We start from the raw sequence: 126188 nt of genomic DNA, 5'->3' as shown, positions 1-126188 counted from the left end.
AGCAAGAAGACACCGGGGTCGCGACAGGCTGTTGCTCTGACTTCTTCGTCTTGGGCTGAGCAACAGGTTCTTACGCCTCAGATGGCCCCTTCTCGGCTCCAGAGAGTATGACCCACCTCCCGACAGCCTCTGCGGCCTGGGGTAGGCTGCTTCCGGGCCTCCCGACAGCCTCTGCGGTTTCTGCGGAGAACGTATCCTGACAGAGCCGCAAGCGAAGCTCTGGGAAAGCAGTCAGCCCGCCTCAAGGAAAAAGATCACAGATTTTACAGCTCAGGCAAGGGAAACCTAAGTAAATGAAATACCGGATTGTGGCCACAGGGTTAGTGTTTCAAACCACCTGCACCATAATTTTATTTAGTTCTGTATTGGTTTCAGCCTCTTCTTTCAGGTCAAAGACCAGATTTGGTGGAGAAAAAGAGAGGACAACGTTATAGATCTATAATCCTAAAGATAATATTTCCTTTCCCACTTACCACTCTTTCTCCAAATCCTTTAAAATCTTTCACTTGTAGTTTTAATATTCAGTAAACAGTTGTCTATTAGAAACATTGCACTATAGTAATTGATTATTCTGTATATTTTGTTATTTTTTGAGAGAACTTCATCAAAACTTAATTTAGCTGTAAAGGCCCAAAGACTTTAAACTCCTTACTGAAAAAAAACCTCAAAACAAAAATTGGGTTTTGCTGTTCATATCCGTATTATGTTTGTATATCCTTACAAAAATTTATCTTACAAAGTGTTCTATGATATTTTGGTTAGAAACTAGGAATCTCTTATCCCAAACAAATGCACAAAATACTTTTTTTTTCCCAATTGTCATTATTGTTTTCCACATTTTAACCTGGGGAATATCTCATAATTTCAAATATAATACATTTTCTGTTGTCATTAGGAAATAGTACCTAAAATAGGATTATGTCCCAGGATAGACATCTTGTGTAATCATATAAATACTGATTTTTATAACAAAAATTCAGTGAAGTACTAAAAAATTAGACTAGTTATTAGGTAGTTATTTGTAACAGCTGAAATGTTGACCTAAGATCTCATCATCAATGTTATGCCTCACATGAATAAGGCTAGCATGACTGATAGATAATAAGAGTCAAAGACTGAGCTGTTTTAGGGCCAGAGGGCAATTAGGTAACCTCTTGGGTCAGGAAACTGTTCAAGAAAGAAATACAGCACTGATAAAATATTATTTAGCATTTGTTGAAAAGGAAATCCATCCAAAATTCTTAAACCTTAATTTATCTTTATTACTAAAAATTATTTACTTTCTGGTGATTTACTATCTAAACACACAAGCTTATATTATCTACATGATATATATTTTTATTTACATACCTGTATATGTAGATCTCTTTATTATAAAAGATTACTTACGTTTTATAGTTTATAAATCATATAGTTTTCCTAATATATGTAAATATATGTATATGTTCTCTAACATATATAAAATGTATTTAATCCTACTCTTCCATGGACATTGGTAGTATCCACTTTGACACAGACATTGAGAGTATCCACTTGAGAACAGAGTAATTTAATAATTATTGCTTATTTTTAATTTTTATTTACTTTCAATATCTTTGTCTAAGATTATTTCTCCCCTCTTAAGAAAATTTTAATACTTCCCCATATAAAAACATGTAAACTTGACAAGCTTGAGTGGAAATTAGACTGAACTATGTTTACTATAGTAAGCAGTGATTTTTTTTTTTTTCCACCTCCCTTTTCTCTGGTTTGGAACTCAAATTAACATTATCGTTGCTTTAATTGCATCATGCCAGTATAAAAAAATGAAAGAAGTACTTTGACATTCATAATTTCTTATTTAAATGGCATATATTTCCAACTGGAATTACCTATCTGGTTTTCTATCATCTCTGCCTTTCCTGAAGGCTTGAGCCTAGTCTCAGATGCTCAAATCAATCCTGACCCTTGGGGGCAGGGTGGGATGAAGGGTGGGAGTGGAATTTAAGTGCTGATAGTTAGGCCTGTACTTTAGTGGCTTAACAACAAGTTAAATCTTATATTGACCTTTTCCCTTGTTCTAGTAACTGGACTTCAACCTTCCTTCTATCACATTTCTGGCAACCAAATTTCTCTTCTTGATCATTTTCTTTATACCCAGTTCCTCAGTCTAACAAGGCTTTCACTCCAGGCTTTAAAAGCTTTTTCCTGTACCCCAGCTTCATTACCAGTTGGTAAACTGACCTGCCTACATATTTAGGCCTGCATATTTAGGTCTCTAATTTTCTTTGCTTCTAGATTTCCCACTGCCCTGCTCCTCCCCTGATCTTGTTGTTCTATGCCAGTGATGCAGGCCACTTCCCTTGACTGCCAGCTGCTTTCTGACCCATGCATCCCTCTGTGTATCATGTTCTGCCAACTGAACATCCTCCTATCACCCCCAGTTAAGTTTATCCTGACCCTCCACATGTCCTATCGTAGTCAGGAGATGTGACATAAAGAATTAAAATTTATACATGTAAGGCAGCCTTATTTTGACACATGAGAAGCATGAGATTAGGAACAAAAATTTTTTTGAAAATAACCACTATGACACTATGATCTCTATGTACAGACTCAGAAAGTCTTGATGGAATGATAGATTACTGTGCTAATATGGCCAGCTATCAAAGAATCTTGCATGAATTTGCTACTCATGTATTAGTAAATCTGCTGAATTGAATGCAAACAAATGAAAAGAGATCTGTGATGATTCTTGGAACTCATATAGGTACCTGGAAAAGAAGGAGTTTGGAAAGTTTAAGAATATGGTTACTAATAAAAGTGAGGGTAGTTCTTTATTCACCGTAAACTGAATAATGAAGATCACAACACTGAGGCAAGTTTTATATTCTAGCACAGGGTTTGGCAAACTTCTCCAGAGGCCAGATAATGAATACTTTGGGCTCTATTTCATCTACCCAGTTCTGCCACTGTGGCTTGAAAGCCAAGAAGTAAATAAATGGGTGTGGCTTGAAAGACAATAAGTAGATAAGTGGGTATGGCTGTGTTCCAATAAAGCTTCATTTATGGACACTGAAATAAAGATTTCATATAATTTTCACATGTCACAAAATATTATTCTTCTTTTGATATATTTTCAGCCATATTTTGAATATAAAAACTATTCTTAGCTCATGGGCTATATAAAAATAGGTGGTGGGACAAATGTGGCCCACTGGTTGGGTTGTAATTTGCCAACCTCTGTTCTAGTTTAATGCATATCTTCCCAGGCTTCCAACTGACTAGAAATGTGTGTGTATGTTGTGTATGGGGGAACGGGGGCAGAGGAGAAACAAAAATGTTTTTGCATTTTTGAGAATAACTCATCTTTGCCTAAAAACATGCCTTTTACATTTTTTAAAATATCAAAATTTTGCTTGACTGTTTAGCAGTTAAATTCTCCATTAGGGATGTAGAGAATTTTTTTAAACACTTTTGATTTTTATCAAATAATCAAAATGGAAATGGGAAGTAGCCAGCAGATTATCTGTAAACCTAAACAAAACAAACAAAGCAAAAGCTTACAAAAGACAAGAAACTCTTGCAAAATGACGTAAGATCCTGAAGAAGCTATTTCTACCATCTAACTCCTGTTTGATTCCCAAATGGTTAACTTTTGATTATAAAGTAACATACCTCCAAGTAACAACTCTAAAGGACACAAGGGGGTGGTAGAAGTGAAACACTGCTCTCATTTATTTAATAGTCACCTTGTAAATAATCACCAATGCATCAGATCTCTATTGCTAAAAATAGCAGTTATGGGGCTGGAAGGTTTTCATTATAAGGACAAGTAAACTTTGGAATGGACGCATAGCAAAGAATTATTTTCTATTATACAGAAGACTTATCTCCTATTTATTTACAAAAAAATAGGCTCAACTTGTCTGATAGGTTCTGGGACTTCATGTGAAATTACAGAGACGGAAAAAAAAATTTAATGGGGGAGGGAGGAGTGCCGGAAAACAGATCCAAGTACTTGATACTTTGTTTTTTTCCAGTGCCCCTCCCATATGTCACTTTCATCTCTCTCCCTTTCAGATTCATTCCATACCCTTTTCATTATATGTTGATCTTCGTGTCCCTCTTCTCTCATCTCCCCAGTTCCTCCTCCCTCATTCGTTTTTTAGCTCTTAGAAATCTCACTTTCTTTTTGCTCTTCCTCTGTGGTATCTACTAAAACCTTAGAGAAGTGATGTATTTTCTGAAACTTCTGTGGGTTTCTAAGTGACGCTGAGCATGCTCAGTCGCTAGGGCAGGTTTTGTCGCCAGCAGCTGCCCTGATTCGACCTCTCCAAAAATAGACATTTAACTCTCTGAACTGTTTAAGGATGTAATTCGTTTTGCTCTCTCTTCATTTTCAAGGTTCAAAGGAAAGCAGCGAGGATTCCAGGGGTCCCGTCGCCCCTACAGCCAATGAGGGGCCTGAGAGGGAGGAGCTTGGGGCTGCTTGGTGCAGCTTGAGCTTCTGAGGGAATCATCCCCAGTAGACGCAGTGGAGTCTGTGCTGTGCTGCATGTCACAGAACAAAATCTTAAAAAATAAAAACAAAAAACAGAAGAGGAGAAACGCTGCAGAGTATGGAACGCTGTAGAACTTTCTGAAACATTTGCTTGGGATTCCCGGGGAGCATGATCTTTTAAAACCAATTCTTTCTGAAGCCGGTTTGGGTAACTGGGAAAATGATACATATGCTAAATGCAGCAGCTGATCGAGTGAAATGGACCAGATCGAGGACTGCTAAAAGGGCTGCCTGCGTGGTGGCTGCAGCCTATGCTCTGAAAACCCTCTGTCCCATCATTGGCAAGCGTTTAAAGCAATCTGGCCACTGGAAGAAAAAAGAAGCTTACCCGGCTGCAGAGAACAGAGAAATACTGCATTGCACCGAGGCCACTTGTAAAAAACCTTCGCCTGGAGTGAATGCAGATTTTTTCAAACAGCTACTAGAACTTCGGAAAATTCTCTTCCCAAAACTTGTGACCACTGAGACAGGATGGCTCTGCCTCCACTCAGTAGCTCTAATCTCAAGAACCTTTCTGTCTATCTATGTAGCTGGTTTGGATGGAAAAATCGTGAAAAGCATTGTGGAAAAGAAGCCTCGGACTTTCATCATCAAATTAATCAAGTGGCTTATGATAGCCATTCCTGCCACCTTTGTCAACAGTGCAATAAGGTACCTAGAGGGCAAATTGGCCTTGGCCTTCAGAACTCGCCTAGTCGACCATGCCTATGAAACCTATTTTACAAATCAGACTTATTATAAGGTGATCAATATGGATGGGAGGCTGGCAAACCCTGACCAGTCTCTTACTGAGGATATTATGATGTTCTCTCAGTCTGTGGCTCACTTGTATTCCAATCTGACCAAACCTATTTTAGATGTAATCCTGACTTCCTATACACTCATCAAGACTGCTACATCCAGAGGAGCAAGCCCAATTGGGCCCACCCTTTTAGCAGGCCTTGTGGTATATGCCACTGCTAAAGTGTTAAAAGCCTGCTCTCCCAAATTTGGTAAATTGGTGGCTGAAGAAGCTCATAGGAAAGGCTATTTGCGGTATGTGCACTCCAGAATTATAGCCAATGTTGAAGAAATTGCCTTCTACAGAGGACATAAGGTAAGAAAGAAATTAAGGTGACGGGTGAAATGTGAGACTGTTCAAGCTGCCACTGCAGTGCTAGATACCATCTGTTGTACTGTTGATGGACCCACTTCTTTAGGGTTTTAGATTCTTATGACATTCAAACCTGTATTAAAATATATGCTTCATTACCCTTTTTAATCACAAGCTGTTAAAGAATTATATGTAGAGTGCAAACTTTTCTAAAGTTTCATGAAAATAACATTTTCAGCATTCTAAAAAAGTCTACTTAGTCTCAGTTTTCCAAATATGCTCAGAATTATCTCTAAAGCATTTTCTTAAAACTGAAATCCTAAGTAGATGGTCCTAGAACATTGAAGAAAATATATGTTTGGAAACTAAGTAAACATACTTCCACTGAGATGGAAAATTTAGGATGGCATTGTTTGTTTGTTTGTTTTTCAAGAGAAAAAAAAGTGCTTTCATATGAAAGACAGGTGTGACAATTTTGCATGCCTGGTCCATGATGGAGTTCCTCAGTTCTAAGAAGTGCAGGAGAGTGGCTTACAAATGGCATTTCCATTACTCTTAATGTTCAGTACCATATTTTGACACAAATAAAAAAAGGTAGTGAAATAAAATTTTGTCTAGCTTAGAGGGAAAAGCTAAGATTAGAGATGAAGAGGAAAAAAGGAGTTCCAGAATGTTATTTTTAAATATTAAAGATTTTCAACATTAAACAGGTCCCTTAAATAGTTAACCTGATTACATAAACTTGCAGTACATTAAAGACTTTTTAAGGTGATGCATCTGAAATCGTAATACAAATGACTTGGCAAATGAAATAGTAAGTTATTCTAAAGTTGAAATGGTATTATAATTATGAAGCAGAATTATTTAATTTTGAAACATCATCAATAACAACAAAAAAAGAAATTTTATAGTAGTACCAATCTGAAGAAGAAAATTTAAAGCAAATTTAGGACTTCTATTCCCACTTGAAAATTGGCTTAATATGTTGTAGTAATCATATTTATGTCATTCTTGAATCACTGAGCTCAGTGATATAAATTATAGCATGTGGTAGGCTTCTTGCATTTAAGACAAAACCTAGTAAATTGAGTTAGTTCAAAAGTGGAGTCTAATTACACATATACATGTCATGTGTTTATTTTCAGATATTTTTGCTGTAATCAAAAAGGATAAGGTTCTGTTTATTCATGTCTTACGGAATATCATTTAATTTTAACATCTTATACATATAAATTTGAAAACATAAGTATAAATCACTTGTATATATGTATATTTAACATTATATTTACTGAATATCAGACATTTAAAAAATAATACAGGTGTGATTACAACTAAATAATGACTAATTCTGACATTAATCTGTATTTACTGATTGTTAGAATCACAGATAATAGTATACTAAGTAAAACAAAATAATATGTAATTATCTTTAAAGAAAGTTCTCAAGCATACGTTATTTATTTTTATAGTTCATACTAGGTTAATTCTTATCTCTTTTTCTCTCCATAGGTAGAAATGAAGCAACTCCAGAAAAGTTACAAAGCTTTAGCAAATCAGATGAACCTCATTTTATCCAAACGTTTGTGGTACATCATGATAGAGCAGTTCTTGATGAAGTATGTTTGGAGCAGCAGTGGACTAATTATGGTGGCTCTACCTATTATCACTGCAACTGGCTTTGCAGATGGTGGTAATGGCATTTATGCTTAATATTAAATATATGTTTCTGATTATTTCTCTTTAAGGTGTCACTGCTGGAGTTATGTCAGTGAATTGTGTAGCCATCATTCTATAGTCCTTAATGGTCAGAAACAATGGCAGACTTTGCAACATCCAGTAATAAGACCAGCAGTATGAAAGAAGTGACTCAAAAGACCTTTCCAGTTCTGTGATATTTCAGAAATCTCTGATGTAGTGTTTTTGGGAGTTGATCGTGAGCAATTTTAATTATACTGCCTAATATAGAATGATTCTCTAGTTTACAGTTCAACTCAACACAAATTAATACCTTCAAAAAGAGTATAATAGAAAGTCTCCCCATGTGTTGTAAATTTCAGTTCTGCACATAGCATGCATTTAGTCTATAAATATTCTATAACTAGATCTGCCCTGATTTGTGATTTGAATAGTTGGTTGACTACATTAGACAACTAATAATACTGTTTCAGGGAGAGCTTCATGCCATGGAACAAGGTCTCCTCTACTTGTAGGTAATATAGAAAACCTCCTATTTGGTGGTATTGTGAGGATAGGGGTTGTAAAGTTGCAGGTGTCTAATTCTATCCTATCACTGCCCCAGTGGTTTTTTTTATCAACATTTTTCATCCTTTGGAACAACTAAGAAAGATAAAGACAAGGAGGACAATATTAAAATGTTATGTAATACTTGAGATGGGAGTTTGGGTCTTAATTGGCAGGACAGAGGGGGATTAATTAAAGAAGCAGCATTTTCCTCTATTTTTCCGAAGTAAAATATTCCCCCTCCTCTTTAAAAACCACTTGACCAAAATTGGTCTTAGTGTTGAAGGAGCTAGACAAAAACATGGGCTTTGTGGTGAGACAGAGCTTTGCTCAACTCTGCTTTCCCTCTTTCTGTCTGTGTCCTTTTAGTCATGTTAATTAAACTGTCTAAACCTCAGTTTCCTCATCTGTAAAATGAGAATCAGAAAGGCTACTTCAGAGTGGGGTGGTGAGGATTTAGTAGAATAATGTATCAAGAGCATGTATCAAGAACATTGACATGGTGACAATTATTGCCTAGAAAACAAAAGGCAACACTAAGAAAAATGTAACAGAATTCACACTATTTTACAGTTATTTTTGGTGTAGAATTAAGTATTAATAGTTATTTGTTTGAAGTCATCCAATAAAAAGTAAAAAATTACCATATGCTTTAATATTTAAAACAGTGCTTTAATGCTTTACCAATTCTCACAAAAACACCTGTCAAATTTGAGTCATTCTTAACCTAAAATTGTTCATTTTGGCAAAGTAGGATTTGTCAATCCCTTGTGGTAAGTGCTATACATATACCAAATGTACTCTGCAACTCAACTGTCTACTAGTGTATTTAGACCACTAGGAAAACTGAATTTTATCTGTTTATTTAATGTTTTCAAAATTCGTTTTAATCATTTTAAAAAGCTTCTATTGAAAAAGGCATTGTTAGTATTTTTAGATTTAATCCTTTCATAATGAAATAAAATAAATTGCTTTTTCAAAAGGGTATTAGAGAAAAAAAAGACAAAAATGTATGGTCTTAAGATTAGTTTTACTAAGAAATTTAACAAAATTGTCAGATATTCATAGTGAATATCTATCCATCAGTTTATGGATATTTTAAAAGTTTCATGTATAATGTATATTAGAAACTACCCCAATGACAAAATTATGGTGTTGTTCTGTTAGTCTTTGGAAGAACTGGTCTTATTAGAAAACCCTGGAGTATTCAACATAGAACAGAGAAAATGCAGCTATTAATGGTGACAAATTAACCCCACAGAGACCAGTAAGAAGTAAACAATGTATGCAAACAATCTAACAATCTTCTGTAGGTGATGTAATAAGATATTTAAAAATAAATCCTACAAATCTTGAAAATACAATAGTAAATTAAAGAAACAGCATTAAAATTTTAGATTGAAATTGTGCTAATAATCACATTGATGCAAGTGAAACAAAATAATTCTTAAAGCTTCTTTTCAAAAGAAAATTTTATAAAAAGAAAAGCAATATAAGAATTGCATAGAAGAATAAAATGAATTCATATGATAATATTAAGAGAGTATGCTTCAATATCTTCTGTAATTTCTAAGGTTACTGTGATGATGATGACATACCACATGAAAACATTAAGTTATCATTTTACTCAGACAAAATAATTGATTTTTTTTTTAGATAATGATATTATCTTTGAGGCTTTAGGTCTTGGAATTAAATACTATCTATCCTAATCTAGTCTTCAATCTTAATTTATACTTACGCCCTGAGTTGTCTCTTACATTAGAGATAAATTAAGCACATGATAGTACATATTTTAATGCAAAAATAGATGGAAAGAAATGGATGAGTAAGAGAGGGATGGCAAAGAGAAAAGGGAGAAAAAGCAGAAAAGAGGAAAGAAAGAGAAGAGTAAAGGAAGAAACAGGCCACTGTTCAAATCTTGACTCTGCTAGTTAGTAGTTATCCATCCTTAAGAAAGTTACAGAAACTTTATATGCCTCAGTTTTCCTTTCTTAACTATAGGAATATATATTCCTATATATACTATAGGAATGTATATATTTTACAGAATTTTACAGAATTGTTATGAAATTATAAATAATGTATTTAATGTGCCTTGAAACAGTCCATGGCAAATAGTAAGAATTTAGGTGGAAGCAACGGTTAATATTTATTACATTCTTACTATGTGGGCTCTGGTATCAGATTGCCTGGGTTCAAATGCTGGCTCTTTTGCTTACTGGGCTGTGACTTTGGACAAATCATTTAACCTTTTTGTACTTCAGTTTCCCCATTTCCAAGATGGGGGAAATTATAGCAGGGTTGTTATGAAGATTAAGGAAGATCCCATGTGTAGAATTTAGAGCAATGCCTGCATCATAGGAAATGCTCAATAGATGTTTGCTGGCCTGATTATTGTTAAAAGAGCAAGGCATTTGAAAGTGATTAGGAAGTTGGAGGTAAAGATGCAAATAGGAGGAATAGCCTACATAAATTGTTTGAATATTTGTTTGAATATTTATATTCAAGTTCACATTACAAAACTGCATATGGTATCATGTCATTTTCATGTCAGAAGAGGAGCTTACAGGTGATCTAGTCTGGAGCCCCAGGTCTGCCTAAGGTCACACAAATGGTTAGTGGAAGCACTAAGGATAGAAGACATTATGTAATTCCTTGTGCATTGCTTTTTTTCCCTTCACTATGCTGCCTCTATGTTAGCTGTATTGGAACTTATTCTATAAGGGACTTAACTTATTTGAGACCAAGTAATCATGGGACCAAATGGTTGAAAAAGGTATTGAAATGGTTAATTTTGTATCATCTCTATTATCTTTATAGAGGACATTACCCCTTTATTTGCTTCATATTAAGAGAAAGACTGAAATTATGTGAAGAAAATAGTTACTTGGGAGCTATAATCTCAGTTGTTTAATGTTATAGGCCACTTCCACTTTTCTTCTCTTTATATCAAGAGCAGTTCTGGGCAAGGCCAGGGAAAGCTACTTATAGGTCTCTCCCGCCAGACCTTATTACAGACACCTAACGAGTAGGGAAGAGAGCAGCTAAGCCACTGGCACTGCCAGTGTTGGTAATCTGCTAGTGTGAGGTGGCACATCAGAAGTAGCAACTGAGAGATACTGTTCTTAGGAATAGAACTATATTCTACCCATCACCCTAGTAACATGGGTGATGTTTGTATTCTCAAAATGTACCTGCAACAAGATTAGATCCATAGCTCCTGCTGCATTAGTATGTCTCATATTCCAATGTCAAATTATTCAAATAAAATGTTATATTATAGGTCAGTTTAGATATGATTACTCTCCTGTCGACCAATAACAGTAATTATCAATATATATCAAAGACATACTTTTAGCTGTAAGTAGCTATGCATATATGTAGTTATGATTTTTAAAGTATAACACATATGTGAACAAGACACAATCATTAGTGCACCACTCAACCAATTGTCAGCAAGTTAAGACATATACATAATTACAACTCAGAAGAAATAGAACCTTACCTTCATCCCAGAAGCCTCCATACCCCTTCCCAGTCCTATCCTCATCATTAGCCCCCCACCCCAACTCCACTTACTCCTGCCCTTGCCATGCCACAGCAAAGATAATTATTTTACTGACCATTCATTAATATTTGCTGGTTTTTGAATCTTCTATAAATAGTATCGTATAGTACGCATGAGCATTCTAGTCGCTCCACATCTTTGTCAATGTTTGACGTCAGTCTTTTTCGTTTAGGCATTTTTCATCTTAGGCATATGGTGAGTGTATAGTGGTACTTTACTGTGGTCTTAGTTTTCATTTCTTTGATGGCTAATGAGATTAAGCACTTTTTATTCATTTATTGGCCATTTGGATAGCTGTTCTTATGAAGTGCTGATAATTTTTTTGATTAATTTTAAATTAGCTTATCTTTTTTTTCTAATTGATTTGTGAGAGCTGTTATGTATTCTGTAATAAGTCTTTTGTCAGACACACACACAAAAAATCTCAAATATCTTTTCCCACTTGATTCTTCCTTTTTCAGTCTCTTAACAGTGTCCAAGAGAAGTTATCATTTTAATATAGTTCAATTTATCAGTCATTTTCTTTGTGGTTAATGGTTTTATGTCCTGTTTAAGAAACATTTGTCTAACCCAAGGTCATAAAGATACTCTCCAATTTTATCTTTTAGAAATTTATTGGTTTTTCATTTCACATTGATATCATCAATCTATTTAGAGTTGATATTTATATATGGTATGAAGTAGAGTAAGGCTATAGTTTTTGCTGAGATTTGTCAAGATGACAAAGGTAACATGTAAATGAAATTAAATAAACTCAGATTATAAAAGCAAAGGATAAAAGTACAAAAGAATAGCCTACTTTTTTTAACTTTTAAAAATTAATAGACTTAAACCTGAGTTATAAAATTCTTTCTCATCTTTTCAGTGAAATAGCAACGGATGTGACTATGTTTCAATACATACTTATTATTAGCAGTGATGAAAACTAGCAGTTAAATGAGCAGATATGTTAACTATTAAATCCTTAAATGTGGAACTTTTGAAAAAATATTTTAAATATTTGGTGAGGAAAATGAAATGTGTTTACCTAGGATACAAAATAGGCGAGTGCTTTAGGTCATGAATTTATATCTCTGACACTAAGGAATCTTGCCTTGTCATAGAAGTTATTTGCTAATGTGTGCATGACAAAATACTCTTGCACTGTTCTCAAACTACCTGCCAAAGAAAAACCAGTAGAATAAGTCAAATGAAGTCTTTCCAGAGCTATTTGTAATTTTGTTACAAATTCATAATTTTAAAAGCATGGAGAAAGCCCAGTAGATAATAATCTGCCAAAGCAACATAGAAGTTACCATGCCATACAGAACACCAGTCCATCTGTGCTAGTGTTATTTCTTTTTTTAAATTTTATTTTATTTATTTATTTTTATACAGCAGGTTCTTATTAGTTATCTGTTTTCTACATATTAGTGTATATATGTCAATCCCAATCTCCGAATTCATCCCACCACAACCCCTGGGCTTTCCCCCCATGGTGCCCATAAGTTTGTTCTCTACACCTGTGTCTCTATTTCTTCCTTGCAAACCGGTTCGTCTGTACCATTTTTCTAGATTCCACATACATACATTAATAGACGATATTTGTTTTTCTCCTTTTGACTTGCTTCACTGTGTATGACAGTCTCTAGGTTCATCCATGTCTCTACAAATGACCCATTTTCGTTCCTTCTGTGGCTGAGTAACATTCCATTGTATATGTGTACCACATCTTCTTTATTCATTCATCTATCAATGGGCATTTAGGTTGCTTCCATGACCTGGCTATTGTAAAGAGTGCTGCAATGAACACTGGGGTGCATGTGTCTTTTTGAATTATGTTTTTTTCTGGGTATATGCCCAGCAGTGGGATTGCTGGATCATATGGTAGTTCTAGTTTTAGTTTTTTAAGGAACCTCCATACTGTTCTCCATAGTGGCTGTATCAATTTACGTTCCCACCAACAGTGCAAGCCGGTTCCCTTTTCTCAACACCCACTCCAGCATTTATTGTTTGGATTTTTTGATGATGGCCATTCTAACCAGTGTGAGGTTGATACCTCATTGTAGTTTTGATTTGCATTTCTCTAATAATTAGTGATGTTGAGCAGCTTTTCATGTGCCTCTTGGCCATCTGTATGTCTTCTTTAGAGAAATGTCTGTTTAGGTCTTCTGCCCACTTTTTGATTGTGTTGTTTCTCTTTTTAATATTGAGCTGCATGAGCTGTTTATATATTTTGGAGATTAATCCTTTGTCCATTGATTTGTTTGCAAATATATTCTCCCATTCTGAGGGTTGTCTTTTTGTCTTGTTTATAGTTTCCTTTTCTTTGCAAAAGCTTTTAAGTTTCAGTAGGTCTCACTTGTTTATTTTTGGGTTTTTTCCATTACTCTACGTGGTGGGTCAAAAAAGATCTTGCTGTGATTTATGTCAAAGAGTGTTCTTCCTATGTTTTCCTCTAAGAGTTTTCTAGCGTCTGGCTTTACATTTAGGTCTTTAATCCATTTTGACTTTATTTCTGTGTATGGTGTTAGGAAGTGTTCTAGTTTCATTCTTTTACATGTAGCTGTCCAGTTTTCCCAGCACCACTTATTAAAGAGACAGTCTTTTCTCCATTGTATATCCTTGCCTCCTTTGTCATAGATTAGTTGACCATATGTGCGTGGGTTTATCTCTGGGCTTTCTATCCTTTTCAATTGATCTATATTTCTGTTTTTGTGCCAGTACCATACTGTCTTGATTACTGTAGCTTTGTAGTATAGTCTGAAGTCAGGGAGCCTGATTCCTCCAGCTCTGTTTTTCTTTCTCAAGATTGCTTTCACTATTGGGGATCTTTTGTGTTTCCATACAAATTGTGAAATTTTTTGTTCTAGTTCTGTGAAAAATGCCACTGGTAATTTGATAGGGATTGCATTGAATCTGTAGGTTGCTTTGGGTACTATAGTCCTTTTCACAATATTGAGTCTTCCAGCCCAAGAACATGGTATATCTCTCCATCTGTTTGTGTCATCTTTTTTTTTTAAACACCTTTATTAGAGTATAATTGCTTTACAATGGTGTGTTAGTTTCTGCTTTATAACACAGTGAATCAGCTGTACATATACATATGTCCCCATATCTCCTCCCTCTTATGTCTACTTCCCACCCTCCCTATCCCACCCCTGTAGGTGGTCACAAAGCACCGAACTGATCTCCCTGTGCTATGCGGCTGCTTCCCACTAGCTATTTTACATTTGGTAGTGTATATATGTCCACTTTGATTTGTTTCATCAGTGTTTTATAGTTTTCTGAGTACAGATCTTTACCTCCTTAGGTAGGTTTATTCCCAGGTATTTTATTCTTTTTGTTGCAATGGTGAATGGGATTGTTTCCTTAATTTCTCTTTCTGATCTTTCATTGTTAGTGTGTAAGAATGCAAGAGATTTCTGTGTGTTAATTTTGTATCCTGAAACTTTACCAAATTTATTGATTAGCTCTAGTAGTTTTCTGGTGGCATCTTTAGGATTCTCTATGTATAGTATCATGTCATCTGCAAACAGTGACAGTTTTACTTCTTCTCTTCCAATTTGTATTTCTTTTATTTCTTTTTCTTCTCTGATTGCTGTGGCTAGGACTTCCCAAACTATGTTGAATAATAGTGGACATCCTTGTCTTTTTCCAGATCTTAGTGGAAATGCTTTCAGTTTTTCACCATTGAGAATGATGTTTGCTCTGGGTTTGTCATATACGGCCTTTGTTATGTTGAGGTAGGTTCCCTCTCAGCCCACTTTCTGCAGAGTTTTTATCATAAATGGGTGTTGAATTATGTCAAAAGCATTTTCTGCATCTATTGAAATGATCATATGGTGTTTATTCTTCAGTTTGTTAATATGGTGTATCACATTGATTGATTTGTGTATATTTAAGAATCCTTGCATTCCTGGGATAAATCCCACTTGATCATGGTGTATGATCCTTTTAATGTGTTTTTATATTCTGTTTGATAGTATGTTGTTGAGGATATTTGCATCTATATTCATCAGTGATATTGGTCTGTAATTTTCTTTTATTGTAGTGTCTTTGTCTGGTTTTGGTATCAGGGTGATGGTGGCCTCATAGAGTGAGTTTGGGAGTGTTCCTTCCTCTGCAATTTTTGGAAGAGTTTGAGAAGCATGGGTGTTAGCTCTTCTCTAAATGTTTGATAGAATTCACATTTGAAGCCATCTGGTCCTGGACTTTTGTTTGTTGGAAGATTTGTAATCATAGTTTCAATTTCATTACTTGTGATTGATCTGTTCATATTTTCTTTTCCTTCCTGGTTCAGTCTTGGAAGGTTATACCTTTCTAGGAGTTTGTCCATTTCTTCCAGGTTGTCCATTTTATTGGCATAGAGTTGCTTGTAGTAGTCTCTTAGGATGCTTTGTATTTCTGCAGTGTCCATTGTAACTTCTCCTTTTTCATTTCTAATTTTATTGATTTGAGTCCTCTCCCTCTTTTTCTTGATGAGTCTGGCTAAAGATTTATCAAGTGTGTTTATCTTCTCAAAGAACCAGCTTTTAGTTTTATTGATCTTTGCTATTGTTTTCTTTGTTTCTATTTCATTTATTTCTGATCTGATCTTTATGATTTCTTTCCTTCTACTAACTTTGGGTTTTGTTTGTTCTTTCTCTAGTACCTTAGGTGTAAAGTTAGATTGTTTATTTGAGATTGTTCTTGTTTCCTGAGGTAGTCTTGTATTGCTATAAACTTCCCTCTTAGGACTGCTTTTGCTGCATCCCATAGGTTTTAGATCATTGTATTTCTGTTGTAATTTGTCTCTAGGTAGTTTTTGATTTCCTCTTTGATTTCTTCAGTGATCTCTTTGTCATTTAGTAACATATGGTTTGGCCTCCTTGTGTTTGTGTTTTTTACGTTTGTTTCCCTGTAATTCATTTCTAATCTCATAGCATTGTGGTCAGAAAAGATGCTTGATATGATTTTGAATTTCTTAGATTTACCAAGGCTTGATTTGTGACCCAAAGTGTGATCTATCCTTGAGAATGTTCTGTGTGCACTTGAGAAGAAAGTGTAATCTGCTGTTTTTGGATGGAATGTCCTATAAATATCAATTAAAGCTATCTGGTCTATTGTGTCATTTAAAGCTTCTGTTTCCTTATTTATTTTCATTTTGGATGATCTGTCCTTTGGTGTAAGTAAGGTGTTAAAGTCCCCCACTATTATTGTGTTACTGTTGATTTCCTCTGTTATAGTCATTAGCATTTGCCTTATGTATTGAAGTGCTCCTGTTTTGGGTGCATATATATTTATAATTGTTTTATCTTCTTCTTGGATTGATCCCTTGATCATTATGCAGTGTCCTTCCTTGTCTCTTGTAACACTATTTTAAAGTCTATTTTATCTGATATGAGCATAGGTACTCCAACTTTCTTTTGATTACTATTTGCATGGACTATCTTTTTCCATCCCCTCACTTTCCATCTGTATGTGTCCCTAGGTCTGAAGTCGGTCTCTTGTAGACAGCATATATATGGGTCTTGTTTTTGTATCCATTCAGCCATTCTATGTCTTTTGGTTAGGGCATTTAATCCATTCATGTTTAAGGTAATTATCAATATGTATGTTCCTATTACCATTTTCTTATTTATTTTGGGTGTGTTTTTGTAGGTCCTTTTCTTCTCTTGTGTTTTCTGCTTAGAGAAGTTTCTTTAGCATTTGTTGTAGAGCTGGTTTGGTGGTGCTGAATTCTCTTAGCTTTTGCGTGTCTGTAAAGCTTTTGCTTTCTCTGTCAAATCTGAATGAGATCCTTGCCAGGTAGAGTAGTCTTGGTTGTAGGTTCTTCCCTTTCATTACTTTAAATACATCATGCTACTCCCTTCTGGCTTGTAGAGTTTCTGCTGAGAAATCAGCTGTTAACCTTATGGGAGTTCCCTTGTATGTTAGTTGTCATTTTTCCCTTGTAGCTTTTAATAATTTTTCTTTGTCTTTAATTTTTTTCAATTTGGTGACTATGTGTTCAGCGTTTTTCTCCTTGGGGTTTTCCTGACTGAGACTGTCTATGCTTCCTGGACTCGGGTGGCTATTTCCTTTTCCATGTTACGGAAGTTTTCAACTATAATCTCTTCAAATATTTTCTTGGGTCCTTTCTCTCTCTCTTCTCCTTCTGGGACCCCTATAATGCAAATGTTGTTGCGTTTAATGTTGTCCCAGAGGTCTCTTAGGCTGTCTTCATTTCTTTCCATTCTTTTTTCTTTTTTCTGTTCCGTGGCAGTTAATTCCAGCATTCTGTCTTCCAGGTCACTTATCCATTCTTCTGCCTCAGTTATTCTGCTATTGATTCCTTCTAGTGTATTTTTCATTTCAGTTATTGTACTATTCATCTCTGTTTGTTTGTTCTTTAGTTCTTCTAGGTGTTTGTTCTTTAATTCTTCTAGGTCTTTGTTAAACATTTCTTGTATCTTCTCGATCTTTGCCTCCATTCTTTTCTGAGGTCCTGGATCATCTTCACTGTCATTATTCTGAATTCTTTTTCTGGTAGGTTGCCTATCTCCACTTCATTTAGTTGTTTTTCTGGGGTTTTATCTTGTTCCTTCATCTGGTACATAGTCCTCTGCCTTTTCATTTTGTCTGTCTTTCTGTGAATGTGGTTTTTGTTTCGCAAGCTGCAGTATTGTAGTTCTTCTTGCTTATGATCAGTGTTATTTCTTCTTAACAGAGGCTATCAGTGAAAGCTATTATTCAAACCCCTTTTAACCCAAATTCATAAAATCCCATAATTATTTTAGATCATCAGCCAGATTCTCTGAGCCAAAACTATTCTTAGCACTTTAACTGATACCGCAATCACTATTTTGGTAGCTTGCTGAGAATCCTTTGTTAATTTTTTGTGGCTATCTAAATTTTTCACACATTTAAATGTGTTTAAGAATATCTACATTCTGTTCCCAGCCTATTTAGCCATTCAGGTCTTTCTCTCATCACTTATACTAACACTCAAAGCCTTTCTTTTTTCATTCTTCAAGGAAACAGACTAACTTCAAGGGAACTAAAGATAGTTCTCTGGAGCAGTACTTAACTCTTGAGCTAGGAGGTCCCCATGAACTCATGGTTTTTCTGATACTTGAGTAAAATCAGTGCTTAACACCAACCCATACTGTAACTTGACCAGTTTATTATTCAATTGGCATTGCTTGAAATTTCCCTTCTTTGAGACATTGCTTATGCTGTACTTGTGATCTTTTAAAATTGTATGCAGTCTTCAAGGCCTCACTCTCAGTCTACTCCTCCATGAAGCATTTCTTGTCTCTTGCAGCAAGAAATTATTTTTGCATCCTTCAAATGTGTCATATTAACTCTCCTCATAGGCTGCCCTGCATTGTTATTTGGGAACTTGTCTTCTTTCTCCTATCAAACTGTAAGCTTCCTAAGGAAAGAATCTGAAAATTACATTTAATCCTTGCATATCCGGTAACACCTTGCCTAATTTCTTGTAAATCTAGCTGTTCAGTAAATATCTGCTGAGTGAATTTTACCTTATATTATGCATGGATCCCTTTCAAACTCAGCTGAGCTGTCTATGAGCAAGTAAAGGTGAAAGTATCTGGTAGATATAGCAGGGCACATGTTAAATATTTGCATGTCATGGAGAAAAAAAAAAAAATCCTTTTCACTGAGATAAATCCAAGCAAAATAAATAGCAAAGTGGGCCCATGGCTATTTATATTATTCTAATTTCTTCATTAATTTGCAGCTTTCAATTTAGAATTTTGGTGATAGTCCATAGAAATACCGGATAGAGAATCAAATTGATGCCAAGATTAAAGTAATGACCTGGAGAGAATAATTTTGAAGAATAATACTAAATGGAGTAGATATACAATAATAACAATAACACTTAGAGAAAATAATAACACCTAACATTTAAGAACAATTATTATAAACCATGGATTAGGCTAACACTTTGTTTGTATTTCCCCTTTAAATCTCACAACAACCCTCTGAGATAGAATTGTTTGAGATAGTACTATTATTTCCCTCATTTACACATGAGAAAGTAGCATGGAGAAGATTAGTGGCTTGCTCTACTAACCTTACTACTTGCCAATAAGTAGTAGAGTCTGGACTCTAACCTAGTCTGACTTCTGGCTCTTAACCATAATTCTGCATTGACAGCAATTTAGGATATTTATCTATCTATCCATCCATCCATTCAATACACATTATGGAGTACTGTGTTCTAGACACTCTGGTGAGTACTAGGAATAATGAATAAAATACAGTCTTGCCCCTTAAAGAACTTATAGTCCACTGGAAAAGCCAGACAAGGGTTTCCAGGGAAACCTGTACTAAAGAGCTAACTCTTTAAGAAAGAGCTTGGCAAAAAAGAAAGTATATTAAGGTCAGAAAATATTATATATGCAAATACCAGAGAATAAGCAGAATATTGCATAGTTGGGGTGTTGCTAAACTGTAGGGTGAAAATTGAAACAGGTAGACAGAGCTAGTATGAGGGTCAGCTACTTTACATTTCTATTAAAGAAATCACACTAGAAATATTTGCTTAGATTCTAGTTAATGGTATTTTATTGACTGAATCAGTAGTATTTTATTACCTAGCTCTAATAAGGGCAGGACGTTGACTTTGGTAAGGGTTGAAAGAATGCTAAATGAAAATAGTCTTAATTCCTATAGATTTAATTCTTCTAACTCTCCTTCTAGAAAAATAATAAGACAAAGGAAAATTTAAATAAAATCTGGTACAAACACTATTTTTTAAATAATTCATTAATTCCTAGGAAATTGCTGATACTAATGAAAAGTTTTCATACGGTTGTTTTAGTCACAGTCTCATAGTACAAAACAAAACACTTAGTTACTTAAAAAATTCGACAGTTTTGTAATTTGCTTTTAGATTTAGAGGATGATCGAAAGCAAGCTATGGTTAGTGAGCGGACAGAAGCGTTTACCACTGCTCGAAATTTATTGGCCTCTGGAGCTGATGCTATTGAAAGGATTATGTCTTCATACAAAGAGGTACTTGCATTTCTTGTTATCAATTTGATTAAAATAAGATATATGAAAATCACGCAGAAATGTAAATTACCACATATGTTTATTATTTTGGAAACATCTTTTCTCTACCAAAATTTGCTAAGAGTATAATCAAGATAAAGGACAACAACTCCCAAGTCTATTGCTGCTAATACCTTTCAATTTTTATACTCTCAATTGTCAACTCCTTTTTCTGTCTATAGTACGACATATTTGCTCTTAAATTTTACTAAAAGGCCCTTTGGTATGGATTTTGGAGCCAGAGTGCCTAAATTTAAATTCTTGCTCCAGTATTTACAAATTATATGAACTTGACCTGTTTGTGTCTGTTTCTTGATCTGTAAAATGGGGATAATGATAGTGATGACTTTGTTGAGTTGTTGTGATCATAAGCACTTTAATAAGTGTTAGCCAATAATATTACTTATATACCTTGCAAACTTTTATTATACTTCAGGACAAGTCAAGCCTTACCAACCACGTATAAAAAACCATCTTGTGATTCCACTTTCTTTCTGACTTCCCTGCAGAGTCTGGGTCTTCCTTCTCTGTGTTCATAGTACATCTGGTGCTTTACCACATTATAATTGTCTATCTTTTGCATAAGACCCTGAGTGGAAAGCAGGAACTATCTTATTCATCTTTACATTCCTAATATCTATTTTAATGCTTGGAACATTGTATATGGTCAGTAAATATTTGCTGAGAGAATGGTAATAAGACCTACAGATAGCACAGGGTTAATATTAAAAATCACTTTATTCAATTCAGATATTAAATAATATTCCCATGGACAGTCATTCTCACTATTAATTACTCTTGTGGCTTTTGCATCAATATAAATTGCCAGAGCATCATTATAAATTTAGCTACCTATTAAATTATCCTTGAATAAATTATATTAAATAGTTGCAAAGTTTGTGATTTGCTGACAAAACTTTTCAATCTCATTTAACAACTGATTTATTGAATTGGTTTTTTTTTTAAAAAAGGTAAAACCAGTTGTTTAGGTCCACAAAGCAAGACAACTCAATTAAAACTTTTTTTCAAATAGTAATTTTGATAATCTGGAGACACAGTTTTGGGGATAGCTTTTTCAGCTAATAAATTACTTATTATTAAAATTAAATGAGAAATCAAAATTTTATATATCTCACATTCAAACACTTTGCTATCTAAGTCACAGAGAGGATATCAGTTCTTTTTTCTAGATTGTCTCCAACACAAGAAATGATTGCATTTTGTTTTATTTTGCCTGTATGTGCATTGAATCATAGAACTTTCACTTCTAAAGAATCTTATTACTCCTGTGAAAGCACATGAAAGCATCACGGATTCTCCACTAGCTCTAGAGGGAACAAGGTTTCTTTTTAGACAAACCCCCTTGTCTTATATCCCAAAGTAATTTGTCCACAGTCACATTCTCATTTTTTTTTTTTTGACACTCTTTGCCCATTCATCCCTGCATCCTGGTCTACTAACTCAATGCCTCCTGCCTTTCTTTAATTGACCTCCACATTTGTTTCGGATTTTTTTAATGCAACTATATTTACTTAGGTTTCTTTTGGATCCATATTTTGTTAATCCTTAGTTCTGTTTTCCTCTACTTGGGAACTCAAGAGATTCTTCTAGATAACATTTTAGAAATTATCCTATATAATAGCTATAACATTAATATATAGAAATGAAATACTAATCTAATTATAGACCTCTCACACAGTAGAGACATGTGGTAGAAGGCTTTTAACAATAATACCTGCTCATTCACTGTTTAAGTTTTGCACACACAAAAATCTTACACAATGTTGGTAATGTATTAGTCCATAGTTTATTGTTTAAGAGACATTTATTAGTGACATACCTTGCTTATTGATACCAATTTCCTACTAAACAGTTCTGTAAGAGAATGGTTTTTGTTGCTTCCTTTTCACTGAGAAAGATGGTCTTGACAGGACATGAGTCATCTTTCAGATGAGTCACCTTGATAACAAGGTGTTCTTTTAATAGAAAAGCAGCAGAGATTCAACCTAAATTGGACAACTGGCAGAATAGGAGCAAGATACCACTCTATTGAGCCTTTTGAACTAAAGCAGAGATTTATGTCATCTTATAATCTCATCTAGAAAAAAAATCATATTTAATATTTTTCTTTGGGCATATAAATCATGTTTGGCTTGAAAAGAAACTGAATTTTGTGGGATTTGGACTGAAAAGGATTTAAAGCTTTTCACTGAGCTCATGCCCAATATTGGTATCCACCTGCAGGGGTATTTTCTCTGGCCAAACTTAGGAATTGTGACAATCAGTTTGACTCAGAAATGTCATTTCATAATAAGAAAAATATGCATTTTTCTTCTATTTAAAATCTTCTATTTTTAATTGAAAAAAGATATCAAAATAAAGAATCATTATTTCACTGAATGGATTTAAGCTTTTCACAAAACTTCTAATTTCTGGAAATCAAATTTTCATGCAAACAGGGGCCAAATCAGAAAATTGTTTGAAAGATTTTTAAGTCTCACTAATATTCTGAAGTCTTTACATTTCACTTTGAACCCTGACTTGAATGAATAATTTTTATGTGTTTTTTTAATTCCAATCAAACTTAAGCTGTTGACTTGCTATGCTGCTTTCTTGGTAAGTTTTTTAGTGTTACTGGTTTTAGTTATCAGATGTACTATCTACTTTTCAGGTATAATAAAATAGGATCTTTAACATTAAATCAAGAAGCTTATATGATTGCATATTTGTTTAAAAGTCTGTCTCGAGTATACTATTTTTTCTCCCTATGTTGGTTTTAGATAACTGAATTAGCAGGCTATACTGCTCGAGTATACAACATGTTTTGGGTCTTTGATGAAGTAAAAAGAGGCATTTATAAGAGAACTGCTGTCTTGCAAGAGTCTGAAAACCATAGCAAGAGTGGAGCTAACGTAGAATTACCCCTCAGTGAGACACTGGAAATCAAAGGTATTAAACTCATATGTTTTTGTATTTTTTCTATATTTAAATGTTTATCAACAGAACCAAAGTTTTTTAGAAGATAGCTTTGAACAGATGTAAGGAACCAACATTTAGTTATTTAAACAGTTATTCCTAAAGTCAGTGCTGCATTTTGAGGAGTAGTGACTAATATTACCATAAAAAATATTATGCTACTTTTATTTAGGACAAAATGTCTAGAATTATTTTTAGAAACTGCACATATGGCAGAATGAATTGTTTGCATTTAAAATTCAAATAACAGAATTAGAGCTAATGTCATATTGTTCTCCATCATTCTATCATTTGGTTTGGTTATTATAGTTTTAAAAATTATAGTTCTATGTCTTAATTTCCTTTTTGCAACTGTGTTTTTTTTCTATAGGAAAGTTTAATTTAGAGAAATAAGTAGTTATAAACAGTGTGGCTGGGTTATACCAGATAGAGTTTAGCTTTGCTCTCATTATGATATTAACATCATATTATAGTAAAATAATATTTCTGAGATTTTCCAAATAGATATGTCAAAATGTGCAAATCAACATTAGACTTTGCTTTAGATATAGATATCTATATTTACATTTATTTCTATGATTCATTAATGTGAATTATCTTTATAGTGAATTTATCTGTTATGCTACATTATACTTTAAGTTATTTAATTAGCAATAACACATGATAGCTTTTGAAACTTAAACTCTTCCTTAACTTATAGGAAAAGTTATTGATGTGGATCATGGAATTATTTGTGAAAATGTTCCCATAATTACACCAACGGGAGAAGTGGTGGCTTCAAAGCTAAACTTCAAAGTAAGATGATATTCAAGAATCTTCTGATTGTTGCCAACACAATAATACAAAACAACTCAGAATTCATGTACCTTATATTAAATACTTGGAGGAGCATATGGAAAGGAGGGGAAATCAAGAAAGGTATGCATAGAGGCTCAATTACAGATGCAGTTACTTCCTCAGAAAGCAGAGAGAAAGAAAAATTTGATTTCTACTGCTTTATGGCCTGGTTGAAAATCAAAATTAGAGTACAGTGAGAGCCTATACAAAGTAACTTTTGGGAACAATAGGAAATTTCTTCAGAAATTAATATCTGGAAATACATTTTATTTTTTTTCCTTATAGGAGTTACTCAAAAAATACAAGCCTATATTGTTATATATTTACTAAAATATGAGAGAAGAGGTCATCAGCAAGTTTACATTCTCTAAATTTAATTTATATTTTCAATAATCACATCTTCTATTAGGAAAAAATGATCAGAAGATTCATGAATTGGAATTTAGCTTTTAATTCCGTTGAGAATAATAGTTATTTGTTATTTAATACTCTGTCTTGATTACAAAAACTAAGGTAAAAAAATAGCTAATAAATCTGAGACCCTGATTTAAAGTATTGTAAAATTCAAACACACATTTTGGAATTCAAGTACAAAATAATTTGCTGACAAGTGTAGTGATCTGTGCTTAGTTCAAACAATGACATGATTGGACTTGATAACAGAATTAGAAACATGACCGTATATGTGCATTTAATGATTTTAATATGGACCTTAGTCTAGGTTTAATTATTAAAGATGTATTTGAAAGTGCATAAGCCTGCTGGAAGAGGATGAGAAGTACTGAACAGGGAGAAATTCTGTGTTAATAAACGTAAGAGAAATTGTGTTTTAACTACAATTTGGTTGGGATCTATTTTTCCATTTATGGACCTATAAAGTAGCAATAAGGTGCTAATGATGCATCATAATCTTAAGTAGATTTAAAATAAAGCCTTTGAAGAGGCCTACATGGGATATTTAACTATTTGCTAATACTTTAGCAATTTATAATGTATGACTTTGTATAGAGGTTTTTCATCAGGTTAGGTTTCATAATGTCAATTCTTGTTGCTCCATTTATTAAATAGAGGGAGAGTCTTGAATTCTGCCACCTACTAACTAAATACATTATTTTGGACACATAACACTCTTTCTGTGAAAAAATTCAGAGCTCAGTATATTTTTATATAAAATGAATTTTAAAATACTCAATCTAGTGAAAGTGTCATAAATTTTGAGGTTCTACAAAGGTATATGTTAATATAGTATACTTTTATGATAATTATTTATTTCTGAGTCACACAGGGAGTTTTATTTAAAGTCTCAGGTCCCCAAAGTATAATAGAAAATTTTGTTTCCTCTGCATGGATTGATAAATAAACAGGTTTCTAGAGGAAAACATTCTTGTTCTTATGTTAACCTTTTGGAATTAAAAAACCATTTGGAGAAGAAAATTTCAGTAAATGTGGGAATTCTTTTGCCTCACACTCACTGTTTACTAAACATCAGAAAACTTATGCTAAAAAATAATATGAATGTAGAAAAGTCTTCTATTACGACTCAAAATGTGTTAAATTTCTGAGAATTCCTAGTAGAGAATGACCCTATTAAATATTTTGTTTATATACCTTTTGCCATGGCACATACCTTTAAAAAATCATTTGAAAAGTGTTTATGCTTCTACAGAATTACACTTTCTTAATCCTCTCTCTACTGAAAGAGCAGAGCAAATCACAAAACCCTTTCTGGGTTCTTCCCAGGATTTTTTTTAAATTTTACTGTATCAAAATGGCATTTCAGTTTGCCTACAATTAGGGAGAAAAAAATATCTGTGATCAGATTTTATAGACTCAAGCTTGCTCCTGTCTTATGTCCTTGTGGTAGCTATCTTTATTGCCTGGAATGCTCTTCCACCAGATCTTACTTGTTGCTTCTTGTCACCAGGCTAAAGCAAAATGGTATCTCCTCAAAGAGGACTTTCCTGACCACCTAATCAAAAGAAGCCCCTTTCCCCTGCCAACCTCACAATGCCACCATCTTTCCCTAACACATCTTCCTTTTTTGCTATCATAATAGCATTTATGACTAGTTAATTTTTTGTTCATGTGTTTATTGCTGTCTTTGCCATTGAAATGTAAGCTCCACAAGAACAGGGACTTTGTCTTGAGCAGCACTGTATCTTCTGTGCCTAGAAGAATGTCAAGCACATTTAGATATTCAATCAATGTTTGCTGAGGAAATGACTAATTACTCAGAATATAAATCTGAACCATTTTTGCTTTACATTTATTTATTACATACATTCTTAGTTCTTGTATCTAACCTTCATATCAACCTTTTTTTCCTTCCCTTCCTCCTTTCCTCTCCCTACCACCTTCTTTCAGCAAAAAGATTTTAGCTTATGTTATACACAGCAAATGAGTAATGGATATACATGGATATGGTTCCTTATAGTGACATAATACAAGTAATGTAATGCTCTTTCACCTTTGAGTTTTCAACATAATGTATTCTACATCATGGACCTTAGATATTTGTATCTATACTGTACAAAGCTACATATACAGACATACTGTAAATTTCTGCCTCTTGTATTTTCATACTATATTCATTTTTTAGTCACTGATTATAAAATATCATTTGTTCTTAGAAGTAAATCAGATTTTTAAATAATGTTCCTTTTTCTTGACCCTTACAATACCTTTTAAATAGCACATTGCCAACTTCCTGATCCTATTAGGTGGAATAAGAAGTCATAAAATATAACTGTTTAAATTTAAATGATAAATAAGCTGAAAGATTCTAAGAGAATCATCCAATCAACAATTGATAAATAACTTATTTCATCCCTAGACATAAAACTAAATTACAGTCTTCTTGCTTGTCTCTGTCTTAATTTCATAAACGTATTTTCTCCATCTGTGAATAAACCAAAATTAGAATCATTTTATGTCTCTCATTATGGGATTTTGTGATTTCTGTAACATTTCAGACTACTGAATTAAACAACCCAGCTGACTCGTAGAACTCCAACTTACAAATACAACAAAGTTGTATCTTAATTGAAGTAAATTTAATCAAATATTAATATAAATAAAATAAATTTAATCTATTTTAATTTAAATTAATATTTTACAATTTCTTATTTCCACGTGGTTATGTTCCTACGTATTTGTGTAGTATGTGATGACAAGACCTCAATGAAAATTTTGGGAAGTCAGTGCTCATTCGAAGAAGATCCATTTCTTTGGAATTGGATTATTTTATGATGCTTTTAGCGTCAGAGCATAGTCAAAAGCCAAATTTGATGGTCTCAATCCCGATATATTTTTCTTTGATTCCTTGCCCATCCTAGGTTATCATGTGTTTGAAAGTTTAAAAAAAAATCCCTTTTAAATGCTGCCAAATGAAACCATTTTTACATATTGTAATTTCTAATTTTATTTCTTACCTTAGGTAGAAGAAGGAATGCATCTTTTGATAACTGGTCCCAATGGTTGTGGGAAAAGTTCTCTCTTCAGAATTTTAAGTGGGCTCTGGCCTGTGTATGAAGGAATCCTATATAAACCACCTCCACAACATATGTTCTATATTCCACAAAGGTAGGTAAAGTTTTTTAAATCACAATGAACAATTTCCTTTTGCTTTTGAATTATCTTGATTCCTTAAACTCTTCTGTAGGTAATCTTTAAGCATGTTTTTATTGAGAGATACAATTAAGGAAATGAAAATTATCCTAAAAAGTTTTCTTACTGCTTTGATTATAATAGTTTCCAGGATAATAACAATTCTTTTCATTTTCACATCATTGTAATGAACACTCAAAGACTATAGATGTTAGTCTCAAGGAGTAACAGGCTAGTCCAAAGAGTAAGTATATTGCCTTAGATGTCAGATTATCTCTTCTCACAAAAAAATTAATAGTTCTTGGATAGTATACTAGTCTTTCCATCAAGCTGCATACATTCATATGTTCTAAAATTGTTCAATTATATTTTAAGAGCCTCTGTGAAATAATCTTTATCACAATTCTGTTATATAATTAATTAATGATTTGAAACTACCTTAATTAAAAATATTTTACTCTAATAATGAGTGTAAAAGTAAGCATAGAAATATTTAAAAGGAACATTTTTCTTCTGAAGTTTTTAACTATCTTCCTTCATAACAATTTACAGATGTCTAAACAGAAAGTTATACTTGAAAATTTGGAATATTTATTGTGGGTGACAGAAAATTAAATTTAAAGAAAATTAAAATTAAATTCATCTGACCCAGTAATTTTTCCATCTGTCATCACCCTGGGTTAGGTCGACATCACAAAAGTACTCCTACTGTGTTAGAGGACTATTCTGTGCAACCTAATAGAGCACCTATGCTGAAATTATATTACAAGAGCAAATATAAAAGTTACATCAAGTATGATGCTATCACATCTCTCTTCCTCTTTTTCCTTTGTCAGAAATTGTTTGTACAGTCCTGCCCACTGGACTAATTTTTAGATCATATATTGTAGTTATGCAGATGAGGCTTTGTGTGGCTTTTTCTTTAAAGTAAGATCTATCAGAGTAGTAGGAAGCTATCTGAAGTGTAGAAGGATGAAGAACTGTATTGGCAGTAAAAAAATATTGGATGTGAGCAGTGCTATGAATACTTATATTTAACACAAAATAGATAACATCTGTGACAGCAGAATCATTGTCTCTTTGTCTGTGCTTTAGAATCCTTTTGGGAAATGTTCTGGATCTGAAAACTAAATATTACTGCCAAAGTTTAAGTTTCAGACATTAATGCATTAAGTAGACCGATTTTAATTTCTTATTTAGGTTTTAAAGCATAAAATCATGAGGAAAATATTCTGTTACATCATAGAATCTACTCTTTTAATGCAAATAAAATTATATACATAAATTTTTTTATTTTTTGCTATTTTAGATTTCATTTATAATATAGATACAGTTCTTGAATATAGCTATACACTGAGCAATGAAAGACATTTCTCAGACATAAGAAAGTGCATAATCAGCAAAGTTATCCTTCAGAAATGAAGGAGAAATATTTTCCCAGACAAAAGCTGAGGGAATTCATGTTCATTAGAGCTGCCTTACAAGAAATTCTGAAAGGAGTTCTTCAAATTGAAATGAAAGGCTGCTAATTAGTAACAGGAAAACATATGAAAATGTACAACCCTGGTAAATGTAAATATATAGTCAAATTCATAATACTCTAATACTGTATTATGGTGGTGTGTTAACCATCTAACTCTTAGTATAAAGGTTAAAGGATGAGAGTATTAAAATAACTATAACTAGTACAATTTATTAATGAATACACAATATAAAAATTATGACATTAAAAACATAAAAGGGGGAGAGTAAAACTTGCAAGATGTTTTATATACGCCTCATAGGAACTAGAAAGCAAAAACCTAGAGTAGATTCACAATAGATAAAGAGAAGGAAATCAGAGCATACCACTACAGAAAATCACCAATTCACAAAGGAAGGCTACACGAGAGGAAGAAAGGAACAAGAGACAAAACAACCAGAAAACAGTAAGTTGGAATTAGTAAATCCTTACCTGTCAATAACTAGTCTAAATGTAAATATATTGACTTCTCCAACCAAAAGACATAGAATGGCTGGATGGATGAAAAAACAAGACCCAACTATATGCTGGCTATAAGAAGACACTCACTTCAGCTTTAAAGACACACATAGATTGAAAGTGAAGGGATGGAAAAAGTTATTCCATCTAAATGGAAACCAAAAGAGAGCAGGGATAGCTATACTTATATCAGAAAAATTAGATTTTAAGCCAAAATTGCTAAAAAGAGACAAAGAAGGTCATTATATAATGAAAATGGGGTCAATTCATCAAGAAGATATAACAGTTGTAATATATGTACACTCAACATCAGAGCATCTTAATATATTAAGCAAATACTAACAGATCTGAAGGGAGACAGACAGCAATAAATTAATAGTTAGGGACTTCAGTACCCCACTTTCAACAGTGGGTAGATCATCCAGACAGAAAATCAACAGGGAAATATTGGACTTGAACCAATATTTAGACCAAATGGACTTAGTAGACATATACAGACATTCCATCCAATGGCAGCAGAATACACTTCTTCTCAATCATGCATGGAACATTCTCTAGGAATATTATATGATAGGACACAAAATAAGTCTTAGCAAATTTAAGAAGATTGAAATCATACCAAGTATTTTTCCCATTATAACAACATGAAACTTGCAATCAATAACAGGAGGAAAGCTGAAAATTTTACGAATAGGTGGAAATTAAACAACACACTCTTGAGCAACCAGTGGATCAAAGAAGAAATCAAAAAAGAAATTAAAATATCTTGAAAGAAATGAAAATGGAAACACAATATATGAAAACCTATGTGATGTGGAAACAGCAGTTCTCAGAGGGATATTTATAGCAATAAGTTAAGAAGAAAAGAGATCTCAAGTAAACCTAACTTTACATCTCAAAGGAACTAGAAAAAGAAGAAAAAATAAAGTCCAAAGATTGCAGAAGGAAGGAAATAATAAAGAGAAGAGCAGAAATAAATGAAATAGAAACCAGAAAACCAATAGAAAAGATCGATAAAACTAAGAACTGATTATTTGTAAAGATAATATTGATGAGCCTTTAGCCTATCCCTGGGATGCAAAGATGGTTGAACATTGCAAATCAATAAATATGATACACCACATTAATAGAATGAAAAACAATTATCATATGATCATCTCAATAGATGCAGAAAAAGAATTGATGAAATGCAATATCCTTTCATAATATTAACTCTCAACAAACTGGATCTAGAAGGAACATACTTCAACATAATAATGGCCACATTTGACAAACTCAGAGTTAATATCACATTCAATGGTGAAAGAATGAAAGCTTTCCCTCTAAGATCAGGAACAAGACAAGGGTGCCCATCTGACCATTCTCATTCAACAAAGTACTGGAAATCTTAGATAGAGCAATCAGGCAAGACAAAGAAATAAATGCATTCAAACCAGAAGGGAAGAAGTAAAGTTGTCTTTGCAGATAATATGATCTTTCATGTAGAAAATCCTAAAGACTTCACCAAAAACATTTAGAACAAATCAATGAATTCAGTAAAGTTGAAGGATACAAAATCAACATACAGAAATCAATTGTGTTTCTATACACTAACAACAAACTATCTGAAAAGAAATAAGGAAAAACTATTCCATTTACAATAGCATCAAAAACAATAAAGTACTTAGGAATAAATTTAACCAAGGAAGTGAAAGATCTATACACTGAAAACTATAAGACTTTGAGGAAAGAAACTAAAGAAGACACAAACAATTGGAAGGATATCCCATACTCATGGATTGAAATAATTAATATTATTAAAATGTCCATACTGCACTAAGCCATCTATAGATTCAATGCAATTCCTATCAAAATTCCAATGGCATTTTCCACAGAAATAGAAAAAACGATCCTAAAATTTTTGTGGAAGTACAAAAGACCCTGAATAGTCAAAGCAATCATGAGAAAGAAGAACATGGTTGGAGGCATCACACTTCCTGTTTTCAAACTCTGTTACAAAGCTATAGTCATCAAAATAGTATGGTACTAGTATAAAAATAGACATAAACCAATGGAAGAGAATAGAGAGCCCAGAAATAAATGCCTGCATATGGTCAATTAATATCTGCCAAGAGAGTCAAGACTACTCAAGTATAATCTCTTCAATAAATGGTATTGGCAAAATTGGATAACCACATGCAGAAAAATGAAATTGGACTTCTTCTGTCTTACACCACTCACAAAACTGAACTTGAAATGGATTAAAGACTTAAATGTAAGACCAGAAACCATAAAACTCTTAAGGCATAGGAAAAACTCCTTGACATTGGTCTGGGCAATGATTTTTTGGATATGACACCAAAAGCACAAACAATAAAAGCAAAAATCAGCAGGTGGAACTACATCAAACTAAAAATCTTCTACACAGTGAAGGAAACCATCAACAAAATGAAAAGCCAACCAATGGAATGGGAGGAAATATTTGCAAGTCTTATATCTGATAAGAGGTCAATATCCACAATATATAAGGAGCTCATACAACTCAATAGGAAAACAAACAAACAAGCAAACAGTACAGTTTAAAAATGGGCAGAGGATCTTAATAGACATTTTTCCAAAGAAGATATACAGATTGTCCAACAGGTACATGAAGAGGTGCTCAACGTCACTAATCATCAGGGAAATGCAAGTCAAAACCACAATGAGGTATCACCTCACACCTGTCAGAGTGGTTAATCTCAAAAGATAAGAAATAACAGGTGTTGGCAAGGATGTAGAGAAAAGGGAACCCCTATGAACTCCTGGTGAGAATGTAAGTTGGTGGAGCCACTATGGAAAGCAGTATGGAGTTTCCTCAAAAAATTAAAAATAGAACTACTGTATGATCTAACCTCCCATGTTCATTGAGGCATGATTCACAATAGCCAAAATATGAAAACAACCTAAATGTCTGTCAACAGATGAATAGAAAGAGATGTGGAATGTATGTATACACAATGGAATATTCTTAAGCCATGAAAAAGGAAATCCTGACATTTGTGACAACATAAGTGAAATAAGTCTGACAGAGAAAGATAAATACTGTATTGATATCACCTATATGTGGAATCTAAAAAAGCTGAACTTGTAGAAACAGAGTAGAATGGTGGTTACCAGGAGCTGGAGAGTGGGGGGAATGGGGAGATGTTGGTCCAGAGTACAAACTTACAGTTAGAAGTTGAATAAGTTCAGGGAATTTAATACACACCATTGTGATTAGAGTTAATAACACATTATATACTGGTAGTTGTTAAGAGAGTAGACCAATGTTCTCACCACAAAAAAAAGTGGTAATTATGTGAGTAATATAAGTGTCAGGTAACAATACGGTGATAATTATTTTGCTATATGTAAGTATATCAAATCAACATGTTTATAACTTGAACTTACACCATGTTATATGTCAATTTTATCTCAGTAAACCTGGAAAAAATATCACTGAGCTGTACACTTAAGAATGGTTAATATGGTAAATTTTATTTTACATGTATTTTACCACAGTTTTTAAAAGTGGGAAAAAAAAGAAAAAAGAAGTGCAAAAATTCTAGTCTTTGCCCTCAGGAGACCTAACTATGTTATTTTGCAACAAACATAAATCACTAGGAAACTTTTTCTTAATTATGAAGTTTACTGTTGCCTAGGCAAAAGGTCAACTACACCTTAGTTAAGAAAAATAAGAATGAAAGTCTATTTTTTAAGGCTTAATTTTTTTAATAATTAATGTTAAAAGTCATTTTATCTTGATTATAAAGCTTCTAGAAACATGAAAATTTGTATTTGTTTAAAATCCTATAGGACCAATATCTTGCAAAAGAGCATAAAATTTATTTAAATGTATATGTAAACTAGGAAAGCCTAAATATAGTATTTACATCTAGTATTCTAAAAGCTATTGATTTTTTCAAAAAAGTTTAAAAATAATCTTATGTGTCTTTATGATTTAAAAGAAAGCTGCTACATAGATGGGAGGGGAGTTTGGGGGAGAATGGATACATGTATATGCATGGCTGAGTCGCTTTGCTGTGCACCTGAAACTATCACAACATTGTTGATTGGCTATACTCCAATATAAAATAAAAAGTTTAAAAAAAAAAAAAAGAAAGCTGCTACAACCTATTTCAAAATATTTGTCAGTAGATAATCTTAAACTTTTCTTTTTAGGATATTCTTATTAATGAATATTATCTAGTATCTTATTGCATTAATTTATAGCAATAGAATATAGGTTAAGTACTAGTTTGGCAGAAAAAAACCTGTAAATTAAATATAGAATTGAGTCTTATGTACCTACAGAATCAACTTCATAAGTCACAAACAGACCTTTATAATAATCCCCCTGTTTTCACTTTTCGTGACTGAAAGACTTCTTGGTAGAGGATCAATCTCTTTATGCAATGATCAAATGTAAATTAATTGTTATTTTTATGGGGAAAAAAGGAGTGGGTTTTGTTAAAGTGGATTTCTAATAATGTCATGTAGTGTACAGAAAAAAAAGTAAACCGAGGGAAAAAATGTTCTGATTAAGTATATTGGGACTGCTGATTTTTTTAATAATTTAAATAATAATGAAATTTTTAATAATAATGAAATTTTCAGAGAATTTGAAGAGCCGCTATGGGTCAGTTTCAAGTTGGGAAACCTGAATTCCTGAGAAATTGTGAAATCACCTCAATATTTCCCCAGTTAATATCTTCTGATACTTCAGCAATGTTAATAATGAGAACCAGATAAAATAAAATCTGGGCCTTGGTTCAAGAATACAAATAAAAAGTTATTTGGGATGGTAGATGGTAAAATTCTTAGTTTTGCTCAGATAGTTCTTAAACTATTTTGGCAATCTTAGGCTGTTTGAGACTGAATTTCCTGAGCAATGTGACTATACTCTTTAAACTGATAGTTGAAACTCATTGTTCCCTACTGTATTAGCCATCTGACCCTCAGGAAAATTCTTACACTTGAATACAGATCCTGAATTTCTTTTGTCAGTTCTTGGTGCACTTTGTCTTAACCACTTAAAGGTTGATTTATGATCTCCTGCTCTAGCTTTCACTAATCCACAAATGTATGGCTCATTAGTCATTTAGTAATTCCCTAGTACATCTCTGTCTTCAGCCATTAAAGACTCTGAAGCCCAATCATTTTTTCTTTTTTGGCTGCGTCTGGTCTTAGTTGTGGCGCGCGGGCTCTTTGCTGCTGTGCGCGGGCTACAGAGAGCATGAGCTCAGTAGTTGCAGCTTGCGGGCTTAGTTGTCCCGCGGCATGTGGGATTTTAATTCCCCGAACAGGGATCAAACTGGCGTCCCCTGCATTGCAAGATGGATTCTTAACCACTGGACCACCAGGGAATCCCTGAACCCCAATCTTTAATTTGTTTAGTTCACTTGCTAACAAAATACTATTGTATGCTAACACTTACCAAAATGGGAAATTGAAACATTTGGTGGGGCTTGGGGAAACAGAGCATGAAGGAGAGGAAGGGAAGTAGGGAAGAAGGAAAGAAAGAAGAAGGGGATGGAGGATGGAAGGGAGGGCAGGAAGCAAGACAGAAGATAATAGTTGTTTACTGACAAAAGGCAGCAAAATCTTGGGTTCCTTTGTGCTACTTTAAAAAAAAACTCTCCAGGGTATCAGTTGTATACATCACATATTTCTCCCCAGCAACGGTCTCCAGTTTGGCAACAGCCCACCATGTAATTCTGTTCCCAAAGCTCCTGCTGTCACTACCCTTTCTTGGTAGAAATATCTAGGGACAGAAATTTTAACCATGATCTTCTTACTACTGTAAACTTTATGCCCAAATACTTACACTAAGGCCAACAGATCTAAAATAGATTCAGACTTCCCACAAATTTGCATGAAAAGATAATTTGTACACATTTCTGCCCATACTTGACTTTGAAGTTTGAGAAGTAAAAGGTTAAGAAAGTGAAAGGATTATAAGGATTGAATTAAATTTGACTAAACATTTTTTAAAACAAAGAAAAAAATAAAAGAAAAAAATGGGGGTAGAATAGTAGGGATATTGTATTTCATATCTTGTGAAAATTACTGTACTTTATTCTTTGTCAATGCTCTACTCTTTTTTTTTTAAATCAGTGTTTATTAATGCCCTGCTAGAAGATGCTTTAGAGGATAGTGAATAAATAAAGACACAGTCACTCTCAATGTGTGTTTGTGTCTAATTTGGTTATAAACAAAAACATGCAACTATGTCCTATAAAACCCAGAATAAATGCCTCAAGAAAGATAAGAAATGCTATAGAAATATTCAAAATGAGAAAAAATATTGTAGAACAGCATGTCACTTGACCTGGGTTTTGAAAGTTAGAATTTTAACAATTGTCATAAATTGGATGTTTCTCAAATGTCTAAGTAGAGCAGAAATGCCACCGATTCAAGTAAGCATGAGTCTTCTGTTTTTGTTTTTTGGATACTTCCTTCTAAGCAGGGCTGTTCTATCCACCCTCCTTCTAATACACCAAGCTGAGAAGGGCAATTATTTATTATTAATATTATGTCATTGGTACATACTGAAGGTAATAGCATCCATCCCCTAGGTCCTTAATCATTGCTAAGATGTTCTTTCAGCTGAAGTTCTTTGAATTACTTTTTAAAGTTCTGTAGTGCTTTGGGGGTCTGCCCTTTCCCTAGTATCCACCTAAGAAGCTCGTCTCCTCTTTTTGAATAAATGACATAGTCTTAACAGGTTAAATTTTAGTCTGTTAGTGCTTCTTGAAAAACATAGCAAAAGAAGACAGTAACTTGTTTCTACAACACTCATTTTTTTTTGGGTCAGAAGATATTCTGAAATTATAAATAACATATTATTTATCAGCTCAGTATTTATTTACTAACTGCTTCATTCACAAGGTAGTATATTCAACTATCATGTTACTGAATCTTCTAGACTAAATGTAAATGCTGCTTAATAGATAAAGTAGTTATGAATCACAGTTTTAAATAAAATACAACATTAAAATCCTAAATTTGGTTGTACACAGGAATAATAGCATGACTAATTAGATTGTACAGAGAATTAAATATAGATAATATTACTTCTATCTTTTAACATATGAACAGTACCTATTGATTACTCTCTGCATGTCATGCTAAATAGATTATTTTAAATGATTAAATTTGAGTTCAAAGGGATTATAAACTTTAATACTTAGAGTTGCACACCAGTTTAAAGCCAGGGTCAGAGTTCACCAAATCTTTGGGTACAAATCCTCTGTATTCACTGCCTCTTATTGCAGGTTAATAAAATAATCTTATTAAAAATATATACCTCAGGCAGAAAAAAAAAGCCCTACTGTTTGACCTTAAAATATTTTCTCAGACAGTCTTAATTAATCTTAATTAATAAAATAAAAGATTCTCTAACACTGTCCCAAATTTATGGGGAATAACAAACTATCATTCTTTTATAGTTTGCATTCACTTCCAAAAATTTCTATATTCTTCAACTGTTTCTCTTAGAAGAGCTTATGACATGAAATCTCATCTTTTAGAAGTGCCAACACGTAATCCATTGTTTTCTTTGATGGCATTTCCACACATCCCTTTAATGATATAGGTTATGTGTTTCTTAAATAAGGTGAATTAATATTGATTTTTATTTTGACAATCTTATGACCTCTTGAGATAATTGGTGGATCCTAGGGCATCTTGAGCAAGGGCTGAGCATCTCTGGTCTATTACTACTAACACAAGCAATTACTATGTATTAGTCACTGCTTACATATATTACATGTTTCTGATTTATCTGTATGACAACCCATAAAGTTGGTGTTAGTATCCCTATTTTATAGATGAGAAAACTTAGAGAGGTTGAAGTCATTCCACTGATAAATTTTGGAGCCAGCATTTGAACTTTGGTGTGTCTGAGTCTAAAGTCACTTTGTCTTGCTTACTGCTAGCAGCAGGGTACATGTTTCTGAAAAATTACTACTCTCCTGCCTGCCCTTGAAAGTGAGTATCACCAGTTAAGGTTGTTTGCTTGGTATGCTGAATCTGTACTAATATCAAGCTATTGTTTGGAAGCAGAGATCCTTATAATGCTTGGGGTACAGGGCAATCCAAGCCAATTTTAGCATAAAGTTTTGCACAGTTACTTGGCTGTCATTCATTTATGTTAATGTGAAAGAAGCTATATTCTTGTGTAAAAGTGAAATTCATTTAAATTAAACTATGTTCAAATCACTTTCAAATTAGAATATGTTCTCTGTTCTTTCCTATTCTTCTAAAATCCATTTCGCTATAAAATATAAAATAATCTCTCAAAAATATACCCGTAGTTTTAAATCAGACTTCTTGAAGAAAAGTAAAATAAGCAAATCTTAATTTTCATGATGCATTATGGCATAAAAAATTATTATTTACCCTTTAAGTTGTCAAAAGAAGAGATTATCTTTCGCAACAAAGACTGTGTTTTGCGTTAGGAAGTTCAGCAGAATGGACAGAATACTTAAATAACACTAGTAACAGCAGCATTGCCACAACTGTACTGCCTGCTAAGACATGCCTGTGTCAAATAAGTTCTGTAGATATTTTAAAATATGAACTTTCTTTTGAATTGTTTCTTTATGAATGCCTTCCAAATCCAGGATTTCCTCTTTGGAGGGATAAGAGAACTTTGTTATATAACAGCATTGTTTAATCCACACATTTAAAACTAGATAATGCCTATTAAGGAACCAGAAAGCACATGAGACCAGAAAGGAGGTTAGAAGACCTAATTTGCCTCCTTTCTCCATGGAAGAGAGGGTGCCCTCATAGTCAGTAAAGAATTTTTGGTGTGATCCTTACTTTTCTTCTTTTTGCCTAAGATCTCAGATTAAAAAATGAGGGTGTGATCTGGAAAAGGACATACATAAGAATATGGGGTCGTGCTACTTTAGATATCTTGATGACTGTTTTCTATTGAGTCTCTAGCTTTCGGACTTTTTGATTCTTTTGATGAATCTCTAGGTGCCAAAACAAGATAGGGAGAGCCTCTGAAGGACAAGGAGTATATTTACTTAAGTAAGATGCAGGCTAGCCTGAGTGGAATGTTGGTCTGAAAGGGCACTGTAGTAAAGGAAAAATGTAATATGGCTTAATCCAGGCATACTCATGGAGCCCCATACCTAAAAGGTTATACATACACTGATCTTGTTGCCCCCAAATTAGACAAATCTGAACTTGAGGAGAGGGAGTTGTCACTGGAACAGATTTTGCCCTTTTTGAGTCACTGTTGAATAAATCTTTATAGAATATAAGCTAGAAAGGGCATGTCTCTGTATAGCACTCTGTACAGCACTGGGGGGTATTCTACTAAGTCTGTAGTATACCTATTGGCATATTGTAACTGTGCAATGAATGTCTGATGAATGATTTAATAAATGAGTGAATGAACATCTCCACTGATTTGGTTTCTACTGCCAAATTGGTCTGGCTTCTTATACTAATTAGGAAGCAAACTATTTTCTTGCTTGCACTAGATATGTCACAAAATCTTCTTTGTGATGGCAATAAATATTTGTCACTTAACATATCTTTTTTAAAAGAAACTATTTGAGCCATGAATAAGGCTCAGTAGTATTGCTATAGCTAATTCACTTCTATTCCTTTGCTTTCTGACTATTAGGTTCAAATCAAGTAAACTTTGCATAAATATCTTTGGGCAATTGGCTCAGAATGACCAACTATACATTTTAGTACCTCCTGTGTATTAATTGGTACAGTTCAGTTTTTAAAAATCTCTAAAAGATCTATAAATATAAAAACGATTTCCTGTAGCTTTTTATTTTTTGCTTTAATTTTTATTTATCGCTTGGAAAAATGTTAAGGATGCATTTTTTTCATATTTAACTCTTTTATAGGCTAATTGATAAAAATGATAATGGAAAAAATCTTCCTTTGCATATAAAAGTTTTCATTATTTTATGAGTCAATTATTAGGTTAAACCAAATAGAATTGCAATTTTTGTAGGTCAAAAGGTCAAATATCAGGAATTTCATACAGTAATCTACTATAATGATAAATACAACAAAGTTGACTTTTAAAAAGTTTGCATTCTTCCCAGTTTGGGAGTACTTTGATTATTACACTAACAGTATTTTTATTACTACTTGGAAATAAACACAGTCCCTGCTCTTAAAAGGCTGTGCACATATCTCCTTTGGTACCTAGAAATATCCTATCTTAGAAATGTAATTTCAGTAATGGTAAGGATATCTTTTCAGTTGGGAATTTCTTCTTTTTTGCTACATATTTATTTTAAGACTATTATGAATGACTTACACATTGAGGACTCAAATCTAGTTGTTGCTGTTCATGAAAAAATTCTGATGACATGATTGGTTCCAGAATGTACATTTACATAAATTATGAATAGCTAGATTTTATGGCTTTCAGATTGCTAACTTATTACTATGGTAACACAGCAATACTTAGCTGTACCTTATTCTTTTTTTTTTTTTAAAACATCTTTATTGAAGTATAATTGCTTTACAATGGTGTGTTAGTTTCTGCTTTAAAACAAAGTGAATCAGTTATACATATACATATGTTCCCATATCTCTTCCCTCTTGCATCTCCCTCCCTCCCACCCTCCCTATCCCACACCTCTAGGTGGTCACAAAGCACCGAGCTGATCTCCCTGCTATGCGGCTGCTTCCCACTAGCTATCTATTTTACATTTGGTAGTGTATATATGTCCATGACACTCTCTCACCCTGTCACATCTCACCCCTTCCCCTCCCCATATCCTCAAGTCCATTCTTTAGTAGGTCTGTGTCTTTCTTCCCATCTTGCCACTAGGTTCTTCATGACCTTTTTTTTTTTTTCCTTAGATTCCATATATGTGTTAGCATACTGTATTTGTTTTTCGCTTTCTGACTTACTTCACTCTGTATGACAGACTCTAACTCCATCCACCTCATTACAGATACCTCCATTTCATTTCTTTTTATGGCTGAATAATATTCCATTGTATATATGTGCCACATCTTCTTTATCCATTCATCCAATGATGGACACTTTGGTTGCTTCCATTTCCTGGCTATTGTAAATAGAGCTGCAATGAACATTTTGGTACATGACTCTGTTTGAATTATGGTTTTCTCAGTGTATATGCCCAGTAGTGGGATTGCTGGGTTGTATGGTAGTTCTATTTGTAGTTTTTTAAGGAACCTCCATACTGTACTCCATAGTGGCTGTATCAATTTACATTCCCACCCACAGTGCAAGAGGGTTCCCTTTTCTCCACACCCTCTCCAGCATTTATTGTTTCTAGATTTTTTGATGATGGCCATTCTGACTGGTGTGAGATGATACCTCATTGTAGTTTTGATTTGCATTTCTCTAATGATTAAGGATGTTGAGCATTCTTTCATGTGTCTGTTGGCCATCTGTATATCTTCGTTGGAGAAATTTCTATTTAGGTCTTCTGCCCATTTTTGGATAGGGTTGTTTGTTTTTTTGTTATTGAGCTGCATGAGCTGCTTGTAAATCTTGGGGATTAATCCTTTTCAGTTGCTTCATTTGCAAATATTTTCTCCCATTCTGAGGGTTCTCTTTTGGTCTTGTTTATGGTTTCCTTTGCTGTGCAAAAGCTTTTAAGTTTCATTAGGTTCCATTTGTTTATTTGTGTTTTTATTTCCATTTTTCTAGGAGCTGGGTAAAAAAGGATCTTGCTGCGATTTATGTCATATAGTGTTCTGCCTATGTTTTCCTCTAAGAGTTTGATAGTGTCTGGCTTTACTCTTAGGTCTTTAATCCATTTTGAGTTTATTTTTGTGTATGCTGTCAGGCAGTGTTCTAATTTCATACTTCTACATGTACCTGTCCAATTTTCCCAGCACCACTTATTGAAGAGACTGTCTTTTCTCCACTGTATATGCTTGCCTCCTTTATCAAAGATAAGGTGACCATATGTGCATGGGTTTATCTCTGTGCTTTCTATCCTGTTCCATTGATCTATATTTCTGTTTTTGTGCCAGTACCAAACTGTCTTGATTACTGTAGCTTGTAATATAGTCTGAAGTCAGGGAGCCTGATTCCTCCAGCTCCATTTTTTGTTCTCAAGATTGCTTTGGCTATTCGGGGTCTTTTGTGTCTCCATACAAATTGTGAAATTTTTTGTTCTAGTTCTGTGAAAAATGCCTGTGGTAGTTTGATAGGGATTGCATTGAATCTGTAGGTTGCTTTGGGTAGTAGAGTCATTTTCACAATGTTGATTCTTCCAATCCAAGAACATGGTATATCTCTCCATCTATTTGTATCATCTTTAATTTCTTTCATCAGTGTCTTATAATTTTCTGCATACAGGTCTTTTGTCTCCTTAGGTAGGTTTATTCCTAGATATTTTATTCTTTTTGTTGCAATGGTAAACGGGAGTGTTTTCTTAATTTCACTTTCAGATTTTTCATCATTAGTATATAGGAATGCAAGAGATTTCTGTGCATTAATTTTGTATCCTGCTACTTTATCAAATTCATTGATTAGCTCTAGTAGTTTTCTGGTGGCAGTTTTAGGATTCTCTATGTATAGTATCATGTCATCTGCAAAGAGTGACAGCTTTACTTCTTCTTTTCCGATTTGGATTCCTTTTATTTCTTTGTCTTCTCTGATTGTTGTGGCTAACACTTCCAAAACTATGTTGAATAATAGTGGTGAGAGTGGGCAACCTTGTCTTGTTCCTGATCTTAGAGGAAATGGTTTCAGTTTTTCACCATTGAGGACAATGTTGGCTGTGGGTTTGTCATATATGGCCTTTATTATGTTGAGGAAAGTTCCTTCTATGCCTACTTTCTACAGGGCTTTTATCATAAATGGGTGTTGAATTTTGTCAAAAGCTTTCTCTGCATCTATTGAGATGATCATATGGTTTTTCTCCTTCAATTTGTTAATATGATGTATCACGTTGATTGATTTGCGTATATTGAAGAATCCTTGCATTCCTGGAATAAACCCCACTTGATCATGGCGTATAATCCTTTTAATGTGCTGTTGGATTCTGATTGCTAGTAATTTGTTGAGGATTTTTGCATCTATGTTCATCAGTGATATTGGCCTGTAGTTTTCTTTCTTTGTGATATCTTTGTCTGGTTTTGGTTTCAGGGTGATGGTGGCCTCGTAGAATGAGTTGGGGAGTGTTCCTCCCTCTGCAATATTTTGGAAGAGTTTGAGAAGGATAGGTGTTAGCTCTTCTCTAAATGTTTGATAGAATTCGCCAGTGAAGCCATCTGGTCCTGGGCTTTTGTTTGTTGGAAGATTTTTAATCACAGTTTCAATTTCAGTGCTTGTGATTGTTCTGTTCATATTTTCTATTTCTTCCTGGTTCAGTCTCGGTAGGTTGTGCATTTCTACGAATCTGTCCATTTCTTCCAAGTTTTCCATTTTATTAGCATAGAGTTGCTTGTAGTAATCTCTCATGATCGTTTGTATTTCTGCAGTGTCAGTAGTTACTTCTCCTTTTTCATTTCTAACTCTATTGATTTGAGTCTTCTCCCTTTTTCTCTTGATGAGTGTGGCTAATGGTTTATCAATTTTGTTTACCTTCTCGAAGAACCAGCTTTTAGTTTCATTGATTTTTGCTATTGTTTCCTTCATTTCTTTTTCATTTATTTCTGATCTGATCTTTATGATTTCTTTCCTTCTGCTAGCTTTGGGGTTTTTTTGCTCTTCTTTCTCTAATTGCTTTAGGTGCAAGGTTAGGTTGTTTATTCGAGATGTTTCCTGTTTCTTGATGTAGGCTTGTATTGCTATAAACTTCCCTCTTAGAACTGCTTTTGCTGCATCCCATAGGTTTTGGGTCATCGTGTCTCCATTGTCATTTGTTTCTAGGTACTTTTTGATTTCTCCTTTGATTTCTTCAGTGATCACTTCGTTTTTAAGTAGTGTATTGTGTAGCCTCCATGTGTTTGTATTTTTTACAGATCTTTTCCTGTAATTGATATCTAGTCTCATAGCATTGTGGTCAGAAAAGATACTTGATACGATTTCAATTTTCTTAAATTTACCAAGGCTTGATTTGTGACCCAAGATATGATCTATCCTGGAGAATGTTCCATGAGCACTTGAGAAAAATGTGTATTCTGTTGTTTTTGGGTGGAATGTCCTATAAATATCAATTAAGTCCATCTTCTTTAATGTATCGTTTAAAGCTTGTGTTTCCTTATTTATTTTCATTTTGGATGATCTGTCCATTGGTGAAAGTGGGATGTTAAAGTCCCCTACTATGATTGTGTTCCTTTCGATTTCCCCTTTTATGGCTGTTAGTATTTGCCTTATGTATTGAGGTGCTCCTATGTTGGGTGCATAAATATTTACAATTGTTATACCTTCCTCTTGGATCGATCCCTTGATCATTATATAGTGTCCTTCTTTGTCTCTTGTAATATTCTTTATTTTAAAGTCTATTTTGTCTTATATGAGAATTGCTACTCCAGCTTTCTTTTGATTTCCATTTGCATGGAATATCTTTTTCCATCCCCTCACTTTCAGTCTGTATGTGTCTCTAGGTCTGAAGTGGGTCTCTTGTAGACAGCATATATATGGGTCTTGTTTTTGTATCCATTCAGCCAGTCTGTGTCTTTTGGTGGGAGCATTTAATCCATTTACATTCAAGGTAATTATTGATATGTATGTTCCTATTCCCATTTTCTTAAATGTTTTGTGTTTGTTATTGTAGGTGTTTTCCTTCTCTTGTGTTTCTTGCCTAAAGTAGTTCCTTTAGCGTTTGTTGTAAAGCTGGTTTGGTGGTGCTGAACTCTCTCAGCTTTTGCTTGTCTGTAAAGGTTTTAATTTCTCCATCAAATCTGAATGAGATCCTTGCTGGGTAGAGTAACCTTGGTTGTAGGTTTTTCTCCTTCATGACTTTAAGTATATCCTGCCACTCCCTTCTGGCTTGCAGAGTTTCTGCTGAAAGATCAGCTATTAACCTTATGGGGATTCCCTTGTGTGTTATTTGTTGTTTTACGCTTGCTGCTTTTAATATGTTTTCTTTATATTTAATTTTCGATAGTTTGATTAATATGTGTCTTGGCGTGTTTCTCCTTGGATTTATCCTGTATGGGTCTCTCTTTCCTTCCAGGACTTGATTAACTATTTCCTTTCACATATTAGGGAAGTTTTCAACTATAATCTCTTCAAATATTTTCTCAGTCCCTTTCTTTTTCTCTTCTTCTTCTGGGACCCCTATAATTCGAATGTTGGTGTGTTTAATGTTGTCCCGGAGGTCTCTGAGACTGTCCTCAGTTCTTTTCATTCTTTTTTCTTTATTCTGCTCTGCAGTAGTTATTTCCACTATTTTATCTTCCAGGTCACTTATCCGTTCTTCTGCCTCACTTATTCTGCTATTGATCCCGTCTAGAGTATTTTTGATTACATTTATTGTGTTTTTCATCGTTGCTTGGTTCCTCTTTAGTTCTTCTACATCCTTGTTAAATGTTTCTTGCATTTTGTCTATTCTATTTCCAAGATTTTGGATCATCTTTACTATCATTATTCTGAATTCTTTTTCAGGTAGACTGCCTATTTCCTCTTCATTTGTTAGGTCTGGTGTGTTTTGACCCTGCTCCTTCACCTGCTGTGTGCTTTTTTGTCGTCTCATTTTGCTTATCTTACTGTGTTTGTGGTCTCCTTTTCACAGGCTGCAGGTTCGTAGTTCCCGTTATTTTGGTATCTGTCCCCAGTGGCTAAGGTTGGTTCAGTGGGTTGTGTACACTTCCTAGTGGAGGGGACTAGTGCCTGTGTTCTGGTGGATGAGGTTGGATCTTGTCTTTCTGGTGGGCACGTCCACGTCTGGTGGTGTGTTTTGGGGTGTCTGTGGCCTTATTATGATTTTAGGCAGCCTCTCTGCTAATGGATGGGGCTGTGTTCCTGTCTTGCTAGTTGTTTGGCATGTGGTGTCCAGCACTGTAGCTTGCTGGTCGTTGAGTGAAGCTGGGTCTTGATGTTGAGATGGAGATCTCTGAGAGATTTTCGCCGTTTCGTATTACGTGGAGCTGGGAGGTCTCTTGTGGACCAGTGTCCTGAAGTTGGCTCTCCCACCTCAGAGGCACAGCCCTGATGCCTGGCTGGAGCACCAAGAGCCTTTCATCCACACAGCTCAGAATATAAGGGAGAAAAAAATAGAAAGAAGGAAGAGGATAAAATAAAATAAAATAAAGCTATTGTAATAAAAAATAAGAAAAAAAATTATTAAGAGTAAATGTATTCAGAAAAAAATTGTTTTTAATTTTTAAAAAAAGATTTATTAATTTTTTATAATAAAAAATAAAAAAATTATTAAGAAAGAAATTTATTAAGAAAAAAATTTTTTTAATTTTTTAAAATAAAAAATATTTAAAAACTTACTAAAAATTATTTGTAATTTCTAAAAATAGAAAATAAGGAAAAATTATTAAGAAAACATTTATTAGGAAAAAAAATGTTTTTAAGTAAAAACAAACAAACAAACAAGAACAACGGATGGACCTAACCCTAGGACTAATGGTGAAAGCAAAGCTATACAGACAAAATCTCACCCAGAAGCATACACATATACACTCACAAAAAAAGGAAAAGGGGAAAAATTAATATATCCTGCTCCCAAAGTCCACCTCTTGAATTTGGGATGATTCGTTGTCTATTCTGGTATTCAACAGATGCAGGCACATCAAGTTGTTTGTGGAGCTTTAATCCGCTGCTTCTGAGGCTGCTGCGAGAGATTTCCCTTTCTCTTCTTTGTTCATACAGCTCCCGGGGTTCAGGTTTGGATTTGGACCCGCCTCTGCATGTAGGTCGCCTGAGGGCATCCGTTCCCCGCCCAGACAGAACGGGGTTAAAGGAGCAGCTGTTTCGGGGGCTCTGGCTCATTCAGGCCGGGGGCAGTGAGGGGTACGGATGCGGGACGAGCCTGCGGCGGCAGAGGCCGGCGTGACGTTGCCGCAGCCTGAGGCGCGCCGTGCGTTCTCCCGGGGAAGTTGTCCCTGGATCACGGGACCCTGGGAGTGGCGGGCTGCACTGGCTCCCGGGAGGGGAGGTGTGGAGAGTGACCTGTGCTCGCACACAGGCTTCTTGGTGGCGGCAGCAGCAGCCTTAGTGTCTCCTGCCCGTCTCTGGGGTACGTGCTGATAACCGTGGCTCGCGCCTGTCTCTGGGGTCCGCACTGTTAGCCGCGGCTCATGCCCATCTCTGGAGTTCGTTTAGGCGGTGCTCAGAATCCCCTCTCCTTGCGCGCCGTGAAACAAAGAGGCAAGAAAAAGTCTCTTGCCTCTTGGCGGCAGCAGACTTTTTCTCGGGCTCCGTCCCGGCTAGCTATGGTGTGCTAACCCCTTCAGGCTGTGTTCATGCCGCCAGCCCCAGTCCTCTCCCTGAGATCCGACGAAAGCCGGAGCCTCGGCTCCCAGCCCCCGCCCACCCTGACGGGTGAGCAGACAAGCCTCTCGGGCTGGTGAGTGCTGCTCGGCGCCAAGCCTCTGTGCGGGAATCTCTCCATTTTTCCTTCTGCGCCCCTGTTGCTGTGGGATCTGCGCTGATAGCCGCGGCTCGCGCCCGCCTCTGGGGTCCGTGCTGATAGCCGTGGCTTACGCCCGTCTCTGGAGTTCGTTAAGGCGGCGCTCTGAATCCCCTCTCCTTGTGCACCGCAAAACAAAGAGGCAAGAAAAAGTCTCTTGCCTCTTCAGCGGCTGCAGACTTTTCCCGGACTCTCTCCTGGCTAGCACCGAAGCCCGAGCCTCAGCTCCCAGCCCCCGCCCGCCCCGGCGGCTGAGCAGACAAGCCTCTTGGGCTGGCGAGTGCTACTCAGCACTGATCCTCCGCGCGGGAATCTCTTCGCTTTGCCCTCCGCACCCCTGTGGCTGCGCTCTCCTCCGTGGCTCCGAAGCTTCCCCCCCTCTGCCACCCGCAGTCTCTGCCCACGAAGTGGCTTCCTAGTGTGTGGAAACCTTTCCTCCTTCACAGCTCCCTCCCACTGGTGCATGTCCCGTCCCTATTCTTTTGTCTCTGTTATTTCTTTTTTCTTTTGCCCTACCCAAGTACATGGGGATTTTCTTGCCTTTTGGGAGGTCTGACGTCTTCTGCCAGTGTTCAGTGGGTGTTCTGTAGGAGCAGTTCCACGTGTAGATGTATTTCTACTGTATCTGTGGGAAGGAAGGTGATCTCCACGTCTTACTCTTCCGCCATCTTGCCCCTACTCTCCTGTACCTTATTCTTAAACCTAACACATCTCATGCCTTAAATACATGAGTATTGCTATAAAATTTTTATCAATATTGTTCACAATTAAATTCTAGATGACTATGAAATATTTAGCATTTTGGGTGATCATTCCACAGACTTCAAGTATAGGGCTAACATTTCTCAATGCTTTCTTCTTCCTACTTTGTCTCTATTAAAGAGAAAAATAGAGAATAGTATAAACCCTAATAAATGTCAATACATTTTGCCAAGAATCATATATTGTCAGATATTTAATATAGAAAAGTAGGCAGTATAATACAAATTATAGAAGTACCCTGAGACATTGTAATATAACTGTAAAAAGCCATAATCCCTGGGAGTGGATTTGATCTCTAATAATTTTACTTTAATTTTACTATTATAATTAACAGTTTTAAATATAGATGCATTCAAACTAATTTCAGATTAAAAAGGAAATTTTGATAATTGCTTAAATAATGATAATCTAAATTATAGTATGATACCTATAGCTTTATTCCAATATCTTTTCCACAACAAATAGAGGTAATTCTGGATTTTACTTAGAGAAAGTAAATTTAAACTAGATAGTGTTTCTTTTTGATATCTACTAATTGTAAGCAATCTATTTCTTTTGTTGTTTGGACTACAAACAACAAAAGAATGGGCCAGAGCAAGTGACATGATCATGGGCCAGAGCAAGTGACATGGTAATTGATCTACCTGAATTATTTAGAAGATAATCTGAATAGGCCTATATATCTAGAAAGGAAAGTTTAGTAAAGAGTACTTTAAGTGCTTATCAATTATGTATGACTGTGGTAGCACTAGAGAAACTTGAGCTAACTTAAAATGTTAAATTCCAGGCCTATGAGCAGGAAAAAGGATCACATGCAAACTAATAGTATAAACATTGGATATAGGGTCCTCCATTTTTTTGTGCTTTCAAATAGATTCAACATCAACCCAAATTTCCTTGATATAGCCTTTCCAGAGAATTCAGTTGTAACTTTATAGTAGTATTTTTAAATAATTATATTAATAAAATCTATTATTAGAGTATCCTTAGTTGCTATGTACCTTAATAAACACATATAGAATGTGTTATTTTTACCATTTCACATGATCATAAAACAATTGAGAAAAAAATGGAACTTTAATAAAGCAATATTTTTTGGGTCCTTAATGAATATATACTTTTATGAAATATTTGTGTATAATTTCATCAATATTCCCTTCACATAAATTTTCAAAATAGCAATTTTCATATTCTATTAAATCATTTTGAGTAACAGTAAATCAAATAACAAATTATGTAGACATTTAATTTAAATCTCATCCTGATTGAATTTTTTAAAACTTAGTAGCTAAGAGTGTCTTCTTTTTTTTTTTAACATTTTTTAAAAAATTTTTATTTATTTATTTATTTACTTATGGCTGTGTTGGGTCTTCGTTTCTGTGCGAGGGCTTTCTCTAGTTGCGGCAAGTGGGGGCCACTCTTCATCGCAGTGTGCAGGCCCCCCATTATCGCGGCCTCTCTTGTTGCGGAGCACAGGCTCCAGACGCGCAGGCTCAGTAATTGTGGCTCACGGGCCTAGTTGCTCTGCGGCATGTGGGATCTTCCCAGACCAGGGCTCGAACCCGTGTCCCCTGCATTGGCAGGCAGATTCTCAACCACTGCGCCACCAGGGAAGCCCAGAGTGTCTTAAAAGCTTTTAAGTTCTGTTTTTACTTTTTTTTAATTTTGAGAAAGCATATTCAACTTATTATTAGGCTTATAAACACAATAAGAAATTAAGCATTGCAAAACAAAATTATAATTAAGAGTTTTTATGAGATAAATTTTCATATCTGTTCATCAAAGAGAATTGACAGATTTCAGAAGTCATAAAGAAGGCATAAATAATATTAAATGAATCTTTTAAAGAAGTTACAAAGTTTTTAAAATAAATTTTATTTGTTTATTTATTTACTTACTTACTTACTTAGTTACTTATTTATTTATTTTTGGCCGCATTGGGTCTTCACTGCCGTGTGTGGGCTTTCTCTAGTTGTGGCAAGTGGGGCTACTCTTTGTTGCGGTACACAGGCTTCTCGGTGTGGTGGCTTCTCTTGTTGCGGAGCACGGGCTCTAGGTGCACAGGCTTCAGTAGTTGTGTCACGCGGGCTTCAGTAGTTGTGACTCGCGGGCTCTAGAGCACAGGCTCAGTAGTTGTGGCACATGGGCTTAGTTGCTCCGCGGCATGTGGGATCTTCCCGGACCAGGGCTGGAACCCCTGTCCCCTTCATTGGCAGGCGGATTCTAAACCACTGCACCACCAGGGAAGTCCCGAAGTTACAAAGTTTTTTTAATTAATTTTTATTGGAGTATAGTTGCTTTACAGTGTTGTGTTAGTTTCTACTGTACAGCAAAATGAATCAGCTATACATATACACATATCCCCTCTTTTTTGGATTCCCTTCCCATTTAGGTCATCACAGTGGATTAAATAGAGTTCCCTGTGCTATACAGTATGTTCTCATTAGTTGTATATTTTATACATAGTATCAATAGTGTATATGTGTCAATCCCAATCTCCCAATTAGAAGTTACAAAGTTTTGCTTCTTCAAATTCCTTTTACAAAGAAAACATTTGGCAGCCTAATGCATATTGATACCTTTGAGGTCCCATAAATTGCTACAGTGAACTAAGTGGTGCTCCAGTTACTAAATGAAATATTTCTGGGTAAACGAGATACTTAAGTGTTTAACAGAATATACTCTCTAAAATCTAGGTAATTATGTATTTATTATTTATTAATCATGTTGAGAATAATAAAAATTTACTATGGGAATAAAACCACATGTCTTTTAGCTGGCTAAATAGAAATTCTTTTGTATCTGCTTTTTTCTTTTTCTTTTTAAATTGAAGTATAGTTGAGCTACAATGTTATGTTAATTTCTGGTGTATAGCAAAGTGATTCAGTTACATATATATTCTTTTTCATATTCTTTTTTTAATTGACCTATAGTTGATTTACAATGTTAATTACTGCTGTACAGCAAAGTGATTCAGATATATATATGTATATATACATATACACACACATACACACACACACACACACATTCATACATATCTATACATTCTTTTTATATTCTTTCCCATTATGGTTTTTCATAAGATATTGAATATAGTTCTCTGTGCTATACAGTAGGACCTTGTTGTTTATCCATTCTATATGTAAAAGCTTACATCTGCTAATCCCAACCTCCCACTCCATCCCTCCCCTAAACCCCTCCCCCTTGGCAACCACCAGTCTGTTATCTATGTCTGTGAGTCTGTTTCCATTTCATAGAGGGGTTCATTTGTGTCATATTTTAGATTCCACATATAAGTGACATCATATGGTATTTGTCTTTCTCTTTCTGACTTACTTCACTTAGTATGATAATCTCTAGTTGCATCCATGTTGCTGCAAATGGCATTATTTCATTATTTTTTTATGACTGAGTAGTATTCCATGGAATAAATACACCACATCTTTATCCATTCATCTGTCAATGGACATTTAGGGTGTTTCCAAGTCTTGGCTATTGTGAATAGTGCTGCTATGAACATAGGGGTTCATGTATCTTTTTTTTTTTTGATTTTTTGAATTTTATTTTATTTTTTTATACAGCAGTTTCTTATTAGTTATCCATTTTATACATATTAATTTATATATGTCAATCTCAATCTCCCAGTTCATCACACCACCACCACCACCACGCCCCCCTGCGCCACTTTCCCCTGTTGGTGTCCATACGTTTGTCCTCCACATCTGTCTCTATTTCTGCCCTGCAAACCGGTTCATCTGTAGCATTTTTCTAGATTCCACATATATGCATTAATATATGATATTTGTTTTTCTCTTTCTGATTTACTTCACTCTGTATGACAGTCTCTAGATCCATCCACGTCTCTACAAATGACCCAATTTCGTTCCTTTTTATGGCTGAGTAATATTCCATTGTATATATGTACCACATCTTCTTTATCCATTCATCTGATGATGGACACTTAGGTTGCTTCCATGACCTGGCTATTGTAAACAGTGCTGCAATGAATATTGGGGTGCATGTGTCTTTTTGAATTATGGTTTTCTCTGGGTATGTGCCCAGTAGTGGGATTGCTGGGTCATATGGTAATTCTATTTTTAGTTTTTTAAGGAACCTCCATACTGTTTTCCACAGTGGCTGCACCAAATTACATTCTCACCAACCGTGTAGGAGGGTTCCCTTTTCTCCACATCCTCTTCAGCACTTGTTATTTGTAGACTTTTTAACGATGGCCATTCTGATTGGTGTGAGGGGGTACCCCATTGTAGTTTTGATTTGCATTTCTCTAATAATTAGTGACTTTGAGCATCTTTTCATGTGCCTATTGGCCATCTGTATGTCTTCTTTGGAGAAATGTCTATTTACGTCTTCTGGCCATTTTTGGATAGGGTTTGTTTGGTTTTGTATTTGAGTTCAATGAACTGTTTGTATATTTTGGAAATTAAGCCTTTGTCAGTCACATCATTTGCAAATATTTTCTGCCATTCTGTTTGTTGTCTTTTCGTTTTGTTTATTGTTTCCTTTGCTATGCAAAAGCTTGTAAGTTTGATTAGGTCCCATTTGTTTATTTTTGTTTTAATTTTTATTGCCTTGGGAGACTGACCTAAGAAAACATTGGTACAATTTATATCAGAGAATGTTTTGCCTATGTTCTGTTTTAGGAGTTTTATGGTGTCATGTCTTATGTTTAAGTCTTTAAACCATTTTGAGTTTATTTTTGTGTACAGTGAGAGGATGTGTCCTAACTTCATTTATTTACATGTGGCTCTCCAACTTTCCCAGTACGACTTGCTGAAAGACTGTCCTTTTCCCATTGTATATTCTTGCCTCCTTCATCGAAGATAAACTGACTGTAGGTGTGTGGCACATTCTTTTCCCGTATAGGTTATTACAAGATGTTGAATATAGTTCCCTGTACTGTACGGTAGGACCTTACTGTTTATCTATTTTATATATAGTAGCTTGTATCTGCTAATCCCAAACTCCTAATTTATCCCTCACTTTCCCCTTCCCCCTTTGGTAACCATAAGTTTGTTTCCAAATGAACTTATTTACAAAACACAAACAGACACACAGTCATAGAAAACAAACTTATGCTCTTTTTTAAGATATTGCCCTTTCACATAGGTAGATAACGTAAACCTAAGTTAAAATGAACTTTTTTGTCTCCATAATGGTTTATTGAATGCCTACTATGTGCCTGTAGTACTGTACTAAGTGCTCTACATTGCTTTATGAAAACCTACTGCTTCATTTAATCCTCATAACAAATGCAATAAAGTGAGTTACTTTACAAATGACGTAACTATAGCTCAGAATTTGGGTCACATTGCTAGTAAATGGTGAGATTGGGATTCCAGTCCAGAACCATCTCTCCAAAGCCCATTATCACAACCATGACTCTATACTGTCTTCCCCAAAATGTAGATATAAAATATAATTTCATCAAATATTTCCAGTTAATCAAGTCTTATGATGGAATCCTGTAGAAACACCATTGAAATGAACGTTCAGATGTATTTTAATTATTGCAGTCTCAGTTATGTATTGTGTCATGGCTGTTCTGTGGATTGAATTATATTTGGGGTTTATGCTAAGGATATCTAAACTTCTGATTTACATTAAGTTGGAACTGGCATCACTTTGTAAGTTAGCTAAAGTACTGACTCCCAATATTTCCTTGTATTTCTTCTTAGTAGTCTCAGAATACCGACTAAAAAATTGTTCACTGGTCCTGATGGTCAGTATCTATTTTATGCTACTGTTATTATTACCAGATATTAATTTAAGATAATACCACATTATATAAATGCTTAAAATGATGGAAATAAACAAATAACTTTGTGTCCTAATTCTGTTTTTAAAAAATATATGGTTAGACTGGAGAGGGAAGGAAATCAGAGAGCAGGAGAAGACATACGGAACATGGTAGAAGAAAAGTGCCTAGAAATGGTGCAGCCACTTGGGAAAACAATTGGTCAGTTCCTCAAAAAGTTAAACAGAGTTACCATATGCCCCACTACTAGGTGTATGCCCACTATTCATAATAACCAAATAGTGGAAACAACTGAAATATCCAGATTAACAAAATATGGTGTATCCATACAATGGAATTTAATTCAGATATTAAAAGGAATGAAATACTGCTACATGCTACAACATAGGTGAACCTGAAGATATTATGCTGACAGAAAGAAGACCACATATTGTGTGATTCCATACATATGAAAATATGTGAAATTTCCAGAATAGGCAAATCCACAGATACAGAAAGTAGATTAGTGATTGCCAGGGCTTGGGAGGAGGGAAGAACTAGGAGTGCCTGCTCTTAGGTATGGAGTTTCTTTTGGGGGTGAAGAAAATGTTCTGGAATTAGATACTGGTGATATTTACATGAGCTTGTAAATATACTGAAAATCATTGAATTTTACACTTTAAAAGGGTGAATTTTATAATGTGAATTATATCTCAATTTTAAAAATATGACTAGAGATTCCTTATGTTTGCAAAGACTCCATTGCAAACCTTATTACATGAATGCATATATGTATAATTGAAATATAAATATTTTGATTTTCAAATGTTAGTTAAATCTGTTATAAAATAAATTTTTGTGCTATCTATCCTTCAACTAAATCATTTGCATGTTATGGGAAAATAGATAGAGAATTAATCTACAAACACAGTTTGTATTTAAAACCTTTAATTGTCTCTCTCTCTACACACACACACCTTTTTTTTTTTAAGTAAGTTGCTGTAAATAAATCTTCACCCCTAACTTCTTTAGGGTGTACAGTTGACCCTTGGGCAATGCAGAGGTTAGAGGCACTGACCCCAGCACAGTTGAAAATCATGTATAATTTATAGTTGGCCCTTTATTTCTATGGTTCCACATCTGCAAATTCAACCAACCACAGACTGTGAAGTACTGTAATATTTCCTATTAAAAAAACCCCATGTATAAGTGGACCCATGCAGTTCAAACCCATGTTACTCAATGAGGAACAGTATTTTCAAAGAGCAAGAATAGTCTCTAACATAGACATAGTATGATGATCAAATTCATGAAAATTAACATTGATATAATATTATCTGAACATACTTTTGTTGGTTCTCAAACCGGCCCTTGTACACAGAGGGCAAGAAGAGACAGAAGAAAGAGGCAGACCACTCCAGATTGGTGGATGGCAGGTTTAATAAGCAAGGGAATTTACATTTGAGGCTTGTCGTGGGCAGCCTCAAGATGAGCCTCTCCACTTCTATCCACCAGAATCTTAAAAGTTTATATAGAGGCTTTAATGGGGTTCCCTCATGTATACCATCCATATGGTCTCAACACCACATTGCTCCCTCAAGTCTGTGTCCTTGAAAATAGTTGGCAGCTGTGGGAACTGTGGGTTGAGCATACATTCCAAGGTCAGGGAAGGGGGTTGGAGCGTCAGATTGCCTGGGTCCAGCTCACAGGTCAACTGGCAGTGAAGTCCTCTTGATTACCTCCTCCAACAACTTTCCACATTCAAATTTTTCCAATTGTCATAATACTATTCTTTATAATAACTTGTTTTTCTCAGTCCATCATCATACATTGTATTTTAGTTGCCATGTTGCTCTAGTTTCTTTTAATGTGAAAGAATTCCTTAGCCTTTCTTTGTTTTTTATGATATTGATATTTGTAATGAGTGCAGGACTGTTGTTGTTGTATGTTCATAAAGTCCCACAATTTGGGTTTATCTGATAGCTTTCTAATGATACAATACAGTTTACGCATTTTTTTGCAATAATACTACCTGCATTAGTTTCCGAGATCTACTGAAACCAAAAACTTGCTGGTCTGAAACAACAGAAATTTATTTTCTCACAGATCTAGAGACCAGGAATCCAAAATCAAGGTGTTGGCAGGGTCACCCTCCTTCTGGAAGCTCAAGGGGAGAATTTTTTCTTACCTCTTCCAGCTTCCAGTGGTGCCCGGCGTTCCTTGGCTTGTGACAGCATAACTCCAATCTCTGCCTCTGTCTTCACATGACTTTCCTCCCTGTGTTTTTCCTCTTCTTTAAAGGTATTTATTGGATTTAAGACCCATCTGGTTAATCCAGGATAATCTTATCTCAAGATCCTTAACTTAATTACATCTGCAAACACCTTTTTTTTTTTTTTCTAAATAAGGTCACATTCACAAATAATAGGGGTTAGGACTTGGACATATCTTTGAGGTCCACAATTCAACCCTCTATACTTCCTAAGTGCTGTTGTGACCTTCTCAAAGGATAGTATCAGGATGCAGCAAATGTACACAGAACAAGGAAATAGATTTTTGTTCAAAAAATTATGAATTCATGCTGATACTCTAATTCAAATTAAACATTACAGTATATTTTTCTCCCCTTCCCACATTTCATATTTGTATCTTCCTTCTTCCACAGTGAGAACCTTACCTCCTAACGTTATTAAAATGTTTACTTACTTGGTCAATCCTACAACATAGTTTCAGAATTGCTACACCTATAGCAACAAGAAACATGAACAATTAGTTTTAAGGTTTCTTTGTGGTTCTTTTGGTTTTCAACTGAAATTATGTAACCAAATTTGAAAGTTACTTGGATCAGTCCCTCCTCCCTGTTTTATGTGGTTATGTTATTCATTTGATATACTTTTCAGTTAATTTGTTTCTGTTTGTATTCAATTTTAGGGTTTCTTCCTTCGTTTTACTGGTTAAATTTTTAAAAAAATAATAACACTTTAACATGATTATAAGAGTAAAAACTATATAGAAAGTATTCTTAAAGAGGTCTTTCCCTCTCTTATCTATTCTGCCTTGTTCCTCCCATCTCCTATAGGTAACTGATTTCATTAGTTTCTGGTTTACTGTTTCCTTTTGTAAATATAAGCAGACAGATGTATATTTTCTTATTTTGCTTTCACTTTACATAGAAGTGGTATACTACATATTAGTGGTTCTATCAAATGGGGATGGTTTTGTCCCCTAAAGGGACAAAATAATATTTGGAGACTTTTTTTTTTTTTGTCACTGCTGCAGTGGATGCTAGTAGTATCTGGAGCATAGAGATCAAGTGTTCTGCTAAACATCCTGTAATACACAGGATATACCTCAGTGACAAAGAATTATCTGATTTAATATCTCCATAATACCACTGTTGAGAAACCCAGCTATATATGTACTTTGCACTTTGCTTTTCAACTTAACAATATATTATGTAAATCACTCTATATCAATTCATAGAGATCTTCCACATCCTGTTTTATAGCTGCACAGTGCGGGTTCTATAGTTTATTCAGTCAGTCTCCTTTGTATGCGCATTTAGGTTCTCAATATTTTGCAGTTACAAAGAATGCTGTAATGGATAACTTTACACATTTTTTTGTTGATGGTGGTGTATTTTTGGAAGTATATCTTTAAAATAAATTCCTAGAAGTGGGTCAAAGACCAGATGATATATTGGTTTGTGGAATCCTCTCCAAAGGGTTGTACCATTTTGCATTTTCACATTGTATGAAAGTACCTTGTGTCTCCATAGACTTGCCAATTGAGTGAGTTGTCAAGCTTTTAAACTTCTACCAATGTGCTAAGTAAGAAACTCAGTATAGTTTTAACTTGCATTTCTCTTATTGTGAATGATATTTTTTAAGTTTTGTTTGTTCACATTGCTGGGTCAAAACCTCAAATTTTATGTTTAACCCAAATAGTTTTAGATGAAATACAGAAGCAACAATTATAAAATACAACAGAACAAGTATGTATTTCTGTGCTGAAAACATCCAAGTGTTTCTTATAGGAACTTTTCTTGTGGCTATGTCTCTATATGTTTTTACATGAATATAACAGCGTTTTATCCTGCCACGCCTGAGAAATACTCATCACCAGGTAATAAATATAATCCTAGGAATATGATATTTAAAGTCTGCTCTGGAGTTTTCAGACCACCAGGATGTCACACTGAGTAAACAAAACTGATTTTGTACTAAGATTCTTGTGTTCTTGGTGTTTTACAGGCCATACATGTCTCTTGGAAGTCTTCGGGATCAAGTCATTTATCCAGATTCAGTGGATGACATGCATGATAAAGGCTATACAGACCACGATCTAGATTGTATCCTACATAATGTTCACCTCTACCATATAGTTCAAAGAGAAGGAGGTAAAGTCTATAATTTGTGTTTTTTTCATGTATTTAAATTAATTTTTAACAAATAAACTTGGGTTTAATTTGAATGTATGCTGTTGTTGGAACATAAGCACGCAAGTAAAGATGACGTTTACAGCTTTTGTTGCTTTTCCATTATTAACATGCTCTTTTCTGCTTATGTTATATTTCATGCAGCACACTAAGCTTTTTACTAAATCTGCTGCTAGCATTTGAAAACAGTTTTTTTATTTTTGGTCATATTTTAATGTACATGTGTCCCTGAGGCCATAGTCAATCTAAATGTATGTAAAGTTCATGACAGAAATATTCTCCTGTCAAGCTCTCAGCTTACATTAAATGTAATAATTTGAGAAGTAGGTATCACAGAACTTATTTATTTTCAGACCCACAGTCTTACCAATACATTTTTTTCTCTAAAGCAACAAATAGAGAATTAGATAAAATATAGAAACTTCTGTACTGTAGTATTTCAACATAAAACATACTTTTGAAAAAGTAGGAAAAACAGTTATACATATTAGCTCAAAAGAGAATTACTTTCAAAAAAACAAAATTACTTTCAAATAACTTGATAAAAATATAATTTGATAGCCTAGAAAAACTAATGAAATAGCAAGCTAGAATTCTAGGTTAAATTTTGCATGGGTTTTTATGTTTTATTTTTTAGCCCATTAACATTATCAAAAGAAGCAGGGTAGTACAGTAATTAGGAATGTAAGCTTCAAAGTCAGAGTTCTGGAATCAAGTCTTAAATAGCTGGGGGACCTTCAAGATGGCAGAGGAGTAAGACGTGGAGGTCACCTTCTTCCCCACAAATACATCAAAAATACATCTACATGTGGAACACCTCCTACAGAACACCTACTGAATGCTGGCAGAAGACCTCAGACTTCCCGAAAGGCAAGAAACTCCCCACATACCTGGCCGTGTGGCTGACAGGGTCTCAGTGCACCAGTTGGGTGTCACGCCTGAGCCTCTGAGGTGGGAGAGCCGAGTTCAGGACATTGGACCACCAGAGACCTCCCGGCCCCACTTAATATCAGTCAGTGAAAGCACTCCCAGAAATCTCTATATAAACGCTAAGACCCAGCTCTACTCAAGGACCAGAAAGCTCCAGTGCTGGACACCGCATGCCAAATAACTAGCAAGACAGGAACACCACCCCACCCATTAGCAGAGAGGCTGCCTAAAATCATAAGTTCACAGGCACCCCAAAGCACACCACTGGACGCAGTCCTGCCCACCAGAAAGACAAGATGCAGCCTCATCACCAGAACACAGGCCTAGTCCCCTCCACCAGGAAGCCTACACAACCCACTGAACCAACCTTACCCACTGGGGGCAGACAACAAAAAACAATGGGAACTATGAACCTGCAGCCTGTGAAAAGGAGACCACAAACACAGTAAGTTAAGCAAAATGAGAAGACAGAGAAATATGCAGCAGATGAAGGAGCAAGGTAAAAAACCCACCAGAACAAACAAATGAAGAGGAAAAAGGGAGTCTACCTAAAAAAGAATTCAGAGTAATGATAGTAAAGATGATCCAAAATCTTGGAAATAGAATGGAGAAAATACAAGAAACGTTTAACAAAGACCTAGAAGAACTAAAGAGCGAACAAACAATGGCAAACAACACAATAAATGAAATTTAAAGTTCTCTAGAAGGAATCAATAGCAGAATAACTGAGGCAGAAGAATGGATAAGTGACTTGGAATATAAAATAGTGTAAATAACTACTGCAGAGCAGAATAAAGACAAAAGAATGAAAAGAATTAAGGACAGTCTCAGAGACCTCTGGGACAACATTAAATGCACCAACATTCAAATTATATGTGTCCCAGAAGAAGAAGAGAAAAAGAGACAGAAAACATTTGAAGAGATTATAGTTGAAAACTTCCCTAATATGGGAAAGGAAATTGTCAATCAAGTCCAGGAAGTGCAGAGAGTCCCACACAGGATAAATCCAAGGAGAAACACACCAAGACACATATTAATCAAACTATCAAAAATTAAATACAAAGAAAAAATATTAAAAGCAGCAAGGGAAAAGCAACAAATAACATACAAGGGAATCCCCATAAGGTTAACAGCTGATCTTTCAGCAGAAGCTCTACAAGCCAGAAGGAAGTGGCATGACATATTTAAAGTGATGAAAGGGAAAAACCTACAACCAAGATTACTTTACCCAGCATGGATCTCATTCAGATTCAACGGAGGAATTAAAAGCTTTACAGGCAAGCAAAAGCTAAGAGAATTCAGCACCACCAAACCAGCTATACAACAAATGCTAAAGGAAATTCTCTAGGCAGGAAACACAAGAGAAGGAAAAGACCTACAATAACAAACCCAAAACAATTAAGAAAATGGTAACAGGAACATACATATCGATAACTACCTTAAATGTAAATGGATTAAATGCTCCAACCAAAAGACATAGACTGGTTGAATGGAAACAAAAACAAAACCCGTATATATGCTGTGTACAAGAGACCCACTTGAGACCTAGGGACACATACAGACTGAAACTGAGGGGACGGAAAGAGATATCCCATGCAAATGGAAACCAAAAGAAAGCTGGAGTAGCAATTCTCGTAACAGACAAAAAAGACTTTAAAATAAAGACAAGAGAGAAAGAAGGACACCTCATAATGATCAAGGGATCAATCCAAGAAGAATATAACGATTGTAAATATTAATGCACCCAACATAGGAGTACCTCAATATATAAGGCAAATGCTAACAGCTATAAAAGGGGAAATTGACAGTAACACAATAATAGTAGGGGACTTTGATACCCCACTTTCACCTATGGACAGATCATCCAAAATGAAAATAAATAAGGAAACATAAGCTTTAAATGACACATTAAACAAGATGGACTTAATTGATATTTATAGGACATTCCATCCAAAACAACAGAATACACTTTCTTCTCAAGTGCTCATGGAACATTCTCCAGGATACATCATATCTTGGGTCACAAATCAAGCCTTGGTAAATTTAAGAAAATTGAAATCATAGCAAATATTTTTCTGACCACAACACTATGAGACTAGACATCAATTACAGGAAAAAAACTGTCAAAAATACAAACATATGGAGGCTAAACAATGCACTACTAAATAACCAAGAGGTCACTGAAGAAATCAAAGAGGAAATCAAAAAATACCTAGAAACAAATGACAATGAATACACGATGGCCCAAAAGCTATGGGCTGCAGCAAAAGCAGTTCTAAGAGGGAAGTTTATAGCAATACAATCCTACCTCAAGAAACAAGAAACATCTCAAATATACAACCTAACCTTACACCTAAAGCAATTAGAGAAAGAAGAACAAAAAACCCCCAAGTTAGCAGGAGGAAAGAAATCATACACATCAGATCAGAAATAACTGAGAAAGAAATGAAAGAAACAGTATCAAAGATCAATAAAACTAAAAGCTGGTTCTTGGAGAAGATAAACAAAACTGATAAACCATTAGCCAGACTCATCAAGAAAAAGAGGGATAAGACTCAAATTAACAGAATTGGAAATGAAAAAAGAGAAGTAACAACTGACACTGCAGAAATACAATGGATCATGAGAGATTACTACAAGCAACTATATGCCAATAAAATGGACAACCTGGAAGAAATGGACAAATTCTTAGAAAAGCACAACCTTCCAAGACTGAACCAAAAAGAAATACAAAATATAAACAGACCAATCACAAGCAATGAAATTGAAATTTTGATTAAATATCTTCCAACACATATGGACACCACAGGGAGAAAGTGGTGGGTGGGGATGGTGTGTGAATTGGGAGATTGGGATTGACATACATACATTAATATGTATAAAATAGATAAATGATAAGAACCTGCTATATAAAAAAATAAATAAAATTAAATTTAAAAAAAAATCTTCCAACAAACAAAAGTCCAGGACCAGATGGCTTCACAGGTGAATTCTATCAAACACTTACAAAAGAGCTAACACCGATCCTTAAACTTTTCTAAGATATAGCAGAGGGAGGAACACTTCCAACTCATTCTATGAGGCCACCATCACCCTGATACCAAAACCAGACAAACATGTCACAAAAAAAGAAAACTACAGGCCAATATCACTGATGAACATAGATGCAAATTCTCAGCAAGATACTAGCAAACAGAATCCAACAGCACATTAAAAGGATCATACACCATGATCAAGTGGGGTTTATTCCAGGAATGCAAGGATTCTTCAATATATGCAAATCAATCAACGTGATACACCATATTAACAAATTGAAGGAGAAAAACTATATGATTATCTCAATAGATGAAAAAAAAGCTTTTGACAAAATTCAACACCCATTTATGATAAAAACCCTCCAAAAAGTAGACATAGAGGGAATTTACATCAACATAATAAAGTACATATATGACAAACCCACAGCAAACATCATTCCCAATGGTGAAAAACTGAAACCATTTGCACTAAGATCAGGAACAAGACAAGGTTGCCCACTCTCACCACTATTATTCAGAATAGTTTTAGAAGTTTTAGCCACAGCAATCAGAGAAGAAAAAGAAATAAAAGGAATCCAAATCGGAAAAGAAGAAGTAAAACTGTCACTGTTTGCAGATGACATGATACTATACATAGAGAATCCTAAAGATGCTACCAGAAAACCACTAGGACTTATCAATGAATTTGGTAAAGTAGCAGGATACAAAATTAATGCACAGAAATCTCTTGCATTCCTATATACTAATGATGAAAAATCTGAAAGAGAAATTAAGGAAACACTCCCATTTACCACTGCAACAAATAGAATAAAATACCTAGGAATAAACCTACCTAAGGAGACAAAAGACCTGTATGCAAAAAACTATAAGACACTGAGGAAAGAAATTAAAGATGATACAAACAGGTGGAGAGATACACCATGTTCTTGGTTTGGAAGAATCAACATTGTGAAAATGACTATACTACCCAAAGCAATCTACAGATTCAATGCAGTCCCTATCAAATTACCAATGGCATTTTTTACAGAACTAGAACAAAAAAATTCACAATTTTATGGAAACACAAAGGACCCCAAATAGCCAAAGCAATCATGAGAAAGAAAAATGGAGCTGGGGGAATCAGGCTCCCTGATTTTAGACTATACTACAAATCTACAATAATCAAGACAGTATGGTGCTGGCAGAAAAATAGAAATATAGATTAATGGAACAGGATAGAAAGCCCAGAGATAAACCCACACTCATATGGTCACCTTATCTTTGATAAAGGAGGCAAGAATATCCAATGGAGAAAAGACAGCCTCTTCAATAAGTGGTGCTGGGAATACTGGACAGTTACATGTAAAAGAATGAAATTAGAACACTCCCTAACACCATACACAAAAATAAACTCAAAATGGATTAAAGACCTAAATGTAAGACCCGACACTATGAAACTCTTAGAGGTAAACATAGGCAGAACTCTCTATGACATAAATCACAGCAAGATTTTTTTGACCCACCTCCTAGAGAAATGGAAATAAAAACAAAAATAAATAAATGGGACCTAATGAAACTTAAAAGCTTTTGCACAGCAAAGGAAACCATAAACATGACGAAAAGACAACCCTCAGAATGGGAGAAAATATTTGCAAATGAAGCAACTGACAAAGGATTAATCTCCAAAATATACAAGCAGCTCATGCAGTCAATATCAAAAATAAACAACCCAATCCAAAAATGGGCAGAATACCCAAATAGACATTTCTCTAAAGAAGACATACAGTTTGCCAACAAACACATGAATAGATGCTCAACATCACTAATCATTAGATAAATGCAAATCAAAACTCCAATAAGATATCACCTCACACTCGTCAGAATGGCAATCATCAAAAAATCTATAAACAGTAAATGCTGGAGAGGGTGTGGAGAAAAGGGAACCCTCTTGCACTGTTGGTGGGAATGTAACTTGATACAGCCACTATGGAGAACAGTATGTAGGTTCCTTAAAAAACTAAAAATAGAGCTACCATATGACCCAGCAACCCCACTACTGGGCATATACCCTGAGAAAACCATAATTCAGAAAGAGTCATGTACCACAACGTTCATAGCATCACTATTTATGATAGCCAGGACATGGAAGCAACCTAATTGTCCATCAACAGATGAATGGATAAAGAAGATGTGACACATATATACAATGGAATATTACTCAGCCATAAAAAGAAACGAAATTGAGTTATTTGTAGTGAGGTGGATAGACCTACAAACTGTCATACATAGTGAAGTAAGTCAGAAAGAGAAAAACAAATACCATATGCTAACACATATATAAATTGGTTCTGAAGTACCTAGGGGCCAGACAGGAATAAAGACGCAGACGTAGAGAATGGACTTGAGGACACGGGGAGGGGGAAGGGTAAGCTGGGATGAAGTTAGAGAGTGGTATGGACATATATACACTAACAGATGTAAAATAGATAGCTAGTGAGAAGTAGCCACATAGCCCAGTGAGATCAGCTCACTGCTTTGTGTCCATCTAGAGGGGTGGGATAGGGAGGCTGGGAGGGAGACACAAGAAGGAGGAGATATGGAGATATATGTATACGTATAGCTGATTCACTTTCTTAAACAGCAGAAACTAACACATTGTAAAGCAATTATACTCTAATAAAGATGTTGAAAAAAAAAATCTTAAATAGCTCTGTTCTCTGTATCTTCACCTGTAAAGTGGGGATAAATATCTACCTTATAAAGATTCTGTGAAGATTAAGTTAGACTGTATGTAAAGTATTTAAAACAGTGGCACATAGTAAATGTGCAAGAATCAGTTGCTAAAGGTAATAGAACTAGTTGATATTGATACCATGATATTTTGTCTTTGTGTGATGGTACTTGATATTTTATATAGAAAGTTCACATGTATTATTTTATTGATCCTTACAATAAGCAAATGAGTTAGGCAAAAGAGGCATTATTCTATTTATTTTATTGTGTTTATAATATCATAATTCATAAGTGCTATAAATATGGAAAGCAGGTTTTCTTTTTGTTTCATATGGTGAACTTTTCCCCAGTTTTAAAACACTGTAGCTGAATAATAGCTGCCTGTTAATTTTGGGTAAGTTTGAAATCGAACAATCTGAATAGAAATTTATAATAAACATGAGATATTCTATCCTTTTAGAAGTCAAAAGAAATTCTGGAACTGTTTTTCAGAATTTTCCTTAATAATGTAATAGTAATTGTTATGGTTTATTGAGTACTTACTCTGCAGAATATAACATATTAAGCAATTTACAGTGTCATCCTGTTTAATATTTGTGACTGCCTGATGATGTGGGTTTTACCAACTCCCTTTTACAGATGAAATTCAGAAGTTTAGTAGTTTCCCCAGGGCCCTCAGCAAGTCGTGGGACAGGGATTCAAACACAGATGGGACTTGAAAGTCAATATTCTATATTAGGCTATGCCACTGCTCTATGCTATCTTAGCTTCTTAGATGCTAATAAGACTTGCTATATCCTTACACATAAAAAAAAAATGCTAAGGAAACCCACTTTACTTGCCTAGTCCTTAAAACATGAAACGTGTTTTAAAGCAAAGCAGGAAAGCATTTAAATTTGCAAGGACATCACTTACTCTGGAAGAAGCCTGCTGAAGTTCTAGTAAGATTAGCTAATACTTTGCTTAGGGATATTCTTGGCTTTAGTAAAAGATGGATTTTAAAACTATGTTTTATTCCATCAAAGAGATTACAAAATAGAAAGGAGTAGAAGTGTTAATGAATAGACGTGAACTAAAGCAGTTTGTTCATCTTTAGGAAGCAGGAAAACTGTTCACTTCTTAGCTAATTTATTCTCACTATTTCAACATCAGAGATGATATTATGACTCAGAGTTTTGATTTATATGTTCTCTGATCATGAAATATTGCCTACTAATACTTTTGGGTTTAGTGGGACAAAGGACATGATTTATTTAAATACATAATATTAAAGCTTCCTTTGACCCAAATACTTTTGTCTTGTGCATTCTCAGTTGAGGGGGGAAATTTTTTTAAGCCCAGAATTTTTCTCCACTGTGTAGCAACCTGAACCTATTTGTCAAATCCTCACTTATGTTTCATAAATGCTATAAAGTTAAGTCATAGAGAAAATTTTATTTCAACAGTTTTCACTAGAAGCAAGAACTTTGAACCACATGGCATTTAGAGATTTTTTCCTAATATAAAATTATGTTTTTAAATAGATAGAAAATTCCTGGAAGTTTGCCCAAGAATGAACACTGGTCCCTACTGGGGAGTATCATTGGGAAACAGGGAAAATCTTATTTTCAATCCAGGGCACAAGAAACAATGAAACTCTACTTCTTATTTCCTTTCCCTTTGACCAAGTTTATTTAGAAATTTTAATAAAGATGAAAATTCAGCTGAGGAAGAATAAAGAAAGCAAAGAGCCTGGATTTTTTTCCAAATGGAAAAATTAAGCCTTGAATACTTTGGGATTTGGAAATGTCGTGTGTGTGTGTGTGGTGTGTATGTGAAATTTTGACAGTCATTTTCCTCTTTGAAAATCAGGCTTTGCCTGGTCTGCTCCATTTTATGATATTCCCACTTCAGAAAAATACTTGATATGGCTGTCTTCCTAATAGGCCGCATGGTTTTGTTTCTAAGTAACGTTTTTTTCTTATTACAAAATTAAGAAAAGCCATAAAAATAATTTTAAAATAATAAAATTTTCAAATATTATAAAAATGTATAGCTTAGAAAGTAAAAGTCTCATAATTCTGTTCCCAGAGAGGTTGTGTATTTATTTACAGAAATGCAATCATAATTTATATATGTATATGTGTTCTTGCTTCTAGTGAAAATTGTAGAAAGAAAATTTTCTCTATGACTTAATTGTATAGCATTTATGAAACATAAGTGAGGATTTGAAAAATAGATTCAGATTGCTATACAGTAGAGAAGTGTTCTGGGCTTAAAAAATTTTCCCCCTGCCAACTGAGAAGGCAAAAGAGAAAAGTATTTGAGTCAAAGGAAACTTTAATTTTACATATTTAAATAAATCATGTCCTTTGTTCCACTAAGCTCAAAAGTTTTAGCAGGCAATCGAAAAATCTGCAATCAAAAATCTGCATATAACTTATAGTAGGCTGTCTCTAACCAAGGTTCCTCCATATCTGCCGTTCTGCATTTGCGGATTAAACCAACTGCAAATTGTATAGTACTGTAGTATTTACTACTGAAAAAAATACATGTTTAAGTATTTCACAGTTCAGTCTGTGTTGTTCAAGGGTCAACTGTATACAAACACACACAAAATTCTGCAATTTGGTTTTCCATGTAAAAAATATTCTAGGTACGTTTCTATATCAGTATGTATTGACCTAACCTATTTTTTTAAAAAATAGAAGGCTTGCGTTTTGAATAAATAGCCAACAGAAAGTCCTGCATATAAATAGACCTGCATATAAATCCTAACTCTAATATATAGCTGTGTAAAATTTGATATATCAATTTCTCCATGAATTTCAGCTTATGGACCTATAAAATAAAACTAATAATAGCTACCTAATAAGGTTGTGAAATATATAATGAGAAAACTCATATAAAGTGCCAGGCAGATGGAAACCATTTAAGTTAGCTCCTGTCATACCCTTTGTAGACTTTGCAATAAGCCTATGCAAATCTGTTGATCTTTTCTCCCACCACTCTCCAAATTAAGTCTATCAACTCTTTGGAGATATTCAGAAACAAACACATTTTCAGAGTGTCAGTATTTGGAATTCTTAGAAGACATTTTGTCAATGTAAGTAATTATTACTGGTAAAAAATATCAAATCTAAAATAAAATGCTTAAAAATAAGGCTCTCTAGCTTATCCAAGCATTTCTGAGAAATATCAGGTTCTTTGTGTTAATAACTTAAACTTGCTAGGAATCACTTGTCTGGATAAAAACTGTAAAATATGCTCTCTTTAGTTAAAAGATGCCTTATAAAATATATACTTATATATATTTTAAAGGATGGGATGCTGTTATGGACTGGAAAGATGTCCTGTCAGGAGGGGAAAAGCAAAGAATGGGCATGGCTCGCATGTTTTATCATAGGTAAGTATATTATACTCAAGTAATGACTATTCCATTGTTGTAACCAAAAAATGTTTGGCTAGGATTACGTGCCCTCATCTTTAGCCTGAAAATATTTTTCTGAAAAACTAGTGCTTAGAATTTACAGTTTTTTAATTTCCTAAGTTATTTTTTTAATGTGACAGAAATCTCCAAGTATTTTTAAAATTTTTTTTATGTTGAGTAATGTTAGATGACAAAATTAAATTTTTATATGTCCTAAGTTTGAAAGTAGGATTATTACTAATTTTAAAATGTGAAGAATACATAACCACTGTTATACTGTTGTGAACACAGGAGGTAGACATTCAGTAATACTTCTCAATTAAATTATTAAATTCAAACTAAATTAACTTTCTAACCACTCAGTAGCCTATAAAACTTAGTAGTGCTCTCCTCCTTGAAAATCAGAGGCATATCCAATGGAAAAAGGAACCAGCCAGCCTAAGTCTTAATGGAGTCAGAAATAAAGAGATGCAGGAAAAAATTTCTCTTGATAAAACTTTTCTATTTGCAACCAGCTTCATAGCCTTTTGAATTCAAGGTACCAAACATAAGACATTGGAAAGAAATATTAAAGCTATTCTGATTTGTTTCTCTTTTTTGTCCTATTCTTCTGTGAAAAATAAATTCCCTTTTTTTTTACGTTAAGCCTCTGGCAATGAGAACCTGAGTTGTTACTCACTTTTAATACTTATATCTTGGGCAAAAAAGCCCAAGAGTTATGTGCATGAATGCCTGAACAGACCATAAGCTGGGGCATATGCCATACTCTTGAAGAAGCTGCAGTGGAAGCAATAATACCTTCATAGGGAACTTTTAAAAGCTGATAAAGACCACACACAAAAAAATTATCAAGTAAGCCTCATTAAACACTTAGCAACAAGTTGGCTACCAATTTTTTAAAAATCTTTTATTATGGAAAAACCATTAAAAGTTCATCTAAGAGAGAAAATTGTAAGATGAACCCCATATTCTTATCACACTGATTTAATACAGCACTTGATTTATCTATTTTTTATTTATGAAGCATTTTAAAGCAAATCCAAAATCCTGGAATTTTTTCATTAAATACTTTGGCATCAATCTCTGAAATATTAGGATATTTTCTTACATAATATATCATAATCATAACTAAAAATTTGATAATAATCATTTAAAATCATGTAATACCTGGTTCATATTCATTTTCCCTGATTGTCTCAAAAATATCTTTTTATGCTTGGTTTGTTCAAACCAAGATCCAAACAAATTTTATATACTGAATTTTGTTGTTATATATCTCTTAATTATTTTTTAATTTAAAGAGTCTCTTCTTCTCCCTGCCTCTGTCCCCTTCCCCCATCTTTTATGCCATTGACTTGTTAAAGAAACTGGGTCAGTTGTCCTGTAAGAATGTTGTCCTTTCTAGATTGATCTGATTGCTTCCTCATGAGATCCCTTTACCTCTTTCCTCAGTCTCCTATTTGTCTTGTAAACTGGAAATTAGAGCTAAAAGCTTGATTATATTTAGGTTCAGCCTTTTTGGTGAGAATATAACACAAAATATTTATCATTAAAAAAATAATTTAAACAACTTTATTACATATAATTATATGTTTATATTATAAAAGTAGAAAATTAGATAAGTAAAAATAAGAAAAAATCTGTTGTCTCACTACCTGTAACATAAAATTTTGGTATAATTTTTTTCTCTATTTTGGTATACAAAAGTTGGTTGTTATTTTTTAATGTAACTACTTTCATAAAGTATATTGCAGTTTATATATCCCTCTTCTTTTTTTTTGGCCACACCACACGGCTTGAAGGATCTTAGTTCCCTGACCAAGGATCAAATCCAGGCCCGTGGCAGTGAAAGCACAGAGTCCTAACCACTGGACTGCCAGGGAATTCCCTATATCCCTCTTTTTATTTTGTATGCTATTATGTGTACTATTATGTAATAGCTAGCCAGGGTTTATTTATTAGTATTATCATTAGTGTTATTATTATTATAAATTTATGTACCACATACATAAATGTATTTAAGTATACAATTCTATGACTTTTGACAAATGTATATACATTATGTAACCAATATCCCAATTAACATAAAGAATGTTTCCATCACCATAGAAAGTCTCTCATGCCCCTTTCCAGTCAAATCTCGCCATAGACAATTTCTGTTCTGATTTCTATCCTGATAAATTACTTCTCCTGTTCTACAATTTCATATAAATTAAATCATACAAATATGTATTATTTTTGTGTTATACCTGGATTTTATTAATGAAAAAATATTGTGTAATAACATGGTATTTGTAATAATGACACGGTTAGTTCAAGAATATGGCAAGCTAAAGAAGTATGAACCAAAATTTGTGAACTCAGAATTTTTAGTGAAGTGCATTTTGGAATGACCTTTTTGAGATGATTTGGTGAGATTCAAGAGTAAACTTTACAGTGTGACGTTTATGACCAGCTGTTACCCACTATTACCCTGAATCTGTTTGAGCCTCGTCCATAAATACTCAGTAATATGATCCCTAGCATAATTGGTGAAATGTAATATGATGTAATGTAAGGTATGATCATAAATTTCTCACTATGTCAGTGTGTTAATAAGATAAGCTCTGTAAGAAAAAACAACAGGCATTAATAAAAGATGCTAACCTAAAGAGATTTTAAGTACATATAACTTAAACTAAATACTTGAAACTTTTGTATCTAAAATATTTTGGATATAATGTGATACTGAATGAAAATAAAGTTATAACAGTGGAAAGAATTTAGTGCTTCACAGAAAGATGAGGGAAGATGAGCAAGTTGAAAAGCAGAATTTATTGGAAAAAAAATAAAATGAAATAGAAATGCTAAATCCAGTGAAGGACCTGCACTGTTGGTGGGAATGTAAGTTGGTGCAGCCACTGTGGAAAACAGTATGGAGGTTCCTCAGAAAACTAAAAATAGAATTACCATATGATTCAGCAATCCCACTCCTGGGCATATATCTGGACAAAACTATAATTCAAAAAGATACATGAGCCCCTATGTTCATAGCAGCACTATTCACAATAGCCAAGACATGGAAACAACCTAAATGTCCATCAACAGATGAATGGATTAAGAAGATGTGGTACATATATACAATGGACTACTACTCAGCCATAAAAAAGAATGAAATAATGCCATTCACAGCGACATGGATGCAACTAGAGATTACCATACTAAGGGAAGTAAGTCAGAAAGAGAAAGACAAATACCATATGATGTCATTTATATGTGAAATCTAAAATATCACACAAATGAACTCCTCTATGAAATGGAAACAGACTCATAGACAGAAAGAACAGACTGGTAGTTGCCAAGGGGGAGGGGCTTGGGGGAGGGATGGAGTGGGAAGTTGGGGTTAGCAGATGTAAGCTTTATATATAGAATGGATAAACAACAAGTTCCTACTATATAGTACAGAGAACTATATTCAATATCCTGTGATAAACCATAATGAAAAAGAATATCAAAAAAGAATGTATAGGGACTTCCCTGGCAGTCCAGTGGTTAAGACTCCACGCTTCCAATGCAGGGGGTGCAGGTTCAATCCCTGGTCAAGGAACTAAGATCCCACATGCTACGCAGCATGGCTGAGGAGGGGAAAAAAAAAGTGTGTGTGTGTGTGTGTGTGTGTGTATATATATATCTGAATCACTTTGCTGTACAGCAATGATCAACATAACATTGAAAATCAACTATACTTCAACAAAAAGTAAAAATAGGGCTTCCCTGGTGGCACAGTGGTTAAGAATCCACCTGCCAATGCAGGGGACACAGGTTCGAGCCCTGGTGTGGGAAGATCCCACATGCTGTGGAGCAACTAAGCCCGTGCACTACAACTACTGAGCCTGCCCTCTAGAGCCTGCAAGCCACAACTACTGAATCCTGCATGCCTAGAGCCTGTGCTCCACAACGAAAGAAGCCACTGCAATGAGAAGCCCGCACACCGCAACGAAGAGTAGCCCCAGGTCGCCACAACTAGAGAAAGCCCACACACAGCAACAAACACCCAATGCACCCAAAAATACATAAATAAAATAAATAAATTTTTTTAAAAAGTAAAATTTTTTAAAAATCGAGTGAAGGAAACGTATAATAATGAGAAAGTGCCTCCCCTCATTCTCAAAGGATTAATAACAAGATTTGAGTTGTAATGTGGAGCACTTGCGCTAACTAAAATGGAGAACTTTGGCAAGGAGTATTAAGTATCAAAATTGTATACTCTTTTTGAGAGGATTTTAATTTTTTTGAAAGGATTACTATTTTTATTATTTTTATTTTGGGGGGGTACTTTTTTTTTAACAACTTTATTGGAGTATAATTCTTTACAATGTTGTGCTAGTTTCTGCTGTATAACAAAGTGAATCAGTTATATGTATACATATATCCCCGTATCCCCTCTCTCTTGCATCTCCTTCCCACCCTCCCTATCCCACCCCTCTAGGTGGACACAAAGCACCGAGCAGATCTCCCTGTGCTATGTGGCTGCTTCCCACTAGCTAGCTATTTTACAGTTGGTAGTGTATATATGTCCATATCACTCTCTCACTTCGTCCCAGCTTACCCTTCCCCTTGCCTGTGTCCTCAAGTCCATTCTCTACATCTGCATCTTTATTCCTGTCCTGCCCTTAGGTATGTCAGAACCTTTTTTTTTTTTTTTAGACTCCATATATATGTGTTAGCATACAGTACTTGTTTTTCTCTTTGTGACTTACTTCACTCTGTATGACAGACTCTAGGTCCATCCACCTTGCTACAAATAACTCAATTTCATTTCCTTTTATGGCTGAGTAATATTCCATTGTATATATGTGGTACATCTTCTTTAACCATTCATCTGTCAATGGGCACTTAGATTGCTTCCATGTCATGGCTATTGTAAATAGTGCTGCAATGAATATTGTGGTACATAACTCTTTTTGAATTATGGTTTTCTCAGGGTATATGCCCAGTAGTGGTATTGCAGGGTCTTATGGTAGTACTATTTTTAGTTTTTTAAGGAACTCCATACTGTTCTCCATAGTGGCTGTATCAATTTACATTCCCACCAAAAGTGCAAGAGGGGTCCCTTTTCTCCATACCCTCTCCAGCACTTATTGTTTGTAGATTTTTTGATGATGGCTGTTCTGACCGTCGTAAGGTGATACATCATTGAAATTTTGATTTTGCATTTCCCTAATGATTAGTGATGGTGAGCATTCTTTCATGTGTTTGTTAGCAATCTGTATATCTTCTTTGGAGAAATGTCTATTTAGGTCTTCTGCCTATTTTTGGATGGGGTTGTTTGTTGTTTTGATATTGAGCTGCATTAGCTGCTTGTATATTTTGGAGATTAATCCTTTGTCAGTTGCTTCGTTTGCAAATATTTTCTCCCATTCTGAGGGTTGTCTTTTTGTCATGTTTATGCTTTCCTTCGCTATGCAAAAGCTTTTAAGTTTACTTAGGTCCCATTTGTTTATTTTTGTTTTTATTTCCATTTCTCTAGGAGGTGGGTCAAAAAGGATCTTGCTGTGATTTATGTCCTAGAGTGTTCTGCCTATGTTTTCCTCTCAGAGTTTTACAGTGTCTGGCCTTACATTTAGGTCTTTAATCCATTTTGAATTTATTTTTGTGTATGGTGTTAGGGAGTGTTCTAATTTCATTCTTTTACATTTGATTTTCCAGTTTTCCCAGCACCACTTATTGAAGAGGCTGTCTTTTCTCCATTTTATATTCTTGCCTCTTTTCTCAAAGATAAGGTGACCATATGTGCGTGTGTTTATCTCTGGGCTTTCTATCCTGTTCCATAGATCTATAGTTCTATTTTTGTGCCAGTACCATACTGTTTTGATTACTGTAGCTTTGTAGTATAGTCTGAAGTCAGAGAGCCTGATTCCTTCAGCTCCGTTTTTCTTTCTCAAGATTGCTTTGGCTATTTGGGGTCTTTTGTGTTTCCATACAAATTGTGAAACTTTTTGTTCTAGTTCTGTGAAAAATGCCATTGGTAGTTCGATAGGGATTGCATTGAATCCGTAGATTGCTTTGGGTAGTAGAGTCATTTTCACAATGTTGATTCCTCCAATCCAAGAACATGGTATATCTCTCCATCTGTTTGTATCATCTTTGATTTCTTTCATCAGTGTCTTATAGTTTTCTGCATACAGGTCTTTTGTCTCCTTAGGTAGGTTTATTCCTAGGTATTTTATTCTTTTTGTTGCAATGGTAAATGGGACTGTTTCCTTAATTTCTCTTTCAGATTTTTCATCATTAGTGTATAGGAATGCAAGAGATTTCTGTGCATTAATTTGTATCCTGCTATTTTACCAAATTCACTGATTACTCCTAGTTTTCTGGTGTCATCTTTAGGATTCTCTATGTATAGTATCATGTCATCTGCAAACAGTGACAGTTTTACTTCTTCTTTACCAATTTGAATTCTTTTTATTTCTTTTTCTTCTCTGATTGCTGTAGCTAATACTTCCAAAACTATGTTGAATAATAATGGTGAGAGTGGGCATATTTTCTTGTTCCTGATCTTAGTGGAAATGGTTTCAGTTTTTCACCATTGGGAATGATGTTTGCTGTGGGTTTGTCATATATCGCCTTTATTATGTTGAGGTAAGTTCCCTGTATGCCTACGTTCTGAAGGGTTTTTATCATAAATGGGTATTGAATTTTGTCGAAAGCTTTTTCTGCATCTATTGGGAAGATCATATGATTTTTCTCCTTCAGTTTGTTAATATGTTTTATCACATTGATTGATTTGTGTATATTGAAGAATCCTTGCATTCCTGCGATAACCCCCCCTTGATCGTGGTGTGTGATCCTTTTAATGTGCTGTTGGATTCTGTTTGCTAGTATTTTGTTGAAGATTTTAGCATCTATGTTCATCAGTGATGTTGGCCTATAGTTTTCTTTTTTTGTGACATCTTTGTCTGGTATCGATATTAGGGTGATGGTGGCCTCGTTGAATGAGTTTGAGAGTGTTCCTCCCTCTGCTATATTTTGGCAGAGTTTGAGGAGGATAGGTGTTAGCTCTTCTCTAAATGTTTGATAGAATTCGCCTGTGAAGCCATCTGGTCCCAGCCTTTTGTTTGTTGAAAAATTTTTAATCACAGTTTCATTTTCAGTGCTTGTGATTGGTCTGTTTATATTTTCTATTTCTTCCTGGTTCAGTCTCAGAAGATTGTGATTTCCTAAGAACTTGCCCATTTCTTCCAGGTTGTCCATTTTATTGGCATATAGTTGCTTGTAGTAATCGCTCATGATCTTTTTTATTTCTGCAGTGTCAGTTGTTACTTCTCTGTTTCATTTCCAATTCTGTTGATTTGAGTCTTATCCCTCTTTTTCTTCATGAGTCTGGCTAATGGTTTATCAATTTTCTTTATCTTCTCCAAGAACCAACTTTTAGTTTTATTGATCTTTGCTACTGTTTCCTTCATTTCTTTTTCATTTATTTCTGATCTGATGTGTATGATTTCTTTCCTCCTGCTAACTTTTGGGTTTATTTCTTCTTCTTTCTCTAATTGCTTTAGGTGTAAGATTAGGTTGTATATTTGAGATGTTTCTTGTTTCTTGAGGTAGGATTGTATTGCTATAAACTTCCCTCTTAGAACTGCTTTTGCTGCAGCCCATAGCTTTTGGGCCATTGTGTATTCATTGTCATTTGTTTCTAGGTATTTTTTGATTTCCTCTTTGATTTCTTCAGTGACCTCTTGGTTATTTAGTAGTGCATTGTTTAGCCTCCATATGTTTGTATTTTTGACAGTTTTTTTCCTGTAATTGATGTCTAGTCTCATAGTGTTGTGGTCAGAAAAATATTTGCTATGATTTCAATTTTCTTAAATTTACCAAGGCTTGATTTGTGACCCAAGATATGATGTATCCTGGAGAATGTTCCATGAGCACTTGAGAAGAAAGTGTATTCTGTTGTTTTGGATGGAATGTCCTATAAATATCAATTAAGTCCATCTTGTTTAATGTGTCATTTAAAGCTTATGTTTCCTTATTTATTTTCATTTTGGATGATCTGTCCATAGGTGAAAGTGGGGTATCAAAGTCCCCTACTATTATTGTGTTACTGTCAATTTCCCCTTTTATAGCTATTAGCATTTGCCTTATATATTGAGGTACTCCTATGTTGGGTGCATTAATATTTACAATCGTTATATTCTTCTTGGATTGATCCCTTGATCATTATGAGGTGTCCTTCTTTCTCTCTTGTCTTTATTTTAAAGTCTTTTTTGTCTGTTACGAGAATTGCTACTCCAGCTTTCTTTTGGTTTCCATTTGCATGGAATATCTCTTTCCGTCCCCTCAGTTTCAGTCTGTATGTGTCCCTAGGTCTCAAGTGGGTCTCTTGTACACAGCATATATACGGGTTTTGTTTTTGTTTCCATTCAACCAGTCTATGTCTTTTGGTTGGAGCATTTAATCCATTTACATTTAAGGTAGTTATCGATATGTATGTTCCTGTTACCATTTTCTTAATTGTTTTGGGTTTGTTATTGTAGGTCTTTTCCTTCTCTTGTGTTTCCTGCCTAGAGAATTTCCTTTAGCATTTGTTGTATAGCTGGTTTGGTGGTGCTGAATTCTCTTAGCTTTTGCTTGCCTGTAAAGCTTTTAATTCCTCTGTCGAACCTGAATGAGATCCATGCTGGGTAAAGTAATCTTGGTTGTAGGTTTTTCCCTTTCATCACTTTAAATATGTCCTGCCACTCCCTTCTGGCTTGAAGAGTTTCTGCTGAAAGATCAGCTGTTAACCTTATGGGGATTCCCTTTATGTTATTTGTTGCTTTTCCCTTGCTGCTTTTAATATTTTTTCTTTGTATTTAATTTTTGATAGTTTGATTCGTATGTGTCCTGGCGTGTTTCTCATTGAATTTATCCTGTATGGGACTCTCTGCACTTCCTGGACTTGATTGACAATTTCCTTTCCCATATTAGGGAAGTTTTCAACTATAATCTCTTCAAATGTTTTCTGTCTCTTTTTCTCTTCTTCTTCTGGGACACATATAATTTGAATGTTGGTGCATTTAATGTTGTCCCAGAGGTCTCTGAGACTGTCCTTAATTCTTTTCATTCTTTTGTCTTTATTCTGCTCTGCAGTAGTTATTTACACTATTTTATATTCCAAGTCACTTATCCATTCTTCTGCCTCAGTTATTCTGCTATTGATTCCTTCTAGAGAATTTTAAATTTCATTTATTGTGTTGTTCGCCATTGTTTGTTCGCTCTTTAGTTCTTCTAGGTCCTTGTTAAACGTTTCTTGTATTTTCTCCATTCTATTTCCAAGATTTTGGATCATCTTTACTATCATTACTCTGAATTCTTTTTTAGGTAGACTCCCTATTTCCTCTTTATTGTTTGGTCTGGTGGGTTTTTACCTTGCTCCTTCATCTGCTGCATATTTCTCTGTCTTCTCATTTTGCTTAACTTACTGTGTTTGGGGTCTCCTTTTCATAGGCTGCAGGTTCGTAGTTCCCGTTGTTTTTGTTGTCTGTCCCCAGTGGGTAAGGTTGGTTCAGTGGGTTGTGTAGGCTTCCTGGTGGAGGGGACTGGTGCCTGTGTTCTGGTGGATGAGGCTGGATCTTGTCTTTCTGGTGGGCAGGACCACGTCCAGTGATGTGTTTTGGGATGTCTGTGAAGTTATTATGATTTTAGGCCACCTCTCTGCTAATGAGTGGTGTTGTGTTCCTGTCTCGCTATTTATTTGGCATGTGGTGTCCAGCACTGGAGCTTGCTGGTCCTTGAGTGGAGCTCGGTCTTAGCGTTTATATGGAGATCTCTGGGAGTGCTTTCACCAACTGATATTATGTGGGGCCTGGGGGTCTCTGGTGGTTCAATGTCCTGAACTCGGCTCTCCCACCTCAGACGCTCAGGCCTGACACCCAGCCGGAGCACCAAGACCCTGTGAGCCACATGGTTGTGCCAAGCCAGACTCTGGTCCAACAGGCCTTGACCGAGAGGATTTTAATTTTAATGTTTAAAGACTCACCAGAAAAGTCCCTTCTTATGGGTAATAGACTAGATCCTTCTCAAGGCTCACTCTTCTGATGATGCACCAAAAGAGAATGGAAGGAAAATCTGAGAAACAATGTTACCTAATGTTTTACTTCGTTATATCAGTTTCAGCATACAGCCATTGCTTAATATACTTACATATGTGTACACACAGACACACACACACACACAACCCGTCCCACCAAGAAAACAAAGTGTTTGATACATCTTACGTCTGATAGGCTAGGGTTTGCTATGACAATGGATGGTAAGAAATATACTATTTTTCTAATTCTAAAATTGCATCTCTTCTGTTTAGCTCAATGTACTCTAAAAAATAAGACAGAATAGGATAAGTAAATTAATTACTGAAAAGAGATTTATAGAAAAAGGAAAATTTTACTACAAACCTCTCTGTTTTATACTTCCTTTTCTTCTCCCTCGTTTCCACTTAAGAAAATCATCCACAAACAGAAATCTACTCTGAGACAAAGAAATAAAGCTTAATACTTAAACCACAACAGTAACCAAAGCTAACCAGCAAAACTATTTCTGTTGTCAAGGGGAACCTGCAGTGATCTTTTAATTCTTTGCATAGAGAGTTGATATTAAAGTCAAATGGAGTGTTAAAGTTGGCTTTGACTCCTGTATCTATTATCCCTGACTATACCTGCCCCCCCAGTAGGTAACAGGACCTTATTGATAAGCAAGTCCATCATAGAAAAACAGTTTGCAGGGCTAAATAATTATTTATGCTGAATGAGAAATTAATACTTGTTTCAATTTGTATCTTTTCATTGTCATTTATTTTATTTTTTACAATGTACCTTTTATTGAAGTATAGTTGATTTACAATGTTGTGTTAATTATTCCTGTACAGCAAAGTAATTTGGTTATAAATATATAACATATATATATATATATATATATATATACATACACACACACACACATTCTTTTTTAAAAAATTCCTCTCCTATGGTTTGTCATAGGATACTGAACATAGTTCTCTGTGCTATACAGTAGGATCTTTTTGTTTATCCATTCCATATATAATAGCTTACATCTGCTAACCCCAACCTCCCCCTCCCCCTTGGCAACCATAAGTCTGTTCTGTATGTCCATGAGTCTGTTTGTTTCACAGATAGGTTCATTTGTGTCATATTTTAGATTCCACATATATCCATATGATATCTCTAGTTGCATCCATGTTGCTGCCAATGGCCTTATTTCAGCCTTTTTTATGGCTGAGTAATATTCCAGTGTGTGTGTGTGTGTGTGTGTGTGTGTGTGTGTGTGTATACTCATTTTTATACATTCATCTGTCTATGGACATTTAGGTTTCTTCCATGTCTTGGCTATTGTAAATAGTGCTGCTATGAATATAGGAGTGCATGTATCTTTGCAAATTATAGCTTTATCTGGGTATATGACCAGGAGTGGGATTGCTGGATCATATGGCAACTCTATTTTTAGTTTTTTTGAGGAACCTTAATACTGTTTTCCATAGTGGCTGTAACAATTTACATTCTTACCAACAGTGTAAAATGGTTCCCTTTTCTTCACAACCTCTCCAGCATTTATTATTTATAGACTTTTTGATGATGGCCATTCTGACTGGTGTGAGGTGGTACCACATTATAGTTTTGATTTGCATTTCTCTAATTGTTAGGAATGATGAGCATCTTTCCATGTGCCCTTTGGCTATATGTGTGTTTTATTTGGAGAATTGTCTATGTAGGTCTTCTGCCCATTTTTCAATTGGGTTTTTTTTTTTTATTGTTGCTGTTATTGAATTGTAGGAACTGTTTGTATATTTTGCAAATTAAGCCCTTGTCAGTCACATCATTTTCAAATAGTTTCTCCCAGTCTATAGGTTGTCTTTTCGTTTTGCTTATGGTTTCCTTTGCTGTGCAAAAGCTTACAAGTTTGATTAGGTCCCATTTGTTTATTTTTGCTTTTATTTCTATTGCCTTGGGACATTGACCTAAGAAAACATTGGTACGATTTATGTCAGAGAATGTTTTGCCTGCATTCTCTTTTAGGAGTTTTATGGTGTCTTGCCTTATATTTAAGTTTTTAAGCCATTTTGAGTTTATTTTTGTGTATGTTGTGAGGGTGTGTTCTAACTTCATTTATTTACATGCAGCTGTCCAACTTTCCCAATACCACTTGCTGAAGAGATTGTCTTTTCCCCATTGTGTATTCTTGCCTCCTTTGTCAAAGATTAATTGTCCATAGGCGTGTGGGTTTATTTCTGGGCTCTCTGTTCCATTGATCCATATGTCTGTTTTTGTGCCAATACCACATTGTTTTGATTACCGTAGCTTTGTAATATTGTCTGAAGTCTGGGAGGGTTATGCCTCCTGCTCTGTTCTTCTTCCTCAGGATTGTTTGGCAATTCTGGGTCTTCCATGGTTCCATATAAATTTTAGAATTATTTGATCTAGTTCTGTGAAAAATGTCATGGGTAATTTGTTAGGGATCACATTAAATCTGTAGATTGCTTTGTGTACTATGGCCATTTTAACAGTATTAATTCTTCCAATCCAAGAATGTGGGATACCTTTCCATTTCTTTGAATTATCTTCAATTTCCTTTATTAATGTTTTGTAGTTCTCAGCATATAAGTCTTTCACCTCCTGGTGAAGTTTATTCCTGAGTATTTTATTTTATTTTTTGATGTGATTTTGAAAGGGATTGTTTGTTTGCATTCCCTTTCTGATATTTCATTGTTAGTGTAAAAAATACAACCCATTTCTGTATATTAATCTTGTAATCTGCTGCCTTGCTGAATTCATTTCAGTTCTTCTCTTCCAATTTGGATACCTTTTATTTCTTTTTCTTGCCTGCTTGCTATGGCTAGGACTTCCAATACTATATTGAATAGAAGAGGGAGAGTGGGCATCCTTATCTTGTTCCAGATTTTCGTGGGAAGGCTTTCAGCTTTGCACTGTTCTGTTGAGTATTATATTGGCTGTGGGTTTGTCATAAATAGCTTCTATTATGTGGAGATATGTTCCCTCTTTACCCACTGTGGTAAGAGTTTTTATCATGAATGGATGTTGAATTTTGTCAAATGCTTTTTCTGCATTTTTCAAGATGATCATGTGGTTTTATCTTTTCTTTTGCTGATGTGGTGTATCTCATTGATTGATTTGCTTATGTTGAACCATCCTTGTGAACTTGGAATGAATCCCACTTGGTTGTGGTGTATGATCTTTTTTATGTGTTGTATTTGGTTTGCTAACTTTTTTGAGAATTTTTGTGTCTACATTCACCAAAGTTGTTGGCCTGTAATTTTCTTTTTTGGTGGTGTCTTTGTCTGCTTTTGGTATCACGGTGATGGTGGCTTCATTAGAATGTCTTTGGGAGTGTTCTCTCCTCTTCAACTTTTTGGAAGAGTTTGGGATGGATCAGTGTAAGTTCTTCTTTGTATGTTTGGTAGAATTCTCCTGTGAAGCCATCTGGTCCTGGACTTTCATTGTCATTTATTCTAAAATATCAGAATTTCTTCAGAGGAAGTTGTCCTGGTAAATACTTGGTACTGATTTTCAACCCTGAAATAAACAATAAATGACAGTGCATGAGTTGACCTTTGGTCCCATTAACAAAACTAAGTCATGCTGCTGAGTACCAAATAAGTCTAGACAGGCTTGAAAGAAGACAGAGAAAGGGGAAAAAAGATAAAGTCCTGTGGGGTGAAAATGAAAAGGAGAGAGTTATCAGAAGGAAATGGTGGCAAATGGTAGGTGCCTCTGATAGTAGTAGACAGTCATTTCCAGAGTAAAAATTGAGCTAGGAAAAAAAATTATTGAGTACAATCAGAAAACTATTTACTGATTTTTTTCCTTAAGAAAATGGTCTCAAAGTTACTAGGTTAAATGCCTACTCTAAATTTGTCAGATTAAGCATACTTACTTTTGCAGGGTCTTGAATCAATGAAATTCCATTAATTGTGATTAGGTACTCACATTGTTGATAAAATTATCTTCTCAATAAATGTTTGCCAACAGGGTTGTGACCTGTTTGATAGTTAGCTACTATGTGTAATGTATTTTTCATGTTAATTAGTCAGAACCTTGTCACCAAGAATGAACCTGCATGCTCCAGGAAAGTGCATTCAGTAAGCTGTCTCATTTTTCCTCTGCCTCATATTCATGATTCACCCATCTGCAATAAAGCATATTGTATTATGAGCAGGTATCAAAAAATCTATTTTAAAATCTAAGAAGAGATGTAGAGAACAAATATATGGACACCAAGGGGGAAAAGGGGGATGGGATAAATTGGGAGATTGGGATTGACATATATACATTATTGATACTATGTATAAAATAGATAACTAATGAGAACCTACTGTATCGCTCAAGAAACTCTGCTCAGTGCTCTGTGGTGACCTAAATGGGATGGAGATCCAAAAAAGAGGAGATATATATATATACATATGGCTGATTCACTTTCTGCTGTACAGCAGAAACTAACACAACATTGTAAAGCAACTATACTCCAATAAAAATTAATTTAAATAGTAAAATCTAAGAGGAATATGAAATTCTAGTCCAAAGAGGGGTAATGACTGCTTTTTTGCTTTATTATTTATCACCTTTAATATTGTCATTATTCTCTTTTGCTCCTTTAAAATTGTTAACATTGCAGCTCCTATTACCCAAAGAAAGAATTATAATTCAAAATGAAAAATTTTAATGTATTTGTGCTTATTTTTAAGACCAAAATATGCATTGCTGGATGAATGCACCAGCGCTGTCAGCATTGATGTTGAAGGAAAGATATTTCAGGCTGCGAAAGGGACTGGAATTTCCTTACTTTCTATAACACACAGGCCTTCTCTTTGGTAAGTGTTTCCAATGCTCATTTATGATAGATGATTTTTCTTTATATTTCTGAAAGAATAACTTTGCCAAACTTTTTACTATAGAGCATAAGACATATCAGTTATTTTCTGCCTGTATTTCTGTTAATGTTAAACTATGTCTAGAAGAGTAAAATCGCTCTGAAGCTAAAGGATGAAGTTCATGTATTTGATAGCATATGACAGAGATTAGTGATCTTTTCTGTATACTTTTGAGTAACTATCTTTAGGGTTTTAAGGTTTCCAAAAATTTGACTGCCCAATGGGTGGGGCCTGACCAAAATTAAATTGAAAGCAATGTATTTCTGTGTCAAGGGAAAAATTGAAATGTGAAAACACTGCTATTAAAATATGAGAACTAATATAACAGTAATGGAAGAACAAAAGGTACCCCAAACCTAACATTATAACAATGAATTTTTTAAAAATTATCATCATATTCCAATAATTCTGAAAAGAAGTAGAAAACTCCAGTGAGTTTTTTAAACTGAAACAGTCATTATTCCATAGCATACACTGGGAAAGAATATATTTATATAATTTACATCATCTTTTTAGTTCTTTTTTAAAAATCCAGGAAAAAGAAATATCACAACTTGATATCCCTCCATATGATTAAGTTGGAGAAAGCACAGGAAAGAAAAAGCTTTTTTTTTTTGCTTTGTTTTAAGGAAAAATGAACAAAAATGTTTTATAAATAATATTTCATAAAACCTAATGGGCCCTCCCATCAGGAAACTTGCACAAGCCTCTTAGATAGCCTCACCCACCAGAGGGCAGACAGCAGAAGCAAGAAGAAATACAATCCTGCAGCCTGGAACAAAAACCATGTTCACAGACAGATAGACAAGATGAAAAAGCAGAGGGCTATGTACCAGATGAAGGAACAAGATAAAACCCCAGAAAAACAACGAAATGAAGTGGAGATAGGCAACCTTCCAGAAAAAGAATTCAGAATAATGATAGTGAAGATGATCCAGGACCTTGGAAAAAGAATGGAGGCAAAGATCGAGAAGATGCAAGAAATGTTTAACAAAGACCTAGAAGAATTAAAGAACAAACAAACAGAGATGAACAGTACAATAACTGAAATAAAAAATACACTAGAGGGAATCAATAGCAGAATAACTGAGGCAGAAGAACGGATAAGTGACCTGGAAGACAGAATGGTGCAATTCACTGCTGCAGAACAGAATAAAGAAAAAAGAGTGAAAAGAAATGAAGACAGCCTGAGGCCTCTGGGACAACATTAAACACAACAATATTCGCATTATGGGGGTCCCAGAAGGAGAAGAGAGAGTGAAAGGACGCGAGAAAGTATTTGAAGAGATTATAGTCGAAAACTTCCCTAACATGGGAAAGGAAATAGCCACCCAAGTCCAGGAAGCGGAGAGAGTCCCATACAGGATAAACCCAAGGAGAAACACTCTGAGACACATAGTAATCAAATTGGCAAAAATTAAAGACAAAGAAAAATTATTGAAAGCAGCAAGGGAAGAACGACATATAACATACAGGGGAACTCCCATAAGTTTAACAGCTGATTTCTCAACAGAAACTCTACAAGCCAGAAGGGAGTGGCTTGACATATTTAAAGTGATGAAAGGGAATAACCTACAACCAAGATTACTCTACCCAGCAAGGATCTCATTCAGATTCGATGGAGAAATCAAAAGCTTTTCAGACGAGCAAAAGCTAAGAGAATTCAACACCACCAAACCAACTCTACAACAAATGCTAAAGGAACTTCTCTAAGTGGGAAACACAAGAGAAGAAAAGGACCTACAAAAACAACCCAAAACAATTAAGAAAATGGTAATAGGAATTTACATATCAATAATTACCTTAAACATGAATGGATTAAGTGCTCCAACCAAAAGCCACAGGCTCACTGAATGGATACAAAAACAAGACCCACATATATGCTATCTACAAGAGACCCACTTCAGACCTAGGGACATGTACAGACTGAAAGAGAGGGGATGGAAAAAGATATTCCATACAAATGGAAATCAAAAGAAATCTGGAGTAGCAATACTCATATCAGATAAAATAGACTTTAAAATAAATAATGTTACAAGAGACAAGGAAGGACATTATATAATGATCAAGGGATCAATCCAAGAAGAAGATAAAACAATTATAAACGTATATGCACCCAACATAGGAGCACCTCAATACATAAGGCAACTGCTAACAGCTGTAAAAGAGGAAATCGACAGTAACACAAAAATAGTGGGGGACTTTAACACCTCACACCAATGGACAGATCATTGAAACAGAAAATAAGGGAATACAAGCTTTAAATGACACAAAAGACCAGATAGATTTAATTGATATTTATAGGACATTCCATCCCAAAACAGCTGATTACAGTTTCTTCTCAAGTGCGCACGAACATTCTCCAGGATAGATCACATCTTGGGTCACAAATCAAGCCTCAGTAAATTTAAGAAAATTGAAATCATATCAAGCATCTTTTCTGACCACAACGCTATGAGATTAGAAATGAATTACAGGAAAGAAACTGTAAAAAATGCAAACACATGGAGGCTAAACAATACGATACTAAATAACCAAGAGATCACTGAAGAAATCAAAGAGGAAATCAAAAAATACCTAGAGACAAATGACAATGAAAACACGACAATCCAAAACCTATGGGATGCAGCAAAAGCAGTTCTAAGAGGGAAGTTTATAGCAATACAATCCTACCTCAAGAAACAACAAACATCTCAAATAAACAACCTAACCTTACACCTAAAGGAACTAGAGAAAGAAGAACAAACAAAACCAAAAGTTAGTAGAAGGAAAGACATCATAAAGATCAGAGCAGAAATAAATGAAATAGAAACAAAGAAGACAATAGCAAAAATCAATAAAACTAAAAGCTGGTGCCTTGAGAAGATAAACAAAATAGATAAACCATTAGCCAGACTCATCAAGAAAAAGAGGGAGAGGACTCAAATCAATAAAATTAGAAATGAAACAGGAGAAGTTACAACTGACACTGCAGAAATACAAAGCATCCCAAGAGACTACTACAAGCAACTCTATGCCAATAAAATGGACAACCTGGAAGAAACAGACAAATTCTTAGAAAGGTATAAGCTTCCAAGACTGAACCAGGAAGAAATAGAAAATATGAACTGACCAATCACAAGCACTGAACTAGAACAAAAAAATCTTAAAATTTGTATGGAGACACAAAAGACCCCGAATAGCCAAAACGGTCTTGAGAGGAAAAATGGAGCTGGAGGAATCAGACTCCCTGTCTTCAGACTATACTACAAATCTACAGTAATCAAGACAATATGGTACTGGCAGAAAAACAGACATACAGATCAACGGAACAGGATAGAAAGCCCAGAGATAAACCCACGCACCTATGGTCAACTAATCTATGACAAAGGAGGCAAGGATATACAATGGAGAAAAGACTGTCTCTTCAATAAGTGGTGCTGGGAAAACTGGACAACTACATGTAAAAGAATGAAATTAGAACACTCCCTAACACCATACACAAAAATAAACTCTAAATGGAGTCAAGACCTAAATGTAAGACCAGACACTGTAAAACTCTTAGAGGAAAACATAGGAAGAGCGCTCTTTGACATAAATCACAGCAAGATCTTTTTTGATCCACCTCCTAGAGTAATGGAAATAAAAACAAAAATTAACAAATGGGACCTAATGAAACTTCAAAGCTTTTGCACAGCAAAGGAAACCATAAACAAGACGAAAAGACAACCCTCAGAATGGGAGAAGAAATTTGCAAACGAATCAATGGACAAAGGATTAATCTCCAAAATATATAAACAGCTCATGCAGCTCAATATTAAAAAAACAAACAACCCAATCCAAAAATGGGCAGAAGAAAAAAAAAAAAGCCTAATGGTGTTTTCCCTTTTTAAAAAATTACAATACCATTTTTATCATTCCCCTACTCTTTTATTGATTCATCATCATAATAATAGTTGCTAATGCAGATTCAGCACCTATTCTATTCCAGGCTCATTTTATTTAAGCCTAATGACAACGCTATAGAGTACAGGTAATCTAATTTTTCCCATTATACAGATGAAGAAACTGAGAGCTAGAAAAATGAGAAAAATAATTTACTATGATCATACTCCCTATACTCTAGTATATTGCTCTACGTATTATAAGGAACTCAAAATGTATCTCATGCATAAATCATAAAAACACTTTTTCATTCACACTACATTCTACTCTCTACATTCGCATTTCTATTTCATAAATCAAAATCTTTTCCTTTGACATGTTAGTAACTATATGATGGACTCTATATGCTTTGGCCTCCTATTTCCCAAGGGACAGGAAGGATTCTTCCTCTCTCTCTGACTGGAGCACTTTTTGGCATGTGGCTGATCACATTTATGCCAAAGCTGTCATTATATACACAACTTCATACCTAGACTAAGTAGCAAGCTTTATTTGAGTTAAAGCCTTTGGGTCTTTGAAGCCTTTCCAGACCCTTTACCTTATAGAAATGTTTACTTTAAAATTGTGAGTAAGCTGAGCATTCCGTGCAGATCAGGCTTTAATTGTTCAAACTTCTTTGACTGAATTCTACTTCTATAGAGAAGATAATAATCTATTTCACACTTTATTTAAACATTCAGATTTTTCATATTTTTCTTTCCTCAGATAATTTACCTGAAAATAGAGAATTTCATGAAGTGACCCTTTCTATGGAATTTTGTAGTTTGTCTCTCTGTTGTTAAAGAATTAATTAGCATCTGGAGTGTTAGGACCCTGATTTGCCAGTCTCCCCAGAGGCAGTCTGGATCTAGTCCAGGATGAGGTAGAGTCCATGTCAATGAGTGTGATTGCTCTGATTTCCCCTTGGATAAAACCAACAGGAACTGGTTTAAGACAGTTATGACATATGCCTGTGGAACCAGGCCAGAAGAACTCTTGAGTCCTTTCTGGCTGTTAGTCCTGGTGTTTTTCTGACTTCTATCAATGGGTTTATTATGCCTTCCTGTCATTTAGTTCCTATTCAAGTAGCCTAAAGGGACATTGGAAGCATATTCAGCCATTTTTTTTCTTAATTTAAGAACAAAGAGGTTTTTGTTGTTGTTATTGTTGTTTTTAAGACTTTTTTTTAGTTTTAGGTTCACAGAAAAATTGAAAGGAACAGAAATATGCCTATACTCTCTGCCCACACATGCATAGCCTCCCCCATTATCAACATCCCCCACCAGAGTGGTATAATTGTTACAATTGATGAACCTATACTGACACATCATTATCATCCAAAGTCCATAATTTACATTAGGGTACACTTAGTGTTGTGCAGTCTATGGGTTTGGACAAATTTATAATTACATGTATCTATCATTATCTAGAATATTTTCACTGCTCTAAAAATCCTCTGTGCTCTGCTTATTTATCCCTCCCTCCCCAACACCTAGAAACCACTCATCTTTAATATTTCCACAGTTTTTCCTTTTCCAGAATGTCATATACCTGAAACCATACAGTATGTGGCCTTTTCAAATTGGTTTCTTTAACTTGGTGATGATAGTCATTTAACTTTCTTCCATGTCTTTTCACAGCTTGCTAGCTCATTTCTTTTTAATGCTGAATAATATTCCACTGTTTTGATGTACACAGTTTGTTTATCCATTCACCTACTGAAGGACATTTGGTTGCCTCCAAGTTTTAGCAATTATGAATAAAGCTGTTATAAACATTCATATGCAGGTTTTCGTGTGGACATGAGTTCTCTCAAGTCCTTTGGGTAAATATCAAGGCGTTCAGTTACTGGATCGTACTGTTAAATGTATGATTAGTTTTGTAAGAAACTGCAAAACTGTCTTCCAAAGTAGCTCTACCATTTTTCATTACAACCAGCAATGAAAGAGAGTTCCTATTGGTCCACAGCTTTACATTTGGTGTTGTCAGTATTCTGGATTTTGGCCATTCAAATAGGTGGGTAGTGGACAATTTTTTAAACAAATAATAAAATCTAATTTTATACTTTCTAACAAGAAAAACATGTTTTTAATTGCAGCTACCCATAGTATATTTCCCCGTAAACTGAAAAGTGCATTAGTTCTACTTTATGAACTGGTTTAGTTATTTTAGGTTGTAGAAATCTATTATTTCTGATTATCCTTTCTTCCTACATGAAATTCTTATTTTCCCTGAAAAGATTTCAGAAGAGGAAAAATATGTATTATATTTTCCTCCATAACAGCAAATGGGTAATTGTTGATTGTAAAGATGAAAATCAATACCAGTATCTGAAGAGGTCAAAAATTATAGAAGCTTATTAAATTATGTGATTCTTGAATAGAATTACAATTTTATAATTATCACTATCCAGTGCTTTATCTTATTTGTGTAGAATGTCTGCAGATTATTTCCAAAGAGCCTCTGTTAAAATAGTGGTTTCTTTTAAATTCCTCTGACTAAGATAAACTCTGAAATATTATTTTAGCCCATAATATAGAACACACCTTTGAATATCAGGTCATGAAACACCTATACAGTTTCTTCCCCCATGTAAAAACCAAATAATGTTGTAGGACCAGAGTGATGAGCCAAACCTCCAATATAAATTGAAGATGGAAGTTGCTCAAGATCTGAACTACTGTGTTCTAAAATTGCTCCTGGTTGTAGATCCAAGGTTAGGAAAGCCCAAGAGAAGTTGAGAATGAAATAAACAAAATGATTTTTTTTTACTATTTTTTCTCTTTCTTATATCACCATCCTTCTTTTGTTTTTCCATTACTTTTGTTTTAGCTCTCATATTTTAATAGCATTTTTGTCACACTTAAATTTTTTCCCTTGATGTAGGAATACATTGTTTTCAATTTAATTTTTGTCAGGTCCCACCCATTGTGAGGTCAAATTTTTGGAAAACTTAAAACCCTAAAGACAGTTACTCAAAAGCATATGGAAAAGATTAATCTCTGTCATATGTTATCAAACACATGAACTTCAGCCTTCAGCTTGAGAGTGATATTTACTCTTTTAGACATAGTTTAACTTAGTTTAGTTTCCCCATCTTACAGCATGTTAAAACCATCCAGACAAAATGGGATGAAACCCAAATTTCTATAAATTGGTGAATGGATAAAATGTGTAATACAATGGAATATTATTCAGCCATAAAAATGAATTAAGTACTAGCACTACAACTAGATGAACTTTGAAGTCATTTTGTTGGGTGGAAGAAGTCAGTCACAAAAAGCCACATTTTGTATGAGTCCATATATATGAAATGTCCAGAACAGAAAAATCCATGGAGACATAAAGGAGATTGGTGGTTGGCAGGGGCTGAGCAGAAGGAGAAGTTGAGAGGGACTGGTAATGTGTATGAGATTTCTTTTTGGGGTGAAGAAAATATTCTGGAATTGGATAGTGCTGATGGTTGCATGAGCTTGTAAATATACCAAAAATCATTGAATTTTACATTTTAAAAGGATGAATTTATGGTATATGAATCATATCTCAGTTTAAAAATGGAGGTAAAAGCTACTTGATATACCCCCACTGATCATAGTAAATAATGACTGATGACAGCTTAAAAAAGAGCAGGAAGTGAGAAAAACTGTAAGAGAAAGACAAAAACTGAGGACACGTAAGAACATGTGCCTCTTCAGCATAGTGACAAAATGCAGTGGCTCAGCCATGCAAGGACAGCTCTGCCAGATTACCCTCTTTACACACACCCTACAATTCCCAGAGATTGGTGTCCTTAGCCTTCATTTAGGAGAAGGTGAATTGCCTTCTGTCTCATCAATAAAGTCATCTCCATGCCTCTCTGAAGTTCCTAATTATGAACTTGAGCCATGAGAAAAGAGATTAAGTTATTTGAAAGCATGGAAGTATTGATAGCTGAAGATTTCTATCAGTTCATTTTTTTTTAATGTTTTAAAACTTTAATTTTTGAGAAATTTTTACTTGACTAACTCATTCCCAAAGGATGGTGTACTAATGAATTGGTATTGTATTTCCTTTATTTTTCTTAGTTATTTTTTTAATAGCCTTTTAAATTTTTACTTTCTTCCCTCTGCTTCCTTTCCTTATTCCCATTCTAAGTATGCTTTGATATTTATTCATACTGGACTATGAATATAAATAGATGCAACAGTATGTCTTCCTTTGCAATTCACGTATACTCAGAATATAAAATAAATTTAATACAAGCAATAGAATTTCCTAGAGGCTAGACTAATGACTTCTGGAGTAAAAAAAAATCACAATACTTTACCTTTTGAGGGATTCTTGAAAATCAAATGTAAAATAGGCACCTTACTTAAAATTTGCCTTTGGATATCAATTAGAATGATAAATCTATAACTAAAATGGCTTTTTGTAATTATTGCTAATAATATTATTTCATTTTGATTATGCAGGAAATACCACACTCATTTATTACAGTTTGATGGTGAAGGAGGTTGGCGCTTTGAACAATTGGACACTGCTATTCGTTTAACACTAAGTGAAGAAAAACAAAAGCTAGAATCTCAGCTAGCTGGAATTCCCAAAATGCAGCAGAGACTCAATGAACTATGTAAAATTTTGGGAGAAGACTCGGTGCTGAAAACAATAAAAAATGAAGATGAGACATCCTAACTTATTTTGACATGTTTTAAAAGTTAATTTTTAGTTAAAGGCTCAGAGACACTGTTATAGGGCATGCATTGTGTTAAGCTAAGCAGAGAGGAAAAAAAGACAGCAAGAAATGTTTTATAAGATTTTAGCATCAAGGAAATATAAGATCTGACTTTTCAGAAGAAAATAAACAAATGCATTATGTAAGATTAGTCATTATGGCTTATACTAATTCCTAGTGAAAGCCTAATTCACATGTAAAACAGGATTTTCTAGGTAAATTCATGATGAATACTAGATTTGCTAATGTGTATGTGTTGTGTCTGAAATTCTTAACAAACATGGGACATATCTTGAGAATGGACAACTTAAGAGCAGTGTTTGGGTTGAAACAAGGTGCAGAAAATTAGAAGTTTGAGTAACATTTCTGTCCATTTATGGTTTTTAGATTTAACAGCTAGAATTCATGTTCCTTTATTGCTAGTGGTCAACTAAAACCTGTGTACAAAACCGCTAACAGTTTGATAGATAATTTCAATACAAAAGAAATTCTTTTAATGGCAGGGGTTGAAAGAAAAAAGCATGGCTATACTTCTTTTATATGTATAAAATATCCTATTTTTAATTTTAGATTTTGAGCATCTCGTGGGCACATAAATTCATTTTAATGAGACTCTTACATATTTGTTAATAAACTTTCATTTTAAAAAGAGAATTGCCAATACAGAAAAGGAGTATCCAAACAATGTTTGTCTCAGCCTGTTACTTTACTTGGAAGGATTATTTATTGCAAATTCTGTCCAGAAATACTTAGCTTGTTTTTGTCCCCAAAGGAGGAGTCCACCACATTTTGAAAATAGCAGTGCTATAATAGAATAGAGGGATTTTCAAAATGATAGTAGTAATAACATACATTGGAATAGTACTTTATAATTTACAATCCTCACTTACATCAATTAATTTTAATCCTGTGGCAAACTTTTGAGGCAAATATTTTTTTTCCTAGTTTGCTTTTGAGAAAATTGACACTCAGATTTGCCCTAATCATGCAGTTTATTTAGGGGCAGATCCAGGGGTCAAATGAATTTCCCCTGTTTCCCTGGTTCAGTGCTATTTTCATTATTATCCTTGAAATTCAACTGGGCTATAATAGCAATAAAAGTTAGATGTTGAAAAGAGAATAAATTTAGTAATGTTAGTGTTATTGTTATTTGATTATTGTTTACAAGGTATGGAAATTTAAGTACAAAATGGAAAGGTTATTGATCTGTGGTTTAAAATAGGGCAGGAAAGTTAGCAAATCTTTCAGCAGCTATGCACTTATATGCAATATTAATGTACCCCTACAACCAGCATTCAGAAGAGGAATTGCGTTATAAATCAATTTAATATTTATTGAACATAATGAGAAAGAATCTATATGGAATAGTCATATGAAATAAATCTTATATATTCAATTGCCTTGGAGTTGGAAGTATGAAAGCCAAGACTACCATTTTAATCTCCTACTGCCTATGCCACCATGTTGATAGGCCAGGGAAAATGGGAATGCTGTTATTAGTGGTTTAGGATTTTATTTGCATATTTAGACACAGCCATAATAGATGCTAAGTCAGTGATTCTCAGACTTTTTCAGCTGGTAGAGTACCTGGATGTCATTCATGATGCTTGTAATAGAACATGTAATAGAATCATGACATTTTCATATTTTCAATTCTTCCATGCTAAGACATTTTTAATTATCAATAAATGTAACCACCTTATGTGAAGGAATGTAATATAAAATCAAAACCAGTACATCTAAGTTTTTCTGTTAGTATCATTAGCTGTTCATTTATTCATTTGTCAGTTACTACTACTTCCTATTAGAAAAGTGAGGCAGACATCAAAGGTTTAAAAAAAAAAATGCATGGAACCAAAACTTAAACTTGATAAAAATTATTCATTAATCTAAGTTCTATATTAGCAGTTATTCAGTTTATATGGCTGTAGGGAAAATTCTGGGGCAAGTAGCTTAAGTTAATTTTTAAAGTTATAAGAAGAAAATGAAAAGTCTTCATTTGAAATATGTACATAATTTTTATGCCTTAATTTTCTTAATTTGAAAAATAAAGCATTTAGGAACCAATATATTGTGTTTTGAAACTTTGAAAAGAATGCCAAAACAAATATTAGAGTTTTAATTAGCCCTTATTTAATATATCCTACCAACTGGCTGAAGTAAAGAACTCATTATTTATAATGTACAGGATTCAAGGATGTTTAAAATTCTGTATTAAAAGCTATACACACTGCAGTTTAAATGTTAAAGTTCTAAGAGAAACATGTTTTACATGTGCTTTTTTGTGCCTGTTTTTTTTTTTTTTTTTTCTGAATTTTCTTCCATGACCAATATCCTCTAACTTGCAGGGGGAAAAAATCTTTAATTTGAATTTGTATTTATGTTTCATTTAACTGTTTATAAAATGGTCCAATGAGTACACCATATTTTACTATTTTTATAGTTATATTTTGTGAAAAATGTGAACAAGATTGAGAAATGAAGTAGCCATCTTTGAATATAGATGAGGAAAGGAAAAAAAGAATATTTCAATTTTCAAACAAGTTTTACCATGTTATCTATTTGCCCCAATTATTTTGACTTCCGTTTGTTTTGTTTTGTTTTGGTCAAAAAAAGCTGTAAGTTTATAGAGCTCGATTTTTAAATGTGCTTTTTTTTGTTAACTTATAAACTTGGAAAATAAGTTGCATTCTATGAAAATGTTGCGTTACGTTTCTACAGCATATAATGCCAAGCATGAGTCTAAATAGTGTGCATTCTTGTCGACAAGATAATGTGTAAAAATCTTTCTCCATTAATCTCAAAGAGAATGATATATCTTGAAATTCAACCCGAGTTTACATTTGTTTCCAATGGGAATGGTTTTCCCTTGATAGTAATTTAGTTTTTGTGTCAAATTTTGTTCTTCCAGTAAAGGTATAAATGAACATGTTAGTTTTTTTTTGAGACTTTGATTCCAAATATAATTTCATATTTGGCAATAGTTTTAGCTTATTAAAACCTGTTTGGAATAGTTTTTTGATTCCATAAGCCTAGAAAAATTTGTTACACATTGGAACACCAATCCAGAGAATGTTACACACTTCTGAGATACACATAAAATGGTAATGGTTATTAAACTATCGATTAAAAGAGATGTCTTTGATATAACTACCTTATGGGCAAAATTATTTTCATTTAGAAGTGTAAAGTACTTTCACATAACCCAGAGTATTTACAGGTCTGATGATTTACATTTAGGTATGATTAAGAGTTGTAATGTTTGCCACATGAGAACTTTCAGGTGGATGTATAAAATATTTTTATTAAAAGCATCCCTTCTTCATTGCTGGTGCCTTTCCTGATTACCAAGTACAAAACGGCTTTACAGTTTTTATTGTGAAATTTTCAAAACCAATTATCTATACTTTTAAGCAGGGGTTGAGTAGTAGTTGTATTAATGAAAGCAAATGAGAAAAATGTCCTTAATGGTAAAAATCACTATGTGACTAAGCTACAATGTGGTTATGGTGTGAATACATTATAATATAGTCTCCATCCAGTATGCAGTTATTTGAGCTCAGCATTACTTGTGAGTTCCTAAATCATCATGAAAAAAACTTGATTAATCAAAGGAATTACAGATTATTCCAGTGATAGAAAATATCCTCTTTCTATATTTTAAATGATTCTGTTGGGTGTCTACATACAACTCAGTTACAAGTTGTATCATGCACAATTTTGTCAAGTACTGTGCACAGTAGTCACCAAATAGTTGTTTAAATATTTATTTTCTTTATTAATTCAACACATTTATTTATTAAGTACCAACTTATGCCAGACACTGTGCTATGTTCTAGGAATGAATAAAATATGGTCCCTCTCCCAAGAAGCTTACGGTCCACTGAAAATTAGGAAAATGAGTACCTTCATTCAGAGAAAAATTCAATAGCTGCTATTTATTATTTACCACGTAGGCACAAAGCATTGCATATACATTGACTCATTAAATCTTCACAAAACTCTAATAAAAAAGGAAAGTGAGAACAGAGAAGTTAAGCAATTCATCCAACCTAATGCAGCTACTAAGCTATGGAGCTGAAATTTGAACCTAGAAATATTCGATTACAAAGCCTTTGCAACTCCCCATCACCTTCCTTTTAATTTGTTTAGGTCATTTTTCATTTTATTAATTCAGTAAATATTTATTGACACATTCAAGGTACCAGTTACCATGCTAGGGATTCAGAAGTGAAGGAGACAAACCTTATCTCAGCCCTCATGAAACCTTTTAGTACCTCAATACTAAACAATTTTATGCCTGTTAGATATTGTGGTCCCATCTAAATGGTATATTTGTTTTATAGTGTCTTCTCAGTTCTTCTATTTCTTGCCTAAGACCACTCTCTTGCAATATTTAAGCAATAAACATTTTTTGGCAGCAGAATTCCCTTGATTATACACTTAAGGGCTTCATAAGCCTCATGCCCTCCAACTTGGTCTAAATTACAAGGTCCAATAAAGCCAGTCTGTAGGACTATATCATCCTTCACCAGTAGGTGCTCCCATACATTTAGCATGTTGTCTTGAAACCTGAGAAATATAAGCTTCTCAAGTTCAGATGATGTAAAGTGAGCCAGTTTTGTACAACGAAAAACATCTCTCTCGTGTTAACACAAAATGAAGATAACTACAGCAGAAAAGTTCTAAAAAGCAAAACACAAAGCAAAACAAAAACAACCAAAAAATCCCCAATAATTATAAAAGTAAATAGACAAGGGTTCCAGAGTTAAACATATTTAAAATTATATGCTTTATTTCTGTACTTGTGTTCTAATGTAGGTGATATGATGATTAAGTATTCACCTTATGTATTTTTATGTAATTTAATGCCTATAAAATAGATAAGGCATCAATGAGGCAATAAAATATTAAACACTAAATGATATTCACTTGGATCTATCATTTAATTACAGTTTGATCTGTATAAAAGAGGAGACAACCTTATATATCAAATATATTATTTAATTTTTACATATTGAATATATTAAACTTAATACTTAAAAAGTATTGGGTCTAGACATTATGCAGATGTATAAAGTTAGACAAGTTTACACTAGAAATGTGTCAGAACTCACACAGGGTGAGGCAAAAGAAGTCCTATAATCAGATGACATTTTGTTGGGAAACTAATGTAATGGGAACTTTTGCAACACAGATATTGATAATTCAAGAGTAATAAAAACTGTTGAAACAATAATCAAAGTCCCCTTGTTTAAGACAGCTTGTTGCTCAATATGGGAAAAGTTTCCAAGATCCATGTAAGTGGGGTTTAGATAAATGAGGTTAATGTAGATCCAAACAGATACATATATTTTCCTGCAACCTAACACACACACACACACCTTAGAAGTTTAATAGTTTAATACAAAAGCAGCATAACGATTTTGAGAACTAAAGTAACTGAAGAATTATTTTTATTGTGATAAAAAAACATAAAGTTTAAAGTTTACCATCTTAACCATTTTCAAGTGTATTTTTCAGTAGAGTTAACTACATTCACATTGTTGTGAAACAGATTTCTAGTATTTTTTATCTTATAAATCTGAAATTTTATCAATAACTCCTCTTTCCCCCTCCCCCCAGCCCCTGGTAACCATTATTCTACTTTCATGAATTTGCCAATGTTAGATACATCATCTAAGTAGAATCATACAGAATTTGTCTTTTTTAAACTGGCTCATTTCATTTAGCATAATGTCCTCAAGTTTAATCCATATTGTGGCTTGTGAAAAGATTTCCTTCCTTTTGAAGGCTGAATAATATTCCATTGTATGTATTACCACCTTTCGTTTATCTTTTCATCTGTTGAAAGAATAGGTTACTTATTCCTCTTGGATATTGTGTATAGTGCTGCTATGAACATGGGTGTGCAAATATCTCAAGACCTTGCTTTCAATTATTTTGAATATATATCCAGGTATGAGATTGTTGGTTCATATGGTAGTTCTGTTTTTAATTTTTGAGAAACCTCCATTCTATTTTCCATGATGGCTGTACCCATTTACATTCCCTCCAACAATGCACAGGGATTCTCTTTCTCCACATCCTAACCAACACTTGTTGGTTATCACTTGTCTTTTTGATGATAGTCATTCCAACAGATGTGAGGTTATGTGTCACTGTGGTTTTGATTTGCATCTCTCTGATTATTAGTAATGTTGAGCATTTTTTCACATGCTTCTTTGTCATTTGTATGTCCTCTTTGGAGAAATGTCTATTCAAGTCCTTTGCCTGAAGAATTTTTTAATTAAAACTTGTTTCATGATGTTTAGGACTGCAGTCTGTTTCCTTTGCTTCCAAAACTGTCTCCCCTTACCCCTCATCCATCCTTCTGCACCTCATTCCTTTGGCTGTACATGGCAGGTGTTCCCTTTTATTTCCTCCTTTATTCATTTTCTTTCTCAAATCAGGAATGTCTTTTTTCCACCAACTTCATCTACCAAAACTCTATCTAGCTTTAAGGATGTCTTAAATTATTTCCAGTTAAACAAAACTCTTTCTTTTTTAATGCTTACAGAGCACTTTATTTAAAATCCTGTCATCACATTTATCACATGCTACCTTTTATTCAATTTTATTCATTTGTCACATAATCTAAAATAACCCCCCAACAAGTTTCTCTCTATCACATCAGTTTTATTTATGAAACTCATTTCTCCATTTATCTTATTCATTAATTTCTTAGTTGTTTCTCTCTGTCTACTACCTATGCCCTCCATAGACTGTGAACTCTGGACCAGGAATTTGCTTGTATTATTTATGGCAATATCTATAGCACCTAGAACAATACATGGCAGTTGGAGGACATTTAAAAAGTATTTGTTCAATAGGTGCATAAATGGATGAGTAAACAAATGAATAAAAATAGTGCAAAAGAACAAAAATGAATGAATGAAAGAATGAAAATGAATTAATGAGAATGAGTGAAATCACTGAGGAAGAGATATAAAAAGAAGTGCATTCTCTCCTTCATATCCGCATAAACTAAACCCATACTGCTAGGTAAAACTATAATGTGTATTTTTTTTCTTTTCTGCTGAAAAAACTTGAGCATCGTGGGATTTCATACTATTTGTTTCATCCACCTTCTTTCCTTTTCTCTAGAATAAGTTAAGAAATAATACACTGGTCTCAGTCTTCCCAACAGGATGCTGATTATAAAAGTTCCACATAATTTGCTGATTCAGTAGAAATTAGATATCACATTAACTGTCTAATTGGATCACCTAGCTCCATGTTTTCTTTCTTTCTGAGATCCCACAAGTGTATATCCTTCCTCTTTCTACTTCTCTGGGTAGGTGTCAACACCCCTCAAGTCAGATAGAATAGGCCTAGGAATTCGTAGATCCTATACCCTCATTATTATCAATCCCAATGACCATAAAGAGGTCTTTCTCCAAATTAGAGACATGAATAGACTTTTGCTTTCTTTAATGTTTACATAAAATTCAATAGCAACTGAACAACTTCACCCTAACGACCACTAGACTCCTGATGGTAAGAACAAAAGCGTGAATTCAAAGGCTAAAGCAATTCAATTCCAACCCATAACAGAGTCTATTAGAATGCAGCACTTCTTCTCGCCTCACAACAAGCCTCAGGTGTAGGCTATGTTGGGCAGTGATTTGTGAAATGCAGCAGGACCCTGTGGGGTCCTCCCAGGTATAAATTCTTTCCGTGTCCTCTTTTTCTTTTTTGTAGGAAATAAGGTTCGTTCAGCCTCCCTGACCTTCGCTGAGTTCCAAAGGGCAGATTCAAAGAGCTGCTTATCAGAGAAGGGAGGGAATGCAGAAACAAAGAGGAGCAGTCAAGAAACAGTAGTGCAGCCATGGGGCAGGGTCCTGGTTTCTCCTCAAGGAATATATATAACAGAATACCTTTGAATTCTTCTGAAGGAGAAAAGGCCCCCAACCAGGTGGAGGATGATAACTTCAGACTGAGCACAAGGGTCCTGGAACACTGCCCTGGTTACCTCACCACCAACCAATCAGAAGAAAATCTGCACACAGTGGAAGGTAACAATGGCTCTGACCCCCCTCCCCAGATGATTCTCCCTTTAAAAACTTTCATGGCTGAGCAGAATATTTGGAGGTGGTTTTTGGACATGAGTGCACATTCTCCCCAGGTTTCTGGCTTCCTGAAAAAAAGTAGCTTTTTCCTTTTCCCTTTCATCTCTTGAGTATTGGCTTTCAAGTGGCGAGCAGCTGAACCTGAGCAGTGACATTAGGAAAACAGACTTTGGAGAAAGACTGTTTTGTTGAATCCTGCCTCTGCCACCTCCCTGATGACCATGTTACTTAATCTCTCCATCCCTTGGGTTTCTCATTTTTAAAATAGAGATAGAGATTAACCAAGATGGCAGAGTAGAAGGACGTGCTCTCACTCCCACTTGCGAGAGCACCAGAATCACAACTGGCTGCTGGACAATCATCAACAGGAAGACACTGGACTTCACCAAGGAGGATACCCCACGTCCAAGGACAGAGGAGAAGCTACAGTGAGATGGTAGGAGGGGCGCAATCAGAGTAAAATCAAATCCCATAACTGCTGGTCGGTTGACTCACAGACTGGCGAACATTTATACCACAGAAGTCCACCCATTGGAGTGAAGGTTCTGAGCCCCACGTCAGGCTTCCCAACCTGAGGGTCCGGCAATGAGAGGAAGAATTCATAGAGAATCAGACTTTGAAGCCTAGTGGGAATTGATTGCAGGACTTCGACAGGACTGGGGGAAACAGAGACCCCACTCTTGCAGGGCGCACATGGAATAGTGTGCGCATTGGGACCTGGGGGAAGGAGCAGTGACCCTGGGGGAGACTGCACCAGACCTACCTGCTAGTGATGGAGGGTCTCCTGCAGAGGCAGGGGCTGACTCTGTTTCACCGTGGGGACAAGGACACTGGCAGCGGAGGTTCTGGGAAGTACTCCTTGGCGTGAGCCCTCCCAGAGTCTGCCATTAGCCTCACCAAAGAGCCCAGGTAGGCTCCAGTGCTGGGTTGCCTCAGGCAAAACAATCAACAGGGAGGGAGCCCAGCCCCACCAATCAACAGTCAAGTGGATTAAAGTTTTACGGAGCTCTGACCGCCACAGCAACAGTCAGCTCTACCCACCACCAGAGCCTCCCATCAAGCCTCTTAGATAGCCTCAACCACCAGAGGGCAGACAGCAGAAGCAATAAAAACTACAATCCTGCAGCCTGTGGAACAAAAACCACATTTACAGAAAGATAGACTAGATGAAAAGGCAGAGGGCTATATACCAGATGAAGGAACAAGAAAAAAACCCAGAAAAACAACTAAATGAAGTGGAGATAGGCAACCTTCCAGAAAAAGAATTCAGAATGACAGTGAAGATGATCCAGGATCTCGGAATAAGAATGGAGGCAAAGATTGAGAAGATGCAAGAAATGATTAACAAAGACATAGAAGAATTAAAGAACAAACAAACAGAGATGACCAATACAATAGCTGAAATGAAAACTACACTAGAAAGAATCAATAGCAGAATAACTGAGGCAGAAGAAAGGATAAGTGACCTGGAAGACAGAATCATGGAATTCACTGCTGTGGAACAGACTAAAGTAAAAAGAATGAAAACAAATGAAGACAGCCTAAGAGACCTCTGGGACAACATTAAACGCAACGACATTCTCATTATAGGGGTCCCAGAAGGAGAAGAGAGAGAGAAAGGACCAGAGAAAATATTTGAAGAGATTATAGTCGAAAACTTCCCTAACATGGGAAAGGAAATAGCCACCCAAGTCCAGGAAGCACAGAGAGTCCCATATAGGATAAACCCAAGGAGAAACACGCCGAGACACATGGTAATCAAAGTGGCAAAAATTAAAGACAAAGAAAAATTATTGAAAGCAGCAAGGGAAAAATGACAAATAACATACAAGGGAACTCCCATAAGGTTAACACCTGAATTCTCAGCAGAAATTCTACAAGCCAGAAGGGAGTGGCATGATATACTTAAAGTGATGAAAGGGAAGAACCTACAACCAAGATTACTCTACCCGGAAAGGATCTCATTTAGATTTGATGGAGAAATCAAAAGCTTTACAGACAAGCAAAAGCTAAGAGAATTCAACACCACCAAACCAGCTCTACAACAAATGCTAAAGGAACTTCTCTAAGTGGGAAACACAAGAGAAGAAAAGGACCTACAAAAAAAAACCCAAAACAATTAAGAAAATGGTCATAGGAACATACAAATCAATAATTACCTTCAACGTGAATGGATTAAATGCTCCAACCAAAAGACACAGGCTTGCTGAATGGATACAAAAATAAGACCCATATATATGCTGTGTACAAGAGATCCACTTCAGACCTAGGGACACATACAGACTGAAAGTGAGGGAATGGAAAAAGATATTCCATGCAAATGGAAATCAAAAGAAAGCTGGAGTAGCAATACTCATATCAGATAAAATAGACTTTAAAATAAAGAATGTTACAAGAGACAAGGAAGGACACTACATAATGATCAAGGGATCAATCCAAGAAGAAGATATAACAGTTATAAATATGTATGCACCCAACATAGGAGCACCTCTATACATAAGGAAACTGCTAACAGCTATAAAAGAGGAAATCGACAGTAACACAAAAATAGTGGGGGACCTTAACACCTCACTTACACCAAAGGACAGATCATCCCAAATGAAAATAAATAAGGAAACAGAAGCTTTAAATGACACAATAGACCAGATAGATTTAATTGATATTTATAGGACATTCCATCCAAAAACAGCAGATTACACGTTCTTCTCAAGTGCGCACGGAACATTCTCCAGGATAGATCACATCTTGGGTCACAAATCAAGCCTCAGTAAATTTAAGAAAATTGAAATCATATCAAGCATCTTTTCTGACCACAATGCTATGAGATTAGAAATGAATTACAGGGAAAAAAAACGTAGAAAACACAAACACATGGAGGCTAAACAATACGTTACTAAATAACCAAGAGATCACTGAAGAAATCCAAGAGGAAATCCAAAAATACCTAGAGAAAAAATGACAATGAAAACACGACGACCCAAAACCTATGGGATGCAGCAAAAGCAGTTCTAAGAGGGAAGTTTATAGCTATACAAGCCTACCTCAAGAAACAAGAAAAATCTCAAGTAAACAATCTAACCTTACACCTGAAGAAACTAGAGAAAGAAGAACAAACAAAACCCAAAGCTAGCAGAAGGAAAGAAATCATAAAGATCAGAGTGGAAATCAAATAGAAACAAAGAAAACAATAGCAAAGATCAAAAAAACTAAAAGTTGGTTCTTTGAGCAGATAAACAAAATTGATAAGCCATTAGCCAGACTCATCAAGAAAAAGAGGGAGAGGACTCAAATCAATAAAATTAGAAATGAAAAAGGAGAAGTTACAACAGACACCGCAGAAATACAAAGCATCCTAAGAGACTACTACAAGCAACTCTATGCCAATAAAATGGACAACCTGGAAGAAATGGACAAATTCTTAGAAAGGTATAACCTTCCACGACTGAACCAGGAAGAAACAGAAAATATGAACAGACAAATCACAAGTAATGAAATTGAAACTGTGATTAAAAATCTTCCAACAAACAAAAGTCCAGGACCAGATGGCTTCACAGGTGAATTCTATCAAACATTTAGAGAAGAGCTAACACCTATCCTTCTCAAACTCTTCCAAAAAATTGCAGAGGAAGGAACACTCCCAAACTCATTCTATGAGGCCACCATCACCCTGATACCAAAACCCGACAAAGATCCTACAAAAAAAGAAAATTACAGACCAATATCACTGATGAATATAAATACAAAAATCCTCAACAAAATACTAGCAAACAGAATCCAACAACACATTAAAAGGATCATACACCACGATGAAGTGGGATTTATCCCAGGGATGCAAGGATTCTTCAATATTCGCAAATCAATCAATGTGATACACCATATTAACAAATTGCAGAATAAAAACAATATGATCATCTCAATAGATGCAGAAAAAGCTTTTGACAAAATTCAACACCCATTTATGATAAAAACTCTCCGGAAAGTGGGCATAGAGGGAACCTACCTCAACATAATAAAGGCCATATATGACAAACCCACAGCAAACCTCATTCTCAATGGTGAAAAACTGAAAGCATTTCCTCTAAGATCAGGAACGAGACAAGGATGTCCACTCTCACCACTATTATTCAACATAGTTCTGGAAGTCCTAGCCACGGCAATCAGAGAAGAAAAAGAAATAAAAGGAATACATATTGGAAAAGAAAAGAAAAACTGTCACTTTTTGCAGATGACATGATACTATACATAGAGAATCCTAAAACTGCCACCAGAAAACTGCTAGAGCTAATTAATGAATATGGTAAAGTTGCAGGATACAAAATTAATGCACAGAAATCTCTTGCATCCCTATACACTAATAATGAAAAATCTGAAAGAGAAATCATAGAAACACTCCCATTTACCATTGCAACAAAAAGAATAAAATACCTAGGAATAAACCTACCTAGGGAGACAAAAGACCTTTATGCAGAAAACTATAAGACACTGATGAAAGAAATTAAAGATGATACCAACAGATGGAGAGATATACCATGTTCTTGGATTGGAAGTATCAACATTGTGAAAATGACTCTACTACCCAAAGCAATCTACAGATTCAATGCAATCCCTATCAAGTTACCAATGGCAGTTTTTACGGAGCTAGAACAAATCATCTTAAAATTTGTATGGAGACACAAAAGACCCCGAATAGCCAAAGCAGTCTTGAGGGAAAAAAACGGAGCTGGAGGAATCAGACTCCCTGACTTCAGACTATACTACAAAGCTACAGTAATCAAGACAATATGGTAGTGGCACAAAAACAGAAACATAGATCAATGGAACAAGATAGAAAGCCCAGAGATAAACCCACGCACCTATGGTCAACTAATCTATGACAAAGGAGGCAAAGATATACAATGGAGAAAAGACAGTCTCTTCAATAAGTGGTGCTGGGAAAACTGGACAGCTGCATGTAAAAGAATGAAATTAGAATACTCCCTAACACCATACACAAAAATAAACTCAAAGTGGATTAGAGACCTAAATGTAAGACTGGACACTGTAAAACTCTTAGAGGAAAACATAGGAAGAACACTCTTTGACATAAATCACAGCAAGATCTTTTTTGATCCACCTCCTAGAGTAATGGAAATAAAAACAAAAATAAACAAATGGGACCTAATGAAACTTCAAAGCTTTTGCACAGCAAAGGAAACCATAAACAAGACGAAAAGACAACTCTCAGAATGGGAGAAAATATTTGGAAACGAATCAACGGACAAAGGATTAATCTCCAAAATATATAAACAGCTCATTCAGCTCAATATTAAAGAAACAAACACCCCAATCCAAAAATGGGCAGAAGACCTAAATAGACATTTCTCCAAAGAAGACATACAGACGACCACGAAGCACATGAAAAGATGCTCAACATCACTAATTATTAGAGAAATGCAAATCAAAACTACAATGAGGTATCACCTCACACCAGTTAGAATGGGCATCATGCGAAAGTCTACAAACATCAAATGCTGGAGAGGGTGTGGAGAAAAGGGAACCCTCTTGCACTGTTGGTGGGAATGTAAATTGATACAGCCACTATGGAGAACAATATGGAGGTTCCTTAAAAAACTAAAAATAGAATTACCATATGACCCAGCAATCCCACTACTGGGCATATACCCAGAGAAATCCGTAATCCCAAAAGACACATGCACCCCAATGTTCATTGCAGCACTATTTACAATAGCCAGGTCATGGAAGCAACCTAAATGCCCATCAACAGATGAATGGATAAAGAAGTTGTGGCACATATATACAATGGAATATTACTCAGCCATAAAAAGGAACGAAGTTGAGTCACTTGTTGAGACGTGGAGGGATCTAGAGTCTGTCATACAGAGTGAAGTAAGTCAGAAAGAGAAAAATAAATATCGTATATTACCGCATGTATGTGGAACCTAGAAAAATGGTACAGATGAGCCGGTTTGCAGGGCAGAAGTTGAGACACAGATGTAGAGAACAGACATATGGACACCAAGGGGGGAAAACTGCGGTGGGGTGGGGATGGTGGTGTGCTGAATTGGGCGATTGGGATTGACATGTATACACTGATGTGTATAAAATTGATGACTAATAAGAACCTGCAGTATAAAAAAACAAACAAACAAAACAACTAATACTAAACTTTCATTGGGTTATTTGTATGGAAATATGTTAATATAAATATTTCAGACATTACATGAAATTTCTAAAAATCTTATATGTTCTGGTATAATGTTATAAGTCACAATCCTAGTTATTACTTTAAAATGTATATCTCAGAAATAACTAATTTTCTTGTCAACTGTATTATTATGAACTATCGTCAAATCTTTAACCGTGGTCATTTTTAAGTCTTTTTCATTTACAGACAGTTCTGGGTGTACTCTGATGCTTTTGCAAATATGTTCCTATAAAAGGGTTTCATCTTCAAGAAATTCATGGAAAAGACTCTCACAAGTACAGGTTTCTGGTAACTGCCTGTACTGCTGAACTGAATGAATAAACATTTTCAGAACTCTAGTGAAAAACTGATGAACTCATAAAAGTGCTAACAAAAGATCAAGATGAAAAAAAAAATTAATTACATGGGACTGAGTGAACTGATGAGGATGACTATAATTTTTGTGACTTTCCATTTGAATTAAAAAAAAAATCCCACAAGGACTCAGAGGCAAAGAATATACAAATCAATTTTCACTGCAAAGTAAAGGAACTGTTACAGTGGAGGATTACTGCACTGAATGTCAGTATTATGACATAGTATGAGTGTGCTTCATGTTTGGTAATTGCAATCATTGTTGCTTTTGTTGTGGTCATCCACGTACAATGCTTGGTGTCAGTCTATTTATCTCTTGTAAAAATAAAATACAGTGTGTGTGTGTGAAAAAAAATTAAAAAAAATAAAAATAAAATAAAATAGAGATAATAATACTACTTACCTCATAGTATGTTGTGAAGATTAAATGTATTCATACTTATAAAGTGCTCAGGAGAGAGCCTGGCATATGCTTATAGTTATTACCATTTATGCATATACTTGTATGAGTTATCTAAATAAAAATCTAATCAGCATCCCTCAGGAAATGGTTGGTTTTGATTGAGTCATGGAAAAGAGAGGGCTAATTTAGGAGGGAGGGGTGGTCCTTTTGGATTAAGAGACCCACCCCGCCCCAGGTCTGACTTGTTAGAAGACAACTAGCTTAGTGTCTGATATATTACTATACATCAGTAGTTACTCAATATGTTTGTGGAATAAATGACTGAATAACTGAATGAATAAATTAGCTATTGGCAAAAGAAAAAGGGAGACAGGCACACAAAAAAAGGTAAAAATGCTTTCTTTTGCAATTTTGCCTAGTGTCCAAATGCTAGTTGGCATATCACTTAAATCGTATAGACTTTGCATTGGGTCTTTGCAATGGGTCCACTGGTTACTAAAGCCTAAAATTATGTATAAACTGATGTGTCCAAAAAGTTAAAACACTAATCTTCCTCTCAACTTAGTTTCTCCAGTCCCAAGTCTGCCAGCGTCCCAACACAATTTTGGCAGATCCACTTCTTTTATTTCTTCCATACAATCCCCTAAAGGGAAGAGGACATGAGGAAGAGAAAGGGACTTGTAGAAAAAGAACAATAAAGAGAAAGATAAGAAGGAAAAACAGTAATATGTGACTGTGGTTGTAGTGACAATGGAAGGTATGTTTAGAGAGGAGAGGAATAGTAATTCTGGAGACCTATGACCTTCATCACACTGGCTTCCCTCATCTCTGTTACCTTCTCAAGTGAATTTCATATTCCCAGGGAACACTTTGAATAGATGCTCATTGAAAATCCTCTTTCATTATGATGAGGATGGAAAGTTGGAATGTAACCCCAACCTCTTACTGATTTATTTTGACTTATCATATTACCTGAAAACAATATTGATCACACCCATCCAGCAAAACTCCAATCATATGTGATCCTAATCACTGGTTCTCTTCATGCCTGGACAGGAACAGCTGAGTGTTGATGGAGCAAGTCACCCTTCACAGTAAAATGTTCACTAGAAGTTATGATGATTCAGTAACACTCTGCAATCCTATCATATTCTTTAGATCATTCACTCTCTCAGTCCTCCACAACTCTGTCTCTGCTCTCTGAACAAATGCAACCCTACCTCCTTCTCCTTTTCTCACAGCTCATTTGTTCTACCGCTTGTCCCTTCTCACAAACAGAGGACTGCTTCTTTTGTTTCCAAAATCAGTAGCTCCAAGGAATACTCCTTGTTAGTTCCTCATTCCTCACAGTCCATATCTAATTCAGCACCAAATTCTATTCATTTTGCCGCCTAAATAATAACTCTCAAATAAGTCTCCTTTCCATCTTCACATTAGCAATGTTCAAGGAGAAATCATTTCTCTCACTTGGATTACTGCCATTGCTTCCCAACCAATATCATAGTATCCATTCAATAACTCTTAATAATTCAATCTATTCTTTTAAAAGTTTTTTAAAATGTTTTTTTCCAGTGCAATATGTACATATACTGAAAATTGCATGAAGTGTGAATATACGGTGAAATACATTGTCACAAATCCAACACCTGTTTAACCACCACCTAATAAATAGGGCATTGCCAGCACTGAAGCCCACCTAATGCTCCCTTCTAATAACTATTCCCTCCTTCACCACTCGTAGTATAACTACTATCCTAACTTCTAGCACCACACATTAGTCTTGCCTGCTTTTAATTTTATGCAAATAGAATGACACTGTATGTGTCTTTCTGTGTCTGGCTTTTATCTAACATTATGTGCTTGAAGTTCATCCACATAGTAGTGTTCAGTCTTAGTCTGTTCATTCCCATTTTACATAGAAATCCATTGTATACATAAGTGACAATTTACTTATTCGTTCTACTCTTGATGAACATTTGGTCTGTTTCTAGTTTACGGCCGTTAAGAACAGTAAACTGCTATGAACATTTTTCTACATGTGTCATGCTACACATGGGCACACATTTCTCTTGGGCCCATCCACTCTAGTCACAATAGTCAGAGTGATTTTCCTAATGCAACTCTAATCCTATTGTTCTTCTCTCAATGACTTTCAGTAACTCTTGGGAAAAACTAAAATCTTAATTTGGCCTATAAAACCCTGCACAATCTGGATTCTCTCCTTCCAGAGCCTCTTCTTGAACAATGCCTTCTTTGCTCCAAGTTCTTCTTTCATTCCCTGAAATGGGAAACATACCTTCTTGTCACAGGGTCTTTCACATCTTCTTTATCCATACATCAATTGATGGACACTTAGGTTGTTTCCATATCCTAACTATTGTAAACAATACTGCAATGAACAAAAGGGTGCACATATCCTTTTGAATTCGTGTTTTTGTTTTCTTTAGATATATACCCAGAAGTGAAATTGCTGGATCACGTAGTAGTTCTATTTTTAACTTTTTGAAGAAACTCCATAATGTTTTCCATAATAGCTGCACCCCAACAGGGCACAAGGATTCCCTTTCTCTACGTCTTTGCCATTACTTACTATTTCTTATCTACTTGACAATGGCAATTCTGACACGTGTGAGGTGATATTTCATTGTGGTATTGATTTGCATTTCCCTAATGGTTAGTGACGTTGAGCATCTTTTCATGTGCCTGATGGCCAACTGTATGTTTTCTTTAGAAATATGTTTATTCCTCTGCCCCTTTTTAAATTGGATTGTTTTTTCATTGTTGAATTGTATACATTTTAAAATATATTTTGGATATTAACCTCTTCTCAAATATCTAATTGCAAAAATATTTTCTCCCATTCTGCCTTTTAATTTTGTTGATGGTTTTATTTCCTGTGCAGAAACTTTTTAGTTTGATGTAATCCTACTATTTACTTTTGCTTTTGTTACCTTTACTTTTGGAGTCAGATCCCCCAAAAACGTTGCCAAGATTGATGCCATGTTGTTTACCACCTATGTATTCCTCTAGGACTTTTATGGTTTCAGGTTTTATATTCAAGTCCTTAATCAATTTGGAGTGATCTTTTGTGTATGGTGTAAGACAGTAGTCTAATTTTATTCTTTGTATGTGGCTGTCCAGTTTTACCAAAACCATTTAGTAAAGAGACTATCCTTTCACCATTACACAATCTGCACTCCTTTGTCATAAATTAATTGACTGTATATGCGTGGGTTTCTTTCTGGGTTCTCTATTTTATTCCATTGGTCTATATATCTGTTTTTATATCAATACCATACTGTTTGATGACTATAGCTTTGTAAAGTCATGAAATCAAGAAGTGTAATGCCTCCATCTTTGTTCTGCCTCAAGACTACTTTGGCTATTTGGAGTCTTTGCGGTTCATACAATTTTAGGAGTGTTTTTAATGGTTCTGTGAAAAGGACTATGGAATTTTGATAGGGGTTGCATTGACTCTGCAGATTTCTTTGAGAAGTATGGCTATTTTAATGATACCAATTCTTCCAATCCATAAACACAGAATAGCTTTCCGTTTATTTGTGTCTTCTTTAATTCCTTTCATCAATGTCTTATAAATTTTAGGTAAGGTCTTTTACCTCCTTTGTTAAAATTATTGGTTAATGTTTTGATGCAATTATAAAATGGGATTGTTTCTTCTATTCTCTTTCTGATAGTTTGCTGTTAGTGTATAGAAGTGGAACAATTTTGTATATTGATTTTGCACCCTGAAACTCTACTGAGTTTGTTCATTTGTTTATAAGTTTTTTTTGGTGGGATCTTTACTGTTTTCTATATGTAAAATAATGTCCTCTGCAACAGTGGACAGTTTTACTCTTACTTCTAATTTGGATGTTTTTATTTCTTTTTCTTATTTGATTGCTGTGGCCAGGACTTCCAATGCTATGTGGAGTGAAAGTGGTAAAGTGGACATCCTTGTCTTCTTCCTAATCTTACAGGAAATCCTTCAGTTTTTCCCTATTGAGTATGATGTTAGCTATAGACTTGTCATATATGGCCTTATGATGTAGTTATGTTCCCTCTAAGCCCAACATTGTGAGAATTTTTATTGTAATGGGTGTTGAATTTTGCCAAAAAAAATTTTCTGCATCTATTGAGATGATAATATGATTTTTTATTCTTCAGTTTGTTAATATGTATCACATTGATTGATTTGCAGATGTTGAACCATCACTGGAACAAATCCCACTTGATCATGATGTATGATTATTTTAATGTATTGTTGGATTCAGTGTGCTAATAGTTGAGGATTCTTGCATCCATGTTCATCAGTGATAGTGGCTTGTAATTTTCATTTTTTTTTGTAGTGTCCTTGCCTGGTTTTGATATTAGAGTAAAGCTGGCCTCATAAAATGAGTTCAAAAGTGTTTCCTCTTCATTTTTTTAGAAGAGTTTGAGAAGTATTAAATCTTCTTTGATTGTTTGGTAGAATTCAGCATTTAAAGCCATCTGGTCCTGGACTTTTGTTTGTTGGTAGGATTTTGATTACTGCTTTAATCTCCTTACAAGTAATAGGGCTATTCAGATTTTCTATTTCTTCCTGATGAAGTATTGCAAGATTATATGTTTCTAGAAATTTATCCATTTTAGAAGGTTGTCTAATCTGTTGGTGTATACTTTTTCATAGCAGTCTCTTATGATTCTTTTATTTCTGTGGTGTTGGTTATAACTTCTCATCTTTCATTTCTAATTTCTATAAAAAAGGCCCTGTCTTTTTTCTTAGTGAGTGTAGCTAAAGGATTGATAATTTTGTTTATCTTTTCAATGAACAAGTTCTTGGTTTCACTGATTTTCCCCTATTGTCTTATTAGTCTCTCTTTTGTTTATTTCTGCTTGGACCTTTATTATTTCTTTCCTTCTACTAAATTTGTGCTTCAGTTATTTTTCTTTTTCTAGGTCCTTTACATGTAAAGTTAGATTGTTTGAGATTTTTCTTGCTTCTTGAGCTAGGCCTGTATCAGTATGAACTTGCCTCTTAGAACAGGTTTTGCTTCATCCCCACAGATTTTGGTATGTTTTATTTTCATTTTTATTGTATTAAGGAATTTTTAAATTTCCTCTTTGATTTCTTCATTGGCCACTGGTTGTTCAGTAACATGGTGTTTATATTAACATATTTGTGATTTTTAAATTTTTTTTCTTGTAATTGATTTCTTGTTTCATACCATTATGATTGGGAAAAGTGCTTGATATTACTTCAACATTCTCAAATTTATTGAGATGTGTTTTGTGGCTTAACATATGATTTACCCTGGAGAATGTTCCATGTGCATTTGACAAGAATGTATTCTACTGATTTTGGATAGGATTTTCTGTATATATCTAGTAAGTTCCTTGGTGTAAAACTCATTTAAGGCCACAGTTTTCTTATTGATTTTCTGCCTGGATGATCTATCCATTGATGTAAGTGGGGGATTAAAGTCCCTACTATTATTGTATTGCTGCCAATTTCTCCATTTAAATGTGCTAATATTTGCTTTATTTATATAGGTGCTCTTATATTGGGTGCATAAATATTTACAAATGTTATATCTTCTTGTCATGACCCCTTTATCATTATGTAATGCCCATCTTTGTCTCCCATTAAGCCTTTTATTTTAATGTCTATTTTGTCTGTTGTAAGTATAGCTACCCCAACTTTCTTTTGGTTTCCATTTGTATGAGACACCCTTTTCCATCCCTTCACTTCCAACGTGTGTGTGTCCTTACATCTTAAGCAAGTGTCTTGTAGACAGCATATAGATGGGTCTGTTTTTTTTAATTCACTCATCCATTCTATGTCTTTTGAATGAAGAATTTAGTTCATTTTCATTTAAAACAATTATTGATAGGTATGTACTTATTACCATTTTATAACTGTTGTTTAAAATGTTAAATATTGCCAATTATACACAGAATTATATGGACAAACATATAAGTGCCTTTTCTTAAAATATAACTTAAGCACGAGAATATATTTGAACACTTCCATCTTGATGGAATGTTAATCTTGGAGCCTCCAACTGTTTGGTCCTCTCCAGTGCAGCTCTAAGGTACAGACAGGACTCTCACTGCCAGCAGCATTCCTGTGGTAAAACTATGTGAGGCCTAGATTGTCCTCAAATTATCAGAGCAACATTTTTTAAATAAGAGAATAATGAACAAATAACAAACAAAAATACAAAGTAGCATCCCAGAAATAAGGCTCTGCTGTATGTGTGAAAAGTAGGTGAATAAATATAAAGTGTAACTTCTGGATTGGATATTTTACATGAATTCATCATTTCTTTACTGTTTACATTTTTAATTGATACTTTTAATCATATAGGGTATTTGATATTTTATATATATATACCCACTCTTTTTTTTTTGTTTAGATTCTTTTCCCATTTAGACCATTACCCTTGTGCTATACAGCAGGTTCTTATTAGTTACCTATTTTTTATATAGTAGTGTGTATATGTCATTCCCAATCTCCCAATTTATACCTCTCCCCCCTTATCCCCTGATAACCATAAGTGTGTTTTCTTCATCTGTGACTCTACTTCTGTTTTGTAAATAAGTTCATTTGTACCCTTTTTTCAGATTCCACATGTAAGCAATATCATGTGATATTTGTTTTTCTCTGTCTGGCTTATTTCACTTAGTATGACAATTTCTAGGTCCATCCATGTTGCTGCAAATGGTATTATTTTGTTCTTTTTATTGCTGAGTAATACTCCATTGTATATATGTACCACATCTTCTTTATCCATTCCTCTGTTGATGGACACTTAGGTTGCTTCCATGTCCTGGCTATTGTAAATAGTGTTGCAATGAACATCGGGGTGCATCTATCTTTTTGAATTATGGTTTTCTCTGGGTATATGCCCAGGAGTGGGATTGCTGGGCCATATGGTAGTTCTATTTTACTTTTTAAGGAACCTCCATACTGTTCACCATTGTGTCTGTATCAATTTACATTCCCACAAAGAGTGTAGGAGGGTTCCCTTTTCTCCACACTCTCTCCAGCATTTGATGTTTGTAGATTTTTTGATGATGGCCATTCTGACCAGTGTGAGGTGATACCTCATTGTAGTTTTGATTTGCATATTCTAATAATTAATGATGTTGAGCATATTTTCATGTGCTTTTTGGCCATCTGTATGTCTTCTTTGAGAAATGTATATTTAGATCTACACCAATTTTTTGATTGGGTTATTTATTTTTTTGATGTTGAGCTGCATGAGCTGTTTGTATGTTTTGGAGATTACTACCTTGTCAGTTTGCTCATTTGCAAATATTTTCTCCATTCTGAGTGTTGTCTTTTGGGTTTTTTTTTTATGGTTTCCTTTGCTGTGCAATAGAGATTATACATTTTTAATTGAATGTATGGACTTATTTTGGACTTTAAATTACTTGATTGAACAACCTGCAAACTGGCTTTGTTGCTAAAAGTTTTCTGCCCTCACATTTGTCTTTTGTCCTTTTTTTTCAGAAAATGGCTTAGAGGAAAATTCAAGGAAAAATAAATTTAGTTTTTTTAACTATATATATTGTAGAGGTAATGATTTGAAAACTATAACGTTTACTGTTCATATTGTTTAAATACTAGTCCCTTCATTTAATATTACGTGTTTTATTAGATGTTTTCTAATATCTCGTCAACATTCTGTAGTTATTGATTCTTCTTTGATTCTTTGATTTTATCTCTGATCCCAGTGAGATCAGGATGAGTGGAATTATATCTTATTATTTATCCCTCTAGTGGCTAAAATTTAAAAGGAGTGCAATATTAAGGGAGAAAAAGAATCACAATTGTTCCAGAGAAATAATATGCTTTAGAGAAGGAAAAGGTCAGGAAGAACAGAAAGTAAGTGAACTAGAGAGTGAGAGAAAATTTAAATAAGAAGTCAGTAAGTTAAAATAGGTAGATGAGGAGATGAGTCAATATTTCAAGCAGACATTGCACCAGGGAACTTATCATGTATTTTTCTCACTTAATGTTCACAAAAAGCTCTACAAAGAGGATACAATCACTATTTCATAGCAAAGAAGTTGAAGCTTAGAAGATAAAATAACGTGTTCCAATCATACAATTAGAAGCTGGTAGAGTTGGAATTGATTCCCTTAATATCCAGTGAAGTTGGAAAACATTGAAGATTAAGTGGATTGTTTCCTTTATTCCTTATAGGGTTGCAATTTCCTGTTGGCTCAACAACTGGATGAGCAAGGATATGATAGATGGATGTGACAGGGCTACCACCCTAACACACACCTATTCCACCTACTTATGGTTCTTGTGGAACTGGAAATGAGGGGTGGAGTTCATTGATGACACCCAGGTTGTAGTTCCAAACATGATGCATTAGCTTAAAGAGTGAAGGAAAAAAAACCCCAACAACCCAGCAACACCATGAACCAATGTGGGCTAAAGACAAAGTAGTTTTGTATATTCCCAGGCGGCAAAACATAATATTCAGATGCAAGGAATTCTTCATGACCTTGGGTTAAGAGAGATAATAGCTTTCATCTCTCACATATGCCTGCTATGTCTGATTTTCTTATCATTTTCATGAAATGTAATACTGTCATGAAAATACTGTATCTATAGCCAAAGGCTAGGGATGGGCTGTATTTAGTAAAACAATACACTGTTTCTAGGCAATATCTAGACAAAGTGAATAGTTTTAAGGATATGTCTCAGGCAATGAAACATGTACCGTGGAGTGCCTGTTAAATTCTAAATACTGCTTGTCAAAATCTAGAGCTTATTGCTTTCTGAAGCATTTTTTTTTTAATGTTTGAAGGAACTCCTAACACATATAAAGAAAAAAATTTTCTGTAAGGTAGATCTCACTCGTACATTGTCTACTTGACTATCTAACTTAGAATTTTGAATATGTTTTTTTTTTTTGTTTAAAGATTATTAAGCATGAGAAAAAATTCATGGAGGTCTTTCCTTAGACTATGCTCTCAATAGATTATTTATTGATCTTTCAAGGCCCATCAATTGTTCTGCTTCTTGATGCTATTTGTATACTTCTTTTATCCTCTTATAAGATTTTAATTTCCTTTGAAGAAAATGTTTTATTTATTATGATAATTTTATTTTTAAAAGCAAAAGTAGTACTGACAAGTCAAAAAAATCAAAGTGTATAAGGAAAGCATTAATAATTTCTATCTTTTCCATTTAATCCTATCCCATAATATATACCATGTGATCAAATTGGTGGGTAATCTCCAAACCTTTCTCTACTTTTATACCAATATATACAGGATTTATTTCCTTTTTATTGCTTACTCCACATATAATTCTGTAACTGCAAAAAATTCTTACTTATTATAGATATTTGCTCTTAAATCACTTATTTCTAATGTTCATTTTAGTAGGAGCATATTATTCCATACTATCAATGCACTGTCCCACTATTGATAAATATATTGTTACCAATTTTTTAACACTGCTATAAAAAGATTTGTACCCAACCAAAAAGCTCTTAGAACTAATAAATCAATTTGGTGAAGTTGCAGGATAAAAATTTAATTTACAGAAATATGATGCATTTCTACGCACTTATAGCAAACTATCAGAAAGAGAAATCAAGAGAACAATATCACTTATAATGCATCAGAAAGAATACAATACCTAGGAATAAATTTAACCAAGGAGGTGAAAGACCTGTACTCTGAAAACTATATGAAAGAAGTTGAAGATGACACAAATAAATGGAACGATATCTTGTGTTCTTGGGTTGGAAGAATTAATACTGTTAAAAAGCCCATACTACCCAAAGCAAACTACAGATTCAGTGTAACTCCTATCAAAATACCCATGGCATTTTTCACAGAACTAGAACAAACAATCCTAAAATATGTAATGGAACAACAAAAGACCTCGAATATCCAAAGCAATCTTGAGAAAGAAGAACAGAGCTGGAGGTATCACACTCCCTGACTTCAAATTATACTACAAAGCTACAGTCATCAAAACAATATGGTACTGACACAAACACAGACACATAAACCAATGGAACGGAACAGAAAGCCCAGAAATAAACTTATGCTCATATGGTCAATTAATCTACATCAAGAGAAGCAAGCATATACCATGAGGAAAAGACAGTCTGTTCAACACATGTTGTTGAAAAAACTGGACAACTACATGCAAAGAATAAAACTGGACCACTTTCTCACATCATACAAAACATAAACTCAAAAATGGATGAGAGATTTAAATGAAACCATAAAACTAGAAGAAAATATAGGCAGTAGCCTCTTTGACATCAATCTTGGCAACATTTAAAAAAATTTGTCTCCTTGGGCAAGGTCAACAAAAAGCAAAAATAAACTAAAAGGACTACATCAAACTAAAAACCTTTTGCACACCAGAGGAAACTACCAACAAAATGAAAAGGCAACCTACAGAATGAAGAAAAATATTTGCAAATGATATATCTGATAGGAGGATGATATCCAAAATATATAAATAAATACATACAGCTCAACCTCCAAAAAAAAAATAAATAAATAAAAAATGGGCAGAGGATCTGAATAGTCACCAAAGAATACATATAGATGGTGAACAAGCACATGAAAATGTGCTCAACATCACTAGTCATCAGGGAAATGCAAATCAAAACCACAATGAGACACCATCCCACAACTGTCAGGATGGCTACTATCAAAAAGACATAAAACAAGTTCTGAAGAGGATGTAGAGAAAAGGAAATCCTTGTGAGTGTTAGTGGGATTGTAAATTGGTGCAACCACTGTGGAAACAGTATGGAGATTCCTCAAAAAACTAAAGATATATTATCATATGATCCAGCAATTCCACTTTGGGGAATTTACCTGAAGAAAACAAAACACAACAAAACAAAAACCCCACTAATTTGGAAATATACATACATCCCTATATTCACTGCAGCATTATTTATGATAGCCAAGATATTGAAGCAACCTAAGTATCCATCAATAGATAAATGCATAAGGAAGATGTGATAGCTATATATATATATGTATATATATATATATATATATATATATATATATATACATACACCACAATGGAATATTATTCAGCCATAAAAAAGAATAAAATCTTGCTTTTGAGGCAACATGGATGGATCTGGAGGGTATTATGCTAAGTGAAATAAGGGAAAAACATTGTATGATTTCACTTATATGTGAAGTCTAAGAAACAAAACAAATGAATAAACAGAACAAAATGGAAAAAAGACCCATAGATACAGAGAATAAACTGGTGGTTGCCAGAGGGGAGAGGGATAGGGGGATGGATGAAATAGGTAAAGAGGATTAAGGCATACAAATTTCCAGCTATAAAAATAAATAATTCATGGGGATGTAATGTACACACAGGTAATATAGTCAATAAACTGTAACAACTTTGTGTGGTGGTAAATGGTAACGGAATTATATTGTGGTGATCATTTCATAATGATTAAATATATTGAAACATTATGTTGTACACCTGAAAATAATATAAAATTTTATGTTAATTGTAACTAAAAAAACAGATTTGTAACTAAGTTCCTGCAGAATAACTTCTCAAAAATGGGCCAGGAGAATTAATAGATATTTTCAAATGTCTAATCAAAAAGATAGTAGCACTCCCTTCAGGGATACATAAGAATATCTGTTTGCCTGCTCAGCTCCCAGTACAGAACATTATCAATCTTTTAATGTTTACCAAACTGGTGAAAAATAATACCTTATTATTTTCTAATTTGCTTCTTCCTGACTACGGGAGGTGACAAATATCTTTTCACATGTCCCTTTTTAAATCTCTATTACCTCACATAGTTTCTTCTTTGTCCCAAGTCCTGCCATCATTCTGAATCTTTTCAATGTACATGTGAATTAATCATCCAAAAACATGGCCATTTTGTGCCTTGGCATCTTCATCTCTAATGATATTCACCTCTACCTGCATAAGCCATCCACTTCCATGGCTACAGGTGAACTTGTCATCATCTGGAACTACTTGAACTTCTAAACTAAACTTAGATATCTTATTCAGAATACCACATTCTTTCAGCTATTCTGTTTCTCTTTCTCAGATACTCCCACAAGAGCGGTTAATACACTTAATTGAGATTTCCAGTCCCATCCCTTTGTTTTCTGTAAAAAGATCATCTCATAAGCAAGAAAGCTCTTCAAAAAATGAAGCAATAAAAGCTTTGGAAAGCAATGCTTCTTACTCTTCTTTGGGATAATATAATATCCATGATTTTCAATATGAGGAGCTGTAGGGAGTGTTTAGAAATATTGGGATTGTTTTGGGTTGTCACAAAGACTAAGGGTTTGCTACTGATATATAAGTGACAGGCTTCTAGGAGAATGGTATATGTCCTTCAAAACCTGGAACTATTCCACACAAAGAAGTATTATCCCATCCAACATACCAACAATGGACATTGTTAGGAAACACCACCTCCTTTTTTTTTTTTTTTTAATTCAGCAAAGCTGCAGGATACAAGATTTTTTTTCACACACACACCCTGTATTTTATTTTTACAAGAGATAAATAAACTGACACCAAGCATTGTACATGGATGACCACAACAAAAGCAACAATGATTGCAATTACCAAACATGAAACACACTCATACTATGTCATAATACTGACATTCAGTGCAGTAATTCTTCACTGTAACAGCTCCTTTACTTTGCAGTGAAAATTGATTTGTATATTTTTTGCCTCTGAGTCCTTGTGGGATTTTTTTTTTATTCAAACAGAAAGTCACTAAAATTATACTCATCCTCATCAGTTCACTCAGTCCCATGTAATTAATTTTTTTTTATCTTGATCTTTTGTTAGCACTTTTATGAATTCATCAGTTTTCCATTAGAGTTCTGAAAATGCTTACTCATTCAGTTCAGCAGTATAGTCAGTTACCAGAAACCTGTACTTGTCAGAGTCTTTTCCATAAATTCCTTGAAGATGAAACCATTTTATTTTTGCAAAAGCATAAGAGTACACCCAGAACTGTCCGTAAATGACAAAAGACTTAAAAATGACCATGGTTAAAGATTTGATGAAAGTTCATAGTAATGCAATTGAGAAGGAAATTTAGTTATTTCTGAGACATACATTTTAAAGTAATAACTAGAATTTTGACTTATAACATTATACCAGAACATATAAGATTTTTAGAAATTTCATATAATGACTGAAACATTTATATTAACATATTTCCATACAAATAACCCAAAGAAAGTTAAGTATTAGTTGTTTTTGTTTGTTGGTTGGTTTTTTATACTGCAGGTTCTTATTAGTCATCAATTTTATACACATCATTGTATACATGTCAATCCCAATCGCCCAATTCAGAACACCACCATCCCCACCCCACGGCAGTTTTCCCCCCTTGGTGTCCATATGTTTGGTCTCGACATCTCTGTCTCAACTTCTGCCTGGCAAACCGGTTCATCTGTTCCATTTTTCTAGGTTCCACATACATGCGTTAATATATGATATTTGTTATTCTCTTTCTGACTTACTTCACTCTGTATGACAGTCTCTAGATCCATCCACGTCTCAACAAGTGACTCAACTTCGTTCCTTTTTATGGCTGAGTAATATTCCATTGTATACATGTACCACATCTTCTTTATCCATTCATCTGTCAATGGGCATTTAGGTTGCTTCCATGACCTGGCTATTGTAAATAGTGCTGCAATGAACACTGGGGTGCATGTGTCTTTTTGAATTATGGTTTTCTCTGGGTATATGCCCAGTAGTGGGATTGCGGGACCATATGGTAATTCTATTTTTAGTTTTTTAAGGAAACTCCTTACTGTTCTCCATAGTGGCTGTATCAATTTACATTCCCACCAACAGTGCAAGAGGGTTCCCTTTTCTTCACACCCTCTCCAGCATTTGATGTTTGTAGACTTTCGCATGATGCCCATTCTAACTGGTGTGAGGTGATACCACATTGTAGTTTTGATTTGCATTTCTCTAATAATTAGTGATGTTGATCAGCTTTTCATGTGCTTCTTGGCCATCTGTATGTCTTCTTTGGAGAAATGTCTATTTAGGTCTTCTGCCCATTTTTGGATTGGGTTGTTTGTCTCTTTAATACTGAGCTGCATGAGCTGTTTATATATTTTGGAGATTAATCCTTTGTCCATTGATTCGTTTGCAAATATTTTCTCCCATTATGAGGGTTGTCTATTTGTCTTGTTTATGGTTTCCTTTGCTGTGCAAAAACTTTTAAGTTTCATTAGGTCCCATTTGTTTATTTTTGTTTTTATTTCCATTACTCTAGGAGGTGGATCAAGATCTTGCTGTGATTTATGTCAAAGTGTGTTCTTCCTATGTTTTCCTGTAAGAGTTTTATAGTGTCCAGTCTTACATTTAGGTCTCTAATCCATTTTGAGTTTATTTCTGTGTATGGTGTTAGGGAGTGTTCTAATTTCATTCTTTTACATGTAGCTGTCCAGTTTTCCCAGCGCCACTTATTGAAGAGACTGTCTTTTCTCCATTGTATATCTTTGCCTCCTTTGTCATAGATTAGTTGACCATAGGTGTGTGGGCTTTCTATCTTGTTCCATTGATCTAGATTTCTGTTTTTGTGCCACTACCATATTGTCTTGATTACTGTAGCTTTGTAGTATAGTCTGAAGTCAGGGAGTCTGATTCCTCCAGCTCTGTTTTTTTCACTCACGACTGCTTTGGCTATTCAGGGTCTTTTGTGTCTCCATACAGATTTTAAGATGATTTGTTCTAGTTCCATTAAAACTGCCATTGGTAATTTGATAGGGATTGCTTTGAATCTGTAGATTGCTTTGGGTAGTATAGTCATTTTCACAATATTGATTCTTCCAAGCCAAGAACATGGTATATCTCTCAATCTGTTGGTATCATCTTTAATTTCTTTCAGCTGTGTCTTATAGTTTTCTGCATACAGGTCTTTTGTCTCCCTAGGTAGGTTTATTCCTAGGTATTTTATTCTTTTTGTTGCAATGGTAAATGGGAGTGTTTCCATAATTTCTCTTTCAGATTTTTCATCATTAGTGCATAGGAATGCAAAAGTTTTCTGTGCATTAATTTTGTATACTGCAACTATACAAAATTCATTGATTAACTCTAGTAGTTTTCTTGTGGCATCTTTCGGATTCTCTATGTATACTATCATGTCCTCTGCAAACAGTGACAGTTTTACTTCTTCTTTTCCAATTTGTATTCCCTTTATTTCTTTTTCTTCTCTGATTGCCATGGCTAGGACTTCCAAAGCTATGTTGAATAATAGTGGTGAGAGTGGACATCCTTGTCTCGTTCCTGATCTTAGAGGAAAAGCTTTCAGTTTTTCACCATTGAGAATGATGTTTGCTGTGGGTTTGCCATATATGGTCTTTATTATGTTGAGGTAGGTTCCCTCTAGGCCCACTATCTGGAAAGTTTTTATCATAAATGGGTGTTGAATTTTGTCAAAAGCTTTTTCTGCATCTATTGAGATGATCATATGGTTTTTATTCTTCAATTTGTTAATATGGCGTATCACATTGATTCATTTGCATATATTGAAGAATCCTTGCATCCTTGGGATAAATCCCACTTGATCATGGTGTATGATCCTTTTAATGTGTTGTTCGATTCTGTTTGCTAGTATTTTGTTGAGGATTTTTGTATCTATATTCATCAGTGATATTGGTCTGTAATTTTCTTTTTTTGTAGGCTCTCTGTCGGGTTTTGGTATCAGGGTGATGGTGGTCTCATAGAATGAGTTTGGGAGTGTTCCTTCCTCTGCAAGTTTTTGGAAGAGTTTGAGAAGGATGGTGTTAGCTCTTCTCTAAATGTTTGATAGAATTCACCTGTGAAGCCATCTGGTCCTGGACTTTTGTTTGTTGGAAGATTTTTTAATCACAGTTTCAATTTCATTACTTGTGATTGGTCAGTTCATATTTTCTGTTTCTTCCTGGTTCAGTCGTGGAAGGTTATACCTTTCTAAGAATTTGTCCATTTCTTCCAGGTTGTCCATTTTATTGGCATAGAGTTGCTTGTAGTAGTCTCTTAGGATGCTTTGTATTTCTGTGGTGTCTGTTGTAACTTCTCCTTTTTCATTTCTCATTTTATTGATTTGAGTCCTCTCCCTCTTTTTCTTGATGAGTCTGGCTAATGGTTTATCAATGTTGTTTATCTTCTCAAAGCACCAGCTTTTAGTTTTATTGATCTTTGCTATTGTTTTCCTTGTTTCTATTTCATTTATTTCCACTCTGATCTTTATGATTTCTTTCCTTCTGCTAACTTTGGGTTTTGTTTGTTCTTTTTTTCTCCAGTTCCTTTACGTGTAGGATTAGATTGTTTACTTGAGATTTTTCTTGTTTCTTGAGGTAGGCTTGTATAGCTATAAACTTCCCTCTTAGAACTGCTTTTGCTGCCATCCCATAGGCTTTGGATCGTCGTGTTTTCATTGTCATTTGTCTCTAGGTATTTTTTGATTTCCTCTTTGATTTCTTCAGTGATCTCTTGGTTATTTAGTAACGTATTGTTTAGCCTCCATGTGTTTGTGTTTTTTACGTTTTTTTCCCTGTAATTGATTTCTAATCTCATAGCAGTGTGGTCAGAAAAGATGCTTGATATGATTTCAATTTTCTTAAATTTAGTGAGGCTTGATTTGTGATCCAAGATGTGATCTATCCTGGAGAATGTTCCATGCACACTTGAGAAGAAAGTGTTATCTGCTGTTTTTGGATGGAATGTCCTATAAATACCAATTGAATCTATCTGGTCTATTGTGTCATTTAAAGCTTCTGTTTCCTTATTAATTTTCTGTTTGGATGATCTGTCCATTGGTGTAAAGGTGGTGTTAAAGTCCCCCATTATTACTGTGTTACTGTCGATTTCCTCTTTTATAGCTGTTAGCAGTTGCCTTATGTATTGAGGTGCTCCTATGTTGGCTGCATATATATTTATAATTGTTCTATCTTCTTCTTGGATTGATCCCTTGATCATTATGTAGTGTCCTTCCTTGTCTCTTGTAACATTCTTTATTTTAAAGTCTATTTTATCTGATATGAGTATTGCTACTCCAGCTTTCTTTTGATTTCCATTTACATGGAATATCTTTTTCCATCCCCTCACTTTCAGTCTGTATGTGTCCCTAGGTCTGAAGTGGATCTCTTGTAGACAGCATATATATGGGTCTTGTTTTTGTATCCTTTCAGCAAGGCTGTGTCTTTTGGTTGGAGCATTTAAACCATTCATGCTAAGGTAATTATCGATATGTATGTTCCTATGACCATTTTCTTAATTGTTTGGGGGTTTTTTTATAGGTCCTTTTCTTCTCTTGTGTTTCCCACTTAGAGAAGTTCCTTTAACATTTGTTGTAGAGCTGGTTTGGTGGTGTTGAGTTCTCTTAGCTTTTGCTTGTTTGTAAAGCTTTTGATTTCTCCTTTGAATCTGAATGAGATCCTTGCCGAGTAACATAATCTTGGTTGTAGGTTCTTCCCTTTCATCACTGTAAGTATATCATGCCACTCCCTTCTGGCTGGTAGAGTTTCCACTGAGAAATCAGCTGTTAACCTTATGGGAGTTCCCTTGTATCTTATTTGTCATTTTTCCCTTGCTGCTTTCAATAATTTTTCTTTGTCTTTAATTTTTGCCAATTTGATTACTATGTGTCTCGGTGTGTTTCTCCTTGGGTTTATCCTGTATGGGACTCACTGCACTTCCTGGACTTGGGTGGCTATTTCCTTTCCCATGTTAGGGAAGTTTTCAACTATAATCTCTTCAAATATTTTCTCTGGTCCTTTCTCTCTCTCTTCTCCTTCTGGGACCCCTATAATGCAAATGTTGTTGCATTTAATGTTGACCCAGAGGTCTCTTAGCCTGTCTTCATTTGTTTTCATTCTTTTTTCTTTATTCTGTTCCACAGCAGTGAATTCTACCCTTCTGTCTTCCAGGTCACTTATCCTTTCTTCTGCCTCAGTTATTCTGCTATTGATTCCTTCTAGTGTAGTTTTCATTTCAGTTTTTGTATTGGTCATCTCTGTTTGTTTGTTCTTTAATTCTTCTAGATCTTTGTTAAACATTTCTTGCATCTTCTCCATCTTTGCCTCCATTGTTTTTCCGAGGTCCTGGATCATCTTCACTATCATTATTCTGAATTCTTTTTCTGGAAGGTTGCCTATCTCCACTTCACTTAGTTGTTTTTCTGGGGTTTTTTCTTGTTCCTTCATGTGGTATATAACCCTCTGCCCTTTCATCTTGTCTATCTGTCTGTGAACGTGGTTTTTGTTCCACAGGCTGCAGGATTTTAGTTCTTGCTTCTGCGGTCTGCCCTCTGGTGGATGAGACCTCCCACCCCCCTTAATAATCTGATTAAAAAGAGGAATGCAGATGTAAATATATTGTTTTATGATTTAAGGGGTTCTGCTGACCCCTGATGCCCATTAATGGAGCCCAGATTTTAAAACTCCTGCATAAACTAGGTAGTGTTTAAAAATACAATTGGCAGTATTCAACTCTTTCAAAGCTTCCTCATGTTGATCTTTCTGTCATGCTTGAACCCCACAAAATAAACTGCTCTTCTTTTTCTGTCTTTAGGAAAGTCTAGTTAAGCATCAATACAATAACCCCTTCAATTTGATTTTCCATACAATGGCTGAGATGTTATAATTTTCGCAAAGAACTTCACCACTCTAAGAATAATTTTTAAGACACTCTAAAATGCATATATTTTGTGTAACAATATTACTCTTAATTATAAATGCCCTCTTCTATTTCATATTCTGCCTAAAGAATGTATTACTAAGAAAATTTATTTTCCTTCTCTTCCTTGAAAAGGGATTAGGTAGGACTCACAGTGCCCTGGACAATCTAGATAAATAATAGATTTCAAGGACGTTCTTAATCTTCACAAGAAACATATTCACATAGAATAAAGCATCAAGAAGTATACTAAATTTTCTTCTCCTCAAAACTGGGTAGGGTTGTTTCTTCCTTCCTTAATTAGATATATAAAAATTGCTTTTCATTCTAATATGGTTTAAGTTCCATTTACTATGACATCTCTATTTTATCTCTCCACATACCTTCACTCCCTTTGCTTCTATCATTTTAAACTGGTAACCATCTCCTGGATCTGGAGTGTATTTCACCCTTCTCTGCTTTTTGTCATATTGTTTTTG

At 34.7% G+C, this 126188-nt stretch overlaps 1 protein-coding gene across 1 annotated transcript; it reads left to right on the top strand.

Moving 5' to 3' along the window:
• The first annotated feature begins 4576 nt into the window (after positions 1 to 4576).
• Positions 4577 to 92493, top strand: ABCD2 (ATP binding cassette subfamily D member 2). The gene is made up of 10 exons (XM_036866363.1): positions 4577 to 5639; positions 7146 to 7326; positions 20315 to 20436; positions 23256 to 23424; positions 24152 to 24246; positions 27725 to 27870; positions 58153 to 58298; positions 68315 to 68399; positions 83158 to 83283; positions 91698 to 92493. The coding sequence occupies exons 1-10, from the start codon at positions 4704 to 4706 to the stop codon at positions 91915 to 91917; spliced, it is 2226 nt and encodes a 741-aa protein (XP_036722258.1). The 5' UTR covers positions 4577 to 4703; the 3' UTR covers positions 91918 to 92493.
• Positions 92494 to 126188: the final 33695 nt, after the last annotated feature.

The sequence above is a fragment of the Balaenoptera musculus genome, chromosome 10 (genome assembly GCF_009873245.2).
Source record: "Balaenoptera musculus isolate JJ_BM4_2016_0621 chromosome 10, mBalMus1.pri.v3, whole genome shotgun sequence".
NCBI classification, from domain to species: Eukaryota; Metazoa; Chordata; class Mammalia; order Artiodactyla; family Balaenopteridae; genus Balaenoptera; species Balaenoptera musculus.
This window is presented reverse-complemented; position numbering and strand designations above follow the sequence as displayed.

Bases quoted from the DNA above. Each gene is read 5' to 3' on its own strand.
- ABCD2 (XM_036866363.1), top strand. From the start codon at position 4,704: ATGATACATATGCTAAATGCAGCAGCTGATCGAGTGAAATGGACCAGA. The intron at 7,327-20,314 runs GTAATGGCATTT...ATTTGCTTTTAG, and splicing joins AACTGGCTTTGCAGATGGTG to ATTTAGAGGATGATCGAAAG. The intron at 68,400-83,157 runs GTAAGTATATTA...CTTATTTTTAAG, and splicing joins GCTCGCATGTTTTATCATAG to ACCAAAATATGCATTGCTGG.